General features: G+C 37.5%; 1 protein-coding gene across 2 annotated transcripts; it reads left to right on the top strand.

The window, feature by feature from the left end:
• Positions 1-39,917: 39,917 nt before the first annotated feature.
• On the top strand, positions 39,918-105,533 carry itgb8 (integrin, beta 8). 2 transcript variants are annotated; one of them, XR_007936644.1, is made up of 15 exons: positions 39,918-40,571; positions 55,298-55,383; positions 61,659-61,830; positions 65,904-66,150; positions 66,567-66,732; positions 73,985-74,143; positions 77,702-77,797; positions 77,897-77,986; positions 81,245-81,379; positions 91,217-91,637; positions 97,598-97,820; positions 102,023-102,126; positions 102,303-102,451; positions 105,080-105,243; positions 105,337-105,533. XR_007936644.1 is itself a non-coding variant. In XM_028818313.2 (15 exons), the coding sequence occupies exons 1-15, from the start codon at positions 40,478-40,480 to the stop codon at positions 105,436-105,438; spliced, it is 2,382 nt and encodes a 793-aa protein (XP_028674146.2). In that variant the 5' UTR covers positions 39,918-40,477; the 3' UTR covers positions 105,439-105,533. The 2 variants fall into 2 exon arrangements, 1 of the variants encoding a protein (XP_028674146.2); XM_028818313.2 differs by having other exon boundaries at positions 102,329-102,451.
• Positions 105,534-144,179: the final 38,646 nt, after the last annotated feature.

Raw genomic sequence — 144,179 nt, 5'->3', positions numbered from 1 at the left:
GCCCAGGACTGGTTCCTGCCTTGTGCCCTGTGTTGGCTGGGATTGGCTCCAGCAGACCCCCGTGACCCTGTGTTCGGATTCAGCGGGTTGGAAAATGGATGGATGGATGGATGGATAATGGATGGATGGACAACATGAATAAAAGCAAAGAAAAAGCTCAGTGAGCTTTTCTGATTTCCTTTCAGCTTTTATAATCATCTATTTGTGGCCTGATTTATATAAAAAGCCTGACTGATATCAAACTAATTAGAAACATTAAATATGCAGTCAAATTTGCATGTCAACTTAATTAAGTCAAAGCAAATTTCACTCCCAGAGCAACAAAGGTACAAGCAACAGTACTGCAGCAGAAATGTTAGAATTCAAAACCTTATTTGAATATCTTATAATAATAGTAGAACAGCTAAGTCAATGAAGAACCTAATGCATTTCCAGTAAAACATCCTCTGTTGGCTTCTGGTTATATCTGTATAATTTTATTAAAAAGTCACACCATTCATATACAATATCAAATAAAAAAAATGTGGAGTGTTCTCAAGATTTACTGCATTACTTCCTAATTTGGGTGTTCACGAGATTTACTTCGATAAATGTTTTTATACTACCTCAAAATAGCATAAAAGAACACTTCACATGCTTAGATTACCAGTCCTTGTTTATCTGAAGTTTTGTGAAAAGAAGTAACTATAACCTGCTATATCTCATTAAGGTGTGAATCCTGGGGTCAATTGACGTGGCATGCAAAACTTCAAGTCCTTCGCATCATTTTTACTGAAGACACCTATTGCTTTACTCTTTATCATAAATGTGTAATTTCCTGTGTAAAATACAGTTCAAAAATGACTGTATTTGGGTTTTTTTCAGGTCTAGAGGACCAAAAATAGAAAGGAAACGCAATAGCTTAACATCCTGCATAACTAGACATTAAGAAGGAATATCTATCTCTGTGGGGGTTTTCTCGTACTGGTTAGGCAGGAGGGATCTGACAAAAAAGACTGAAGTGATTTCAAAGCAATCATAAGTAATTGTTATGAAAACAAAAAACCTAAAAGTGTAAAGAAACTAAAGTTTGAAATCTAGTATACCTGAATAAAATCATCAAAAATTTTGAATTTTATTCAACAAAGAAAAATGTTATCACATGTACATTGTAAGTGTAACCCCCTTGCACCACCCTTCCTTTAATCAGTGTGCAAGACCCTGAATTCTTTATTATGGTGTCGCCACCTCCATGTACAATATATGTCACCTTCAGCCTTTGAACACATAATCAAATCACAGTTTACTCCAAATTGAAATAAAAAAAACTTTCTCTTTACTTAAATGCAAAATGAATAACAGATTTCCAAGCTTGGCATTTTACAAATATATATACAACACATAATAAAACACAAATACTAAATTATTTACAGCTATATATATATTGTCCATCCGATACTACTGGTGAGCTCACCCTCATTAATTACCACAGTCAGTGAAGTTTACTCACTACATTGGGGGACCCAAACCGTAGCTCGGGTGCATGGTGGCCAAACAAACAAACCAGAACTGGCCCCTTCACTTGAAGATTTAACTCAAGTCACTTAAAACAAACAAAAAAAACACACAGACTTTGTTTGAATGTACTCTCCTTTCTCCTCGGGTACCTCCTCTGGGCCTCTCGTCTCACTCGGTCTTGAACAACCTCCTCACGCACGGTTTGCCAGTGCTGAACTCATGTCCTGCCATCTTTCTCTTCTTCAGGTCACCAAATCACTCCATCCACCACATGTCAGGCCCTCTCCTCTCATGACTCTCTTTGCGTCCTGCAGTGGCACACTTGTCCTTTTCATTGGCTAGACACCCTCTGTTTGATGGTGCACTTTTACAGTGTTCCCCACTTGTTTTCTCCCCTCAGAACTACAGTATCTATTGCTTCAGCGTTTTGCTAGACTGTTCTTTCTCACTGGTTGCGGTATTTCAATACTCTGTATATTTCATGTTCCCTTTACCATTCTTCTATCGCTTCTTTCTGTCTAATTAGTTTAGCATGTTGCTAAATCTTTCTCTTCTCCCGTCTTCTCCTTTTATGTTTTAATGTTAAAATTATTTCATCTTTCTTTTCCCGTCTTGTTTCGGTGTTCTGCCTCAAACTGTCCTTTTTTTTCCTCTATGATCTCTCTACTTTCCTCCTATCCCGTCTCACAATTATATAACCCCAGTAACTTGTACCCCATTTCAGTGAATAAACTTTATTAGCACAAACTCACATTCTGATATTCTTTTTTTTTCTTTTTTAAACATAGCCCAGGTTACATAAGGTTTCTAAACTGGACGACTCACCGAAGAGCGTCCTGAAGCACAATCGCCGCCTCTGTGCAAGACAGTTTATCTGTTGCCGGGGCAACCACAGGCTCCCAGCACTGCAGCGGCTCACCGCGAAAGCAAATCCGAGCCGGCTGCAGTCCCGCTATAAGCACTTGTCGTCAATGGGTGATGCAAAGAACATCATAAATGCAGGGAACAGGATTACTTGGCCATGACACTGCCTTATTGCTGTGTCTGTGTATAAGAGAGTGGTAGATCCCGCTATAATAAATAACTGTGTTGTTCCTGTTTCAAGCTGAATAAAGCTGGTTTTGCTAAAATACTGAGACTCAGCCTTGTGTTTTGGGGTGTAAGACAGTGAATCACGCGTCACAACATGTCACAACATGTACAATAAAAAACCTATGTCTAGTGTCTACTGCTGTACTGAAGCAGATTTAGTACACGTTCTTCGTGAAATATGTTTTGAAACTGTCACCAACACACAGCTCAATGTTGCAATTTGTACAGTAGAAGTGCATTTCATTTTACACTTTTCTTATAATGTTTTTTATTTTGCTTGAGCATGATAGACCGCTTGTGTTTTTGTAGGCTATCACAGCACAGCGAGGCATATCATAGCATTTCAGTCCTACGTTGTAATGTATGTCAGTTTCACTATCGGTGTCAGTGTCTGATGAACAATCCACATTGTCATCACTGTTGCTTGATTTAACTAATAGTTAAATTTCAGTTTGTTCTAAAACTGCTTTTCAGCTTCTCCTTTACACGCCATTTTGTTTTGGTTAAAGACTCTTCCCCTCTTACAGAGATACTCATAGAAAACGCATAGAAATATTAATTATTTTTTTAAATCATAATGTTATTTTATCCACTAGATGGTAGCAGAATACTGTCTCGAGAGTTATTCAGGCTGAGCACTGTAAAGCAGATCAATGAGGGCTTAACCATTATGTCAAAGAATTCCAAGCCCGAGTCACGCTCGGGGTTAATGCCGAACAAAGTTAATCAATGGCAGGATAGAGTTAAGATTGGACTGAAATAATAAACAATATTTAGCCATTTTGTGAAATTACGTTTTTTTCCATCAGGTTGGTTGCAAGGTATTCAGAGCTTGTTTTGAAAAGACGGCAACTAAATTGTAGGGCTAATTTCCACATTCACTCATACTAGGCCATCATTGGACTTTAGTTAGTCTAATGTATTTAGTATTGGCATGGTGGTAAAGTGGTTAGTACTTTTGCATCACCATTTTGAGTTTTATACTCACCATGTATGGAATTTACGCATTTTCCCTAGGTGTGTATGAGTTTTCCTCTAAGTACTGCAGTTTTCTTCTCAAATATGTGCTTGTTATGTTAATATATGCCTATAAATTGGCCTGGAGTTGTTGTGTGCAAGAGTGATTCTCTGTGACGGATTGGCACCCAATCCAGGGTTGTTTTCTATCTGAGAATAAGCACTTGTTCCCTGCAATCCTGTAACTCTAGAATTGAAAAGTGGATGATTGGCTTTTTAACCAAGCATGTATAAATATGTTCTACACTGCAAATGAATGGCGTAAATAAAATTAAATACTGGAAAAGAAGTTGAGAAGGAAGACATGAATAAGCAAAGCAAGAGACAGGAGGATGAACCACAAATAAACAACATTCTTTCAAAAATTCCCAGCACATCTACTCACAACCCTCTTATTTAGAAGTTCCTTAATGTATTTACAAGTGTTCTCTCTAAATGTAATGTGGTTTTTATAATCGTATCTGCATCTTTGTCAGCTTTTGTGACATTCTGCTGCAATATCCAGCAATATCTTTCCTATACCACAAAAGTGCAGAGACTGCCATAATATATAATGCCCTAAGGCTTATAAAAACAGTAAAACAGAAACAAATGTCTTGAATTAAGTTTGGTTTATTCCTACAATTAAATGAATAATGTGGGGTGGTAAGATTTTTAATATCTCCCCAGTGTCAATACAGAAGACCTCCTTTACCTTCTATATGTGGATACTTTATTAGTATTTTCCAGCACAACTGTACTGTCTAAAAATATGAAAGTTAATTGAGCTGCAGATATGTATTTTCAGTCCACTTTGTTAAATAATTAAATCTTTTTACAGTGCTTTTCTCCAGTCAACACCATTCCAGTGAACTTTATATTCTCATTATTGTAAAATTGCTTACATGTTTACATTTTGGACCACTAGACTCTTCCTCTACATTTTATGTGTTTGAGAATATCATCAGTGTTGGGAACGATTCAGCAAAAACGTTTGTGGGTAAAAATGTATTAAAAAACACTTCTAAAATGTGTGAAAAATACACTGGAGATAAGCTTTGCCTTTTGGTTTGGATAGGATCAGAATCTCTGACTCTGTGTGGGAATAGAACTGATTAGAAGGCTACTTGCAATCTACTGAGAGGCACTGACATAATGTGAACTTGACTAGGATAAGCAGGTTAAAAAAAAAATGATAGTTATGGTCAATGTAAGTGTTTACAATTATAAATTTAATGTTCTTTTTTTGGGACATTTTTCCAGATAAAATTAAGAGCAATAAAAATAAATATATTTTATTGGTTTATTGCCCCCTAATGCCAAATAATTAAACAATAGTTAACAAACATCAGTATGAAATTCTGAACACCAAAGTTACAATTACAGTAAGTATAAACTCCAGGTTAGCAATAATAATAATAAAATAATATACAATGGAAATAAAATCTTTATTTTATGCAGCACCTTACAAACATGTCTTATGAAGCCTCAAAAGAGCATCAGATGAATTTGCTCTTTACTGAGACAATTATAATATTGAATTCATGTGACCATTGGCAGAAATAACTGAAATGCAAGTGGGACTGAATTAATTACATTTGCAGAAGCAGTATTTGCTACAAGTGAAGTATACTTGTCATGAGTCACTTTTTAAACCTTTCAAGCTGTGCCAGTAAAACTCTTTAGTCACGTAATTATTAGCCATTTCCAGAAGTATTACAAAGCAATATTAAATTGAAAAATGCTGACATCATAATCTTTTCATCTTTATATTGCTTTTTTTTCATTTCAAAGGTACTTTCCAAAAGCTGACTGATATTGTTTTTTTCTTAAATAAAGTGTGTAGATGGTCACCAGTTTATTTTTCTTTCTTATAGCAATACTGTATGCTGTTTATCATGTAAAAACAAAGAGAAAAATAAAACTATGTAATGTATTTTTAAAGTATTGGTATATACTATATTCATATTTTCTAAATTACCTAAAATTCTATTCATTCACATTTAAAAAAAGAATAAACAATACAGTCAGTATAAAAAAGTATACCCCATGAAATGTTACTTATTTTTGAACATACTGTATAAGGGAGAAGGTTTTTCCCACTCCACTATGTAGAATTATTTCAGGTGCACAATGTTTGAGGGAAGCTTTGGGGGCAAAGCCCATTTCAAAAACACCCCCTCCATAGCCCCCCATAATCTCTCCGTGGAATTCAGATCCTGGCCATTCCAGAACCTTCCATTTCTTTCTTTTCAGCCATAATTTGTTGGATTTATTGCTATGTTTAGGGTCGTTGTCCTGTTGCAAGGTCCACTTCTGGTTGAGCTTTAGTCTTCTGACTGATGGTCTCACACTGCCCTCAAGTACCCTTAGATGAACTGGTAGTGAATTCTATGATGTGAACTGCCACGGGCTTGGTGTAGCAAAGCAGCCCGAAACTATAACATTTTCACAACCTTGCCTTACAGGTCTTCATGCAGTTTGACGTCAGCAGTATCAAGTGGCTAACTCTAGGACCCATTTATATAATTCTGGGGTTTATTTATATAATTCTGGGCATCTTGTGTACTGCTCTCAGACTGAACTTGCTGGGGTAGCCCAACCAGGACAATTTGGTAGTTGTTTGAAATCATCTCCACTTGTAGATGATCTTCCAGGCAATGGAGTGGTTGATTTCCAACTGTTGGTAGCTTTCTTTTTGCAGACTTCAGGTCTTTTCTGATCTAAGCATGGTGATTACACACACTTCAAAAGAAAAGAGCAAAAAAAAGTAAATGTCTGCAGTTTAAATGCAATGGCTTCCTCCAGGATCGTCACTAATGATGTTCAAATCATTTGCAGAATTTCTGGTGCTCCTGATTTTACTTGTAGGTATTTGAGGTAATGATAAATGTAGTGATGTATTTACTTTTTAAACATGAAAAATTTGCATTTATGTTAATTTAATTTTTACAAGTACAAAAAATAAATGTGGTATGATGTTTGTTATAGCATCTGTATCTAAAGATAGTGTTTAAATTTAGATCAAATTTTGATAACCTGTACTCCAGTATATTAAAAGAAAAATAATCATAGGTGTACTTACTTTATGGAACATACCCTTTTCTAAGCCAGCTTAATCATGAGCAAGGACATGATGGGGCTTGAGCTGATCCTAGCAAGCACAGGGCACATGGAAGCAGCAGCCCCACTCCCCAGGGAAAGAGCACCAGTGCAACACAGGGTGAACACACACACACACACATACTAGAGCCAATGTAGTGTTGCCAAGCCACCTAACTTACATTTTTTAGACTCTGGGAGGAAACTGGAGCACGTGGTGGAAACTCACCCTCACTCAGGGAGAACATGCAATCTCCAAGTAGAGAGGAAGTGGGATGGGAACCCTGGTCTACTTATTGTGAGGCAATTGCACCACCATTATACCACTGTATTGCACAGTTACATACCAAAACATTCTTAATGCAGTTCAGGGTCATGGTGTTGTATCCTCTCTTGGCAGCAACAGGTACAGTATATGGGGTGTGATAAGGGACGCTGTATAGCACCCGACCCGGCACAGACTGACACAGAGGCACGTGTAAAATCCAACAAGACTTTTATTTTTCTTCACCTGTGGGGCACTTCTTCCCCGTAATCCCACAGGCAATACACAGTCCCAAAAGCACTTAACTCTAATGTCCACAACACTCCTGTTTGGCACCACCACTCCTTCTTGGCAACCTTGTCCTCTTCCTCCCGATTCTGGCCCTGAATGGTGGTTGTGGAAGTGCTCCAGGTGCTTGATCACCTGCTTCTGATTGTACTTCCGGGCGGGGCTGTAGAGTTGTCCAGGCCGGCTCAGGGACCCATGCAGCACCCCCTGGTGGCCACCCCAGATCCCAACAGGGCGGTGGAGAACTCCATCTCCCATGGAGCCTTGCGGGAAACTGAGTGTCCTGGGGGAGGTATTGAGCAGTCCATGATTGCTCCCCTGGAATCAACATTGAACAGGACACCATTTGATTCCAGTGTTGACTTGTGCACCCACCCACAGAGAGCCAATTTGGAAAACTGTCTATTTAATTTCGTATTCGGAATTTGCAGCCGTTGCTTTTCCATCAGCAATAGATGCCAGATGTTCGGCTGTTTCAATTCGAGTCGTGAACATTTGTTTATCTTCTTCCAACTGAGTGCCAAGTGCTCTCAGTTTATTCTCAAACTTAAACGCATTTTCCTGTATTTGTTCCTCAGTTTTTTTCTAGCATACCTTTAAAGGCTGCCTCTAAGCAATTATTTATATGTTTCTCCTGGTCTTTAATATCCTGCTGCAGCTTCTTGTTTGTCTTGTGTATGTCATTTATTTTTTTCCTTATATTATTGATATCACTTTTCCTTATGTCATTTATTTCCTTGCTTATATCATTTATTTCCTTCTTTATGTCATTTATTTCTCTCTTTATATCTTTCTTGAGCTCCTTTATGTTTTGAGCTGTGACCATTGCAGCGATCATTACCTTCAATTCGGACAGATCGTTTCAGTCTTCATGCTCTGCAGGTGACATGGCAAGCCCAATTAAAGTCGATGCTCCCGGCTCACGAAGACACGGAAGGCAACGCCATTTTCAGTTTCAATGAATCTTCTGGAATCGACGAGCTATCGTGACCTGAATCACTTGCACATTTGTTCCCACTTTCGCTCTTGGTGGGAGACCATGCAGTGGCCCCAGGTCACGGGAAATCTGTGCTTTCGCCTGTCTGTTCCAGGTCAGTCTCTGTAAGGCTGTACCTTGAACTTGGACTTGGACTTGATGGCTGTCTAGGCTTGGATGTACAGTAGATTTATATTTCTTATTCATTTCTTTCTGAGCCCCTTTCCTGCCGCTCATGTTTGTATATGCTTGCATATACTGTAATAGAACCTCCTCATGTTGGGTAAATACAGGATACCTCGGGATAATAAAAAATAAGAGATAAAATAACACCGCTGCTAACGGAGTTCCGCTTCAGACGTCCATCTCCCGTAATGGACAAGACCATCTCCCAATTTGGACAACTAATTTACCCTGTGGATGTGGAAGGAAAACCAGAGTGCCAGACATGGAGAGAACTTGCAAATGGCACACAGTTAGAAACCTGACACTGGATTCAAACAGAAGATGCTGAAGCATGAGTCAGCAGTGCTAACCACTGTCTCACTCAACAGCCCTTTATGTAATTAAAATATGTTAAATTTTGCATTTTACTATTATACAAAATAACAGCAAAATGCTGTGATGGTTAAAAATTATTAATCAAGACATAAGCACTCCTGTGTGCTTTCAGAAGAAATTGTCCATAAACAAGCAAAAACTGATGTTTACGGTGCAGTTTTAGATTCTTCAGTGTTTGTTTTGCTAATATTCACATATTGTTTACAAAGGAGTATGTGATCTTCCAATATTTATTCCAAGCTGAGCAAAATTATATGAAATAAAACAAATAAAGTGAAACTGGAGATTAGTTTATGAATCTAAGTAATGTTTACTTCCTTATGAGTTCACTTGAAGCACTTTGTTTAAATTAGCCAAACAAGGCTACATTAAAACCGACAGGTATGGTCACTATATTTGGCACATTGTTTTCAAGACAAATGACTTTAAATCTTGTTAGAAGAGCAGCTGTGTCTTTATCTAGTACACACATTCCTTCTTTCTTTGCTTGCCAAGTCACAAGTTAACCTCTAGAAGCCCTGACAGTGAAATACTGAAGCCTTCACCTTTGTCTGCTAATATTAGCTTGCGGCTTAAATTGGTTGGTAGCAAACTCTAATATATATATTTTTTGAATTTAGACAGTTTTGATGAGAATGGGCCTTGCACTATTTTAGCACCAGCTGTTTACCAAATGTAAGTAAATTAACATAATAAGAAGATTTCACTTTCACCACTTATTTATTCAGTGTACTCTGTGTGAAAATATTTCTATATTGTCTATACTACTATATTTCAAAATACTTTAAAATATCTCTACCATATAATAACATTTTCAAACCCATGTCACACATGCAGGTCTTTGGATCTCCTCACAGGGTGCTGCCACTAAAACTATTTTCAACTTCTCACCCCACAGTACCAAGAGTCCACCCAGTGAGGGCACCTAGCCCTGTGAGAAGAAAGCTACCAGACAACCAGAAGGAGGCATCAGTTGTGAAAGGAACGTACTGCTAGATGGGCCTCACAGAGAATGACTGATTTTCTGTTTCTTTTGATTCAAAGTAATGCCATGACAGGTGTTATTTTTTTCTTGACTTATCATTAAACAGGATGACCCAGATGGTGCCCAAAATTATTTTGAGATCGTCTGTCATTCCTGTACCCAGCTACATCCACTTAATCTAATTCAGTGTCACAGGGGGTCTATCCCAAGAGGAAACAGCCCTGAACATGGACCAAACCACCCTAGGCCTCATTCACACAGGAGCTAACAATTAGCCTAAAACAGCATGACTTTGGGAGAAAAGCCCAGGCAGACATTGGGAGAACATACTGACTCTACACAGACAATGACCTGGCTTTAGGTTCAAGCCTATTGGACTGGATATGAGAAGTAGCAACACATTTCTATCAAGTCTTTTAAACTTGTTCTGACTGAACAGGAAAGCTTGATCCCCTTCCATTTTCCCCTAAGGTACAAATCCTACAGTCAAGGAATGCAGAAAGTCTAGTATCTCTTTTCTTGAATATTTTCCTGTGTTGATCTGTCATTATTGCAATTTAGAACCCAACAGAACACAGAGTATTCATGTGTTGTGACATGTGTTATAAGCTTGATTGGTACTCCTTACATTGTACAATATAACAGTATGTTGTAAGTATTACTGATCTTTTGCGGACAGCTAGTCTAGGAAGACTTCCAAGACTTTTCTATAAGATGTAATTTCTAGTGCCAAATCCCAAATATATAATTATTGTGTTCTTTAAATTTGTTAAATGTATATTAAAGGGTTACTCCTCCCAAAAATTATACTTTTTTATATGTTACTTACCCTATATTTTCTGTATTTAGTAGTTTCTGATGAAGTTTATCATTTCTAATTCCTATTCTGTATCTGTTAATTAAAAAATAATTTGTTAAAACAGACATGGGCTCCGGTAATGGCTTTGTAAATACTTATGAATTCTAAGCTGTAATACATCCACAAGTATCACAATTTTTTTGTCTTTTTTCTTGATGGATTTTTTTTTTTTTTTTGCAAATAGGTGGGACTAAGCAAGTTAAAATCCATGCACACAGATGTCCATTTACTCAGTGGTACACAAAGCAGCTGCCAGTTATTTTTCATAAAGGACCTTTGTGAAGAGACCTAAAGCTAAAACAAAAAATTCTTTGTTAGCCATGAGATTTCACACAATTAAAGCTTTCTCCTTAAATGCACAAAACAGTGATTCCAAATCCTGACAATGTTATATATTGCATTACAGAAGATTAAGCTCTTGTTGTGTTAGGAATATGCAAATGCATTAAAGAGTTAGAAACACTTCGTTTACTGGGATTACAATAAAACAAAATACAAAACAGAGTCATATGTAGAAATAAAGCACACTGGGTATTGCATAAGCCAAGTAGTTTTGTGGTTAAAGGCAACCAGGAATTATTTAGCAATTTCAAATAACCGCTGTTAGAGGACAGCTTGTCATTTTCCACTAAAACCACAAAGCAATGGATCATATGTTGTGGTCTTAGGATTTACCTGCACAGGGAAAAAAGATGTTTGTGTTGCATATAAACAGTTCTTTAAAAAAGAGTCAGTTACAACTATAGTATGTATTTAGTACATGAAATATGTTTGACTTTGCTTGTTGCTCTAGCTGAGAGGAGTGAGGGTCAATTGGAACAGCGAACAAAGTCAGATATATTTTGTTTGTTGTTTCCGGGCATAATGTGTGTTTTAGCCATCTGTATTCAATTTCATTGGAACTTCTAAGCAACACAATACGTGTTTTAGAAAACTACTCTTGACTCAGGAAAGGAGACCCTTGCCAAGATAAACACACTTGTCCTTGCAGTCACTGTAAATTTCATACAAATCCAATTTGCCTCTTCTTTCTATATTATTATCAAATTTGTTTCCAAGAATATTTGTTTCAATGTTGTTTCAGTTATTTTTTTTCCTGCTTGTAATTCAACGTAAATAAGCTGGTAAAAAAAACCTCTGATGTATCATTGAGGATAAAATGAAAATTCAGGGGAAAAAGGAAAAAGTCCTCAGTGTTGTATATAATTTAAATCTTTTTTATAATTATGAAGGCTAACTAACAAACAAGCAAACAAGAATCGGCTGTAATTCTCTGTCAGACCCATGATTGTAAACCACAGATGTCATCATGTTTTATTTAGAAAGAGTTTTACATCATTTACCACAACCCCAGACAGTATAGTATGAACTCAGAAAGTGTTTACTATAACATCATTACAATGTTTTGCTTGTCTTTTTTGTCATATTCTGTGGTCCTCTCACATAGACTCTGGTAAACCACTGCAAAGAATTAGGCACAATGTATAATGGACACATGACGAGTATTTCCATGACGTACTTGTTTGAATAGCAGGTGCCATTCTACAGGAAAGCACTTAGACATTGCCTACATTTTCTTACTGGAAGTTCTGCCCCTTGGTGGTGATTCAAAAGTCTAAATGTGAGACCACTAAGAAAGCCAAGAGAATCAGGAACAAAACATCAGACAGAATAATTCTGACTTCCACTTCTAGATATAACATATAGACATGAGTGTCTCCACTATTACTTGAAGAATTACTGTTTGTTAATAACGGATAGTGAGAAGCAGAGAGGCAGATTCAAAGATGTGACAAAAGAGTGGGCAATCATAGCTTGGACTGATAAATAACACAGAGTAAGAACTAGCCAAAACTTCAAAACACGAAAAACCATAATGAAACAAAGACCAATCCCCATGCAAATGTGTATCCTTGAAGTTCTTTGCTTATTTTTACTAGTTAATATTGCCTTTTAGTTGAAAAGATCAGGCATTCAGGTGTAATCACTACCATCTTTTAAAATGACGAGGTAATCACATCATATAAATATTAATAACCATATTATTAAAGAAACTTGCTACAATATTAACATCAATCACAAAAAACAGCCTAGTGTATTCACACAAACATTTTTTTTAAATATTATGAGCAAATTGCAACACATTAGTCACAAACTCACAAAACAATACATTTGAGATTAACGGCTTTAACTGTTATCACACACATGCGCATGGGAGACAGCTAAACTGCCCGAACAGTGATATTTTCATGCTAGAACAAGGGGTGGCGAGGTGCACTGACTTTCTCTCTCAATCCTCTAAAGACCTTTCGTGGAAAAATCCCACACGGTTCCAGCGGCCATGAAGACATCACTCCCGGTGTCCATAAAAACATAATTTCTGGTTCCGGTGGCCACAATGACGTCACTTCCAGTTCCAGCACTCGTAAAGACATCGCTTCTGGGTTCAGCACCTGTGATGACGTCACTTCCGGTCCAGATGATGTCACTTCTGGTCTTGGCCTTTAAAGCCACCATCTTTACATACCTAAATCAGTTCTTTTTTGGACTCTGACCTGAAAACAACTCCACAAATTTACCCATTTGCAGCCAGGGCATAATATATGGGTGGCTGCCCCAAACCTTTGATGTCCCCTGTTCATTCTTGTGACACTGTCTTAAGATGGTTAATTGATTAAAAAATAAATCATGATCAGATGAAACAGGGAATAATTAGTACCCTAGTCAAACTCTGATTAGGCATATTAGTTCTAAAGATGCCATGTGGATATCTGTGTTGAACGTTGTCCTGATGTTGTCCTGATATTGTGAGTACCCCAGATGAGGATTTACTGTCTGTATATAAGTATTATCAAGTTGGTTTCTCCATTTTCTTTAAAGGATGACTGTACATCTGGCCTTGAAGAAGAAAAGCATACTCTAAAACATGTCAACTGAAAAAGTCTGCATTACATGTTAATGACAGGACATTGTTTTGATTTAGTTCCCTGCGGAAATCTAGCATTACATGTTTATATGTATTTGGAAAGTTATCATACACAATTATGTCTGCAATGAGATGCCTGTGTTGAAAGTTGTATAGCTTAAATGTATTGTTTGTTTTGTGCGTTTGTGACTAATTGTGATTAATGTATTGTACTTAACTCATAATATTTAAAAAAAGGTATATTTAAATGTACACAGGCTTTGTTTCATACAAAAATCAAACTAAATGAAATTCACAAAGTCTCTCTCTCCTAACAGAAATAGAACCTACCATGTGTAAGGGATAAAATTATCGAATGTTGTGCAACACATCCATTCATGACCTTGACCTGTTTTGAGTCGTCAGCTTTTTGTAACAAAATTTCAAAGATAATTGAACTTTACGTCAAATCTACTAATACAGTGATCCCTCCTCAATCGCGGGAGTTGCGTTCCAGAACCCCCTGCAAAAGGTGAAAATCCGCTAAGTACAAACCATATGTTTATATGGTTATTTTTATATTGTCATGCTTGGGTCACAGATTTGCACAGAAACACAGGAGGTTGTAGAGAGACAGGAACGTTATTCAAACACTGCAAACAAACATTTGTCTCTTTTTCAAAAGTTTAAACGTGCTCCGTGACAAGACAGAGATGACAGTTCCGTCTCACAATTAAAAGAATGCAAACATATCTTCCTCTTCAAAGGAGTGCACGTCAGGAACAGAGAATGTCAGAGAGAGAGAGAGAAAAGCAAACAATCAAAAATCAATAGGTGCTGTTCAAGCTTTTAAGTATGCGAAGCACCGTGCGGGAAGCATGTCGCTTGACAAAGCAGCTGCAAGGAATCCCAGCAAGGAAGGGAGCAATGTGAAGGTAGTCTTTCAGCATTTTTTAGACGAGCATCCGTATCCTCTAGGGGTGCGAATAGCCCCCTGCTCACACCCTCTCTGTCGGGAGCAGAGAATGTCAGAGCGAGAGAGAGAGAGAAAAACAAACAATCAAAAATCAATAGGTGCTGTTTCAGCTTTTAAGTATGTGAAGCACCATGCGGGAAGCATATCGCGCAACAAAGCAACCACAAGTAATCCCAGCAAGGAAGGCAGCAATGTGAAGGTAGTCTTTCAACGTTTTTGGAGGAGCAGCCGTATCTTCTAGGGGTGCGAACAGCCCCCGTGCTCACAATATATTTGAGGAATTTTATTTAATACGTAATAGGTGCTCTGGTTGGGTAGCTTTTCAGCCATCTGCCAATAGTGTCCCTTGTATGAAATCAACTAGGCAAACCAAGGAAGCATGTACCAGAAATTAAAAGACCCATTGTCCACTGAAACCCACAAACCAGCGAAAAATCCGTGATATATATTTAAATATGCTTACATATAAAATCCGCGATAGAGTGAAGCCGCGAAAGTCGAAGCGTGATATAGCAAGGGATTACTGTACTAAATTTATGCAAGCCTTGCCCTTACATGCTCTCAGATCTGTTGAAGTAATACCTTCTAACATCCATCCATCCATTTTCCAACCCGCTGAATCCGAACACAGGGTCACGGGGGTCTGCTAGAGCCAATCCCAGCCAACACAGGGCACAAGGCAGGGACCAATCCCGGGCAGGGTGCCAACCCACCGCGGGACACATACAAACACACCCACACACCAAGCACACACTAGGGACAATTTAGAATCGCCAATCCACCTAACCAGCATGTCTTTGGACTGTGGGAGGAAACCAGAGTGCCCGGAGGAAACCCACGCAGACACGGGGAGAACATGCAAACTCCACGCAGGGAGGACTCGGGAAGCGAACCCAGGTCTCCTAACTGCGAGACAGCAGTGCTACCACTGCGCCACTGTGCCGCCCTACCTTCTAACATGATTTTAAAATTCCTCTTCTGTCTATATTGTCTTCCTTTACTGTGTCTTTGCTGCTCAAGTGTTTTCTCTCAATCTTTTCGCTACTCATCTCATAACATCAACTCAGTTTTTAAACAGTGGTGCTTGTGACTTTGTTTCATGTATTTAATGGTATCTGTCACTATCACTTATTGTAAGTCTGGGTGCCTAAATGAGGGGTAAGGATGAGTTCGCAATAAAAGGCGAAATTCTAATTTGTGAGACAGAGCCTACAGTAACATGCCATGCTTAGCTTTATCTGACAGAATGTCAAGGTTGTAATTGTCTTTTCGTTTGTAGAAATTCTTTACATGAGTTCGCCTTTTTCACACATTTCTTAGAGCCAGCAGTTACTCTAAAAACTTGCCAACATTTAGTATTCTGTCTATCATTTCAGAAACTTTAAAACCCACTTCTATAAAATCCAATGCTCTTAACTAGTAGTTAAAGTCCTTGGTAATAAATTGAACCCTCCACATTGAATTGCTCTCTTATGCATGTTGTCATGAATAAGTGGGTACCAGAATCTCAAGGGGGCAGCATCAGAATTACACTATGATTTGAAAAGAGTTGTCACTGAGACAAATCTCAGCAATGGCAAAAATAAGTGTTGAATAAGAATCCAAACATCAAAAACTTTGTGATAGGAGGTCACCTCCACAACCAGAAAAATATCAGTGAAGCAAAGAATAAATGAAAATGGTAATTGTATTAACAAAACTAACTACAAACTAAACACCCTGAAACCTACAGCCCTTGTGGGCCTACCCTACCAAGTCTGGACACTGATCTATACTGTGAAGTTCATCGCATCCCTGCCTACCACAGTATCATGCCTGTCACTAACTTTAATTCTGCCTTTTTCCCCTTTCAAGACCCTGGCTCCTCTACCTCCTGCCAAATGAGCATTTATTACACTTTCCTCCCACCTCTGAACTCAAAGGTATTCTGCCATGGAGACTATGCCACTTCCTGCTATTCCCTGGAATCATTTCTGATTTCAGGAGTATCCTTTTGTTTGTTCCCCAGACACAAGAATTGAACTGTACTCTTGTGGTTCCTGCTGTTCCTTCATCCCTGAGGCTTCAACTTCCTTTAAAGAGACAAACCTTAAGGCCACTTCTGCTACATGCTCTATCACAGGGTAACCAGTGAGCCCCATGTTCTTTTCTGAGACTGGATGCCCTCTAGAGTCACAGGAAGTTTTGCCACCTCTGCTGTTCCCTCCATGGCCTCACTCTATGAAGAGTGAGAAATGCTCCCCTGACCTTATCCTAGTGTCCTTTATCCACTTTTGTGTAGACGAAGGGGCCGTATCCTCTAGGGGTGCGAACAGCCCCCATGCTCACAATATATTTGAGGAGTTTTATTTAATATGTAATACGTTCTCTGATTGGGTAGCTTCTCAGCCATCTGCTAATAGCGTCCATTGTATGAAATCAGCTGGGCAAACCAACTGAGGAAGCATGTACCAGAAATTAAAAAACCCATTGTCCACTGAAACCCACGAACCAGCGAAAAATCCGCGATATATATTTAAATATGCTTACAATAAAATCCGCGATAGAGTGAAGCCGCGAAAGTCGAAGCGAGATATAGCGAGGGATTACTGTATTTCCTTTTTTACTCGGTACTTGGTGCTGGTACTCTGCACTGCTGCCCCTGACCTAAGTATGCTGCAGACACGTGGTGCTGAGAGGATGAAGAGAACTCCACAAGAGTGACATATTCATGAACTGCGGAATGCACAAAGGGGGCTGGGCAGAGTTTTGGTTTTGAACCTCCTGGAGGCTAGAGTTTTTATTTTGCTTTCTTCCATAGCCATCTGACAATAGTTTTTGTTATTAAGGTGGACATTTTGATTCTCTACTGTTTTAGAGAACCTTTCATAAATAAATATAAATAACTTAACTTATAAATAAATATAAAAAAATTAGTTTTTACTTTCTTTTGTAACACTGTTTATCCATTACTATTAGCTCATAAAGCATTATGAGTTATTTTCATGTATGAAAATATGCTATAGAAAAAAAATGCTGTTCTTATAGTTGGAGGAAGATTGCAGGCCATATCCTTCTTAGACTGGAGTTGGTGTCCTTGCTTTAAGCCCTGTTTTTGGGCTATGGCTCACACATAAAGGGCATGCCACCATCCTGAAGCTCCTGGCAGCATGTTTCTTTTTGTTATTGTTTTTCTTGATGTCTGTCTTTTCATAGGGACTACCTGAAGTTTTTTTTTTTTTTAAACCCTGTGCTATTCCCTGTCAACATCCTGCCAACTGGGTATTTCCTAAGAACCCAAAAATTCCAAACTAAAAGAAAAAAAAAGGAAAGCATAATCAAAGGAATGATGACACATAAAAATAATGTGGTACAAGTCAGTGAGGGTGTGTTCATTGGGGCCAGCACAGGAAAGATTCCTTCCTTGCAGACATTTGTGCCACAATTGGGCCTGCCTTGTGGTTTATTATGTACTGGACGATGACTGCTAAAAAAATGGCAAGGTAATTAATGAACTAATTAAAATTACACTGTGTCTATCTCTTTATAGCAGTTATCAGATAAATAACATCCTGTTTGTCTAAACTAATACCACCTTGCCAAAGCTTCAGGCTGCTAAATTAAACTGTGATACAAGAAAGGACTTGGCGATGAACAAAACAAATACTTTTGACTATACACACTCCAGACAGGCTAATCCAAATCAGCATGTGGCTTTGTATTCAAAGAGAATCTCTCTTACTATAATACACAGTGACTGATTCATGCACAACCATCATTTTTTAATCTGTTATGCATACAGTAAATGAGATCACTTTCCCAAAATGGTAGACTTTCAAAGACAATTCTATTTTTTTTTTTAATTTTGTAAATTTATAAGAGAATATACAAAAAGCTTAATATTGTTTGCATTTTTCTCTCAGATATTTATTAACCAGAACACCAGTTTAAACATTTGGAGCCAGCTGCTCCAAATTAATGTCTTTGTTATTATAAAGTTTACAACTCTTTATCAATGGTAAAAATACAATGTTAATTGTTCCAGTGCAAGATGCCTTTACCATTCTTATTTATTTTGTTAAGGACTTTGTTTTGCTAATGCAGAGTTCCAGCTGTTTATCTACAGTAACTATCAGTCTCAGTGTGGACCAGCAGAAGAAGATCTAGATTCTAAGTGAGTACAAAGGCTACAGACTTTCAGTGTTGCCAAGAATTTAACTAGAGACTAATAGTTAATGGATGCTTAGTAATTTTTTGGCTTATTGGCTTTCTTGGTAATCTATCATACGCCTCTTTTAAATGCTGACTTGTTAGAAGGGATTGAATTCTTTTGTAGTATTTTAAATGTGTACTTTCCCTTCGTTACGGTAAAATATGAAGCTACTGTACTGCCTTCAAATCAATTTTATAATCAAAAATTAAATCGTTCATTGTTACAAGCTCTTTGTCTCCTTTTTAATTTTGAAACAATTTAAATTGTTACTGGCATGTGTTTAATACATTTAGGCCATTAAAGCAAATAAACACTATTCCCAACTACTCTTAGAGAATATTTGATTATCTTCCACTGTTTCAGATTAACTAAAGAGTATGAAACAGATAGCACAACTGGAGGAAGTTAATGAATATTGATTACAAAAAAAAATCAAGATAAAAAAAAGGTCAGAGAACACTATGTGTGAAAATTAATTAAAAAAAGACAAAAGTGTACACATCTTTGCATTAGAGTACTTGGTGGAAGTACTCCAATTGCATTATACGCTTAAATGCTCTGGAATAGGTGTGCACCATTTTAGTACTTGTATATTTGACAGTGTTTAACCATTTCCCGAGTTAGATTGTGAGTGAACTATTATTAATAGTCTGCGCACTTTGAGTAATTGTACAAATTTTCAGATGGACCTAGCTGAGAGTTTTAATTGGGCCTCAGTGAGCCATTTTCTTTTCTTGCTCTCCTGCCAAAATATTGAAGCTTCGGGTTATCATCATGATATTTGATGATAATGAATATAACCACAAATAATGTACATTTTGTTAATCTACTATAATTTCTAAATCTGATTAAGTCTTGCTTGTATTGTTTTATTGAGTCAGAAACATGGCAAAATGGGTGTGAGGCCTTCAAAAAGAGCCACAAAGCAGGTTAGGACCTTTACCAGCCAGCCTAGATACTCACCCCAAGTCAGCCAAATGCCTTACAAGGGACAAAGAACTTGTGAACCTCTGCCTTTTTTAGACAACTCAAAACAGGAATCTTTATAAACTGAGAATTTACTTGACACTAGAACTGCTACACATTTTTTTCAGTACTATAACTGCGAAAGCTACACCAAGTGGCATCTGAATCACATAGAGCACATTTCAATCAGCTGGGCACATAAAAAAATACATGAAGTAGAAACTCATTTTTTTATGGTGAAACTTTACACAATTATAATTTTTGCTTTGTTTTGTGTATATTTTCCAATTTTTCCATTGTTTCTTTCTAACAGGATCCAGAGCAACGTGGAAGAATTTTGTGACACAAGCAGCTTTCCAAAGTTGCTCTCTGACTTAGCATAAAACCATTTCTGTGTTTAACTGTAAAAAGCAAAACAAAACTTTTGAATTAGCTGGAAGCATAAAATATTATATTAAGTCAAAAATTATATTTTTCTGTATACAGTAAGTAGTTTATATAATTACAGCAATACTTCCATATTTCATGATTTATGTAGGTAAAAGGCAGGACAACATGATGGACAGAGTATAATACTGTCCACAACACCAGTCTGCTCTCATTTTTTCAATCTGAGTGGCACATGCACAAAAATGTGTGCACTGAATTCACTTTTGCTGTGTGTGCATTCTCTCACTGCCTCTACTCTATATCGGTGTCTGTCTCCTTGATCATCTTTTGTGTCTCTTTACTGTGAGCTAGCAGCTTTTGTCTCATTTTCTTTACAGTTCATTGCAGAGCAGGCTAGTTTTTTGGGCAACTAGCTTATTTGCAAAGCAAAATGAAGTGAAAATGTTGTCAGTGGTGACTTTTCTCACTTTGCCTGTACAAGGCTCAGAAGACATATTACCAGTCACACTTTTATTCGCTGGTAATCAAATGTGATCTTTCCACCAACTAGGAAATACTATCCACCTTAAGAAAAGGGTAAGTGTCTGTGTGTCTGTCTGTCTGTTTGTCCGATTCCTTTGTCCCTGTCATTTCAACAGATAGTGCATCACAAACATTAGTAGAAATGCATTTTATTAATACAAATGTTGGATTGCCAAATGCAATTCATTTTATTACTACATGCATTATGAGCTATCCAAAATTTGATACCAGGATTGTTGGATTTGTTTGACTTTCTCTGAGTATAAGGGCATTAACATTTTTATCAAGGACAACTGCACATCAATGGGTATGTCGACCCTTACTTATAATGCATGATACAGTTCAATATAATGTGTTCCAGGTGTCTGATATAGCAGCAAATCTGTCAGTATTTGAAGTGCACAGCTAGCATATGTTTTATGTGAGGAACAGAGAACATGCGAGATGGCACTTTGTGGACAGAGCAATCCATAAGTTAATGAAGTTCACTTGAAATATTTTCATAAACACAGCAGACCTGAAATATATGCAAATATAAGAATAAACCATCTGTTTTCTTTGCATGTGTACACATCTGCCATCAAACCATACATGTGATTGTTCATTTAATTCAGTTCATGTGCTTGCGTTTCATAATAGCTATGCTCAAATCATACTTTTTTCTTCTAAAAGGTGCCTCATTTGTTTTCAAGTACCACATTGCATTGCTCCTTCCATTTATAGAAAGAAAGCCAATCATTTATTTTCACATTTTCATGCATTATCAGGACTGCCATGTCTGTGAAAACTATGTGAGTGAGCCACCATCCACCATGTGCCACTTTGCATGCTCTTCCTTCCCCACATTAGTCTTATGCTGGACATGTACTTCATATTCTATTTCATGGTGTGTGAAAAACATTGTGATGCCTGTTCAAGGAAATATATAGTCATTTTTACCTAACGAAAATAACTGGAGTGCTGGCACTTTTCAAATTTGTTTTTTTCTTCATGCATAGTGACATGGGGTCCAGTGGCTGTGGGGTATCTGTTGGTGAAGAAAAATTCACGGATCTTGAGTTTGCCGATGATGCTGTGATCTTTGCAGAGTCAGTGGAGGCTCTGATCGGGGTTCTTGAGAGACTGAGTGAGTAGTCTGAGTGTCTGGGCTTGCGAGTGTCCTGGATAAAAACCAAGATCCAGGATTTTAATGACTTTTTGGGCACAGCCATCAGCAGTGTGTGTATTTGAGGAGACAGTGTCGACCTTGTCGAGAGGTTTACTTACCTTGGTAGTGACATTCATGTCTCTGGTGACTCTTCCTATGAAGTCAGTAGACGGATTGGGAGAGCATGGGGAGTCATGACGTTGCTGGAAAGGGGTGAGTGGCGCTCCCAATATCTATGCAATAGGATGAAGGTCCAAATCTTTAGAGTCCTGGTGCTTCCTGTCTTGCTATATGGTTTGCGAGACATGGATGCTATCCAGTGACCTGAGGTGTAGACTGGACTCTTTTAGTACTGTGTCTCTCCAGAAAATCCTTGGGTACAACTGGTTTGACTTTGTGTCGAATGAGCGGTTGCTCATGGAGTCCCGAATGAGGCATATTACCTGCATTGTGAGGGTCATTTCCAGAGGGTGGGACTGGACCACGTGTCTGCCTGGGGAGTTGGCAACCAGGATCCCGAGTTGTTTTGTTGTGTAGTGGGTGCGGCAACGCACTGTACCAGTGCATGCTCCCCAACTTGACTTGACTTGATAGTGACATAAACAGAGTGATTTAAATGTGATATTTCTTTGTTGATTATTTTATAGTTGTCTGTTGACCACAGACAGACCACAGTTCAAATCCCTGAAACAATATTTAATTTAAACAACATAATTAATGGTTGCTGCCCCATTTTATTTGTCGGAACTGCTGCACCCTTATGTACCGTCTCGCTCTCTCTGGTCAGCACACCAGATGCTTTTATGTCTTCCCAAGGCACGATGCTAACTCCGAGGTTATTGGGCTTTCTCAGTTGCAACCCAAAAACTCTGGAACGATTTGCCGTTGCACATTAGGCAGGCTCCTTCACTAGCTATCTTTAAATCTTATTTAAAAACACAATTTAACTCTGGTTTTTAACCAAGTATGATATGTTGGCTATCTGTATACTTTTTATTATGAATCTCTTTGTTTATTGTGTGTCTGATATGTTGGGTTTTTATTGTACAGCACTTTGGTCAGCCTTGATGTTGTTTTTAAATAAATAAATTTTCAGTAATGTCAATAACAGCAGCAGGAGAGGTAAAAGTGAGACAGCGACTCACACCTGAGTACCAATGTTCAATGGCGTATTCTTGAAACAGTAGTAGAGAGTCTACAGTATAATAAAGTAAAGAACAATATTCAATCACTGAAACTCTGAATTTCAGAGTTGCAACAACATGGCCATTAAGTACAGCAACTTAGGAAAAGTGAAGGAAAGACATGAGGGTAACATGCAGACCACTATGTTTAGCTGCACTATTGAGGGTACTGCTCTTTGGCTCTGTTTTTTTTTGTTTTGTTTTGTTTTGGTTCTGTTTCTGTTTTATTTGCAAATTATCTTAATCATAATGCAATTGTACGTGCACTTGCATTCTCAGGTAAAATAAATTCATTAACTAAAAAGATGGTGTCTGCAGCAATGATTGGGGGAAATATAAATATTCAATATACTGTATACATATACTGTATATAAACTACCATTTGGAGTGCCATAATTAAGCCACCTTAGAAAAACTTTTACTGTTATTGTTATGGAGATATTTTGTTTTTTTTATTACTAATCTAATTTGGAGAGATAGTACTTTATTTGTCTCAAGGGGTAAATTTTTGAAGTTAGATGAGCATTTACTCACTTAGTAATAAGCAGCTAAGATTACACTTACCATACTCCAAAAGATGCTCAATTATTTTCCTGCTGTGAATGTCCTTTACTTTTACTTGTAGTATATCTCATTCTATATTGTTTCTCTTTGTAATATATACAGTATATCTTTCTTACCATGAAAAAAAAAACTTCTTGTGCTCAACAGTTTTGTTTTCATTCTAGAAATTTTCATTTGTGATATTAAAGTCTGGCCATCTACCACACTATCCTCTAAACATATTCTGAGTTCTGTGTCATTGGAATCAGAGGCTCTCCAATATCTATATATATAATTCACTAAGCCGCCGACAAGTAGCCACCCATGGAAAGCACGCACCGACAAGTAGCCACCCATGGAAAGCACGCAAGACAGCCATGCCCACCGTATATAATTCACTAAGCCACCGAATAATTCACTAAGCCGCCGACAAGTAGCCACCCATGGAAAGCACGCAAGACAGCCACGCCCACCGTATATAATTCACTAAGCCGCCGACAATTAGACACCCATGGAAAGCACGCAAGTCAGCCACGCCCACCAACTCTAAGACCATTGGATACGACGACAACTCGCAAAACCATGCCCACCAACTCGGACGCAGCAACTCACAACACCGGGCGTCATTCACATTCGTCTCTGCTAGACTCCACATGCACCTCTGAGCCACGTTGACTTTTCATTAGTCAACCTCAGTGGAACCTCGGTTCACACACAGGCAGCGCCAGAGAGAGACAGAGGCACACACACAGGCAGCGCGAGAGATAAGAGCCGCGCACACACACAGGCAGCGCGAAAGAGAGAGCCGCGCACACACACAGGCAGCGCCAGAGAGAGACAGAGGCACACAGGCAGCCCAAGAGAGAGAGCCAAGCACACACACAGGCAGCGCCAGAGAGAGACAGAAGCACACACACAGGCAGCACCAGAGAAAGAGCCGCACACACACACAGGCAGCGCCAGAGAGAGAGCCGCGCACACACACAGGCAGCGCCAGAGAGAGACAGACGCACACACACACAGGCAGCCTGAGAGAGAGAGAGCCGCGCATACACACAGGCAGCACCAGAGAGAGACAGAGGCGCACACACACAGGCAGCACGAGAGAGAGAGCTGCGCACACACACAGGCAGCGCGAGAGAGAGAGCCGTGCACACACACAGGCAGCGCCAGAGAGAGACAGAGGCACACGCACAGGCAGTGTGAGAGAGAGATGCGCACACACACAGGCAGTGCCAGAGACAGACAGATGCACACATACAGGCAGCACAAGAGAGAGACAGACGCACACACACAGGCAGCGCGAGAGAGAGACAGACGCACACACACAGGCAGCGCGAGAGAGAGGGGGCTGGACTCATAAGGTAGGAAGGCAGTTAAAGAATGCAATGGGCTTGATTTTGTTTTCACTTCTGCTTACAGCGATCGGTTCGTAGTGTGCATTGTTGCAATGTTACTTTTCTTGGTGGTTTATTAAATTACGGATTTTTTTCAAATGTTCATTTTTTTCCCTGTGCTTAAAACTCATTAAAAAAAAGTGTTTTTAGCCAGCGGTTGGTAGCGCGATAGCGCAAACTATTGCAGTGTTAGTTTTCTCTGTTGTTCAAGGTTTTCTCAGTGTATGTTTTTACATTTAGTTTACTATTACGCTGTGCATTATATGGTTTAATTAACTATATTTGTGCTTAAAAACTTAAAATATATATTTACATACAGTTCGTACAGTCTGGAACTGATTAATTGTATTTACATACAATCCTATGGGAGAAAATGCTTCGGTTCACAACCAAATCGGTTTACGACCAGAGTTTTGGAACGAATTATGGTCGTGAACCAAGGTTCCACTGTATTCTTTTCGGTTATGATGCACGACCGCGTCCACCATCGCAAACTGTTTTACACGCCATGGTCGGCGGGTCTCCGTGAGTTTCTCTTGCGAGCGGGCACATGACAGGCGGTGTGTATGCTTCAAGAACGAGAGTGGACGCAGCAGGACTATCTAAGAAGAGGCATGTTTATCACGGATGTGAATCGCTGTATGCGGAGTGTAAAACAGTTTGTTTGTCGCGGATGTGAATCACTGTATGCAGCGTGTAAAACAGTTTCCGAGGGGTATCCCATGGTCTTAGAGTTTGTGGGCGGGTCTCTGTCAGTTGCTCTTGCAACCGGGCACATGACCAGGCAGTGTGTATGCTTTGAGTACGAGGGTGGGCGCGACAGGACCATCTAAGAAAAATCATGTCGCAGATGTGAATCGCTGTATGCAGCGTGTAAAACAGTTTGTTTGTCGCAGATGTGAATTGCTATATACGGCGTGTAGAACAATTTGCGAGGAGTATCCCATGGTCTTACAGTTGGTGGGCGGGTCTCTGTTAGTTGCTCTTGCGAGCGGGCACATGACCAGGCAGTGTGTATGCTTCAAGAGCGAGGGTGGATGCGCCAGCACCATCTAAGAAGAATCATATTTGTCGCGGATGTGAATCGCTGTATGCAGCGTGTAAAACAATTTGTTTGTCGTGGATGTGAATCGCTGTATGCAGCGTGTAAAACAGTTTGCGAGGGGTATTCCATGGTCTTAGCAGTGTCTATACTTCGACGTGAATCGCTGTATGCAGCATGTAAAACGCTGTATTGTATGTTGCCCTCTCCACAGTTACATCTTTTCATTCACCTACAGTCGTATCCTCAAAACCAACCCCATTTGGACAACTGTGTCTTTCAGGAAGTGTTCACCCATCAATACATAATTATGCAGCGTATGCTACGCCGCGGGTTGGCTAGTTAAAGTTAAATTTCTTAAATATGTCTGGTGTTTCAATTGTGATAATCTTTTAATATGTGTATGCTATGTACTGTGAAACATACTTCTTTTATCCATAAATGAGAAAATATTGAGCAAAAAATCATCATTCTTCTTTCATGTGTTTAAGCTTTCATAGATACAAGTAAAATATTAATAAACAATACAATAAATATATTTAAGTTAAAAGCCAAACAAAATGACACCTTTTATTGGCTAACTAAAAAGATTACAATATGCAAGCTTTTGAGGCAACTCAGGCCCCTTCTTCAGGCAATATATACAGTGCATCCGGAAAGTATTCACAGCGCATCACTTTTTCCACATTTTGTTATGTTACAGCCTTATTCCAAAATGGATTAAATTCATTTTTTTCCTCAGAATTCTACACACAACACCCCATAATGACAACGTGAAAAAAGTTTACTTGAGGTTTTTGCAAATTTATTAAAAATAAAAAAACTGAGAAAGCACATGTACATAAGTATTCACAGCCTTTGCTCAATACTTTGTCGATGCACCTTTGGCAGCAATTACAGCCTCAAGCCTTTTTGAATATGATGCCACAAGCTTGGCACACCTATCCTTGGCCAGTTTCGCCCATTCCTCTTTGCAGCACCTGTCAAGCTCCATCAGGTTGGATGGGAAGCGTCGGTGCACAGCCATTTTAAGATCTCTCCAGAGATGTTCAATTGGATTGTAATCTTTTTAGTTAGCCAATAAAAGGTGTCATTTTGCTTGGCTTTTCTCTACATTCATAATGGCTAACACGGTACAACATCCTAGTACTTTAAGTTAAAAGATATCTAACAAAACCTGACTGCCCATTAAATCAACTTAGTTTATGTAGACATTCTCTATTCTCTGATTCTAACCTCAGTGTCCACAAGCGTAAATATGTCTGTCAATGTGTTCCTCATTTGCTTAATTAATAAAGTGGGTGTTAATGCTAATTGAATGATTGTAATAGAACATTAGAATAAAATACTGCCAATCCTTTTCAACTGCTTTCTCTCAAATGACATCAAGCTGAATTTTCAGAGTCCATGTGTTTGTTGTTCTCTGTGTAAAAGAAAACAAAAATTCTAACAGCTGTGTGAAATTTGTCCCAAACAAGTTTCCATCTTTGTTCTCATGTTCTTGTTGTAGGTTTAACTTTAAAGATTGAGAACAGTCCTGTGTAGCAAAGAAGTCATCCCTCTGTTGTCTTTCCACACTTGCAATAATAGCAAGGAAATTTAGGAATATCAAAACTAATGGGTATGTCATATATGTAAGCTAAACACAGGACTTCACTAACATTGTTGTCTTCTCACACAACATAATTTTAAACTTCTTACAGTGTTTCTTACTAAAAAAAATACAATACAAAACAGAAATCATGCCTTTGACTACAAGGCCCCCCTATGCCTTCAGCTGACCTTCAGGGTTGTCTGCTTTTATAAGGGATAAACAATCCCACTCCTCCTGATGATTGACAGTGTGCTGTATAATGTGCTAGACAGCAAAAACTAACTAGCCTCTTACTATTCCAAGTGGACCTCACCCTTAAAAAGACAACATGGTGCTAATTATTCGATGTGGGATCTTTTGCATCTCCCACCAACCATAAGGTATTATAACCTCTTTACTCTAACACGCTTATAGAGGTTTACAAATATAATATTATAATATAAGGATTAAAGTACTAAACCATAAATGTCATACACAAAACAAATATCTAGGTAAATAAACAATAATATAGGAATACATGTATTTAGTTAAAATGTAATTGAAGGCATGCTAACAGAAGTTATGATAAATACAATATAAAAACTCCACTTAAAAGGAGACACAAAAATAATAATAGAAATAACACTCGAGTGTTTATGACCACAGAAGAATTGTATTGAGACATCAATCATACAGTAACTTTGTACAAAGAAATAAAATATAATAGGGAACATAATGCCTATACTATAATGTCAAATCAGACTTAAAGCATAAAAAAAAATACATCAACATAAAAAACATTGGGCGTACAAGTTAGGCCTTTAGATATTTATTAAAATAAAAGTTTTTGGAAGATTAATAACAGTTGGGATTTAGAAGTATTTGAAACAGTTACTTTTTATCTTTAACATCTTGAACCACTGACTTGATAGCAATAATTGGAATTCTGAATGTAATGGTTCTGTTCTGTCAGAGGGGATGATGTCTTATTTTTCATATTAAACACATCTGTCACATTTGACTCTTGGGAACTTATTAGTGTATTGCTCCATATTACAGTTTGATTGATCCTTTTTTGTTTTATTAAGGCATTAAGATTTTGAAACTAAGCAGAACATGCTGTATGTTGAAATGGACTCAAAACATGGGAACAAAAATTGACATAATTTTAGAATTCAAGTTAAAGGAATACCCCACTCAAAAGATATATTTTTGTATATGTTACTTACCCCATGTAGTTTGTAGGGATGACCAAAAAAAAAATGTAATCACGTTTTCATGCAGAATGGACAGAGAAACCATTTTTGATATAATAGAACCCAATGGTAATCAATACTGTACAACAGCAGACACTGTAACAAAAATGGAAAAAAAGAAAAAAATGTTCATGTAACTTGTATTGCATAATTCATACTGTATGTCTAGATATATGTGCAAAACATGCAAAATACTTGCAATCTTGTTAAAATTACCTTCCAGAAAAATCAGTGTACATCATAAACAGGAAACACATTCCCATAATTACTTTGTTTTTGAATTGAAGACAGGGCTCTTAACCAGAGAATTGGGGGGTGGGGGGTAGGTGAAGGTGGCTGTCAGGACAGATCTTCAATTCAAAAACACAGCATTATGGGAATGTGCTTCCTGTTTATGATGTACACTGATTTTTATGGAAGTAACTATTAATAATATTTTGACAAAAATGCACATACATCTGGATAAAGGACGTGGGGAATAGGTGACACCAGTAATGTGAGAATTGCTTTCTTATTTCCATGGACATTTATCACATCATTTGCTAATGTACAGTATTGGTCACAGTTGGGCCCTATTATATCATACACTTTTTCCCTCACTATGAATGAAAACATGAGATTAAAATTTTTTCTCAGCCATCACTACAAACTACATGGATAAGTCAAATATTAAAATATATATCATTTTTGGGTGGAGTAATCCTTTAAAGTCTGGTTGTTGCCTATGTGGAGTTTGCACATTGTCCCTGTGTCTGTGTGGATTTTTCTTCAAGTATTCTGGTTTTCCTTCCACAAGCCAAATTACTTTCATGTGAATTAATTCATGATTCCTTATTGATCCTGTAAGTGTTTATGAATTTGGGTGGGCTCTCTATTATACTGCTACTCTGTCTTGGACTGCTTTCTTCCCTTATGCCCAATGCAGCTTAGATAGGCAACAGCCCAGCCACCCACAAAACTAGATTAGATTGATCAGGTGTGAGAATATTATTTTATTTTATATAAAAAAAGTCAGTTTTCTCAGATAGAAGATTTTCACCTTCTTCTGTATTTTAATTAAAAGTCAGGTTTGAGTCCATGATAATTCAAGGAAACCTCACATTTTTAACAGACTTTGCAATCTGTTTTTATGATTGTTCCTTGATGGTTTTGTTTCTTCTAAAATCAATTACCAGTTTTGTTTTAGTTTTGTGACATAATCATCTATTTCTGAGGCATTTTGCTTTCATTAAGTAAGGTTATAGTCACAGTCATTAGCAATTTTTAAGATTAATCTATTGTCATCATTCCTAAGGAATCTATTTGTGTATAGAATATCCAAGACTGCTAAAAGATTGCAATCCTTGGGACACCCTGTTGAGAAGCAATGCATGTCAGGCAGTTAACCATTTACTATAATTCTTTCAGTCCTCCTGTTAAACATCAAGTTAAAGTCCAAATTAAAATGTGCCTATGTGTTTAAAGAGAGCTGGAAGGATTCTCCCAAACAACAGGGGTTTACCAAACTGAAAAAGTGGGCTCTGTTGCCTGTTATATAATGTGGGCAGTATGGAAGTGGCAAAGAGTGCTTCATCTTTGAATTAGGCCTCTAGAATGTGAGAACACCACACTCTGTCAGAGAAGCTCTGGTGAAAAGGCTTAAAGACTGTCAGCAGGCCTTACTAACTGGAGCAGTGAATCCAGGTATCATCATAAATTAACTCCAGGCTGAGATTTATGCCTACTCCATGATGAAAACCTAATGAGTTTTTAGTAGAGAAGAGTGTTGGATGAAAAGCTCAACTAGCAGGGTGGCGGTACATCAAGAGAACAGAAAAAGTTTAGAGGAGAAACCGAGGTGTGTGGGCTCTGGCTAAATAAAATATAGAGAAGCCACTGCATATGAATGTTAGGAAGCAGACCCAGCTTAGTCAGGACCACTCAGACAGCTAGACATTGGAGACTTGCTTCTATTATGGTTTAATACCTTGCAATTTCCCTGTAATTTACCTTACCTAGCGTTTTACTGTATGTAATTAAACCATCATTTTTCCTGTAAATATGGACTTTGTGCCAGGTTATGACAGCATAGAGAGTACACTCCTTTTATAGGACTTACTGTGACCAAGCAGAAAATCAAACATAGGACTCTGAAATTATGAGACAGCATTACATGACTATGCTGCTCTGTGATGACAAGTCTTTTGAGATAATTATTGATTAGACATTTTACTGTATATTTTTGACATTGGCTATTACAATTTAGTTACTGGAATGAGAACAGCCCATCAATTGAATACACATTATACAACATACATACTTAAGGCAGAAAATGAGAGTCTATAATATCTTCAGCAGAAGTATGCTCAATTTAAAGAAAGATGGCTTTACAAAATCCTGGAAATCTCATAGTGTAATGACTTCAAATTACCTAGCTGAATTGCTTAATAAAGTGTTTAATTTGTTTTAAATTCACAATAAACAGACCCATCAATTCACTTTGTCATTTTTAGATAATACAGCAAAATCTATCCTTCAGCTAGGGATAAACGTTTCGCAAAAAATCTAACATGTCATGTACTACTGTAACTGCTAGGTTGAAGCTCTGATATCACAATAAAAACAGCTTACCTTAAAGATCATAAATGTCACATTACATGTTTTAATAGTTTTTATTTGCTAATTTAAAAACTTGTTTTTTATTTTGAAAAATATAGGTCAGGATTTTAAACCTTCCAATAATAGAACACCAGTCCATCAATGGCCCCACTCATACATAATGCGCCAATTTTGAATCACCAATCATCTTCACAGACACATCTTTGGAAGGAGGCCAGGAAACCCAGTGAAAAGCCATGAGATTTTGAAGGAGAATATGTGACTAGACTGGGGTATAATAATCCCTCCTCCATCGCGGGGGTTGCGTTCCAGAGCCACCCGCGAAATAAGAAAATCCGCTTCATGACAAGACAGAGATGACAGTTCTGTCTCACAATTAAAAGAATGCAAACATATCTTCCTCTTCAAAGGAGTGCGTGTCAGGAGCACAGAATGTCACATAGATAGAGAAAACAATCTCTAGCAAACAAATCAATAGGGCTGTTTGGCTTTTAAGTATGCGAAGCACTGCGGCACAAAGCTGTTGAAGGTGGCAGCTCACACCCCCTCCGTCAGGAGCAGGGGGAGAGAGAGAGAGAGAGATAGAGAGAGACGGAGTTTGTTTTTCAATCAAAAATCAATACGTGCCCTTCGAGCTTTTAAGTATGCGAAGCACCGTGCAGCATGTCGTTTCAGGAAGCAGCTGCACAAAAGATAGCAACATGAAGATAATCTTTCAGCATTTTTAGAAGAGCGTCCGTATCGTCTAGGTGTGCGAACAGCCCCCCTGCTCAATCCCCATACGTCAGGATCAGAGAAAGTCAGCGCAAGAGAGAGATAAAAGTAAGCAATCTAGCTTCTCAGCTATCTGCCAATAGCGTCCCTTGTATGAAATCAACTGGGCAAACCAACTGAGGAAGCATGTACCAGAAATTAAAAGACCCATTGTCCGCAGAAATCCGCGAACCAGCAAAAAATCAATGATATATATTTAAATATGCTTACATATAAAATCCGCGATGGAGTGAAGCCGCGAAAGGCGAAGCGCGATATAGCGAGGGATCACTGTATAAACACTCAACTCTGGAATTGCAAGGCAACAGTGTGAAACACAACCACTATATTACTTAGCTGCAAGAGAAAATCTTGTGAATTCAATTAAAATAATGGGCAATAGTAAAATTTTTCCACATAGTTTGTTCAATAATTAAGTGTTTCAGCTACGTCGTGACTGTCTTGGAATGTTTAGGAGACATTTATATCCTCAGTTATGGTACCTTCTAGAATTAGTGGAGTCTGCATGTTTTTTATTCCCGGAATTTTTATAGAGGCTTTGATTCATAGATAAACCATAAAAATTTTACATTGGTCTAGTGAGAGGGCCCTCAGACATTGGATGTCATCCCATCCATTACTGACTCCTGCCTTGTATCTTCTGCTGTACATTTAATGCTATTGTGACAAACAAGCAACTGTGGCACAGAAATAAATGTGTTGCTTAAAGATTCTTTATCTTGAATATAAATCTAATGGGTTTATATTAACTTTTGAGTGTGATGTGAATAAGCAAATGGTTGGATGAGGGAATTTTCCTGTTAAATTGTGTGAGGTGATTGTGTCTTTGGGGATGATGTCAACCCAGCCCAAAGTGTATTTGTTTTGCAAGAGTTTCATACATTGTCAAATCTATTTGATTATCTTTGTTGTAGAGGAGACCTTTTGTAGTAAACAACTATACAGAAAATTTTTGACCTGGTACTCTAGCATCTGGCCTGTACTTCTGTCTGAAACACATTGATAAAAGATAGCAATGCCTAACAAATCCTAAATGACATGAACAACTGCAACCGCTGTTTCTGCAAAGAAAAACAAATAAGAAAAAGAATGACTTCAATTTACAGGTTGTTATACCAGACAGATACTGTTGGTCATAACACATAAGCAGAGTCAAGACAAACTCACAACTTGTGTAGAGATCAATCAGGCATGCCTCACCAACCTGACTCAAGCAAACACTACATTGTTTGCAGGGTGAATCAGCTGTACACTCAGAGTACATTCACTGTTGACAATGAAGCCAAGAATGTAGAGAATTTTTAAAAGAATCAGTGACCTTATGTAATGGCTCGTTGACCTAAAGGAACTCACAAAAGATCTTGTTTTTCATTCGCATTGTCATGTATTTATATAAGGTGGTCACATGGCTATATTGTTTTGGAATGTATTAACCAGTCATTTGAAAATAATTGTTTATCTTGATTTGACAAAGTGTGTATATGTGAATGCAAACATATGTATATTTATCGTAAATAGGGTTACGTTTCTCTGTGTCTGTCCAGTTGCTATGTCTCTGTCATTCCAAAAGACCAACAGATGGTTTATCGCAAACATTTTTGGTAATAAAATTCATTACAGTTGTGATTTCAATAGATGGAGTATCACAAACATTAGCACTGCTTTTAATAGTGCATTACCAAATGTCATATAATAGAGACATATGGATTACATGGTGTACTGCAAAAGTTAACACTGAGGTCTACATTGATTAATTCCATCTCTACCCATTTTAGAAAGGTATAACAGAACAGAACAGGTAGATCTATCTATCTATCTATCTATCTATCTATCTATCTATCTATCTATCTATCTATCTATCTATCTATCTATCTATCTATACGAGGGACGTTCAAAAAGTTTCCACATTTTAACTCTGTTTAATAAGAATTTCAAAAACAAATGACATCACTTATCTACATAGTCACCTTCATTTGTAATGCAATTTTCCCAGCATTGTACTAACTTTTTAATGCCCAATTTCTACTCCTCCCGCCTTTACTGTTTCCAATTAAAATATAAAAGCGCGGAAACTTTTTGAACGTCCCTTGTAGTTATATCTATCTTTATATATCTCTGATGGCGGCAACTATACGAAGACAGCCCATTAGATAGTCTGCTGTGCCATCATCTCATCTGCTACCGCCACTTGCGTGCTGACACTCTTCCTCATGTTACCAGATAGTGTGTTTGTCACATGAAGCTTAGAACATTTAAAGCTGAGCACTCAACTACCCTTTTGGATTCTCTTTCTGCCTTCTCTACACTTTGTTTCTCTGCAACTAACCCACCTGAAAAATGGATTCTTACTGTATATAGTGAAGGAAAAGGCTGGAGCAGAATGGGCGGCTAAGAAGATGCTGCTTTGTTGACTATTTGAATAAAAGCTTCTTTACTGAATAAAGTCTTAATGCTGTTTTTTCTAGTCCAAAAATAAAGTTCTCTTTGCCCAGTACTCAACTGCCTGTTGTTTGTGCAACTCAGAAACCCAAGCACGACAGTGGATTTACTTTTTTAAAATCATCTAAATTCCTTTTTTTCCCCCACATGAAGAAATTCTCACTACTCCAGAGTGACACAAAAAAACATGAGTTTATATAATTTTGCAAATTTGAAAACTGAAATATTACATTGACACAAGCTTTTAAACTCTTTACTCAATGCCTCTTTGAGAGTGATCTCAGCCTGGATTCTTCTTGAGTTTGATTCAACAAGCTTCACACACCTGTAGTTGGGTATTTTCAACCGTTCTTCTCTGCAGCTCCTCCCAAGCTCTGTTAGGCTGGATGGAGACCATCAGTGGACAGCTACAGTACTTTTCAGGTCTCTTCAGATATGTTTGATTTAGTTCAAGCCCGAATGAACCCATGACAAGTCTGAGATCCAGGGCATTCTGGAGTAGGTTTTCACAAACAGAGGAGTGGAACTGGCTAAGCTAACACATTTTGACACATATAAAATCACAGTTTTGTATCAAAAAGGCGGAAGTGGTCAATGAGAACAATGAACTTGATTTTCAAGATGAAATGTTCAAGTTCTCATAAAAAAAACTGGACAAGTTCTAGGCAGAAAATGCAGTGGATGGCCTCATTGGATTTACTTTAAAGAAATGGTGCTGAGGACATGTTGCAGCTAAGAAACCATTCTTGTCAAAAGACAACATGCAGAAGAGATTGGAGTATATGAAAAACCATTAAGCATTGAGCAACAACCGATGGCAGAAAGTCTTACAGAATGATGAGTCCAAATTTATTTCTTTATTTATTGCTCACAAAGATGCTAGTAAGTTTGAAGAAAACTTGCTGAATAGTACATTGATGCCAGTCTTCAGCCTTCTATTAAGGACGATGGCACCTTTGTCCTGGCACTGGGTTTTATTTTAGGTAATATTAACAGTATTGGTTGGGGCCGTAATCATCCATCCATCCATCCATTTTCCAACCCGCTGAATCCGAACACAGGGTCACGGGGGTCTGCTGGAGCCAATCCCAGCCAAGGGCACAAGGCAGGGAACCAATCCTGGGCAGGGTGCCAACCTACCGCAGGACACACACAAACACACACCAAGCACACACTAGGGCCAATTTAGAATCACCAATCCATCTAACCTGCATGTCTTTGGACTGTGGGAGGAAACCGGAGCGCCCGTAATCAACATAATAATATGATAACAACCTCAAATACAATGTAAACATACAAAGACCTATTTGGAGCATTGATTCAATACTACTAGTATTAGTTTGGCCAACTCCAAGCCCTGACCTCAAAAATACTGAAGCTGTGTGGAATTATTCAGACAGAGAAAAGAACACAACAACAAATTTCAAAAGATGTTATGACTCTGAAGACTTTACCACCGGAATTCTTCAAAGCATAATACAACTCAGAACCAATAAGAAATTGCTTTGGTTTAGAATTTTAAGAGAGGCAACACTGAATACTGACTTTTTTCAAAAGCACAAGACAGTGGAGTTATTGGCACAAAAATTCTGGTGGAGCCATACTAGAAGATCTTTATATGTGTGCAGACTTCTCTAACATAAAAATGATCCTACCCAGCTAATAATACATGTATCTCTTTTAATAAAGACTACTGAAACATGAACATTCACGCAACTTTAACTTCAGAACGAATCAGTCAAACAATTGGAAGCTTGTGGCTGGTCTGTCTTGATTAGATCATTGTGATACACTCTGAAATCTTTATCATCTCACTAAATACAGCCTTATAGATTTAAAGAATATACAAAAAGTAAAAAGGATAGCCTCGCAACCACTCACTTCTCAAGCAAATATATTGACTATGAACTGCATAAATTGAAAAACTGAAATGACAACAAATCCTGTTAACAATCGGGAAAGATGAGCCACAACACAACAGATGGAACACACAGACTGCACACATCACACGACCCCAAATGCATAATGCACTTCCAGTAGAATTGCTACCCACCATGTGGGCAAAGTGTTTGCTTGTCAATGTGAGGACAGCAAACAATTGAAAAAAAAAAAAAAAACAATTTTCTACATACATACCCTTACTTTCCATACTAGGATTCATGGCTTCTTTAAAACAGGAGCATCAGACTGCTGGCTTCTTTTCTAAAAAGAGGAAGGTACACTTTTAACAAATCTAACACATTCCTTTTCAGCACAATGAAAGTCAAGAAGAAGAATAATGTGTTATGAACAATAAATTCCTGATGTTGACCTTTTTTTCATGTTACTTTGGCTACCTGGACAAGAGAAAAATTTTTTCTGGCATGTGCTGCATGGCTTCAAGTGGGATAAGCTTGAACTTAAAGTGCAAATACATGAATAAAAAAACAAACAACAACAGGTAGTCATTTTTATATGGTCAGTAACCTTCAAGTGCCATCACTAAACTGGAAAGTTCAGGTCACACATCTGCACAGACACCCAAGACAATACAGGACACTGCAGGGCCAATTGGTTCAGCCTATCAGTTGGAAACAGGCTTGCAGCACCAGGCACAAAGAGAATTTTGCAATACGACTACAAGCAATATTTTATTAACATTGAGCATATGATAGGAAATTAAAGAAAGTATGAGGGTTGATATTACCATTTTAAAAATAAGCTGAATTACTGAGTGAAGTTTATTACTTATTTTGCACAACATCTGGTAAGGTTGTGCCTCACTGACTCTTAATAGAGAAACGGCACTGCATTCTTGTTACTTTTCTATTGGATTGTTTATTTTTGTTCACTCTAATTTATATAGTGTTTTCATGAGCAAATAAACACTGATGAGATAACTAGTTTTCAAAAATAATTTTCTTGGGTGGCCTAAGACTTTTGCACAGTACCGTTGGGGCTACGTAATTGGGAAGTTAAAGGAATGCATTATGTGTTTCCCAATTTTAAGATACAGTGCCAATAAAAATAATTTATATTTTATTGCTTTACAACATTGAGTAATAGTGGATTTAATTTGTTTAGAATTTTTTTGACACTGATCAACAGAAAAATACTCTTTAATATAAAATTAAAAAAAAGGATTTCTGCAAAGATGCTCTAAATTAGTTACAAATATAAAAGGTAAGGTCCAACTTGTAGTAAGTCAGTTTTGTGGCCTGACGTATACAATGAAGTCAAAAGAACTCTTAGAGCTCTCAGTGAAAAGGTTATTGAAAAGCACAAGTCAAAGAACAATACAAGAAATATCAAAGTCACTGAAAACTTTCTGTAGCTCAGTTGAATCAGTCATTAAGAAATGGAAAAAGTATGGCACAGTTGTAAATCTGCCTATAGCAGGACATCCACAAAAACAAAATGATTGTGTGAGAAGAAGGCTAGTGAGGGAGGTCTATAACAACTATCAAGGACTCACAAGCTGCAGTGCCTGTGATTAGAGATACTGTGCATACAGCAACTGTCGTGGCAGCTTTCTGGGAGAGTGGCAAAGAAAAAGCAAGCCACTGTTAAAAGACTCAGCTAGAGTTTTCCAGAAGATACATGGGAGACACCTTAGTCAGTTGGAAGAAGGTTCTATGGTCTAGGGAGTCCAGATTTGAGCTTTTTGGCCATCAGCCTCAACACCATATTTAAAACACTGCACATTATCAAAAACACACAACATTCCAAGCGTGAAGCACCATGGCAGCAGTGTCATGCTATGGAGATGCTTCTTTGCAGACCCTGGAAGTCATGTGAGGGTAAACGATAAATGAATGCAGCAAAGAAAATGATAGGAAAACTCTGATGCAATCTGCAAGAAACCTGTGCCTTGACAGACGTTTCATTTTTTCAGCAAGACAACAAGAATAAAGTCAATGTTATACAGGAATGCACATAAAGCAACACCGTTAATTTCCTGGAGCGCCCAGATCAGAGTCCAGATATCATTAAAACTGACAATTTGAGACTGGACTTGAAATTTTTGCAAAGAAGGAAAAAAGAAAATGTCAGTGTCCACATTTGCAAGGCTGACATGACTACTAAATACTGAATTCTGAATACTTATGCAAGCACATATTTTGTGTTTTATACTTGTAATTAAATTAGACAACTATGATCTGTTTCACTTTGATATTAAACTGTCTTTTTTCTGTCGATCATCTCCAAAGAAGTCAAATTAAGTCCACTGTGACTCAATGTTGTGTAACAATAAAATATGAAAACTTCAAAGAGGGTGACTACTTATCATGGGCACTGTGCACACTCCCCAGTTTGAGACAGTTACAGTATATAAAGTTTCTAAACAACACAAACAGTTTTGCAAGTTCAGGTCTGGTCAGCAAATACCAACTCATAGAAAGACATGTGCAGTCCATAGCAGATTGTGACCATAGTGTGCCTGTCCTCCCAAATACAAAAAAATGTAATTTAACAATTACCTTGATACATTAATTGAATTAATCAAAGTCCCATGGCACAAAAGTGCAGATTTAGTATGAGTGCTGCTTTATTTTACACTATTGTTGTTTATATTTGAAATTAATTTAAACAACCTTACAGGGATCCGTTTTCACTTTGACATTCGAGTCTTTTTCTGATGATCAAAACAGTAAAAAAAAATCAAATTAATTCCACTGACACAGGTGAAAAACTTCCAAGGGGTGAATATTTTTTTATAGATTCTCTATAATAGCCACACAAGGAAAAGGAAGTTTGAGTTACACTTTAGAGATAAAAATCTATTTTATTGTCTTAAGTTCAATGGGTTTTAGTATTTAAACGTAAGTATAACATGAAATGCAGATCAATGACGCATTTTGAAATGATCTGCTCTCGAGAAGAATCTTGACATTACAGTATATAGACATGCTGCCATCTGGTGGTAGCATGACGAGTTTTTCTAATTTCCTGACAAGCGGATTTTATTTAAAAGAACGTCAAATAATTAACAAATAAAATACATTGTAAATGCAAATAGCATTTAGTGGACTACAATGTCTACTGTTTTATGAGTTTGCCATGCAATATTTTTTTAAAATTAAACAATATAAGATTCGGTCTACCTGCCCTCTGTCAGTAATGTAGTATTCTAAAGTGCCTGCGCAGACAGTACCTGCAAATAAAAACCGTTAGAGCTCCTGGGCATTGCAAAAATAAACCGCAGCCTTCTTAAACAGTCATCATTAAACCATCAGTTTATACAAAAGCCGTACGGAAATGTGATTTTTATATCGAAGAGGAGAGATTCGAGGAAAGACAATTCGCATTTTTTTTTTGCTTTCTTTCTTCTCCCGCCCACACGAGCTGCGCAGACCTATTCATGCGGCAAGGCAGTGGGCTGCGTTGCCATGGCTCTCTGACTCATTGCCTCTGAGGCGCCAGCAGCCGAAAAAACCCGGCATAACAAAGAGGTACACACACAATCAAAACACGGAGGACATACTCCAACTGCAGCGGAGCTGTCGCAACAGACCGCTTACAGCCGCATGAATGGGCGCTTTTTTGCTCTTCTTAAAAGACAATAAAACTACAGCACCTGACAGATTAGCTGAAGCAAAAAACTCACTTGGTAGTTGGTGCACAACCCCCCCTCACACTCACCCCCCACCACCTACTCTCCGCACCGTTGTTCGACAGGGTGGGATAGGTGGGGGTTTACCGGACCAGTGAAAAACTGCGCAGCGATTTTATTGAATAGTTTGGCCAAAGGAATTTTGTACGATGAGGATTACCGACTGTTTTTTAAGTCGAGGCGTGCACAAAATGCGGTTCAGTCTATGTCTATCCTCTGGCAGTTTTTGTTTGGTGTGTGGTTCCCACGGGATCCTTGGTTTGCTTCAACGCGCTGTCTAGGAGAGGACCGATCGAAACCGAAGACAAGTCAGCGGAACCAAGAGTGTCTGAAACAATCCCGCTCTGGCCGCAGCTGATATGATCTTCTGGCAGCGCCGACACCATCCGTTCGCAGTGAGGATGCTATGCGCTGTGGGCATCTTGAGTGTTTCCGGAGCGTCGGATGAGACTGGTGAGTTGGCATCGCTTCTTTTCGGGAATGTCAGAGTGAGCCAGGAAATGCTTCACGCATGTAGCAGGTTGCATCACCTACTATCTATCTATCTATCTATCTATCTATCTATCTATCTATCTATCTATCTATCTATCTATCTATCTATCTATCTATCTGTCCACCAGTACAAGTTTATCTTATGTCTGTGTATACATATAAAGGAAGATCTGTAGCACGTTCCCAGACAGGATAGTAAGTGAAGTTGGTGAAAAATCAATCTTATTTCAAACAGCCTTACCTCATTTTCTAACATATATACTATGCATACCCAGTATCTACCAGCAATATGAACAAAAAGGTGCAAAGAGTGTATTCTCACAACAGAAAGAAAAATATAGCAACATTTTAAACAAACAAACTTAAATAAATACATGATAATCATTTTTATTTGCATTTCTAATATATTAAAGGGGTATTATGTTATCAAACATGCTAATGTTACATGTTTTTCTAAGTCCACTTATGTTCATCTTCACAGGAAACATGGATTGATTGGTTCCTTCATTCATTCATTCCTAATTTAAATAGTTTCATTGACTGCAATAACACACACATACAGTCATATGAAAAAGTTTGGGAACCCCTCTCAGCCTGCATAATAATTTACTCTACTTTCAATCAAAAAGATAACAGTGGTATGTGTTTTATTTCCTAGGAACATCTGAGTTGGGGTGGGGTGTTTTCTGAACAAAGATTTTTAGTGAAGCAGTATTTAGTTGTATGAAATTAAATCAAATGTGAAAAACTGGCTGTGCAAAAATTTGGGTCCCCTTGTAATTTTGCTGATTTGAATGTATGTAACTGCTCAGCGCTGATTACTTGCAACACCAAATTGGTTGGATTAGCTCGTTAAGACTTGAACTTCATAGACAGGTGTGTCCAATCATGACAAAAGGTATTTAAGGTGGTCAATTGCAAGTTGTGCTTCCCTTTGACTCTCCTCTGAAGAGTGACAGCATGGGATCCTCAAGGCAACTCTCAAAAGCTCTCAAAACAAAGATTGTTCAGTATCATGGTTTAGGGCAAGGCTACAAAAAGCTGTCTCAGAAGTTTAAAACTGTCAGTTTCAACTGTAAGGAATGTAATCAGGAAATGGAAGGCCACAGGCACAGTTGCTGTTAAACCCAGGTCTGGCAGGCCAAGAAAAATACAGGAGCGGCATATGCGCAGGATTGTGAGAATGGTTACAGACAACCCATAGATCATCTCCAAAGACCTGCAAGAACATCTTGCTGCAGATGGTGTATCTGTACATTGTTCTACAATTCAGCACAATTTGCACAAAGAACATCTGTATGGCATGGTGATGAGAAAGAAGCCCTTTCTGCACTCACTCCACAAACAGAGTCACTTGTTGTATGCAAATGCTTATTTAGACAAGCCAGATTCATTTTGGAACAAAGTGCTTTGGACTGATGAGACAAAAATTGAGTTATTTGGTCATAACAAAAAGCGCTTTGCATGGCAGAAGAAGTACACCGAATTCCAAGAAAAACATCTGCTACCTACTGTCAAACTTGGTGGAGGTTCCATCATGCTGTGGGGCTGTGTGGCTAATTCAGGTACTTGGGGTCCTTGTTAAAGTCGAGGGTCAGATGAATTCAACCCAATATCAACACATTCTTCAGGATAATGTTCAAGTATCAGTCACAAAGTCGAAGTTACACAGGGGTTGGATATTCCAACAAGACAATGACCCAAAACACAGTTCGAAATCTACAAAGGCATTCATGCAGAGGGAGAAGTACAATGTTCTGGAACGGCCGTCACAGTCCCCTGACTTGAATATCATTGAAAATCTATGGGATGATTTGAAGCAGACTGTCCATGCTTGGCAGCCATCAAATTTAACTGAACTGGAGAGATTTTGTATGGAAGAATGGTCAAAAATACCTCCATCCAGAATCCAGACACTCATCAAAGGCTATAGGAGGCGTCTCGAGGCTGTTATATTTGCAAAAGGAGGCTCAACTAAGTATTGATGTAATATCTCTGTTGGGGTGCCCAAATTTATGCACCTGTCTAATTTTGTTATGATGCATATTGCATATTTTCTGTTAATCCAACAAACTAAATGTCACTGCTGAAATACTACTGTTTCCATAAGGCATGTCATATATTAAAAGGAAGTTGCTACTTTGAAAGCTCAGCCAATGATAAACAAAAATCCAAAGAATTAAAAGGGGTTCCCAAACTTTTTCATATGACTTTATTTTTGTGTAATTTATAACATCATTAAGATAGCCTTTTTTGTCATTTGTCAACTCTTTTTCTGCTAAACCTGTATGCTCACCAAAATTTTTTTAAGATATTGTTCCCTAAGTAATTTGAATTTTATAATAGTTGCTGAGGATATTTTGTGGCAGCTGGTTTATAACCAGATCTGAGCTTCATGAAAACATCATTCAAATAATACATTTTATTTATTTAGTCTTCTTTCAAGTGGTAAGCTTTGCTGCCTCACAGGTACATGATTGTTTGTAAGGTGCTCCAGTTTTCTTCTAAGTCCCAAAAAAGTTTACGTTAAGTAAATCAGTGATTCTGAATTGGCCTGGTGTGTGCATGCCACAATCACGCAATAATTCATGGAATACACTTGTTATGTAATTCTGAATCATCGATTTTAAGCTGTAACTTAAACAGCCAATGAGGACACAATATGCTCTTAACATGCTGGAAGTTGTACCTGGATTAGCAAGAAACTGTGTGATGCTGGAGGCAATTATAAAGAGTATTGCCAATGTTAAAATGACTCTTAAATTTATGTTTATAAAACTGCTGAATAAAAATGAAAAACCACACGTATAATAATATTTTTTTTCTTTTTAATGATGACAGAGGAAGTTGGTTAACCATTTTATTGCTATAACAAATGAATCATGCTTTTACTGTACAATAAGCCCTAACTTTTGGGTGCAAGGTGTCTCTCATGTACTGCTCTCAAAAAAGATACCAAAGTGACATTCAAAATAAGCATAAAAGTGACAACCTAAATTAGACAAAAACGTTCAGGTTTTTTTTACATCATTTCAGGGATGCAAAGCTAAAGTTGACATTGTGCTTAATTGGCATATTGAAGTGTTCAGAGTGCAGGTAGAAGTGAGATTACAAAAGTCAGTCCTGCACATACCTATAGACTGAAGATTGACTAAACACTTTAATAAAAATGAGCCACTAAACCATTATTGTTTTCAAACTGTTTAAAATTTTATATTATTGTAAATATTGTGCCATTTCCCAAATCTAGTATTGCCTTGTTTCTAATGCTTCTGGGTAGGATTTCTAGTTCTACTTCCCATAATTTTGTAAAGGATTAACTTTAATTTGATTCAGTGCAATTCAATTCAACTAATTATTGTAAAGTATATTTCCGCTTATAGACCGAATGCATTTAATGAATAGGTTGAATGTCATCACTGCCAGTTTCTAATATGACCTGCAGAATCTCAGATAGTGGTTGCTGTGAAATTAAGCCAAGCTGCAAAATATCATCTTTGCTTGCTAAACCCACAATATGAAAAATAAAAATATATACATATGGCAACTTTTATAGTGAGCTACGTACAACTGCCCCAGACAGCAATGCATACTCCTTTTTATTCTCCAACCTGGGTTTATGTGATGAGAGTCAGTTGTTACCAGTTTCTAAAAGCCTCTGAAATGTAAAGCGTGATTGAACCTTGACCTTTGGAACATCCATGGTATATGGATTTCAATAAAATAAGTAATAAATCCAAGGTCAGATTCTTATTAATGAATCATCCTATCCATTGTTGTCTGATATTTCAACTAAATTCTGATTATAAAAATACTGTGACATTTCAGTTGTTTATTATGAGCTTTATATTAAACTGCTTTGTGAATGACTTTCATGAAAGGTCCATCCATCCGTTTTCCTGCTGGTTATCTGGGTCTGGGAGGTGGGAGTAGCAGTCTGAGCAAAGATGCTCCCTTTTCCCTGCCATCTCCTGAAACTCCTCCAGGGCATAGCGAGGCGTTTTCAGACCAGCTGTGAGATATAATCTCTTCAGAGCCCATCCTGGGTCTCCTCCCGGTTGGACATGCCCGAAGCATCCCCCAAGGGAGGCGTCCAGGTGCCATCAGATGCCTGAATTACCTCTACTAGCAACTCTGAATGCAGAGAAACAGAATCTTTACTTTGACCTTGTCCTGAATGTCTGCCCTCAATGTCTTACCTCTAAGGTTGTGCCCAGACACCCTGCAAAGGAATCTTATTTTCTTCTCATTTCATAAAAAGCAATCTATAAAATAATGATTAAGCTGCACACATTTAACTTGCTGTGGTGGTCGGCGTAATAATAGTAAAGAGAATTCCTTCATCCATCACTCACATACTGCTGACTCGTACCAAAGCAATTTGGAGTTGCCAACAAACTTAACAAACACATGTTTGGGATATGGGAGGAAAACCACAATACTTGGAGAAAAAGTCATGCAGACACTAGAAGCACATACAAGCTCCAGTTAGCTACTGCACAGGATGAGCTTCACCACTATGCCTTCCTAAGGACAATAGGATTGAAAAAAAAGCTTGTAATCTCATCTCATGTGTCTCCTTCTTTTTTCATTTTAACACAACATATCCATTTTCAGGTCAAGTTTCATTTAAAAAGATGAAATACTTATATTTCTCTTTTATGCTTGACTTTGTTTTCAGGGTGGATTTCCTGATTCACACACATATTTGTTGCAATAATCCTTGGCTTGGTCTCCAACACCTCCAACTGAGGTAATGCAATTCCGGAAAATAAATGAATAAATGTTCCGTTTATTTTGGAGGACATCCTTATCTTTCATGTTGCACTGCACAGAGTGCACATGACTCTTCAGTTCTCAGACTACTTCTTTGAGTTATATGGCAGAGATTGCATCTACTTTAATATCTTTCTGTATGGCTAGCTTCTTCAGCTTAACACAAGTTTAACATAACTACAGTAGAAATTTCTTTATTTCATATGTAACATATATAAATATATACTTTTCATAAAGTAATTCAGAGCACACTTTCTGTGACAGAAGGTAAGAATATCTGACTTTCCTTTTAGTAGATTATGAGTCAAGCTAGCGTTACTACACTCAAGAAAAAGTTCCTTCATGTATTTTATAAAACTGATTCTTCAACTATAAGCACTGAAGCATATCCTGGATATACCAGGTTAGTCCAGAATCCAACCTCTGTTCTGAGCCCCAGCGCATTTTAAGGTTCACTTACACACATTAGGGCAATTTAGAATTGTTAATTAAACATCTATACATAACTCGGGGATGATAGAGAAACTTAAGAAAACACATTTGGACACAGGTAGAAAATACAGACAACACAAATAGAGACCGACAAGGTTTAAACCCAAAAGCAGCAACACTAACCACTGCACCACCATACAGTAACTGCCCCAAGTGTGTGGTTTAATTCTGACAGCTTCTTTGTTCTTAACTGCAAGTTTAACCACAGATGAGCAGTGACATTTCTAGAATTCACTTTGATAAGAATCAAATAGAACAAACATACATCAAAATTATCTGTCTCTGATTAGTTTTCTGCAAGACACTATTTCTCTGTGGGAGTTTTGAGATGGCTGAGATTGTGTGGCAAGTGTATTCAGTACTTCCCAAATAAAATGTCATTAAATCAGAACTTTGTCTTGTGGTCAGACCCATGTAAAATACCATCCCTTTAGAAAAAAAAATTGCTGTTTATTTTCTCCTTCTCAAGACAGTGTTTTATCACTCATATTACAGAAAAGAATATATCTACCATCACGCTTAGCACATGAGGGAACATGAAACATTTATTTATTTATTTCAAATTCAATTTCTTCATAAAACCCCATTGCCATACTACAGTACTGCAGTCCTTACAAAGGTGAAGGGCTCATGTTGACACTTGGCAGTTGATGAAATGTGATTTTTTTTTTATAGTTGTTAAAGTGTTTTTTTTTACTTTCCCTAGCAATAATGCTTTGATGTGAATGTCAAGAGCTAAACCTCTCACTCTGATAAAAAATAAACATATTGAGTCTTAACCAGGCTCATCCATACCAACCTAAGGTTAGCACTGCTAAGGCAGGCAATCGGCTGGAGTGCAAAGATGCTGAACTTTAATCCACAGGGCTGTTGGTTTAGTGTCTGCTTCCAAACCACTCTGTTACTCTGAGTAAGTCATAGCACCGCCTGTGTTGCACTTAATAATGCTATATCCTGCCCTTGTAAGTCAACCCCAATAAACACTTCATTCAAGAAAAAATCAAAATCGCCTAGGCAAACAGGTGTCAAACTGAAACTTTACAATTTATTGTATTTAATTATATCTGTTTTGTAAATCTATTCATATTTTTTCAAACTTAATAATAAGTAAACAGGGTGGTACAACCACTGCTACATAATAGCTGCAGTTACATCAAGACCCACACACTGCCTGTGTGAAGTTTTGACAGATAATAATAATAATAATAATAATAATAATAATAATAATAATAATAAAGGATTCTCTGAGAGCTTCCTGTTCAAACAGATGTCACAGTCAATGCCAACCAACCAAACATCATTTATACGAATCTATCCACCAATAAAACTATTTTAATAGACATTTTGATGCCGTCAGACTATAACATCGGTCCAGAAGAGTCTAAATTAGAGCACTACCATTAGCTCAGAAATGAGATTAAAAGGCTTTGGAAAACAGACACAGAAGTAGTCCCTTTCATCATAGGTGAAGCCATCACTGACCATTCCAAACTGAAGTTATTTCAATGTAGCGCACTGCAGAGATAAATAGTCACTTTGCTGACACTTTTTCAGTGTTATTAAGACCAAACAAAGCCTTAGTTAAGGTCTTGTTACATACAGTAAGAGTATGATGCTAACATTCGTATAGCACCTTTCCAATGCTCTAAGCACTTCACAGAAATTCAGGATAAACAACAGGGCATATACAACATTGGATAAAAATAATACTCACTTAAAATGCTAAATAAACATAAATATGGGATATACAAGGCTTTAAAATAGAATAAAATACAACAATCCTGACAAATATATAAAATAAGAGAGACCCTTAACAAGTAATGTACTTTGTGATGCAAATTCAAATCATTTTGAGCACTTGGACAAATAGAATAAGGTTCAGAATGCCAGGGTATGTTAAGTGCCTTCCTGAACTAATGAGTTTTTTAGATATCCTTTAAAAAAGAATGAACTGAGTCAGTTGATCTCATTAATTTAGGGAGGGTGTTCAAAAGTTTGGGTGCTATAGAGCTGAAGGCTCTCTCAGCCATTGAGTACAGATTACTTTGGGACTCAGTGAGATTGCCAGAATCAGTGGACCTTGGTGGGTGGACAGGAGTGTAGTGATGGAGAAGGTTCTTGAAGTAGTCTGGTGCAAGGCCATTTAAAGCAATATAGTAATACAATTTTATATTCAATCCTGTATGAAACAGGGAGCTAGTGAAAGTGGAGCAGGATGGGTATGATGTGCACACTGTTGTAGGTGTGTGTAAGAGCTCTTGCAGCAGTGTTTCAAACCAACCTGACCTGTAGTAAAAGATTAGAAGGTGCACCTGCCAGTAGGGAGTTATAGTAGTAAATGCAGGATGCAATAAAAGTGTGGACAAGTTTCTCAGGATCAGAAAAGGAGAGAAACGAGTGAACATGGGATGTATTACAGAGGTGGAAGTAATAAAGTTTCTTTGTGTGGATAAAATAAGAATTTGAAGAATCAAAAGTGACAACAAGATTCCTAGCAGAAAAAGGTCTGATGATATAACATCAGCAGTAATTGAGAAGGAGCTCATTTCTTCAAGCTGAGGTTTAGTGCCAATTAGCATGACTTCAGTATTGTTGCAGTTTAGTTTTAAAGTATTTTTTTTCCATCCAGGTTGTAATTTCACCAAGGCACATTATGAGCTAATTGAGCTTTGATGAACTTTCACTTTTAACACTGAAGCAGATCTGAGTATCATCCGCATAAACATGATAACCCAATCCAAACCTACAAATTATATGGCCAAGAGGGAAGTATGGAGATACAGAGCATCAGAGGGCCAAGGACAGAGCCTTGAGGAACTCCTTGTGTGACTGGCACTGATCCATCCTTGGTGTTTACAAGACTAATAAACTCTTGCCAATCAGTCACACAGGCCTTCTGGAGGGCAGTGCCAGAAATACCCATAATGTTCTCCATTCTGGACAGTAGAATATTGTGCTTGCCAATATCAAATACTGTACAAAGGAATGATGTGCATGACTATGTGGGCTTTGTGTGGGTTTTCATATTGCATCCCAATGACAGGAACATTAGGCTATTTAATATCTATAAATTGATCCTTAAATTTAGATCCCCACAAAATTTCACAGGTATACCTCATTCATTTTTTGCACCGTTATTAGATTTGTTGCATGAAAACAGTAATGAAAACAGCTTTTGAAAAATGTAAGCCACTACTCATACATTTCTTGCTTCTAGCCAATTTAGAGACATTACTCCCCAGATAGCATCTAACTAGAGTTATACATACGCACACAGGCGGTTGTCTTAGTGGGCTTATGTTGACTTATTGTTAGATTTTTTTTCTTTTTGAATTATAATCTTATCTCCAAAAGGTAAAAGTAAATATTTCCTCTTCTTCTTTGTCCTTGTGTACTGATGTCATATGAACTTTATTTATTTCTTGCTCTGCTTTTACATTCACTTTCAACAGGCTATCATTTCTGTTTCTTTCTCCTCATTCCAGTTTTCCAGTTATCCAAGACAAGTAAAACTTATTATTGTTTTACTTTTGCTTCTCAAATCAATCATTTTAATTCACAGTACCAAGCTAATAATAGGAACAAGGTGGTAAGGCCCATAAGAGTTAGAAGAAATTAGAATGCATTAATCTGAAGTTAATAGTCATACTGGTATGTTAAGGACATAAAAAATGTGTGCCGTGGTGGGTCTCTGTGTGATTGGTGTTTTCCCATTCTCTGCTTGCCAATGTCCGTTTTTCACTGGCTATTCCAGAGGTAGTTCTTCCAACATCCCAAAGACATGAATGTTATGTTAATTTGTAAATATAAATTTGCAGCATGTGAGTGTTGGTATATACGTGTTAGTGAGTGGGTCTTGTATTGGATTAGAGCCCAGTCCAGGGTTGGTTCTTACCTTGCATTCGATGAGGCAGAAATAGACTCTGACTCACTGTGACCCAGAATGTGATTAAGTGGTTTTAAGACTATCAGTATTTTTTTTAATTTAAATTAAAGACCTGGCAAAAAGTTATATTGGTCATCAGAGAGTATGAGAGGCTTTGTATCTGTAAAAAATAATGGAAAACCTAAAATAAATTTGTGCCGACCAAAAGAAAACAAGAGAAAGGAAATGGTATATTTATGGAGCCTGAGATGATGTGACAGTACAGGTTGGCTGTACACAGCCTATGTATGCAGGGGCCTCTTGAACCCGCAACCATCAGTAACATAACCTGGATGAGCCAAGAAGATGAGGATACTCACATACAAAGCAAAGGAGTAGGTGCAAAAGTGCTCCAATGCTTTTATTAAAAATCATCAAAAACAAATAGTGTCCACAACAAAGAGCAGTGCAAAAATTTCAATAAATAATCCATAAAAAGAAGTGTTTGTGGAGTTTAAAAACAATCCAATAAATATTCCTTAAAAACTAAGTTAAAATCACACAGGCAGGAAACTGTCATCTGCAATTCAGAGGCCTGGTGTCCCTTTAAAACTGGCATCTACTCCCGTTGCCCTATTTGCACTTTGCAGCCAGAGGAAAAGTCCACCAGCAGGCGCAGACAATCATTTATAGTGGCCCGTGTCCCCACCACCAGTCCCACAATGTTCCATGGAGAGCTGCCAAGCTCTGCTCCACTCTCAACGTGTCTAATCATTGGCTCCTCCAGGCGTGAGTGTGCTGTCCTCCCATGGCTGTTAATTGCTGGTTCCTCCCAGCAAGAGCACACCCTGAGCATAATGACTGCTCCTGCTACCTGATTGCTCAACAGGAACAATCCTTCAGCCCTCTCCTAAGCACTGGCCACAAGCTTCTTCCTGGGGCTCCAGTCCCATCTACCTACTTCCTTCTGTCTTACACTGGCGCCCTCACTCACTCCTGCCTTTCTCTCTCTTTCCTTTCCTTTACTTTTTGGGTACAGGTGCAAGTATCCACTCCCTCCGCAGCATTAGTGAGGTGTCTGACTGACCCATGTGGTTCATGTGGTGCAGTCAGCCAGTTCCCCAATTAACCGTGGAGTGAAATGCACAAACCTTCTTGGAGCACAATTACCGGTATTTATTTTAAAATCAGATACTAATTGCTGAGCCATGGACCTCTCTTACCACAGTTAGATATAGCAATTAAAGGCAGGTTAGGTGGATCAAATATTATGCATAATACCATTGTTGCACAGACAATTGAAGACACAGTAATGGTTCATCAGATTTTATGGCGTTTTAGACAGCATGAAATCAAATATATCCAGTAGAATGTTCCAAGTCCGAGAAAAGTGACCTTTTTTTTTTTATAAAAAAAGTCTTAGTTATAGTAATAATAATACATTTTATTTATATGGCAACTTTCCCATGATTAAAAATGACTGATGCTTCCTATTCTTTTTGATTGTTTCAACATTATTGTGCTTCTTGATTAATAAAAAATAATGACTAAAGTGAAATGTAAAAAGAAAGCAAATACAGGGAGCAGAATAGAACAATCTGATTTCGCATACATTAAGTAATGTTAAATGTGCTCCTCAAAAAGTATGCAAGTTATTTTGGCAGCTTCTATGTTTCATAAAGTTTGAGAATGAATTTGACAAAGTGAAACAATAGTGAAAATCCATTCATTCCTTACTGCACCTACAATTTTTAGCGCAGGCCAGTGCGCAAAACTGGAAGCAGCCTTGAACTTGCCATTTTTCCATTGCAAGGTTGGACCCTCCCTTGTATCCAATGCTGTGCTACAGTATGAATTAAATGAGAAATGGATGGATGACTGACTGGTTAAAATTGCTACAGTCCATGACTTCACAAACAACCATATTGTGTTCATCATCAATTACTATAAAAGTTTATATGGAGGCCACATTTATTTCAAAGAAAAAGAAGAGCTAATTATATGAGATCAGTTAGGGGTAAAATGACTCATTGATTATGAAATTGGTTGGGACAATAACCTGCAGCCACAAGGGTTGGAGAACCTTTGCCTAAACTATTTAAAGAAAATGTTAATTATAATTTTATAAAGTATTGCAGCCATTAAAATACTTTTACAGGAAATTTTTAATTTAAGATATAGTACAGATTCATAAATTATAATATTCAATAATGATAAAATTAACAATGATTAATAGAAGCCAGTTAAAGTGATGTGTAGGTATTGTATAAGTGATCCAAAAATATCTTACAATTCATCAGTAGACGTTGGACCTCTTGGTGAGTTTATAATAGGAATAACAATCTATACATTTTGACTCTTAATGGTATATGGGAATGTTTTTTGGTAGTTCTGTAGTGCCACTCACTTTCCTCCTTTTCTCTAATTACTATCTTCCAACTGAATATGGATTGACCCTCCTGCAAACCCACCCTGATGGTCTTCATTGAACTTAGATTGGTTGTTCTCTGTTTCCTTTCATTTCTTCCTTCATTTCTCTCAAAGACACAGTGTATGTTCCTGCATTGGCATTCTCAATTACAATAAAGGTTACACACCACCTTCTTTCTGTTCTGGTTTCATTTGGATATTATCAACTTGCAGATATCATTGACAACTGTTCTAATCACCAAGATTCAAGTTTCCTGTTGCTTCGTCCTGTTTTAACCCTAACTGAAGCCAATCCTTAAGGCGTGTGATGTTTTATTGTTTTACCCTCTTCATTCCTATCCTCCTTTTGTTTTTCCTCATTCTCTTGTCCCATTCAATGCCTGTTCTCCACACGGTATGTTTAATTACATAATGTAGTCTATGAGCTGTTGCTTTTACCCTCAGTTTTACAAACCTTCAGTCCTTCACCTTAATACCATTAAAAATATAGCATTCTTTCTTCCATAACCCCAATCATCAGCCTCTTCAGTTAAAGTTTATATGCCATCTATATCTTTTGCCTTATAAATAGTTTGACAGTAGATTGTCGACTGACCCATACCACCATCATTGTTCTGCACTGGCAACATTCCTCCAGATATTGTGGAACTGTTCTTGTCTCTCTTCTCTCTCTTCCTTTTGATCTTTAATCTCTAATGCCCTTTGTTCAAACATTTTTGCCTCCATATGCCATATAGTTCTTATTTCATATAGTTTGTCTTTTAGACTTCTTTCATTCTTTTGGCAACTGTAAATCTTTTTTGACTGCCATTGCCGTAACAACAGGCTCCTATCTGTATTTTTGCAAATTTCTGGATGTCTTCTTCTTTTTACAACCTGACACTTTTTTAACTTTCTGCATCCCAAGTTAATGTTAATATTGTTAATATTTAGAAATCATGTCAAAATGAAGTGACTAATTACCAGTGATGCAGAAGGATTGACAGTCTACACTTTTATTTTTGGGTGATGGTTGGGTTATGATCCTCTCATGTGCCTTTCCTTTTATTTATGTTTTTCTTAAGATCTTCTTTATAGGATTTTAAGGTGCAGTTGGGAAAGTTTTTATGTTTTTTATCTATTGTTTTTTGAATTTGTTGTAGTTTATTAGATTTGAAACTTAAACCAGAATCATAAGGTACAAAACAACTTAATCCAGTATCATCCTTTACAAGACAGGAACCAACCCTGAACAGTGTGCCAGCCCATCAAAGCACACACTTAGAGCACAACAGGATGATTAATAAATAACAACTACAGTAAACCTGCACTTAATGTTATTTGTGATGTGGAATTAACCCATTGTGATTCCTGCCATCTCATCAACTCAAAAATGGTGCAGGCCTCAAAAACAATAGTTCTACACTTTACCCAGGAGTAACCACTGAAGAGCTGGCCTCACCACCTCAGGCTGTCTGGCCTCAAACTCAGAACGCAGACTTATGGCGTGCACAGGCCCAAAATGAGGCAAAGGCTTTTGAAACAAGAATGACCATCAGACATTGCGAAGGTTTGGGGCAGCCACCCGTAAAATTTTTCCCGGCTGTAAAACTGATTCAATATGACAATCATGTTCACACGACTGAGTCCAAAACAGAACTCCTTTAGTATCAACAAGATGGCGGCTTTAAAGGCCAGTAAGGGAATTGATGTCATTAGGAAGTGACGTCGTTGGCTGCCCCAGAGCCGGGCGGGATTTCCCTGGAATGGTCTGCAAGAGATCGAGAGAGAAAATTAGTGCACTTCACCACCCCCTTGTCTGGCGTGGAATTACATGTACTCAAGCCCTTTAGTTGTCTCCTAAACACGCGTGTGTGACACATTTAAGTCTTAAATGTCAAAGGGAGAAAGGGAAACATATAAAAAAAAAACTTTGTCCCAAGAAAACTAAACAAAGTTCCTTTAATAATTAATTATTGATTAAGGAAGACAAAAAAAGAGTACAGCATCAAGGTACAGTAAAAATAAAATACAGTAAGATACAGCACAAAAGAAACAGAACAGCTTTGCCCTAAAAGCTGAGCCTATACGCAAAAAATTCAGATAAATCTCAATCCAGAAAGCAGTACTTTCAAACATGAAAAGGGGTCAATTCAGTCCAGATAGAGTGATATTGTGGCTATAGCTTTGGACTTCAAACCCTGAGGTCATTTCACCTGTCTGTGCTTCAGCTGGAAAAACAAAAGAAATGTAACCAATTATATATCAAATGTGTTAAATCAATTTGGATAAAGATTTCAGACAAATAAGTAATTCATAAAAATAATGATCACTAGAAACAGGACTTGAAATATGAGTGCAATGTACAGTGCCGTCATAACAGCATTATAGGCCCCCTGGCAAAGCAGTGCACTGGGGCCCCTATTTACTCAACCACTCAGCAAGTCACAACATACATAGATTAGCATGGGGCCCCTATGGGGCAACCGCCCAGCGTGCCCATGTGTTAAGTCGGCCCTGGCAATGGAAGCTTCTTCTTACAGTAAATACTACCTGGGCCTAGTATTCCAGCTTTATAATCAGGTGGCTCTGCCCCAATAGGCCCAACATAAGTACACAGAGCAGATGACTATATAAACTACATATATTCATTTAATACAGAAATACAACATAATTAATAAATATAATATTGCATAAATACAGTAATGACAAAGCAAAACCAAAGGCAGAATTCATAATATAACATGACAAGAATATATGAAAACAAAAAAAAGAGTAAATATACAAAAATTAAGCCAAGCCAACAACACTGGCTGAAACATAACACAATCCAAAGAATACCTACACAAATATAGGAAGAGTAAAGACTTATAGATACATTAGATAGACCAAGTCTGAAGGGCAGAGATTGAAGTGGCAATTGAACCCAGGTCCCAAGGATCTGTGAGAAAGCATTACTGAACCACAGTGCCACCATAACATCCAACAATAAAAGTAATAAACAGTTGAAGTTCAATATTAATTGATACTTTATACTAATGCTACTATTAAAGGTCAGAGTTATAATTTTAATACTTGTTTAATAATGGATAATACTTAAACAGTATGAGTTTCAACTTATTATGACCTTGTCTTTGTCTTTTAGGAGATAGCAGGTGTACGTCTTCTGAAATAACAAACTGTAGAGATTGCATATACCAAGGACCTGAGTGTGGGTGGTGCTTTGCAGAGGTACTGTACTTTGTTTATTGTTTTGCTCCTATTTTTTTATTAAAGTGAATGAGCTGAAGCAGAACTGAAAAGAGCACTAGCAAATCTGCTGCTGATAATTCTAAGGAACACAGCATAGAAATATCTTTGGATTAGACACACAAAGGCAGCAATTGTAAAAGCCAGGTCATTTCAGAGATTTAAACTAGGGGATTTTCCATTATGTAAGGTCATGGTTGAATGGCAGAAAGAAATGTGGGGGTAGAGGCCTGATGAATAGCATTGATATCAGCAATAGTGAAAGAAGTGGGAGAAATTGGAAAGATTATGATATTTAAAGAATCTATGAATATAATGATGTAAAAGAAAAACCTGAAAGTATTTAACAAATGTTAATTCCTTATAGGCACTGAAACTTCTTAGTCTCTTAAGCAACCATAACATAATTAAAGATTGATTCTTCATGTAGAAATTGAACCTGTTTATTTTGAAGCATGATTTCAATTAAAAGGACCCCACTCATTATAGTAATATTTCAGCAGACTGTAAAGAAAATAACAAAAAAAATCTCAAAAAGTTGTAGCTTAAGGCAGCATGCATTTTATTAGACAGGCTTTGAAGTGTATTAAAACGTACTTCTTCAAATCCACTGTTTCTTAAAGCAATTAAAAATCAAATTTGTTCCCATCTGAAAAAGTCCTCTTGTGTAAAATTGTATCTTGCTGATAAATATGTTTGATTATTCATTTTATTAAATAACTTGCTATAACTGAAACCTGATATATTTTTATACTACAAAAGGCCTCATAGTTGTGTTGGGCTTCTGTCAGTGTGCCAAGGGATAATTATTACCCCTTTACAAATGTGATACAGACTGGTGTAAAAAATCTAATAGAAAGGTTATAAAAAATTTAAACGTCACTATGAAATAAAGATATGAATTGTTTGAAAAACAAAACAACTGAAAAGATTTGTAAAAAAAAAAAAATAAAAGCCAGAAAACAGACCACAGCTGCCTTCTTTCAAGGTTGTTGGAGAATGTGAACATGCTTGGAAGCAGTCAAGTTAAACTACTGCTGTTTTTTGTTAGCTTGTTTTGTTTATTTTATTTCTGTTCTTCCCATCCATTCGCCTATCCAGTTTATGAATTTTCTTGTCTTTCTACTCAAAGTTTATGGAGAGCAGAAGCCAATAATTAGTAGTAAAGGGGTTAGTTAAGGTTTGTGATGGGTATCCATTCTATACAAAACACACTCGTGAACTCAGCAATAGTCAAATCAGATACATTTTAGGGTTGTAAATTAACGTTCTTTTGAACTATCTGACGAATTGGAAAGCAATTCACATAAACTTAGGGAGAGCCACTTTGAAATGCTGGGGTACCGACCAGGTGTCCACATTTACTTGGCACAAAACAATAAAAATTAAAATTGCGCTTGACAGCACCAACAATAGAAAATGATGATATGTTGGCCAGCTCAAAAGAAATGGGTTCCTTTTAGGGAGGCTTGGAAATACCTTGTTTCAGGTCAAATATCAAGTTCAAAAGCAGACAACATCATCTAGGGGTCGATGGGTTTTATACAGTCCCGACCAGAAGGTTGGGGCCAGCTGTGGGTGCTGCGGTTGGGTAAGTTGCCCTCTCCTGGTGGCTTCTCAGAGCTGTGGGTGGAAGGTGTAAAATAGATAGCGTGTTGTGTGTACATACAAGGTCTTCTTTAAGGGATATTGCATTTAATCATATGAACTTAGAAGAGAATGTTATGATCATATATATATATATATATATATATATATATATATATATATATATATATATATATATACTGTATATATATATACGTATATGGAAAAGAAGGTCTGTGATACGGTTTGCATATTTGCAGCTGGAGATCCAGAAAGGGAGAAAAAAATGAATCACGTATCAGAAAGTAGTTTTTATTCCTGAGCTTTCAACCCCTGCCAGGGATCTTCATCAGAGGATGATGCTTAGACTTTCAAAAGTCAAAGGCAATATATAGCAAAAAATGATGTGGGGGGGAGGTGGCTAAGTTAGTGTGATCAGGAGGGGGGGTATTGGGTGTACAATTTATTTATTATGAACATGTTCTTCTTAAGTTTGCATATGCTGGATTTATGTCCAATTGTCTGTTAATGGCGTTCTTATTTGATAGCCAAGATTCGGCCATCTCTCTGGCACTTTTAGTACTGGCCTTAAATTTTACTTGTACATTGTCCCAGTTAAATGTATGTCCTGTGGATTTAGTATGCGTATAGATCAATGAAAGTGAGTCCTTTCTTCTGACGGTGTTGCAATGTTCCTGTATACGTGTTGCGATTCTTTTTGAAGTTTGTCCTATGTATAGGACTATCTCTTCCATCTTTTCACTTCAAACGGATACTCAAAAACATTCATTAATCGGAGCTTACACAGAAGACGCCAAAAAACTCAGCAAACAATCGACTTGAATCAGATCTCCCACTCCACCTGGCACTCACTCCCTTATCACCACAAGGTGTCTGAAGGTACAGCGCGCATCCTGGCAAAGTCAGGCGTCAGAATAGCACACAAACCCACAAACAATTTGCGCACGGTCCTCTTTAATGCTAAAAACAAGAAATCGACAGCAGAAACACGAAACGCAGTTTATAGTATTCCATGCAGTTCTTGCTCAGCGGTATACATAGGACAAACTTCAAAAAGAATCGCAACACGTATACAGGAATATTGCAACACCGTCAGAAGAAAGGACTCACTTTCATTGATCTATACGCATACTTAATCAACAGGACATACATTTAACTGGGACAATGTACAAGTAAAATTTAAGGCCAGTACTAAAAGTGCCAGAGAGCTGGCCGAATCTTGGCTATCAAATGAGAATGCCATCAACAGACACTTGGACATACAGTAAATCCAGCATATGCAAACTTAAGAAGAACATGTTCATAATAAATAAACTGTACCCCCCCCCCCCCCCCCCCCCCCCCCCCCCCCCCCCCCCCCCCCCCCCCCCCTCCTGATCACATTGACTTAGTGGCAAAAAAATAAGGCAGCAGACAAGAAAAAGGTTTGGGGATGGCCACCCCGTATACAAAAAAATCTGCAAAATAAAAGAAGCACATCTTTACAGATCAGAGTTCACAGCTGAACTGAACTAACAGGGTGAGTCTGTTCTATAAGTATGATGGATAGGAGGAAGAGGTGGAGTCAGGGTGTCTGGAACAGGAACTGATGTCTCATGAAGATGAATTCTGGGTACTGGAAGGGATGTAATCAGTATTGGCCGGCAGTGATGTTAGTGGGTGGAACAGTGGTGCTGTCATTGAGGGGGTAGGGCCATCGGCTGAACTGCAGAGGAACAAGAGGAGAGAGGATCAGGTGTGAGCGCCAATCCCCAGTATGGCTGATGAATATCACTATTTGAACCTGTAAACTGTACCCCATGAGCATGTGTGTGACAATATATATATCGATGAATAGTGGTGACAAAATGTTTGCAGGACCAGCTCAACTGCAACTGGATGGTAAATGCAAGCAATGCCATATTATAAGAACATAGATTTTTTTTTTGCTTGCAAATTTGTTAGTGGGGCTGCCTGGATACTAAGAGATTGCAAGGAGCAAGTGTATCACCTAAGAAGGCAAAGGACATAACAAAATCCCACAGAAAGCTTCCTTTTTCAAACCAGAGGGAAACATGCACTACTAAAAAAAAGTCATACAGTTTAGGATATATGTTGAGGTTACTATGTGCCGCTAAGCCCTATATGTGCTGTGTGACCTCCATATACATTAGACAAGGGCACCAGCATGTGTGTGAGAGAGCAAGAAAGGTGCAGCTTTGCCGGAAGCATGAAATATGTCCTCAGAATTCTAAAGAGCAGGTGATTTAGTAGCAGAAGCTCCTGACCCTCCAGTTAAAAAAGGAGCAAAGGCAGGGAGAAAATGCTAGAGGTGGCCAGCCCCTTAGCCAGGCAAATTGGTTGACCAAGAGAATTTGTGGATTGTCCTGTCCTTCTAGGAAATCAGGCAAATGGGGAGATGCCTTGAAGATCTCACCACTTAAAGCCAACTAAAGACTTTGGGAAACAAGGAGCTGTTAGTGGGAGTTCAAGTGTTTGCTGCCTCTGACTGCAGAAGTGATTCTGGGGCTGGTAAAAGCAACTCAAGGGAGGGCTTTTAGAGGGAGACAGAGAGAGTAACAGAGAATTAATGAGAGAGAAAAATATACAGTACTACCCTTGCATCTGTTAATGCACTTCATTTGAGTCAAAGAATGATTCAGTGGCACAGATAAAAAATTAAGAGAAAAGTAAAAAGGAAAGAATAGGACAGTGCATTCTCCTAGGCCTCTTGAGTTCCTGATCTGACAAGGGAGGTGGAAAACCTCCTTTGATTTAGCTAGTATGACCTTGTGTTTATTGTGCTTTTATCCCTTTTTTATTCTTTTGTCTTTTTTGTCAGTGTCTGTTCTCCACTAGAGACAAACTCAAACTATATTTTTAATTTTTGGCCAATGGTAAAATCAAGATGAAAGTTTCAAAATTTGTCTTACATTTTAGCTACCAGTAGATCTAAAAGGAGAGAAATTTGCATTTGAAACACCTAAAAGGAAAACCACTTAAAATCAGAAAGGGAGGTGTAAGTGTGCAATCCAGAATTAAGATATAGCATACAAGAATACCAGCAATCTAAGGATCTGAGTAGTAATAAAAACTCTGACTGAACTAGTTAAGAAACACCAGACATGCGTTTGTCCTTCAAATTCCTAGTGTAACACAGCTGTGTGTTGATATATGCTTATGGGTAAGAAATCTTCATCATTTATTTCTTCATTTTCTGAATTTCTAATTTTGCTTATTACATGGATGAATTACATTAAGTGGAACAATATAGACTCTTTCATCTTGTGTGTCTGCTTTACATTGCTGCTATAAAATAAATAAACATGCTATAGATGGTATGCGTCCAGAATATGAGAGGCCTACTTCTGCAAGGTATTTTGATTCAGACGTTGGGATGAGAGCCTACTAGCACTAGAGCTCTACTTTAATTAAGTAGCTAAATTAAATATTTGCATCTCCAAAGCAACCATTTGTTTTCATGCAAGTAGAACCTAACCTTGAAACTAAGTGTATTTCACTTCTTTTAGTTAAGTCTTGTCTGTTTATTTAAAACCAAAAACGCCCACATGCACTTCAGCTACATACACTAACAACCCCCTCAACTTAGCAAAGCTTTTCCAGGCAATGAAGTGTTTAGAGTTTTCAAGCAATTTCCAGTGCCTTCAAGTTAGCCTTTGCCAGAAACAGTAATTCCATGTAAAGCCTTTAAAACATTACTACAAAAAGATCTGAGCTTAAGCCAGTCAAAGTTTCACTCAGCATCAGTTGGTTAAAAGATTTCAGATCTGATGCTTTACAGCATACTGATACCTTCTTCTCGGTGTCTCTGCCTTTGAGTATTGAGTTCTACATTTAACATAAAGTTAGTTTTTACTATGCTCTTCTAAGAGTATGAATGGATGCTGTGTATCCTGCATCATATGTTTTTTGGATTCCCCTGGCAACACTGTACATTGTTTTACATATTATTCATTTTTGAATAATTTAGATATGAATAAAATAACTGTCAAGGGCTGTATTAGGGATTTTATAACGAATAGATGAACTGAAAGTAAGATCAATTTCTTTAGATAATTTGGCCATTACTATCTCAACACAAACTCTCTGGGCCCCTTTGTGGTCACAGTACAGCCAGAAACAGTAGCATTAACCTTTCTGCAGGGACTAAAGAGATCAGTCACACAGGAACCTAAGAAGTCAAATGTTACGCACCAAGTACACAGTTCACCAAATTAAACCTAGAACAGATTCTTAGCCCATTTAATGCAGAGAATGTATATCAATGAAGATTTCATAATGTAGCAAGTTACAATTTCTAGCAACTTAAATTCAGCGGGAACCCCCACAAACCCCTCAAATGATCTGAATAAGCTGAACATCTGACCTTGAGGCTATTAATGAGACTGCAGTTTCCTTCTAGGAGAGAGAATAGAATGATGTCAAGACATTTAGAGTTCTTAGCTTTGGCTCCAGCTGCCTTTTCTATGTTCCCAGAAGTTCCAACAGAAATATTTATGTATACTATGTATGTATACTAGAAAAATAAACCTGTTTTAAATATATTTAGAATACAGTGTCTAGGAGTCTGTATTATTCTGTTTGTGAGGATTTCTTTCTTAAATTTGTTTTCTTTTAAAAATAATGTATTTTTTCTCAAATTCTTATAGGATTTTCTGCCAGGAACAGCAATCCATCAAAGATGTGATCTTACCTCCAACCTTATTCAGAAAGGGTGCAAGTCACAATTCATTGAATCACCCCAAGTAAAAAAAGTAGTAAATAGTGACGCAGGAGGCACACAAGTGACACCAAAAGAGATTTTGTTGCATTTAAGACCTGGTTTGTAGTTCATTGTTACCATTTTTAGCTGTTGTTTTTTAATATATGTTTGTCTTACCTTTTACATTGTGTATTCCATTAAATGAGGCATGCAAACTGAATGGTCTGCTTTAAACTGTATACCTTGCATAGTAACTTTGTCTTGCAATAAAATAGTCCTTACATTTTCAAATTATGTGAAGTCAGTATTAAGGTAATTACTTCTACTTTGGCTGAATTAAAAGTGAAGAATTAAACTTAATTCATTATGCCATGTTCATAAATTTTATTATTATTTAGGCAGCAATTCTTTAAAATGCACTCATGCTGTATTTGAAGTGGTAGTTGCCCAGTGTTTAGAGTGGCTGCTTCACGGCTCTACAGATACAGTCTTTACAGTCAGCCTGTCTGCTTGAAGCTTGTCTATTCTCTATACGTCTACATAAGATAAGCATGATAGATTAATTGATGATTATTGGGTCCTACTTGATTGTGTATAAATATGTCTACTGATGAACTCATGTTCTTTTTTTGGTTCTGGATCCTGTCATGACAGGTTCTGTGACCTTGTATTGGAGAAAATAGGTTCAGGAAATCGATGGATGAATAGATGAACAGTGCAACTACAAAACATTTGTATGTTGTTTATCTCATTATCTGAAATTCATAAATAAACTTTTTATTTTGTAATTAATTTCCATATTGACATAATATTTCCTTAGTTAGGCCCTGCAACAGACATGACATAATCTGTAGCACAGCATAGTGCAATGGTTATCAGCTGTTCAGTCCAGAAATGTGAGTGATCACTTGGTCTAGGTTGGGCTGTATTCATTTTGGGGTTCTCATAATTTCTGTTCATATAAATTAAATCTGTGGTTTGATTTCTCTTTGTCTAGCTGTTTTCTAACATGACAGAAACAGACTTCCCCTTGTTTATGATGTCCACTGAAATTAAATAGATAGATAGATAGATAGATAGATAGATAGATAGATAGATAGATAGATAGATAGATAGATAGATAGATAGATAGATAGATAGATAGATAGATAGATAGATAGATAGATAGATACTTTATTAATTCCAAGGGGAAATTCACATACTCCAGCAGCAGCATACTGATACAAAAAACAATATTAAATTAAAGAGTAATAAAAATGCAGGTAAAAACAGACAATAAGTTTGAATAATGTTAACGTTTACCCCCCTGGGTGGAACTGAAGAGTCGCATAGTTTGGGGGAGGAACGATCTCCTCAGTCTGTCAGTGGAGCAGGACAGTGACAGCAGTCTGCCGCTGAAGCTGCTCCTCTGTCTGGAGATGACACTGTTTAGTGGATGCAGTGGATTCTCCATGATTGACAGGAGCCTGCTCAGCGCCCGTTGCTCTGCCACAGATGTCAAACTGTCCAGCTCCATGCCTACAATAGAGCCTGCTTTCCTCACCAGTTTGTCCAGGCGTGAGGCGTCCTTCTTATTAATGCTGTCTCCCCAGCACACCACCGCGTAGAAGAGGGCGCTTGCCACAACCGTCTGATAGAACATCTGCAGCATCTTATTGCAGATGTTGAAGGATGCCAGCCCCCTAAGGAAGTATAGTCAGCTCTGTCCTTTCTTACACAGAGCATCAGTATTGGCAGTCCAGTCCCAGGTATTTATAGGTCTGCACCCTTTGCACATAGTCACCTCTGATGAGCACGGGGTCCATGAGGAGCATGGTCCTCTTAAAATCCACCACCAGCTCCTTGGTTTTGCTGGTGTTCAGGTGTAGGTGGTTTGAGTCGCACCATTTAACAAAGTCCTTGATTAGGTCCCTATACTCCTCCTCGTGCCCACTCCTGATGCAGCCCACGATAGCAGTGTCATCAGCGAACTTTTGCACGTGGCAGGACTCCAAGTTGTATTGGAAGTCTGATGTATATAGGCTGAACAGAACCGGAGAAAGTACAGTTCCCTGCAGCGCTCCTGTGCTGCTGACCACAATGTCAGACCTGCAGTTCCCGAGACACACATACTGAGGTCTGTTTGTAAGATAGTCCACGATCCATGCCACCAGGTATGAATCTACTCCCATCTCTGTCAGCTTGTCCCTAAGGAGCAGAGGTTGGATGGTGTTGAAGGTGCTAGAGAAGTCCAGAAACATAATTCTTACTGCACCACTGCCTCTGTCTAAGTGGGAGAGGGATCGGTGTAGCATGTAGATGATGGCATCCTCCGCTCCCACCTTCTCCTGGTATGCGAACTGCAGAGGGTCGTGGCCGTGGCGGACCTGTGGCCTCAGGTGGTGAAGCAGCAGCCGCTCCATGGTCTTCATCACATGTGATGTCAGAGCGACAGGCCGGAAGTTGTTCAGCTCACTAGGACGTGATACCTTTGGGACTGGGGTGATACAAGATGTTTTCCAAAGCCTCGGGACTCTCCCCTGTTCCAGGCTCAGGTTGAAGATGGGCTGTAGAGGACTCCCCAGCTCCAGCGCACAGACCTTCAGCAGTCGTTATTTTATATATATATATATATATAATATATATATATATTATAATTAGGTAGTAATTGCTAGAAATCTCTGGAAACAAAGAACTTTCTCAGCATTTTCCATGGCAGAGACCAAGAAATACTTTCTTATAGGCTAACATAGCATAATACTAAAAACAAAAATGTGTAAAATACAATATATATAAAGGGAAAGCAAGAAATGTAATATAATATAAAAAATAGTAGCATGAAGAAAAAAATAAAATAACATGTTGAACTAAAAGTGTTTAAATTCTGAACTAGCCTATGTGTCCCTAATTCAGGGTGTTCATAAGAACTGTAACAGTTTACTTCATGAGGTAGAAATTCATAATAAACCAGAATATTTGCATCGGATATTTGAAATATTAAAATCTGTGCTTCAATGTAAATGTTTAAAGTATAAATAATCTCAATTTACAATTGAAATTTGTCATTTTATACCATCTGATAGAGGTCTATAGGCGTGTATATCCCTAGTAAAGCATCACAAATCTAAAATAACAGCATAATCATAATCACTGACTTGAAACAGTGTAAAATGACACCCCACATGCTTATATTTGTAATTTGTCATTTTTAACCTTCTGGGAGTGTCTCTTAGAGGGATAGGACCACTGGTAAAGAATCAAATATCAATAATATTATTGAAATAGCATAAAATTACATTACACATGCCTATATGACCAATCCCTATTTTTTTTAGTTTTGTAATAATGAGTAACCTTGACTCCTTGTGTCCCATTAAAGGTGATCCCCTTAGATCGGTTGTTGTATCATGTTCTGCTTAAAGTTCTTCTGATCATTTTTCCTCAAGACACCTACTGAATCTGTTTCCTGGTTAATATAAAATCGTGGAATTGTCTGCACAAAATATTGTTCAAAAATGGGCTAAACATTAGGGTTTTTTTCGGGTCTAGATGGGGACAAAATGGGAGGAGGTACCCCAAAAATCTCAAAATCAAAGCTGAACAGTATATCATATGTGGAGGTTTGCGCGTACTGGTGAGTCATAAGGCACCAGACAAAAAAATAAAAACTGCAGTGACTTAAAGCCTTAATACCTTTTTCTTATGAACACGATATATAAAAGAATAGCATTTCCTAAACAGGTAATGTATATAAGTGCAAAGCATATTAGTGCCATATTGAATACTGACCAAACTTCTTTGTAACCTACAGTAATATTTACTTTTTAATTTGACTCTGCATAAAATGTAGACTATTTCATTAGCAACTTTTGGATTCTAGTAGTTATTTTGTTCTTTCAACCCATTTCTTAAAGACCTTACCATATTCCTTCATTATGTAAAACACAATCTCCTCTTCAATTCGTGTTTTGAGAATTTTGTATCAGCAAAAACATCTTAATCCTTGCCTGTATGAAAAATACTCAATATTATTTTACAGTGTTCAGTCTTCTGTACCAGATGAATGATCTTGCATTATGATGTTTCTCCATTTAGCTTTGCGTTGGTTGCTGAACTTTACTTTACAATTGGGGTAAATGGGAATTCAACAAGAAACGTTTTATTAAACATTTGTATTATTGTAATATTAATATACTTTAATGTATCTGTTTAGGCAGTGAAGCAAGTTTTATCCTGGAAGTACACCAACTTGAAAAGAATCCAATAGACTTGTACTATTTGGTTGATGTATCTGTGTCAATGCAAGAAAATTTAGCAGAGTTAAAGTCAGTGGGACTTAAGTTGTCACAGAGAATGGAAGAGTTTACTGAAGATATTCAAATGGGTTTTGGATCATTTGTGGACAAGCCTGTTTCACCATACATAAGTGTCTACCCTCCTAAATTAATCAATCCATGCATGTAAGTGATCTTTTATTATGAATAGCTGAAAAAAAACACAGAGCAGTAAGAGGTATAACATATGCTAAGTTATCTCAAATGTCTTACTCAACTGATTTATCATTTATAATTTTTTATCTAAAAAGTATTCTTAAAGTAGCTCAGAAAGAGTTTCATTTATCTCTCAATTATATAAAACTACATTTAAAAAATACAGGAGTACATAAAATTTATTTGAATTGCTGACAATATATATTTATAGTAAATATATTTTGCCTTCATTAAACAGCCCAGCTTTAGTGGATCTTATAGCATCTACAATACTCGTATTATTTTCCTATCATTTTCATTTCATATTTGTTATAGTAATGGTTCAAATAGTGAATCCATTATTTTGGGGGGTTTTTTTCTGACTACTTTTATTTTTTATTTCACAGTGATTATACAAGTAGCTGTAGTCCAGCACATGGTTTTATCCATGCACTTTCTCTTACTAAAAACATCACAGATTTTACAAGGGTAGTGCAGCAGCAACACATTTCTGGAAATATGGACACACCCGAGGGAGGCCTAGATGCTATGCTTCAAGCAGCTGTGTGTCAGGTCAGTATTCTGTACTCATACAACAAAAACGTTTCATTCTAATTTTATAACTGGGTGGTCTTATGGTAAAAAATACTGCTATGTTTCAGGCCAAGAATCTCAATATATTTGCTGAGCATGCCGAGAGAACGGAAAGTTGTTTTATTTTCAGTTAACTAAGTAGCACCAGTTGTTTAATTCTCCCATGATTTAACTGTACATTATATTTAATTGTTAATAGCTGTGAGAAAAAAGGAATTAATAGTAAAAGTTTTATTAGTCCCGGATAGCACCTCATCAACTTTTACTGGATAAGGGGGTTCACATAAACTATAGTTGCATCCAAGGCAATGCTGTAGAAGCCAGGTTGAGGAATGGAATACACAATGTAGGAAATGCATACAGGACAGAACGAGATTCATAACTTTTAAATAATGAAGACAGGTTATGGCACAGTTTTATAAAGATTATATAAACACTGCTGGAATTTGTTATGCAAGTTCTGAAACAATATTGTCACCATCTTGAAATATATTTTATTTTGACTCATATAAACATCAAATTAATTAACGTGAGGAAGGAAGGCCGGAACCTAGATTCAGTTTATTCTATTTTAAAGTTTCAGTTATTTAAAATGTGTTATCATTCCAAAGCTGTATATTAAGGTGCACTGCTTATAATAACAATATGTAAAATTAAATTTGATTTTTTGATATGGCACAGTTTTGCCTTACAGTTCACAGAGTTTTGAATTAAAATCCAGAAATCATTCAAAGTACAAGTAAGGATTTTGAATAATCTCTGTTCTCATGACTCATAGTGCTCGTTTTCTGTCATTCTCCTATCTCATTATCCTAGCATGTTACCAACTCATAATGTTTGTTGTTCAAGTTTTCAAAGAGAACTTACAATAGGTGCCTACTGTACTAAAATTATGTTCTCTGTCAATTTTAAAATATAAATATTTTTACATGTAGTGTAGCTTTCTTCTGCATTTCAAATAAATAATGTTATGCTGAAAGGTATCTTTTAAATATCTTTAGTGAGAATCTATGGGGATCTGCTCCTTTGTATTGTGTGAGGGACTGCTATCCAATCCATGAGGTATTTCTGCCTTTTGCTGGCAGGATAACACTAGTCTACAAAAAATATTTTTTGTTTGCTTCTGGGAACTTCAGACCAGCTCTTTATTAAGTTTTTTACACTGATTTCATATATGAAATCGGAATTAAGCTAACACGTCAGGTTTTTGAAATCCACATCATTAACGGTTTGACACTTTTGAAAATCAATATTATATATCATCACGATATCTGGAGTTTGGACTGTGTCCCACCAAAATTGTTTTGATGTGTTTATTCTGAAAACAAACCAGAAGGCGATACTAGAGACACATTAAAGTATATTTATGTCAATTTACTTCAATATAAAAGTGAGGTCAGCGTGCATAAACATGTTGGAGGCACTCGCTTTGCGCTTGTACTGCACATCCGTCTCTCTTTGCAAGAACCAACAGTAGTCACCCATCATGCTCGAAATGAATTTTCCCTAGTATCAGTTTTCCATCACCTTTATATCTTGATGAAATCTTTCCCCATGCACCACTCTGACATCGCTTAGATTTGTTGGAAAAAAGTCGAGATGAGAATGTAAAAAATGCATCTTCAGTGACATTCTGGCTCCCGTAAGCTAATATACTTTCAGCATATTCTCCAGAAGCTCAGTATAATTCTCTGCTCTGTGACTGTCCAGAAAATTCTGACCAGCCTGCACGAATGAGGGTGCTGATTCAGTTGGCTTCAGTTTCCTTTTGAACTCATCATCAAGCATCAGTTCACGTATTTCAGGGCTAACAAAAACACCTTCCTTAATTTTGGCTTCACTTTTCTCGAGACCAAACTTATTTCTTAAATGCTGAAATGCTTTGCCTTTACTGTCCAGTCACCCTAGTTGTCCAAGACCTGGAACATCATAACTAAAAAATGGGACGTGCTGGACGAAAACGGTTTTCAGATTTGGAGTCAGGAAGTGAAATTTGTTGAAGTACAGATGAAAGAATCCCAGTAGCAAAATGCTTGTTGACCAGTGTAATCCTTGTTTCTCATAACACTGAAAGAAATGATACCGTACTGGAAAATGTATGAATTGAACACATGTGATTTATATATTTTTCCTAATTAGAAAAAAACAGAGCAAAATTTACTATTTACTGTGTAGTGAAATGTTTTTTTCTCTGACATATGTGAAAGCATTAAGTGTGCTCTTTGACAAAATTCCTTTGAAATATTAACATATCTATCAGTTTAACCCGTGTTTTTAATTAATTCATATACATACTAATTACTGTTAATATTGAAAAATCTTTTAATTACAATTTTTTATATAAATCACATGTTTAAAGTCTTATGAAACAGCCAAGGAATTATGACAAGAATGTGAATTTACTTTATAAAAAGGAATAAAAGGTCCATATTTGTGACATACATCTGTTATATAAGAAAACTGTAGCACAACAATCTGTTATTCCGGAAACAATCAGTTTGAATGTGGATTTGGATAAGTTACAAGTGCTTTATTTACATACCAGATTGCAGGATGTGGTTAAAGCCACATTCTCAAGCTGATGATCTGATTTACAGTGTGTCTGAAAGGAACTATTCATATCTGACTACGGTATTATCTTATAGTTTAAGTTCAAGATTTAAAACGCAAACATAACCTAAATATGCTTTTTTGATTTTGCTTAAATTAAAGTTATGTTTTATTAAACAATCTAAATTCAATATTCTACAGTTTTTACTAATATTAATTTCAATTGAAAACCCCAAAATATAAATGTTGTTTAATATTTCTTATTTGTGGTTTGCCTTATTTAATTATGAGCCATTCCAATTTAACTCTGTTGCTTACTGTGTAATAAATTATATAAAAAGTAAATATTAGCTTAAGACTAATAAACAATAGAATTACACTTTTAAAAATTGTATATTATTTACTGTTTTCATTTCTTCTTAGAAAATGAATGTTACACTTAATCAGTAAATAATCACAGCCTGGGGAAATTCTGTATTATTATTTAACTTATTATGCTTATATTTGTATATTATTTTAACACAAACATTATATCTCTTGTTTCTTAAATGTATGTCACTAATTTGTACAAGTTTGGTCAAATCACAAAACAGAATAGATTGCCAGTAAAAGGACATAATTTACATTTACATTGTATTAATTTAATTTACATGTAAATTGGTATAGCATATACAAACTTCAAACACCTAGAAGAAATAACTTGCTATTTTCTTTTGAAATACTGTTAGCAAATAACATTAATCTCAGCTCTGTTAGTAATAACACTATTAACACAGGTGCAATGGTTTGTTCTTTCCACAATCCATACACATGTGAGTACTGATTCACATCATCACCATAATCTTTTGAGAGTGAAATATCAAATAATATTGAATGATGTTCTGATAAGTTTCTCAGGGGAAACATGAAGAAACAGACAGCTTTTAGAAAAAAAAAAACGCAATTGTCCCCCCACTGCTATAAACTGAGAATTAGCTCCTACATATATTTGGTAAACTAAACTATTGATTAAATGAGATTTTTTGTTTGTACTCAGAATACAAATAGGAAATATTCAGTTTTTTTTCTTATAATGAATAATTTACATGTTGACAGTTGTGTTTTATAAATGTATCTGTTTTACAGAACCTTCTGGCCTTTGTTCTGTTCAGTGTTTTTGAAAGGTAAATTGCTTAACCTGATCAATCTATACAGCAAAGTCACTGGGGTTAGTCCACAATGATTGTACAAGTGTCTAAACTATCCTCCCTAGGTGGCCTGAATGACTACCTCCCTGTTGCACTCACCCCCATCATCACCAAGTGCTTTGAGAGATTGGTTCTGACCCACCTCAAATCCAGCCTACCTCCCACACTAGATCCCAACAAGTTTACCTATCATCCCAATAGGTCAATGAAAGATGCAATATCCTCAGTTCTTCACTCTGCTTTGACATACCTGGACAAGAATAACTCATTTGTTTGGATATTATTTGATGATTTTAGCTCCGCATTTAACAGTGTCTTCCCTTTTAATCTTGTAATTGAACTCAACAACCTTGGCATCAGCACCTCTGTTTGTAATTGGACTTTCTAACCAACAGACTCCAGTCTGGCAGGTTAAACAACCCTCTACTCTGATTCTGAATACTGGCATTCCACAGGTCGATGTACTCAACCCACTCCTCTTCTTCCACTTCACCTATGACTGAGTCTGTTTATATGGCTCCAATTCCATTATAAAGTTTGCAGACTACACCATGGTAATAGGAATAATCAATGACAACGATGAGTCCGTTTACAGAGAGGAGGTCCAGCACCTGGCAGCATGATGTGCTGACAACAACCTCACCCTCAACACCAAGAAGACCAAAGAGCTCATTGTGGATTACCAGAAAACTAAAGGCAGCAGACATGCTCCCATCCATATAAATGGTCTTGCGGTGGAGTGTGTTTCCAGCTTTAAATTCCTGAGTGTCCACATCTCTCTGGACCTTTCTTGGACAGTAAACACTTCCAGTCTGGTTAGAAAGATGCAGCAGCGACTTTACTTTCTGTGGAGGCTAAAGAAAGCCTGCCTGTCTCCTCAGTTTCTGTTGAACATTTACCGCTGCACTGTTGAGACTGTATTGACTAACTGCATTACAGTGTAGTATGGCAACTGCTCCGTAACTGACAGGAAGACCTTCCAATGGGTGATGAAAACTACCCAGCACATCATCGGCATGGTGCTGTCAACTATTGCTGATCTGTATAGCACATGGTGTCTATGACAGGCTTGCAGCATCATCAAGGATGCCCTAGCCATGGACTGTTTATTCATTCCATCAGTGAGGTGCTACAGAAGCCTTCAGTCCCACACCAGCAGTCTCAGGAACAGTTCCATAACACTATCACATTCTGAACTCTCAACCCTTACCATTCAATAGCTGCCCATTCTAAATATCAATAATATCTGGTTTCACTCTATGTATATTTTCACCTGTTAACATACATCTATTCTGTACGAAAATATTTTATATATTTATTCATACCATATACCTGTACAAACTGATCAGTTTTCATATCTCTATACTCTTCCTTGTATATACTACTACCTGTAAATTCAAATATCATATATATATATATATATATATATATATATATATATATATATATATATATATATATATATTCATTTTTATGCTGTCTTATTGCACCTTACTGTTTATTGCTCTTTAATGTGCTATGTGCTCCCACTGTCTATTGCACCTTACTTTACTATTTGAACTTTCTGGTTAGATGCTAAACTACATTTCATTGTACATGTACAATGACAATAAAGTTGAATCTAAAAAAATCTCATCTAATGTGTATGCAAAATTGTTAAATTCTTAATGATTTTGCTTAATCTCTACTCTGTAAATGTAGTTTTTATAATTTGACAAGAACAGTTTAGCAATGCAGAATAAAAAAAAGTTAGATAAAAGAAATTCCAGTTTGTACCATCATCATTCAAGCCACTTAATAGTAGAATAGCTGAAGTAAGAACTGTAAATTAACTAGATCAAATTACATCTCCTTCATGTTTTATGTGAGTCATTTCTTCTCTGTGGCTTTCTGACCATTTTCCCAGTGTTTCTCATTGTCTGATATTTTTATCTGTTTTTGGAACACAGATGACCAAGGAATTTCCCATTGTGGGATAACAAGGTTTACCATGTCCTTGACTTTGAAAGTTGTGTTTGATATCACATCCTCCTTTAATCTCAATCTGCATACTCTGAATGCAGTCTGTTGAACCTGAAATATGTTGATTTTCTTTTTAATGCTACTGTTTCTTTTTCATGACACATATCAAAACTGAATACAGCGTTCCAGATGCAGATCCTAAGTGCAGTATAGCTTCAGACTAGCTTTTCAAGACTCAAGTACTCCATTTATAACTCAGCTTCTCACTTGCCTTTTTAATTTCCTTCATGCAGTGGGTAGTTTCAAAAAGTAGTGAGATGTCCTATATTTTGTTTTTTTTTTAATTACAGCAGACTTACTATCTCTACTACTCTTTATGTATTTATGCAACCATCCATTTTCAGTACCTCTTTATTTCCTTTCAGGGTCTTTTACTTAACAAATGGTAAAACTTTAAGCATATATTCATCCAAGATTTTATATTATATATCTGTTTGCTGGTGGCACAGTGACTATTACTACTACCTCATACAGTAGATCCAGCCACTTGAGTTTAATTCCCATACTTTTTTGAGTGTGGTTTATGTGTACTTTGTTTGTGTGAGAGATTTTTTTTCTGGGTACTCCAGCTTTCTTCCTGCATCTAAAGGTTTATTGGCAATTTTATATTTACAATTTTAAGTATGTATGTGCATAAGTGAGCGCTGTGATGGATAGACATCCCATGTGGGGTTAGTTACCATTGTGTGCCCAGCATTGTTTGGATAAACTTTGGCCCTGTGTAACCCTGAATTGGATTGAATAGGTTTGAGAATATTAGGTTTTTTTTTTAATTATAACATGGATAATCTCTTCAATCATGATTTTATCAAAGTTTAGTGATTATAGTGGTTTTAATGAAAAATTCATGTGGGTATATTGTATATGTATTCTCTACAACTTTTATTATAACAATTTTATTACAACATTTACATTATAGGACTTGCATGTTTCTTATGTTTCTATACCAAAAATATCTTAAACCCCAGAGTATTTACATGTGCAGAACCACAGACTTTTTCTAACATCATTAAATCTCAGGATCTTACTTCTGTTACTGTGTTAAATTATTGAACTGATTTATTTAAATTTTAAAAATCTGCAAGTATTATTTAAATTATATTACACAAGTATGGCTATCCATGAACAAAAATTGCTACTTTTTTTCATTTGTAAACCACCATTCAGTATTGAGTGTATAAATAATGATTACTTTCATCAATTCACCCATTCATCTATTCATCCACCCATTTATCCATCAATCAAACTCCGTCCATCAACTAACCTGCTTTATCAAATTCAATATTTCTGGTATTAGTACTTAATTCAAATTTCTTAATTATATTTGTCACGCACTACAATATTTTTATTCAAATATTAACAAGTAACTTATGTTTATTTCTGGAAACATTTGTTTCATTCTTTAATTGATTCTGTTTAGTATAAAATTAAACAGCATGAATTAAACACTGATAAGCTGCTTTCTGTTACAGAGACAGATAGGCTGGCGGAAAGAAGCCAAGCATTTACTTCTGGTGATGACAGATGAACCCTCTCACCTGGCACTGGACAGCAAGCTGGCAGGGATTGTAATACCTCATGATGGAAGCTGTCATTTGAAAAACAACACATATGCGGGGTCAACTAAGATGGTATGATATATGTACTGTTGTCTTTTGTTAGTTAGGCAAATATAATGTGTGATATTTATATAGTTTTGTAACATAGTGCCCTTAATTTTGCGTCATTTTTATTATTAATGTTAGTCTGCCACATAGTAAAGTTTACTATCCAAATTTTTGGTTCCGTTTCAGATTTTATGCACAAATAATAAATGTACTGCCTTATCCAGCTATACATTGAACCTGCCCATTGCACCACCCGATATCATTTCAACTATAATATGAAAGTATCTGGTACATTTAAGATAGTTTGGAGAGAATTTAAAATTATGTGGAGTCATGCCAAACTAAACCACATGTTTGAAACTGCATTTATTAACTATGTATAAAAGTATGTCAAAAATATATACCTAGAAACTTCAAATGAATCATAATGCAATTGAAAATGTTAAAATGCATTCTATATAAACAATATTATTTTTAAAAGTTTCATTAGAGGAAAACACTTTTGTGAAAGTTGCATGCTCACAGCATTCAAATTGTCATCTGCCCTTCCTTTTCTTTTTAATTTGCTTAGACTTATATAAAGATAAGTGGAGTCAAAGTCAGTTCTGTATGCTTTCTGACACAGCAGGAACCTGGATGTGGTAAAAATCTGTCAAAGAAACCATTCATTGTCTCTCACCCAGTGTGGCTCAATTTAAAGTCACCAGTTATTTATAGTAAAAGGCACTTGGAATTAGTGAACCCAGAGAAAACCGCTGTATATACAGGAGTTTGCATAGATAGCCGCCTGGTCAGGAATCCAACCCAGGCTCCTGTAGCTTCCAACAGAAGTTCTAAGCACAGTGCCTTCAGGCTGCTTTTATTAAAATGTAACAAGATGGAACTGGAAATTAAGAATCTAATTTCGCAGTAAAAAAAAAAAACATGATTTTTATTATCTAAAAACACATCAAGGAGGGATGATGAAAGGGAAATCTAATAATAACAAATAGGTAAAATGCCCTACTGGGCCTGACAGTATTAGGTCAAATCCCTGTCTATCAGGTTGGGTGGTATGGAAAATAAGTACTGTATATCTGATTATACACATCTAAGGTGAGAGATGAGCATTACTTAAGTACATATATTTTTATACATTATATATATGATTATGCACCTTTGGGCACTAGTTATATTTACCCACCAAGATAGTAAAAGTCATTAGGGACTAGCAGCAATATAGTTACAATGATGAATATTATCCAAAATGGCTGCATGAAGAATTGGCAAAAAGAGGGGATGGACGAAAAGGGTAGGAGAAAATAGTGGTGAGTTGCCAAGAGGTGTTTATTAGCAGAAGGGGTATTAGTTATGAAGTGGAGATGGATGAGACAGAAGAAGCTAATAGTGGCAAAATGCCAAAAGGTGTTGGACATTAGCATGTGAAGGGGTTGTTAGAACATATAATGTAAAGTCAATTCAGTATAAATTGCTGTTTCATGAACCAGCATGGCTTTGTTACCTTGTAATAAGGTCTCACTGAAACCAAAGGATTCTGACTCTGTGCGAATTCCCAGATAAGAATATTCTACAACAATGGTGTCCATATATGACATGTCATATATACTGTGCCACAGGCATTAAACACTTGTCGCCTCCCAAATTTCCTCTTCTTTCTCTATTCTATTCAAGCCTTTGTCCTGCCTCACCTCTTAGCTTTAAGCTCAGTGGTCAGATGGCAAGAGGGGGCCTTTCTGACCCACTCTAGTGTTACTTTACAACCAATCCTAAATACTACTGTATCCCTAAGTCACCAGTTTACACATAAAGAGTCAGGCACCGTTGGTTACTGCAGCATTTACTGCCTTCCATAATATGCAGCATTATACCACACTTTTCACAAGGTAGCCCTCTTGCGGCCACATGATGATGTGGGGAAACTCTCACAACCTCCTTTCCCACCCATTTGACTTTTATCTTAAATTAATGCTCATTATGTTTATTTCACATGCACCTTTCCTGGATTAATTTTTGGTGCTTCTTCATAGAGTTCCACCATATTAGTGAAACACAATCTCTGTTTCTAAACCAATGCTGACTGCAAACTAGTACAGCAGTTCTTGCTGTGTGATGCTTGATCTTTTTCTTAGAAATGGCTTTAATTATTTACCTATGACGCGTGTCACTGTTACTGGCCTATAGTTATTTGAATCAGCCCTAGTCACCCTTTATATATATAAGTATAATTTTTTAGCTCCCAGTTATTAGGAGCTTCACTCAGTGTGCACTGATTTTTGAGAATTTAAGTGTCATAGGCTTGTCAACTCACTAATCATTTTAAGTACTCTAAGATATCAATCTTCATTGATATTAGCTGCAATGAGAAGTCATGCAAAATAACACCTTTTATTAACTAACTAGAAAGATTACAATATGCAAAGATATTTCCCATTACTGCAAAATATTAGTTTGTTTTCCCTTTGAAAACCACTATTATATTATTTGCATATTGCAATAGACTTTTGCTAGGACAAGATTTGATTCAGTATTTAAAGGGATTATACCGTATATATATTAGAGCAGTGGGCGGCACGGTGGTGCAGTGGGTAGCGCTGCTGCCTCGCAGTTAGGAGACCCGGGTTCGTTTCCCAGGTCCTCCCTGTGTGGAGTTTGCATGTTCTCCCCGTGTCTGCGTGGGTTTCCTCCGGGTACTGTGGTTTCCTCCCACAGTCCAAAGACATGCAGGTTAGGTGCATTGGCGATTCTAAATTGGCCCTAGTGTGTGCTTGGTGTGTGGGTGGGTGTGTGTGTGTGTGCGCCCTGCGGTGGGTTGGTGCCCTGCCTGGGGTTTGTTTCCTACCTTGCGCCCTGTGTTGGCTGGGATTGTCTCCAGCAGACCCCCGTAACCCTGTAGTTAGGATATAGCGGGTTGGATAATGGATGGATGGATGGATATTAGAGCAGGGGTGGGCAATGTCAGTCCTGGAGAGCTGCAGTGGCTATTGATTTTCATTCCAACCCAATTGCTTAATTAGAAACCAATACTTGCCAATTTCAGACCTTATTTAACTTTATGGTGTGTTAGTCTGCAATGTAAGGTTCATGTATCATAGATTTTTTTTTTCCTTTACAAGGATATCACTCAAATGATTTGATGCCTAAAATGGATAATTTTCAGTCTGTCACATTGTCTATTAAGTGTTTTATTAAACCAAACAGTGCATGATGAACACACACGGATGCAAATGAAAACAAGTTAGATAGAGAACTGCTGGCTGCATTGTCATTTACATCTTATTGCTAATAAGCAGCCATTAAAGCAGTGAATGCAGCTGTTCAAGACTGAAATAAGAAATTAAGGGTGGGAAACCTTAACAAGTGAGACCACTAAAATGAAGCATCAAAATGTTACTTAAGCAATACGTTCTTCATCAGCAATAATTGGACCGACATTGCCCACCCTTGTATTAGAGGGATATACTGGTACTGTCAAATGTACATTTGTTCTCATTTGTAAGGCTGAACAATTGTATTTTCTTCTTTTATCTGTATGCTTTTTAATTTTTCACAATGTTGTTGAGGTGGTTATATCTTATTTTTCAGGAGTATCCAACAATTGGACAGCTAGCGGAAAAGTTACTAGAAAACAACATATACTGCATTTTTGCTGTTGGAGATAAGTGGTATAAGTGGTATGAGGTAATCTATCTTACCACCATCAAGTTCACAAAAAAAACATTTCCTGAATCTGATTTGGTTTTATTTGATAAATTTGGCTTTTATGTGTTTATTTAATAGGATCTTACCCCATTACTTCCAGGGACGGTTGTTGGAAAACTTTATAAACAGGCAACAAACCTTAAAGAACTGGTTGTTGACGCATACAAGGTGAGACTTGTATTATAATTTTTAAAGTTACTAAAGTTCCATTTGCTGTAAATTGTAATATTGAATCCCACATTTATTTCTAAAATAAATATATTTTTTAATAAAGAAACTCTTGTGTAAACTATGTAGCAGCCTTTCCTTTTCAGATATTACAGTTGTTCAGACATACTGAAGGCCTGCTTTTGTTTTGATTATAATCCATGCCATAAATAAAATTCTTTCAACAGTTTTAAGTGATTTACCCATGGCTGTAATCTTGTGTGGAGAATACACTTATAAGCAGCTTCTGAGGACCAGCATACAAGAATTAGGAACTAAGTGCATGCAATATCTACATATTAGACAAATGAATGGGTAGATAGAAACAAGAGAGCCTGCTCTTGTGTTTTTTCCCTATTTACAGAATGATGCTAAGAAAGCCATAAGTATTAATATGGTCAGAATGAATACATCATGGGATGAAGTAGTAAAGGTTTGAGCTGGCACTTGTGTGTAACTTCAAGTGGCTACCATAAATGGCAGCACACTTATGAAGCTAGCAGTAACCACAGGCCCAAACCCCTTAGTCTGAATGTTCGAAGGAAAGGAAGGCAAATAACAATTAAAAGAAATGTATAAAGTGGAGGAAAAGACTGGGAAGAGCTCAAGCTCAACCATGACAAAAGCAGTATTTATAAAATGTAACAAAAATATATATTTAGCCTAGTGTCTTACTGTTGTGAGGATGGGGCATCAGCAGAAACTTGGGAACAAAATGTAAAACATACTGAATATATCTAAAAATGTTCCTGTGGATTGATTCATCTCTTGAGAATACACACATATTGGAAGTGCATATCCATACCACTTTTGTAGAAATGTCAATTGTTTTTGTGAGACTCCTCCATTTTTAAAGATGAAGTGGGAATTATAGACACTTCAGTCACAGTTATTCTGACTTATTATGGAAGAAAGGCATGCTAAGATTGTGCTAAACAGATACAGACATACTGTATGTTATACAGTGGAACCTCGGGTCACGAACGTCTCGGACCACATACTAATCGTGTTACGACCAAAAAGTTCGCCAAACTTTTGCATCTGTTCACGACCACAGACTCGGGTGACGAACAAGCCAGTTTCCCTTCCGGTTCGTACGCGCCGATGATTTCCGCACGTGTTCAGTCTCTCCCTGTGCATTCCCTGTGCATTCTCTATGCAGCGAGAGAGAGAGAGAGAGAGCACGAGCGAGCGAGAGAGAGAGGGCTGGCTGCGTAAGGCTGAGAAGGCAGTTAAAGAATGCACCGGGCTTGTTTTTAAAGAGACTGATTCGAGCATTGTTTTAACCTCGTTGTATTTAATGAAGACTTTTTTCTATTGGATTTTAACCTCCACTTCACTTCTGTTTACAGCGATCGGTTCGTAGCGTGCATTGTTGCAATGTTACTTATCTTGGTTGTTTATTGAATTACGAATTTTTCAAATGTTCATGTTTTCCCTGTGCTTAAAACTCATTAAAAAAAGTGTTTACAGCAATCAGTTCGTAGCGTGCATTGTTGCAATGTTACTTATCTTGGTTGTTTATTAAATTACGAATTTTTCAAATGTTCATGTTTTCCCTGTGCTTAAAACTCAATAAAAAAAGTGTTTACAGCTATCGGTTCGTAGCGTACATTGTTGCAATGTTACTTTTCTTGGTTGTTTATTAAATTACGGATTTTTCAAATGTTCATGTTTTTCCCTGTGCTTAAAACTCATTAAAAAAAAGTGTTTACAGCGAGCTGTTCGTAAGGCTGTAGCGTGAATTCTTGCAATGTTCAAGGTTTTCTCAGTGTTATGCAATGTTTTTACATTTAGTTTACTATTACGCTGTGCATTCTATGGTATAGTTAACTATTTTTGTGCTTAAAAATCTTTAAAAATATATATTTACATATAGTTCATACGGTCTGGAACGGATTAATTGTATTTACATACAATCCTATAGGGGAAATTACTTCGGGTCATGACCAAATCGGGTTACAACCAGAGTTTTGGAACGAATTACGGTCGTGACCCGAGGTTCCACTGTACTTCCAAATTATGCCACATTGCTGTGCTTCCGATAAGCTTCATAGCATGTTTATACACATTATTCCACTGATGGTGAACAGAGATATGAAAATGTATCTCTCCCTAAGGAAAGACAGTGTCAATAATCTGTGTTAAAAAATTGTTTCCATGTTTGTTTTGTTCTCTTCAGCATACCTCTGAAACATGGATGTCTTGTTTTAAGGCTTTTGTTAATGTATCTTTTGGTGCCTGACTGGCTGTAGTTGATAAGTCTCTGGGGAAAATGCATGTTTTTTAATTTCACAAAACAGCTCCACTTGAAAAGTTTCTAAGTCACATGATATGTATCGCAATTATGAAAAAAATAAGTTTGACTTCATAACTACGTGCCTATCTTTTAAGGCTGAGCATCTAAGGACTGTATTTATACTTTCTTCCACTCTGATCTCCTCTGGATATCTTCAGCATGCTCTGGCCCTATCAACTCCAAACTAACTGTTTTTTACTATGTTGGTAGTTTATAATTTAGCACCAGAACTGTCCTAGTTTAAATTTCATTGAAAATATATGCAGTAATTTATTGCCAGCAGCTCAATAATAATAATAATTATAATATTCCCTGTGACCCTGACTTAGGATAAGCAAGTTTGAGAATGAATATATGAATGAATGGTAATGATGATTATGATAATAACAATGTGCAATCAACCGATGAGCTAAACTACCCTTTTTGAACTAAATATACTTAAAACAGTAGCTACCACCATTTTTTTCTTGTATACCAGTTGCTGCTACATAAAGCAATAGGCCTGATGTGACTCTGAATTGGATTAACAAGGCATCAGTGAGTTTTGTTATGTTAATAGCCTCGGACAAAACAATAACCAACCGAGGATGGATAGCTAGTTCATCACAGAACCCACTCACATGTCGCTAAACTAACTCAAGGCTAATTTACTATCATCAGCTAACCTAATACATGCATCATTGGTGATGTGGGACTAGAGCCTGAGTATCCTTAGAACAGGCAGAGAAATAAATGGGGAATGTGCAAACCCAATACAGGGGATCACCAAGACCTGGGATTTGAACACAGAACACAGGAATAGACGCAGCAGTGACAAACATTTTGTCACCATACTGCCCATCAATATAGATCTACAAAGCTATATTAATAGTTTTGTGACTTACATACTGATATGCATGTATCCATTTTTATTTTAATAGAATCTAATATCTGAAGTTGAAATACTGGTGGAAGGCCCCACAAGAGGTTTCATCATTAATATTACTGCCAAATGCCCAGATGGAACAGAATATCAAGGCCTGAGCAAGTGTAGGAATGTGAAGCCAAATCAGAAAGTAAGTCTGCTTAAGATTTTCTTAATGTATCCTTTTGCAGTGAAAACGTTTATGTTTGTATACAACATAAATTTTAAAAAGTCTTCTATGCAATATTTTAATATTGCATCTTCCCTAGTATTTTGTAACGTATGCAATTATATTATCAGTTTTGGTGTAACCTTCATACCAGTAGTTATGTCATTATGCATTGTCAGAGTTTTGTGCTGACAATGCAATAATGGACACAAAGCAAGAAGAGGTAGGTACAACTAGTTTAAAATCTGAACAAGGACTTAACAAGTTGGAAGCAAAATATGCAATAAACAGTGACAGAAAATTGTACCCTTCAGCACAGGGTTGGGTGAGGGTGTGAAGAAAAGAAATTACTTATTGTTGTAGACTTTAGCATACATGGAACTACTGTATACAGAATGGCAATGAACAATGACATTCTCTATGTAATATCCAGTATCCTTCATAATGCTTAATTTTGCCTTTGTTACTAAGATGACAGTTCTTAAGTTATGCTTTTGGGAACAGTTTGTTAAGCCATTGCTGAATATTTAAATAGATATATAAATTGTGATAGACATAATGGATGGACTAGCATCCCATATGGAATGGAGAATGGCCCCTTGCCCTGCCAATTCAGGCTGAACCTCCATGAAACAGGAGAATTCTCTTCCAGCAGCACACCCATGGATCACAAAAGGGTTGCCTCCTGAATTACAAGTTGGTGTGTCCAAACTGGGACCATGCCAAAGGAGCACTGTCAACTATCATACTGTGAAAGGAACTGCTCTTGGAAGTTTTTTTTTGAACCCAGAACTTGTATCTGTGAAGTTGTGTCTGGAGTTTGATGCTCTGAAACTCTCCCTACATAGCAAAATATTTTAATTTTGCATTATTCTGTATTTCTCAGTTTTTTACTAAATTAATTCATTATCTATACATATTTAGTCCAGTTCAGTATGGAAGGGGCCAAGGTCTATCCTGGAAGCACTGCATGTAATGAAGCAACTAATTCTGTAAGTATTGCAAGTTATTGCTGGGAATATTCAGATTAACTCACTCAGATTAACATAACACACATATTTTTTAAATGCTGAAAGAAGAGTGGAGAGAATGGAGAAAACTCACACAGACAGAGGGGAATGTGCAAACTACATAGCCACTACATAAACTCTGGATCTAAATCCATCTCTGAAACTGTGAAGAAACAGTGCCAACCACTATATCACCCGGGTAATCACTGTGTTTCTCCCTTCTGGGAAATGCACTAAAGATGAAAATGTTAAAATCAAATAAATTGCTCTGAATATTGAAAAAACTGGAGCTATTCAAATTTTATTTAAATATGATTTTGACAATGTTAAAAATGAATTGCATTTGTCCTGCCACAGCATGCTGATTTTGTTATGATGGCTACCATCAGGCTAGTGCCAGGCAGGAATGCTGAGCATGTTCATTGTGTGACATGATAAAGGTCAGCACTGCACTTTTCTGGATTGTCTAATTTGTGGATTTTCTCTCAGCATATGATTACAGGTCCTGGTCCTCTGGTTACCAATTCATTTTGCTCCTGAGTACAATTTATATCTTTTATTTCAGCCTTAGTTATGTGCTTTTTACTAGCTTCTGAACTTTTCATTATGCATATTTTAGACTCTGATTTCTGTTTCATTCCCCCTGACTTTTTTTCACGAAGATTTCCTGTGTCCCTCTCATTGCCTTACTGGTAAATTTTCAGCCTATCATAGTCATGTTACCAAGTTTAAACTGCACTTAAACTTACATTAGCATTCTACAGTATTTTAATAAAAAGTAGAAACACTCAGTTAAAGCAGAAACTAAGAACTGTTTCATGTTTTTGTGAATGTACGTTGCTAGGCAGTATACTTTATTTTAGAAATTTATCCAAAACTCTAATATACTTTACATACAGTACTGTACTTTGTTTTGTTTACCTTAAAAATAATGATAAAATCGAATCTGCTATCAATATGTGATTTACTGGTCTGACATGTTAGCTGTGGTTGATTCCTGCATTTCATTCCATGATTTTGGGAATTGCTCAAGGACTCTCCAACCATATAAAGATAAGAGTAGACAGAGAGGCTACAATGAGAACTGCATACATTACGTCCTTGTTTACTGTCTTTAGAAGCTCTACAGTGTTATTTCAAGGATAAATATGCTTTTTCCCCTCTTTTACAAGCCTTTTTTTGTTGGAAACTACACAGTGCAATACTGCATATCAAAAGAAGGTGTTATGTCATAATGTACTAATAGAAATACAGGGTGATCTTAGAAGTTTACTTTGACTTTGGATTCTCACTGTTAGTTTTATAAAGCTAGACCTACACAAATTGATGCCATTTTAATGATCATGAAAGTAAAAGCAGCATGAGCCTCTTAAACTAGAGACTGATTATGTTTCCTTCAAGGTAAAAATTTAATTAATCCAATTATTAAACAAATATACCAAGGTAGTTAACAACTGATTACTAAAACAATTTCCTTACTGAACAGAACTAAGAGTAACCATTCAAAAGACAAAATCAAGTAGAAGTCAGTCCTAAACAGTAAATTTCATCCATCCATCCATCCTCTTCCGCTTATCCGAGGTCGGGTCGCGGGGGCAGCAGCTTGAGCAGAGATGCCCAGACTTCCCTCTCACCGGCCACTTCTTCTAGCTCTTCCGGGAGAATCCCGAGGTGTTCCCAGCACAGCCGGGAGACATAGTCCCTCCAGCGTGTCCTGGGTCTTCCCCGGGGCCTCCTCCCGGTTGGACGTGCCCGGAACACTGCACCAGGGAGGCGTCCAGGAGGCATCCTGATCAGATGCCCGAGCCACCTCATCTGACTCCTCTCGATGCGGAGGAGCAGCGGCTCTACTCTGAGCCCCTCCCGGATGACTGAGCTTCTCACCCTATCTTTAAGGGAGAGCCCAGACACCCTGCGGAGGAAACTCATTTCATCCGCTTGTATTCGCGATCTCGTTCTTTCGGTCACTACCCATAGCTCATGACCATAGGTGAGGGTAGGAACATAGATCGACCGGTAAATTGAGAGCTTTGCCTTATGGCTCAGCTCCTTTTTCACCACGACAGACCGATGCAGAGCCCGCATCACTGCGGACGCCGCACCGATCCGCCTGTCGATCTCACGCTCCATTATTCCCTCACTTGTGAACAAGACCCCGAGATACTTGAACTCCTCCACTTGAGGCAGGATCTCGCTCCCAACCCTGAGAGGGCACTCCACCCTTTTCCGGCTGAGGACCATGGTCTCGGATTTGGAGGTGCTGATTCCCATCCCAGCCGCTTCACACTCAGCTGCGAACCGATCCAGAGAGAGCTGAAGATCACGGCCTGATGAAGCAAACAGGACAACATCATCTGCAAAAAGCAGTGACCCAATCCTGAGTCCACCAAACCGGACTCCCTCAACACCCTGGCTGCGCCTAGAAATTCTGTCCATAAAAGTCATGAACAGAATCGGTGACAATGGGCAGCCCTGGCGGAGTCCAACTCTCACTGGAAACGGGTTCGACTTACTGCCGGCAATGCGGACCAAGCTCTGACAACGGTTGTACAGGGACCGAAACCGCCCTTATCAGGGGGTCCGGTACTCCATACTCCCGGAGCACCCCCCACAGGATTCCCTGAGGGACACGGTTGAATGCCTTTTCCATGTCCACAAAACACATGTAGACTGGTTGGGCGAACTCCCATGCACCCTCCAGGACCCTGCTAAGGGTGTAGAGCTGGTCCACTGTTCCGCGACCAGGACGAAAACCACACTGTTCCTCCTGAATCCGAGGTTCGACTATCCGACGGACCCTCCTCTCCAGAACCCCCGAATAGACTTTTCCAGGGAGGCTGAGGAGTGTGATCCCTCTGTAGTTGGAACACACCCTCCGGTCCCCCTTCTTAAAGAGGGGGACCACCACCCCGGTCTGCCAATCCAGAGGCACTGTCCCTACAACATCCAGAGCCTTTAGGAACTCCGGGCGTATCTCATCCACCCCCGGGGCCCTGCCACCAAGGAGTTTTTTGACCACCTCGGTGACCTCAGTCCCAGAGATGGGGGAGCCCGCCTCCGAGTCCCCAGGCTCTGCTTCCTCATTGGAAGGCATGTTATTGGGATTGAGGAGGTCTTCGAAGTACTCCCCCCACCGATCCACAACGTCCTGAGTCGAGGTCAGCAGCGCACCATCCCCACCATATACAGTGTTGACACTGCACTGCTTCCCCCTCCTGAGACGCCGGACGGTGGACCAGAATCTCCTCAAAGCCGTCCGAAAGTCGTTCTCCATGGCCTCCCCAAACTCCTCCCATGCCCGAGTTTTTGCCTCAGCAACCACCGAAGCTGCATTCCGCTTGGCCTGCCGGTACCTATTAGCTGCCTCCAGAGTCCCACAGGACAAAAGGGACTGGTAGGATTCCTTCTTCAGCGTGACGGCATCCCTCACCGCTGGTGTCCACCAACGGGTTCGAGGATTGCCGCCACGACAGGCACCGACCACCTTACGGCCACAGCTTCGGTCAGCCGCCTCAACAATAGAGGCACGGAACATGGCCCATTCGGACTCAATGTCCCCCACCTCCCTCGGGACATGGTCAAAGTTCTGCCGGAGGTGGGAGTTGAAGCTACTTCTGATAGGGGGCTCTGCCAGACGTTCCCAGCAGACCCTTACAACACGTTTGGGCCTACCAGGCCTGACAGGCATCCTCCCCCACCATCGAAGCCAACTCACCACCAGGTGGTGATCAGTTGAAAGCTCCGCCCCTCTCTTCACCCAAGTGTCCAAGACATGTGGCCGCAAGTCCGACGACACGACCACAAAGTCGATCATCGAACTGAGGCCTAGGGTGTCCTGGTGCCAAGTGCACATATGAACACCCCTATGCTTGAACATGGTGTTCGTTATGGACAATCCGTGACAAGCACAGAAGTCCAATAACAAAACACCACTCAGTAAATTTAAGTCATTCAATAAAGGTAGACACACTCAGGAACCTTTAATTAACAAGGGTCACCAATTGCCATAAAGAGGAAAGTCATTAAGAGACTTTTTTTGCAAGAGAAAAAGGAGGACGGTTGATAACAAAATAAACAAAGAACAAAACAAGAAACTCAATGCTTTAGAAACTGGATTAGGGCTGAGAGAGTGTTTAACTAGGATAGCCTCAGGTTACTGCTCTGCTGTCAGCACACCTGCCCTACATCAACAGGTCAGGATACGTCAAGTTTGGGAGCATGCACTGATACAGCGTGCTGCCGCACCCACCACACGACGAAACAGCTTGGGATCCCTGTTTGCAACCTTCCAGGCAGACAGTCCCACCCTCCAGAAATGACCATCTATCTGCCAGGTGATACGTGGGCATCTCCGTGGCCTGGTCCAGCCGCTCGGGTCCTCAACAATGAGGATTCTGTGAGCCGGATCACCCTCTGGGAATCACGCCACATGGCTGTAGTGCCGTAACTGACACTCAGTCACAATGCAGGTAAAGTGCCTCATTCAGGACTCTGTGAGCAACCACTCATTGGAAACAAAGTCAAACCAACAGTACCCAAGGATTCTCCAAAGAGAAACAGTACCGAAGGAGTCCACTCTTCTTCTCAGGTCACTGGATAGTGTCCATGTCTCGCAACCATATAGCAAGACAGGAAGCACCAGGACTCTAAAGACTTGGACCATCGATTTTTGCGGAGATATCAGGAGTGCCACATACCACTTTCCAGCAACTTCATGATCCCCATGCAGTCCGAGTCTGTCTACTGACATCCTAGGAATAGTCAACAGAGATATGAATGTCGCTGCCAAGGTAAGTACACCTCTCGACAAGATCAACATTCTCTGTGAAGATAGACACACTGCTGATGGCTGTGCTCAAGAGTTTATTAAAGGCCAAGATTTTGGTTTTTATCTACGACACTCACAAACCCAGACACTCACCTTCCTCATTCAGTCTCTCAAGAGCCCCTATCAGGACCTCCATTGACTCCATGAAGATCATAGCGTCATCGGCAAAGTCAAGATCAGTGAATCTTTCTTCACCAATGGATGCCCCACAGCCTCTGAACCCTACAACCCTGCCCAACACCTGAACAGAGTAGGAGCAATAACACACCCCTGATGAACTGTGGGGTCACTAGACCATAGATTGTGTGTCACTTGCTCACAGATTCCTCTAACAAATGTCTCCTTATCTGCCCTCAGAGCCCTCTCAGCCATCCTTCTCAGTTCCCAGTACAGACTGGAGTTGCAATCAAGCCATGCGCTGTGACTCCTCTTGATGATATCCAGGGTGCCCTGTGAGATGAAATGCCTCCTCCTGGGAACACTGGTAATACCAACAGAACCCTCAGCAACCTTTAGGGTCTTGTCACGGAAAGTCTCCCATTAGGATCAGCAGATGCACCCAAGTCTGAAAATTCCTCACAAAAACTGCATGCAGACTCATTAGAAACAGCCTGATCTTGAAGTCTTGCCAAGTACATCAACAGAAAAAAATCAAAACTGTTCACCTCCTTGGTGTTAACCCCACGCATTACCCAAGCTTAGAATTTAATTACGGTTAACTCTGTAATGATACAATTTACAGTGTTAAGCCCGAAAAACTCTAGAGGCAGTATTCAGCTGTCATCTAGTGAATAAAATTACATTATGCTGCAAAAAATCATGAATATTTCGATACGTTTTGCCATTCTAAGGTAACTCACCAATGGTGGAGCCTTCCACTAAAACACAAGGGCTTCTAAATAACAAGCTGTAAAGCCAGTTTTAGAACAAACTGAAACTGAACCATTAGTTGAATCAAACAACAGTGACAACAATATAAATTCAAACAGATATTGAAGCTGATGCATATGGCATTGTACAACTATAATGCCATAACATGCCTGGTGAATTCAGTCTCCTGAAGGTTCACCATGTTGCAAGAAGCTGTGTGGCAAAATGGCAAAATGATTGCAATCAAATAGAAAGACAAGAAAGACATTAGCACCCGAAGCAATGTTCACAATGCATCAGCTGTTGTTCATGTTAGGGAAAATGTAGAAGTCACTACAATATCCTAAAATAACACAAGTGGTGCGTTGACTGTTTGGATAAGGCACTGTCATTCTACCCCTTCATGCGCAAGCAACAGAAAAACTGTGCAAAGAAACGCATTTCTTTCCTGATTGCTGTGTGTTGGTGACCTGTTGCACGAAGCATGTGCACTAAATCTGTATCAGTACAGCAGTGGACACTAGATCCTACTATATGTTGACATTTTGGTATTTGCATATTTCTGTTAAACTTAATAACATTATTTCTTGATTCATTTTTCTGTGGGAAAACATAACACTACAAGACAAGACAATTTATAAAGAAAAACAAAGGGAAGACAAGCAAAAACAACAATTATAAAAGGAATGAATACGAACTAGTTAAAACATTTAGGACAGAAAAAGAAATAGATTAAAGAAAATAAAACAGAACAAAAGCCTAAGACTGTGCCCTAGTGAAATCCTAATACATATGCATAAATATACAGTAATTTGTAGATAATGTTTACAGGTGATGGTCAGAGAAAGAAAGAAAGAAAGAAAGAAAGAAAGAAAGAAAGAAAGAAAGAAAGAAAGAAAGAAAGAAAGAAAGAAAGAAAGAAAGAAAGAAAAGTCTTATAATTAGCTGCACAAATATTGGATTTGAATGAATTAGTCTAAACACAGTCCAAACTATTTGGTGAAGAACAGCATACAATCAGTAATCCTCAAGATGCAATGAAATTGACTTGTCTTCAGAGGACTGCCTATAACTTCTCTGTTACAGCGGCAGATGAGGATTTTATGAGCATCTCACTTTCCAAGTCTAAGGGCAGAGATTTTATAAAACCTGGAAGATCAGTCCATTGGCACTTGCTCAAACATGGTCAAACCTACCAATAAACTGACAACAGATCTCAAGAGTAGCCAGGAAATAGTCTCTGCAAGCATTACATCACTATGGAAGTGAACAATAGTTGCAATCTAGTCTTTAGTCCTTTTATAACATAGAATGTAATAAACTCTGCATTTTATTAAAATCTTAAAATTACATGAATAATGGATACTTTCTATTAAGATTTTATCAGTAAACATTTTATTAAAATTATAAAGAATACAATTTGTGTCTTAATTCTGTTATACCATTTATAACTGATAATTTGAAAATAATTATTTAAACCATTCTAAATACATTAACAAAGTTAATCATCAATATACTGTACATATCAAACAAATAGAGGTATTCTGCATATCTATGAACAATGATACCATCATCAGGATAATACTAGGAAACAGAAATTCGATGTATTAAAAATATATATTAAAACAATCTTCAATGTAATATCCATTTCAAAGATACACTTATTAAGTATTGATTAAAGAAAAAAGTCAGCATCCAAGTTGGTTTAAAACATTAAGCGGCTATGTCATGTACAGTGGTTGAGGATGGTTCATTGAGTGCTGACCCCCATTATGCTTCAAATGCCCAAATCTTTTAGAATCAAGTTTTTTTAATCCATCAATCTTTTGTATACATATATGAAAGACAACCGGCATTCCGTCACTTGCAGATACTGGAAGTTTTATTCCATGTTGATGTGTTCTTAAGAACCCTACTTGCCACAGATGCAGATTTACCATAAGCATTAGTTAAAAGAAAAAATAATCAGCTATATAACATAATATGACCCATCATTGTATTATAGCATTAAGTGCAATACCTCCACAATACTGATTCAAGGTGGCTGTAGAACATTGGTGGTTGGATTATATGACTTCTTTATTTATTTTTAGTTTAAGTTGTTATAACCATGTTATGGCAAAGCTATATTTTACATGATTTCATGAACTGAAATCAGTGCAAAACATAGTTCTAGCTTTACCCATAAAAAGTAGTATACTGAGACTAATTACAGTAACATCTGACTAGGAAGACTATAGCTCCCTCTGCTGTCCTTTTTTTGGTATTAGGCTGGCATCACACACAAAACTTTTACTATGATTTCCAGTCATAGCCTTCATTTACAAAATCTTTAAATAACAAAAAGTTGTAAACAGTCTCAACACACATCTATTAGTATTAGTTATGTAGTGTGAAACCCCCAGCAACTCTCACACAGTGCTGTAAAGCTCCTTACAACGTGCTTCAACAAAATCAAAATAGATTTGGGTGTTCAAGTACTGTCTTCCTTCCAACAAGAAAAGCAATGCTTACAATTTTTAACACCAGAGAAACATTTTAACGTCTTTTTGGTGTAGTGTTTTAATGTCCAAAACAAACTATAAAGTTATTCAATGCCATTACATAAATCAATAAATAAAACTGGTATATTGTAGAAAGTAACCTTTTACCGTAAGTAATGAATCATTTCTAGAATTTTCTCAGGACAACTACGTCATATGGAACATTGTATCAAATCCTCACCTGGATTCTTTGTGAAGTGTGATTATTCAGCCTATTTTGACATGAGTTTTCTCTAGGTATGTAGGTTACTCTTGCATCCCAAAGACTTGTACAGGTTGATTGGAAATTCTATATTTACTCAACACAAGGTGGTATATATTTAGGTGTAATGTGTACTAGACACCAGTGTCAACCAGTGTCTGGAATTGGTTCCAATCTCCTGCTAAATGCTGCTAGGATTAACTTTGCCTTCCTAGGACTCTGTAATAAAAAAAAGGTTGAAAAATTGTGTTTTTTACAGGTAGAAAAATCATGATTTTACCTTGAAGTTTGATAAAGTAAGTTTTTAGCACAATCCATCAGGGAAAAAGAGTAAGAATGCATTTCAATATCTTTTTAATATTACAGGTTCTCTTCAATGTAACAGTCAAAATGAATGATTGTCCTTTGGAAGAAGGTGACATACAGGTATTAATAAAACCTGTTGGATTTAATGAAACTACCAAAGTTAAAATCATAAGCACCTGCAAATGCCATTGCAGAACATCAGAGGAAAAGGAGCCTGGAAGGTGTCAAGATGAAAATACTGAAAAGTGTGAGAACTGTCAATGTAACACACCAGATTCGGACTTGTGTACATGTGAAAGGCCAACCGATAAACTTTTAAAAAACTGTAAAGCTGTTGACACACAACCAGTCTGTAGCAGCAGAGGCACTTGCTCATGTGGAATATGTTTATGTGACCAAAGCAATCTTGGAATAATCTTCGGCAAACATTGTGAAATGGACAATTTTTCATGCCCCTATAATAAGGGCATACTCTGTGCTGGTAAGATCCACAATAACATTATGTATTTTTTTATAAAATGTATGCATTGAAAAAAAAATGATATAATGTGGGGTGACATGGTAGCTACCTCAAATCTTAGGGTCGTTTCTTCAAATTCTAGCCTAGTCACTGTCTGTGTGGAGACTGCATATTCTCCTGGTGCCTACTTGAACCTTTCTTCAAGTTTCCTACATTTGGGTTAGGCTGATTAATGACTCCAAAATGACACGAATGATGTGAATTAGTAGGTCCTGTGATGCATCCTTTGAAGACAGAATATGGTCAACGTACTGCAACTCTGATCTGGATCATGGCATAACAGAGAGTACTGTTGGTTTCGCTAGATACTGATATAATGCATTGGTTTATACTTTAAGAAAGAAACAAAAGTATTACTGCATAATGTAATTAAGACAGATGCACCTCTTATCCATTGAGAACCTTGCTAATGTTCTACTACACAAATAGATTCAACTGGAGTTGTTTAACTCTTTTGAATTAACAAAAGTACAGCTTTGTTCCCTCTCTATATATATCTTGTTCTCTTTTATTCACTTGCTTGCTTGCTGCTGTCGTTGCCATGCAAACACAGTGTAATATAGTTCCAAAAATTTAGAATGAGGATCAAGAGAAATGACAGTGACAAAGGGCAAAGACTAGAACAAGAGTAGATGAGAAAATGAGGGAGATGTCAAAGCCAAATAACAAACCAAAAAATCAAAGTCAAAAAGCAGAGCTTGTTTCTAAAACCAATAACCAAATAGTAAAAGAATCATAAGTTGCTACATTTCGCCCAACCGTGAAACAAATTGGTCGTCAAGAAGATCTTTTAACTCTTCACCAACTGATTCCCCAATGTCGTGACCCTAGAGGCTACACCCCTAGCAACCAGGACCTGCATGATGATGACGGAATCCACACACGAACAGTGAACACTGTCAAAAAACAAGGTGGAGTCTGCAAAGATGTTAAAAAAATGTCAACATCTAAGCAAAGGCTCCAATCAAAAAAATTGCCACAGAATTGGATTCACCGAGTACAAAAAAATCCCAGAAATGACACATAGATGATTTTTATAGCTCAAAAAAAACCCAGAAAAAATTAAAACGAAACACATAGCTGACTCACAATAGAACTCTGGGTATTTCTCTTAAAGTGATTGGATCACTCATTACACATAATTCATGTAGAAATCCATACATTAAAGACACTAAAACAACACAAAATCACATTTTGTGTTTCTTTTCACTTGCACATTGTGTGTTTTATGTTTAAACTCATCATGGTGCCTGACAAAAAGACAGGTAATAGAATAGTTAAAAAATATTTGGTGTCTCTTGCTCTACATGTACCTTCAGTGCCTTTCTTCTATATTTGCATATCTGAACATCTCTTCACTGGCGCTCCCTCTCTTGAGTGTGTAAAAGCTGTATGTTCTGGATGCGGTGCTGTAAGAGTGGGTGAATGGTGTCCACTATTTTCATCTTACCAGAATCCTGTGTTGGTTCTTGAGGGACCTCATTAGCATAGCAGAGGTGTCCTCGATATGTAGGATAGCACACAGAGATGGTCATCCCAGCTTGTGGACTATTTGACAGTTATTTTAATGACATAACAGTGAACATACAATTCTGAGCTACACCAAACACTTCTCTTCACTTCTACACCTCCCCTCCCTAATTGCTCCTCCTTCTTTTTTAAATAAATCAATAAACTTTAATAACACTTACCCTAACATGAACTATTGCTTATAAGTGTGTTCCCGTAAACCCTGCTTCTAAGACTGACTATCATTATTTTCAAGCCGCATTTCTCGCCTCTTGTTTGATTTTAAATTTTCTGTTACCCTTCCAGGTGGCACAGTGGTAGTGCTGCTGCTTTGCAGTAAGGAGATTGTGGATTCTCTTCCTGGGTCCTCCCTGTGTGGAGAGTGCTTTGAGTAGTGAGAAAAGCGCTATATAAATGTAAAGAATTATTATTTTTGAAGGAGACTCTGTCAGTATGCTTCTTACATCTTTACTAACGTGTTTTCACTGGTGCTCCTTCTCTGTAGTGTAAAGCCTGCTGCTCAGACTCATTATTTTTGAGGCACCTTTCTTGCCTCCTGTCCAATTTTTTACTTACCATCTTTGAAGGTGACTCTCCTCATGTGCTGCACGCTCGCATTTTTCCTCTTTTTTTGTGTCACCAAAGAAAAACTGACTAATCAGATTGCTCTGTGGGACTGGACACAGATTTAAGTGTTTTATTTTTAGTATGTCAGTAGAACGGTTTTCTGAAAATCCATACAACAAGAAGGTTTTTATCCAGTATATAATATCAACTGGTATATCACCCAACCACTACTACTTGTAGAGGCTGTAAATGGATTAAATCTTCTTAAAATACTCCCAACTTTCTTTTTAATCTGCTCATGCAAAATCTATAGTAATGCGGCAGCAACTAAACATTTCTGTGAATTTTTTATAAAGTTCCTAGTGCAGTGGCAGAATGCTACCTCACAAACTCAGGAATCTGAGTAGGGCTGCAACTAATAATTATTTCGCTAATCGATTAATCAGCCGATTATTTTATCAAATGATTGGATTAGTTGGATTGTAAAAAAATATGTATTATTTTTATTTGAAATTAATTCACCAAAAAACAGGCTTGTATAAAATGTTCAGAAACATTAACAACAACATTTATTTATATAGCACATTTTCATACAAAACAATGTAGGTCAAAATGCTTTACACGATGAAGAAAGAGAAAAAAGGCAAAATAAATAAGAATTAAAATTAGGGAACATTAATTAACATAGAATAAAGGTAACTAATTATAATTAACTGAACTATTATAATTATAATTAACTGAACTACTTGTATATGTTTTAAACATAATATAAGTTTTTTTAAAAGATTTATATAACAATAAATTGAAAATAAATAGTAATACATAAAAATAAAACACTTAGTAGCACTTCTGGCTCTGGAAGTGCAAGGAACACACACACACATGCACAATTTCTGTAAAATTGTTTTTGAATAAATTATGTGGCTTATGTATTCAGAATCATATTAAGCCAACACTTCAAAATTAAACTTAATTTAAGTTATACTTATTTTTCTTTTAATTTCTGTGGAAGAGACAGATTACCAGCAAAGCATCAACTAAATATCTGACCACCACAATATTCCACCACATGCCTTTACTAGTTTCTTTTTTTTTTTTTTCTTTGAAATTACTTTAGCACAATGAACCTTGTTGTCATATGTTGGGGAAATGTCCACACCATTTTTCTTTTGCATCAAAACACGTGGTTTCATTTGCATGAAACTTGGTTCTTTCTTTGTTATGTAATATGTCAGGTTGATTTTACCTGAAAGTTCGTATCCTTATGCATCATCATTTTTCTTTTTTTGTGTCTAGAAATCTTTTACTACCACTCTTTCTTTGGCGTATCTTCTTGCTGCCAATAGGCTTGCTGCAAGTCTTTCCTGTTGGGAGTGTGCTGTTAGATTTTCATGTTTGAAACTGTGGGATCCTGCCACAAAATAGGTTTTATCGGAGAAACTAGGCTTATAGCAGCAGGACTTGCACATCATCACGTGGTGTAAAATCCAGTTGAAGTCCGAAAACCAACTAGTCTGGACCTTTGCTTTTTCACCCCATTCCCACGTTTTGATTTGGAATATGAGATGCATCTTTCAGTCGCATTCAATGAGCTGTGGGATTCACTGCTGAACTGACTGCTTTGTTCTATATCTGTATGATGCTGGAGTCTTCAATTTTCTTTGTACAGGTGACTGATAAAAATATCTTTCTTATCGGACAGGGACTTTTGTTATTTAGCATCCATTTTTTGTAAACACACACGCTAACGTTAAATGTATTTGCAAGCATGTAATGCAGCGCCATAATTTACCAGAGTGACTGCTACAGGCTAATGGCACATAGTTTTAAGTCACCTATCATGAAATTCGCATTACAGAGGGCTGAACGTTATTCTTCTTTTCTTTTTTTTTTTTTTTTATATTTTTATTTTATTAATTTTCATTGTAATCATTCCATACAAACAGATCCATTTATAACCCAACAAATTTGAAAACAAATCAAACCCCACCCCTGAAAAGGAGAGCTTAGCTAAAGGAAAATTTCTTTAAGCTTTTTAATAAGGCAACATTAGACAAAAGAAGGGGAGAAGTAAATATTTATATAAATAAGAGATGGAGAAGGGAGTTAAATACAATAATAGTTAATTCTCTTATTCTAAAATAATATTGATTAAATCCTGCCAAGTTTTGAAAAAATTTTGTACAGATCCTCTAACTGAAAATTTGATTTTTTCCAATTTCAAATAATATAAAACATCAGTTTCCCACTGACTTATAAGAGGAGAATTAGGATTCTTCCAATTTAACAAAATAAGTCTGCGTGCCAAGAGTGTAGTGAATGCAATCACCGTTTGTTTGTCCTTCTCCAATTCAAGTCCATCTGGAAGGACACCAAACACAGCTGTTAGTGGGTTAGGAGGGATTGTGATACTAAGGCTGTCTGAGAGGCACTTAAAAATTTTTGTCCAAAATGATGTTAGTTTGGTGCAGGCCCAGAACATGTGACCCAGTGAGGCAGGAGCTTGGTTGCAGCGCTCGCAGGTTGGATCCTGGCCTGGAAACATTTTGGACAGTTTTTAAGCGAGACAGATGAGCTCGATATATAATTTTTAGTTGAATAATTCTATGCTTTGCGCATATAGAACTCGAGTGAATTCTCTGCTTTGCTACCTTCCACTCCTTTTCTGATATATTGATTAAGAGATCTTCTTCCCAATGTCCTCTTGGATCTTTGAAAGGTAGGGACTCTAATAAGATTTTATATATTGCGGAAATAGTGTTTGTTTCCTCGGAATTGAGCAGTATTTTTTCCAGCATTGTGGAGGGTGCAAGGTGGGGGAAATCGGGCAATTTCTGTTTAACAAAATTTCTAATTTGAAGATAGTAAAAGAAATGTGTAGCTGGGAGGTTAAATTTTGAACGTAATTGTTCAAAAGATGTAAATATGTTGTCTATATAAAGATCTCTGAGCATTTTAATCCCAAAACTTTTCCAGGTATTAAAAACTGGATATACTTGCGAAGGTTGAAAGAGGTGGTTCCCTTGCAAAGGTGCCACTGATAAAAGATTTTCCATCTTAAAATGCTTCCTAATTTCTTTTCAAACTGAAAGTCATGTCATGATACCAAGCCCAGCAAATATTGCTTCCATATACAGGTATTTGCATCACATAATGATGAAGTAACATTCAACTTACTGAGATGACGGCGAGTCTTCCTCCTTCACAGAGCCTATACCAGCGCTCTCGTGTCTTACAAGTTCAGACCTTCTGATTTTGCAACTCTCAACCTTTTTTTCTGTGTTCAAAGTAAAGTGTTCCTAAACCCTGAAAGTCTTAGGATGCACTATCTTTCCTGTCACATGCTTTCCATATTCCAAATAAGTTCACAAATGAATAAGTACTGATGCAATGGCATGCCACAACGTACACAGCCAAATGATGTAATCAACTAATCGATGACCATCATCCGTTATAAAAGTTTTTATTGGTCAAGCATTAGCGATAATGACAATTATTTGTTGCAGCCCTAAATCTGAGTTTGAGTCCTAGCCCCTTCATATTCATGTCACTTTTGCATGTTCTTTTCATGTCTTTATGGATTTTCTCCAGGTATTCTGCTTTCCTCCCACATCTCAAAGACATGGGATGATTAAAGATTCTGAATTTGTTCATATACATGGATGTGCTCTATAATGAACTGCCATCCAATCCAGGATTGCTACTTGTTTTGCACCAAGTTTGGATGAGATTACAGCTTCTCTTGACTCTATATTAGAACAAGCAGTTTCAGAATATGGGTGAATATTTGTATAGTGCTATTTTTCTTACAATCATGTGTATTACTTTCATTTTGTTTTTAACAGGTCATGGGCAATGTGTATTGGGTGAATGCAAATGCAATACTGGATGGGAAGGTGAAAACTGTAATTGTACTGCTTCTCAGGAATCATGCTTGACTTCACAAGGGGAGATTTGCAGTGGCAGAGGAAAATGTATCTGTGGGAAATGCCAGTGTGATGATCCAAGAAGTTCTGGCCATCTGTGTCAGATTTGTCCTACCTGTGACAGTGCTTGTGAAACAAACTGGTAATTAATATAGTAGTTTATGAATGCTAACATTCAGAAAGCCAAATGAGTGAAAAAGTTTTTGCAGATATTTTCTTTGTAAAATTTATAGTAGTTGTATTTTGCACTCTAAGCTCAGTTTACAAAGGTTTGGAATTTTTATGCTGGCTGACATAATGTAGCTTATTGGTATTCACAACTCTGATATTAATGTGTGTGTGTGTTTTATGAAGAAACCATGTTTTTCTGAATATTTCCACAGTATGTTTCATCTTTGCTAAATTGCTGAATAAAGATAAGTAGATAAGCCAAAAGCATAGTCAGAAATCATTTTATATTAGCAAACACACACATGTAGTGGCTAAGGCACCTGCCGTTAATCTCCAAGGTTGCTAGTTTGTTTCCTGCTTCAAATTAAATCAAATACAAATTACACATACAGTGCCATATGAAGTGAAATGCTTAGTTGCTCAACTCCAATGACAGTGCCTTTAAGAAGAATATACAAGGAAAATAACAAATAATACATGACTTTATAAATATCAAAAATCATTAACAGAATTTTAAATTTGTGATAAATAATAACTAAATAAATAACTTCATTAACTTAAATAACTTAATGTATCTAAGTTATCAATAACGCATCATGTATTTCTAGACACTTTCCTCATTAAAGACATGTATGGACTGTGGAAAAATGCTCCTCCTCAGTCTCTCTGAACCAGACTTTAGGCAGCAGTAGTGTTTACCTGACCACAATAGATAAAAAGAGGCTGTTACTGGGATGGCTGTAACATGATTCATTTTTTTTTGCCCTGGTCCAACATTGCTTGGTATAGATGTCCTCGGAGATAGGGAGTGCACAGCCAGTGATGCGTTCAGCTAACTGCACCACTCTCTGCAGATCCTAGACTTTCTGCTGCGTGCTATTCCCAAACCATGCAATAATATTCCTGTCAGGTGGTAAAGACGTTGTTGTGCCTTTTTTACCAAGGTGACAGTGTGTTTGGACCAGATTCTGCCTCACTGCGTGATCCTGAGCCTGTACACCAATTAAAAGAAGAAAAAAAATCAATAAAAGGTTGTGACATATCCTGATACATTGCCTTGGATTAAGGTGTCAGCCCAGTGTAAAGTAATACAGCCAAATGTGGTACTTTTTTGAAACAAACTGTATAACAATAGGGCAGACTCTCCATAACCCAAGTAACAGTTTAATTTGTGACACACTGAACTATAAAGAGGGGTTCTGTTCAAATCTCCATGCTCACATAATGCATAAATGTAAACTTTCACTACCTTAAAGATACCAGCTTTCCCTTATAGCAAGAAGCCACATATTTTCTGGTAAAATAAAATAAATGACTTATAAAACTCACAACAACATAAGAACGCAAATATTTAATGCCGTTATCACAAGTAAACAAATATTTTCATTTTGGCCTTGGAATAACAATGCAAATTAAACTGGTATTCGAATAAGTGCATCTTTTCATTATTTATTGATTTACAAAACACAACATACTAAAAGTCACTTAGTTTAGCATTTAACTCTCATAAATGTGTTATACTTTAATGCTTGTGGAACCTTGGAAAGTTTCATACATAAATATAGAAAGGCAGAGGCAGTGGTACCCTGGGAAAAAGAATAGTGTCAAAGATATCAAAATTTATGAGATATTGACATATTGGGTGTAGTGCCTTGTGTGAGTTTGTATGGAATTCCTTTCCATTCTTTTTTCCTAAAACAATTCAAAAAGACATGCTATTAGTTTCAGTGGCAACCCAAACTTGCACTGCTGTCTAGGCTGGCATCTGATCTGGAGTTGGTTCTTGAATTATTTGTAAGACTTGTAAGCTTATTTCCATTTTAAAGGTATTAACATGGTGATGATGGTAATCCTTGTGGATATAAAACCAAGTTTCTGTCAGTTTGACAAATCCATTTAATTCATAGTTGTGGAACCCTGTACCAGGCACCGTTTGATCATGTTTCATACTCATAGTCACACCTGCACCAGAACAGTCTAAAGATGTGAATTAGCCTAAATTAATCTTTGAAGTATAAGTGGAATACTTGAGTTCCTAGAGAAATATTTAAGTGGAAACAGGCAAAAATGTGTATACTCTACACAGCGTATCAAGTCAAGTCAAGTTGGGGAGCATGCAGTGGTACAATGCGTTGCTGCACCCACTACACGATGAAACAACTCGGGTTCCCGGTTTGCAATCCCCCAGGCAGACATGTGGTCCAGTCACACCCTCCGGAAATTACCCTCTATCTGCCGCAGTCAGGTGTTACGTGGGCGACACCTTGGCCTGGTCCAGCCACTCGGGTCCCCAACAATGAGGATCTTACGAGCCAGATCACCCACGGGGAAGCGCACCACATGGCTGTAGTGGCCACTGGCCACTGACGCTCCCTCACAATACAGGTAATGTGCCTCATTTGGGACTCCATGAGCAACACAAAGTGAAACCAATAGTACCCAAGTCCCCAGGACCTATGAGGCAACAGCACAAATAACTGTATCAACATATATATAAAAGACCAATGAAATTCAAGTAAGACATAAAAACAACTTTTTGTACACTATATGGCCAAAGGTTTATTGACATCACTTGACTATCACACATATTTGAGCTTGTTGGACATCCTATTCCAAAACTATAGACATTAATATAGGGTTGCCCACTCTTCTGCAGCTATAACAGTCTCCACTCTTTAACAAGAATTCATTCAATAGGATTCATTAAACAAGATTTTGGAATGTGTATGTGGGACTCTGTGCACACTGAACCTAAAGAACATTTGTGAGGTCAGTTACCGATGTTGGATGAGAAGACCTGGCTTGCAATCAGCTTTCCAATCTATCTCAAAGGTGTTCAGGAGGATTGTGGCCACAGTTTTCTGCAGGCCACTCAAGTTCGTCCACACCAAACTTGTCAAACCATATCTTCAAGGACCGGGCTTTGTAAACAGTGGCACTTTCATTCTGGAGTGGAAAAGGGCCTTCCACAACTGGTTGCTACAAAGTTGAAAGTGTATAATTTTGTAACATGTCTTTGTATGCTGCAATAATTACAGTACACTTCTCTGTAACCAAGAGGCCTAGCCTATGAATATGTATTGCTTTACACCACTCTAGCCGATGACTGCCATTTTGCATAGTGATCTTAGGTATGAGTACAGTTGATTGGCCATGGAAAACCATTTCATGAAGTGCCAGATGCACAGTTCTTGTGCTGATGCTCCTTCCAAAATCGGTTTGGAAATCTGTTGTGAGTGATGCAACAGAAGATAGTAGATTTTTATGCTTCAGCACTCGGCAGCCATGCTCAGTGGGTTTCCATGGTCTACTACTTTGTGGCCGAGCTATTGTTGCTCCTGGATTCTTGTACTTCAGAATAATACATGACACATGATAGTGCCATGTTTAAAGTCACTAAGCTCTACTGCCAATGTTTGTCAATAGAGATTGCATTGCTATTTTCTTGATTTTATGCACCTGTTAACAATGGGTGCAGCGAAGACACCTGAACTCAGTAATTTGGAGGGATGTCCACATACTTCTGGCAATTTAGTGGAAATACAGTATGATTTTTAAGAAGAGACACAATAAGATAAATAGGAACCTATCCTAATATTCGGTAGGCGAGTTTGATAGTGGGGCAGAGGTTGACATTATTAGGGGCTGGAATTTTTTGTGACTTATGTAATTTGGGACTCATTTTTCACTGGGGGTTGATGGAGTCTCTGTTTTAAATGATGTGTTTAACAATTGCTCAGTTGAGGCGATCATCTCAGTTAATCATTCAGTTCCCACTCTTTTAATCAATTAGGTGGATGGGAGCATTGCCAGAGATGTTTATGTTCATCAAGAATTATCACCCCATAAAAGTGACAAGGTTCATAAAAAATAATGAATTTTCATTATAAACTGAATTGACTAAACACTTCATCATGAAATTTAACAAATCACCTATAGAGGCATCCTGACACACAGTCAGATACAACATATCATCTTGAAAAATGAAAAGTCCGCTTAACTCAGTCTCCAAATGATTTTAAGTGAGTTATTGACAATGTAAATAATAAGCTGCACTCGGTTCTGCATGTCAGTACTATGTTATTTCATATTATTTTCCTACTATTTTAGGAGTGTTAAATGTAATACTGTGTCTATGAGTCTGAAGTAGATCTCTTCTGTTTTTGTTCTTAGGCAGTGCGTACAGTGCCACTTGTCAAATGAATTTTCAGATAATAAAACTACACACTGTAACACAACATGCTCCCCTTTGGTACACTATGTCAGTCATCACTCCGGTAAGGATGTTTTTAGTATACTTCAGCTGCCTAATTATTTGTCTACAATGATACAATAATAATATATTTGCATTTTCTTTCTCTTTTCCAAACCTAAATGGTAAATGATTGTTTTGTATTACATTTTAAATGGTACATTTTCATTCTTTTGAAATAAACATTCCTGAATTTTACAGATACTTCATTTTTTTATTTTTACCAGCATCGAGGGGTGAAAGCAAAACCTCAGCATATTGCCTTTATCCAACAGAAGGAAACTGCCACTACAAATTTCAAATGGAAGCCCAATTTGGTATCAGGCAATTGCATATCTACAAACACCCTGGTAAGCTGAGTCCATTGAATGCCTACAGGCTGACTTTCAGTGAGCTGTATGAAAATAAACAAATATTGAGATGTTGTATAAGAGGTAGTCCAAGACCTAATGGTTAATGTGATTTTTATGAATTCATTTTCTGAGCCTATTTACTGAGTCATATAGGACCCAGAGCTAATACCACTTATGTAGGAACCAACATTGGATGGGCAGCCAGTCCATAGCAGAGCACATCCAACTCACCCTCTCTCATAGTTTGCTGGTAGTTATCAATAATAATCTGAACTAGCATGTCTTTGATATGTGAGAAGAAACCAAAGAAGCAGGAGAGAAACCACTTGGACAAAAAGAATTAACACATGACTACTTGGACAAAAAGAATTAACACATGACTTCTGTGAGATAAAGCACTAAACAATACATCATCATGCCACCACAATGTAATATTATTTTAAATACCAAAATAAATTCTGCTTTGCTTTTGTCTTTTATATTCGATAGTGGATTTACTGAAATGATCCTGTTTTTTTGTTACATCTAAAGACAATAACTGGCATCTGGAAATTGGTTCAGCTTCAGTTGTGTGACTTAGTGTGTGAGAGTGATCTCCAGTAGATTCAAATTCATTTTCACACTGGTTCTAGGATGGTGCTTATTCCTTTCTGGTTAGACATTGGGCCTCAGTGATTCTGACCCCTAGAAAGTCAGGGTAAACAATATAATGATTCTTTCTCACTTGTCAATAGAACACATGAACCTGAATCGGTCAAGTTAGTTCGTTTTAAGTGTTTTGATGGTTTCTTTTATTTTTCAAAATATGTATAATTCATAAGTCATACACTTGTATTCAGTAATCCTAAACGTCTTGTAAAACAACCATCCCAAAAAAGACACCATAAAATGGCCATTGCAATATCATACATTTTCAAAATACGGTGGTGTCACACACTACGGACATTAATAGCTAAAATGCTAACATTTTTACTAAAAAAGCCAGACTTATTACACTATTGAGAGACAGAAACGTAGGAAGGCTGTGTGATCTGTTTAATCCATATTTATAAAAGCTTTTACATATTACTAAAATTTGCCAAGCTTTGTACTTGGAACTGATACTTTTACCAAGCACCCTAACTGTATTTGAAGCATTCTCTTTGTCCTGTTCATGTTCTTTTATCAACAAGCCAAATTATTCCTGAAGCAGAAAAAAACCTTCACAGATTAAAGTACATAACAGTATGAAACCTTCTCAGTTCAATACAGGGCCATGGCAGAGACTGGAGCCCAGACAACCCTGGCAGCACCTGACGCATATGGCAGAAAATGGCCCTGGAAAGGGCACCAAACCATTATAAGGCCTTTCCACATACATATCTAATCTCACACAGGGCCAATTTATAACCAACAGTTCACCTAATATACATGTTTTCTTGGATGTTGGAGAAGGACCAAAGCACCAAGAGGAAAAGGAATGTGCAGAGTTCAAGTGAATAACATTTGGGCGCAGTATTCAAACCCAGAAAGTGAGAACAGTATGGAAGCAGCATTACCTGTGATGTCCTATGGAATAAATGTCTGAAATGAAATGCTTAAAATATACAATAATATTTTAGTACTATGCATCTTGCAACCCATAGATCAAGAAATGCTAATAGTTTTACATGTCATTAATAATAAGTACAGCCCCATGATGGTGCAATTATTAGCAATGCTAGCACAAAGCTCCGTGGTCCTGTTGTCTTATAGAATTTATAAGTTCACAAAGTTAATCATATTAAAGCATATCAGGATAATCAGGCTCTAAACTGGCCCACTGAAAATTACTGTGGGATGTGTGCATAAATGTGGTATGCAACGGACTGCTTCCCATCCAGGTTTGGTTCCTCATTATCTATCTATCTATCTATCTATCTATCTATCTATCTATCTATCTATCTATCTATCTATCTATCTATCTGTCATAAATAATCATAACACTCTTATAGTGTCCATTTAGCCCAGTATTATGCCAAACATGTAAAAACAACAGTATAAAGGCTGTATACACAGATACATTTAAGAAGAATTTAAAAGCACAAATTTAAAACCAGAATAACAGGGTTACAACAAACACCAAATGCCATTCAAAGTTTTCCTAAGACAGGTCCAGTGTCCTTCAGTATCTACAGGTTGGCTTGTCTACTTGCCCACACCCTGAATTAGGTCATCATTTTCAGTGGCACAATTTAATTTTTATCTCCCTAACTCTGGCCATTCTTCCCTGTACCAGTAGTCGATTGCCTGTCACTCACTCTCTTCCTACCTCTACTCAATGTACTTCCCAGTTAGCATTCTGTCTAGTGCAGGGGTCCCCAACTCCGGTCCTGGAGGTCCCCAGTGGGTGCAGGTTTTCATTATAACCCTTTTCTTAATTAGTGGACTGTTTATGCTGCTTTTGAATAATTTTTAATTTGTAAACAGTTTTCTACTGTATTAGAATTTTAAACTACCAATAGCTGTTTTAGAAGAAGCACACATTATACGGAGCTCATAAGTGATTTTTTGTATTTGTGAGATACAGTAAGTATAAAAGAAAGCACTCCAGGAAAAACAGACTAATAGTAACTAAAAACAAACATTTTCTTTTATACTTTACAGAGTGTTTATCTGAACAACGTTACTTTCCTACATTTATTGTGGTTTTCCTTGTGACGCTACTCTTTGGATTAATTTTTGTAGTCACCCTGAGATGTATTATAATACGAGAGAGTAACTTAAAAAATAATTCTCCAGCTGTTGTCCACATTTTGACATCCAAGGAAGTAAGTATTTCTGAATGTCTACATATATGTTGAGTGTTGTTGTATTTCAAAATTAACATCTTATCACAATTTTATTCTTATTTACAATAAAAGGACATATCACGCATACCTGCTGTGAATGAAAAAACAGTAACTTACAGGCGAGAAAACCCTGTGGAGCATCCAATTCATAAGATACCACTGAAAGAATTCTGAAGGCACAGTTGTAAAGAGTTTTAAGAAAGAAGAAAAGAGCTTTTAAGATATGTAGCAAATATAATGTGAACTAGAAAGGATATTTTTTTATTTTTACAAATCACTATAAAGAAAATGTCATTTTTGAAGACTGTTACTCACTCTCATTTAACCTACTGATTTTAATACAGTCGAATTTTTGGACTGTATTAAAATAAAAACAAGCTGAACTTTTACCAGTACTGGAATACAGCAAGTTGTATACATAAAATACTAATATATTTTAATTATGATGAAATGTGCTCTTCATGTAAATGATTATATACTAATACAGTATGTGCAAGTGTAAGGTGAAAAAGTATCCTCAATGGTTCTTATTTTTCTAATAGTTTTAACCTCCTGTACACTTAATGTATCTGTCTCTCTCTGTTTTGACGTCTTTTGCCAATAGTAGATCAATATGGCCACTCATTGTTTCCAGGATTTGCAATGATTAGCCATTTCAAGCCAAGGAGGGCTAGAAACTGAGTAACTGACAAGCACAATTATCAGAAGGGGTTCTGGTATTGTGTAAACATTTGCTAGATGTTCCCCAACTTGATCTGTCATGTTTTCATTTGTTTTGGACCATTTAGAGATGCTTAGAGGTTCTTTAGGTAGTCATTAGTTTTCACAAGAGAACTGAAGTAAGCAGTGTGGAAATGGCTTATTACTGTACATGCCTGGAAGCGTTTTTGTACATTGAAAGATAATACAGCAGTGTCATTGTATTTTTAGTAAATAAATTGTGGATAATTATATCACGCACTTGTAAATACATATAGCAAACATGTATTGCAATATCACAATTCTAAATTAGGAGATTGTGCCCACTTGTATACTTACTGCTACTGTTTTGAAACTGGAACTGTAAAAACACTGGATTGTTGTTATTTTCTTTTACATAATAGCTGCTAAAGACAGGTCATCTACATGTTACTAATATTTATTTTAAAAGTTTTAGAGTTTATTTTTCTAAATAGCTAATATAAGTTTTGTTTTTAGTTTTAATATATGTGATTAAATTAACTGTGTAGTAAATATGTGGTTATTGTGTAGTCTGCTGTAAAATTAGTTGAACTAATTTTTCTCATCAAATGAAAACAAAAGTGTCATTTTATTTATCGTTATTTTTTTAAAGACTGGATTTTCCAAAGGTTTAAATGAATGCAGTTACAAAAAGAAAGTTAACATTAGGTGGCACTGTTGTATCAGAATAAAAACTGGAATCTGATGTTTGATTTTAATAAAATTTGTAAATAATCGTCAGAATATATTCAGTACATCTTTCTGTCAAACTCTTTTTCTATAGTGAAAAATAACCAGAGCAACAATTTCCTACATTTTGAACTGTTTCTTTACAGCTATACCTTTGTACTACAATTATTTCCGGGACCAATTTAATGTAATTTAAAGTTTCAGAAAGTTGAAACTTAATCTGGCATAATTGGGAAGAGGAAAAACTGACCTTACACAGAGCACATGTTAATAACACAGCCTGCATGTGATGGCCAGTACAATTTTCTGTGCTGTGGTGTGCTGAACTGGTATCATCACTTCAAGAGATGCCCATCAAATTAACAAGCTAATTAAAAGGGCAGGATCAGTTATGTGACGCATTCTGGACCCTCTGGAGGAAATAGCAAAGAAGAGAATTAGAACAAAACTGAGTGCTGTTATGAACAATTCTGCACATCCTCTCTCTGACACACTAACATTGAGTATTTTCAGGCAACAAATTATTCAGCAAAAGTGTTTCAAGAAAAGCAACTGGGGCTGGAAATACGTCTGCATAATGCACTGTGCCTGTGACTGCCAAGTCAGAAGTTTTCTTTTTTTTAAATATTTCTTCCTTTTTAGAAACAAACAGGTTTCCCAGCTGGTGTGGACCCTGCTCCTTTACCTGGCTGGAAACCTTAATAAAGAAAGGCCAGGGAGGAAATGACAATATCTCCTTTTTGTGCCAGTACCCAGATGTGGAAGGATGTAACAGTGGATATAGCAGGGTTGGCATCCTAACAGCCACTGATCGATGACACTCTTATGGATTTAAGAACTGGGAAGAACAACACAGTAGACTACTGCCTGTTATGGGCAGCATCCCGTACAGCAAATCTCATTATGGACACCAGCAGGACGGCATGAGAGTTGTGGTCCCTTCCCGGTCAAGTTCTGTGGAGGCCACCAGGAGGTGCTATATGATAGTGATTATACAAGGACCGCTTCCTGGAAGTAATTTATTGAGCAGCGGAAATACTCCCGGGTCTGGAGTTAAAGGAGTGCCCTCCACTTGGCTCAGGGAGTTGGAGCTGGGAAGAAGAAGGCAACACTCGCCTGGAGGAGTAAAAGAGGGATTAGAAAAGGAAGGAAGGGTGGAAGAAAGGATTGTATTGTGGTGATTGGGGAAACAATACCTTCACTTGAACTTGGACTGTCTGTGTGTAGTGTGTCAGGAATTTTGAGTCTTAGCGACACCACCTACAGGCCACATTACTCCTACAGGCCATTTAGAATTTCCATTTGACCTAGGTGTGTGCATGTGTGTGCAATGAAATTAATAACTGAATTAATGAATGAATGAAATGATAAATGTACACTCTTTGATTAGGAACAATCTTTTGTTGGGTCAATAATTACCACGATAATTAGTGTACTTATGTATATCTTGGAAGAATGAAAAATGATGCTTAAGTTGCATGAATGAAGTAAATATGAAGAATTTGAAGCAAATAATATCACTAGAACATCACATTTCACTAAATTAATTTATCTTTATTTTGGGGCCATTATAACCATCCATCCATCAAACCGTTTTTCAAATCTTATTTTCCCATTTCAGCGTTTCTGAATCTTTTAACACAATTTTAGTCAGAGATAGGGCACTCTTGTACACAAACCTGCTGAGCAACTTTTCAAGATAGCAATTTAACTAAAATGCACAACTTTGGAAGGCACAGGATTCAGTGAACCAGGCAGAATCACCGCTACTTCAGTGTGCTGGTAGGGTCAGTGACAACATACCCTGCTATTATAAAGCCCAGGGCAAAGACTGGAGCTGACTTATTCAAAATGAGGTGAGAGACAAGATTAAAGAACTCCCATGAATCAGATGATGGGGATGTGGCAGAAAGGTGTATGGATGAGATGGGAACAGGCAACAGACTTTAAGATCTCCCGGTCATCTGTAGCACCATAGCCCAGACTAAGTGCCTGCAACTAAAATTGCAGGGCATCACCTTCATCAGAATAGAAGAGAAGCCCAAGCCTTAGGTTAGAGTAGCAGCAGGACTACTTTGAACAGTGACCAACTTGCAAATAAAGGTGGATCTAGGGAAACTCCTTCACCTCCCAGAGAACATTGTGAGGGCACCCCAAGACCAGATAGTGTACTGTTCTCTGAGACATCAAGGCAGTCATGCTCAAGTTCACATTACCTTGGAAGAATGGATGTAGGAAGGCAGCAAGAGGAAGAAAGCCAAGTATTCTGATTTGTTGGAGGAGTGCTATGCAAAGTGTGTGCCCAAAGAAGTGGGCTACAGAGGCTTTACAGGTTAGTCGCTGTGCAAGGCCTTGAGCCTCCTATGTCAGTACACATAGAGGAAAGACCATCAGAGGTACAATAGAGGCAGTTGAGAAATACTTTAGGTGGCTGTGGATTCCTGCGGTGGGTTGGCACCCTGCCCGGGATTGGTTCCTGCTTTGTGAACTGTGTTGGCTGGGATTGGCTCCAGCAGACCCCCGTGACCCTGTGTTCGGATTCAGCGGATTGGAAACTGGATGGATGGATGGGCTGTGGATTAGGAGGGGTAATTTGTGCTCACTTCATGTTAGGTCACCTGATGTTGAAAGACTCGAAACACCTAATTACCCCAGGCACTGTCACTGATGGCGTGTCCAAGGGCATCGGACTTGATGTATTTTATAAATAAAATGGGTCTGCAAGAAAATAGGAGTACCTAGAAGGAACATGCATACTCCACTGGCACTGTGGCCATGGCTGGAATTAAGTCTCTTGTGCTGTGAATGAACAGCTTTGATCGCTGTGCCATCCAACAGCTGTACTCCAAAGTTTTGTATCATTGCTAATCAGCTTAACTTTTATGGGTTTACTGTTGATATTTAAGTCAATACTCCATTCATTTCTTGCTGTTTTTAATACTAGGGTGTTGTACTGTGTTAGCCATTATGAATGTAGAGAAAAGCCAAGCAAAATGACACCTTTTATTGGCTAACTAAAAAGATTACAGTATGCTGTATCTTGATTACATCTTGCCTGAAGAAGGGGCCTGAGTTGCGTCAAAAGCTTGCATATTGTAATCTTTTTAGTTAGCCAATAAAAGGTGTCATTTTGCTTGGCTTTTCTTTGCTGTTTTTAAGAAATTGTATTTATCTGAAGATTCCTTGAATGGCATGTTTTGTTTACACATGTTAAAACATTGTTAGCATAACATTGAAATACAATCCTGTTTTATCAGATAATCTGAGAGACAGCATGGAGCTCCAGAACAATAAACATTACATAGCAAAAAGCTTTGAATGTTAAAAGGATGGTGCCAAAAGCATCCTGCATGGCCAAAAAAATCTGCAATCATCCCTTACATGCCCTAGTGTGTGCTTGGTGTGTGGGTGTGTTTGTGTGTGCCCTGCGGTGGGTTGGCACCCTGCCCAGGATTGGTTCCCTGCCTCGTGCCCTGTGTTGGCTGGGATTGGCTCCAGCAGACCCCCGTGACCCTGTGTTCGGATTCAGCGGGTTGGACAATGGATGGATGGATGGATAGTTAAAAAATGTGCGTGATTCAATGATGTTTTGACCTTTAGGTGTATCTCTGGGGTACTCAAGTGAACTTTCTCTTGGGACTGGCTAAGTTTGAAGCACTATTACAATGAAGTCTAATCTTGTTAACATGAAATGAGAGAAATGAAAGGGTCAGCTTGGCCAAAGAATATATGAGACATGTTTACTATACAGGAATTATTTCCTGTGCAGGTGAGTACTTTCCAGACACTATGCAAGCTTAGTGTCAAATTATGAAATGCTCTCTCTTTTTCTGTGCAGTCGGTAAAGATGCAAAATTATAACAAACAAGAGGAAACTACTGTGTTTAATCCATCAAACTTGTTTGGTCAGCTAACACTTAAATTGTTTCTTATAGTATATAAAACTGGCTTTTATTTTACTTTAATTTGCAATGTATAAAGATGAGCTAATAGGCAATAAGCTTCATCTCAAGGTGCCTTAATAGTGTAATTTCTTAAGAATGTAACTGTTGGTACAGGAGTTGAAATTGCAGCCTTATGATTTACTTTCTAAAGATTTAATAGCTGTAAAGCATGGGCTTATGATGCCTGACATTGCCTCCTTGAACCCGGGTCACTGAAAGTCATAGACCAAGGATGAACTGAGCGCTGAGGACACATAGGCAACAAAAGGTAAGTGTAGAGGTACAAAGTGCTTTTATTAACAGCAACCAATGCAGCACTGAAAAAACAAAGTGCAGTGCCATATTTCCAATAAATAAATAATCTGATAAAAACAGTGTTTGTGGAGGTTAAAATCCATTGAATAAATAAATTATCCAAATGGTTAAAATCAAGGATAAAATCACAGTAAGGGTCTGTTCTTTAGAACCAATCCAGGCCTGCTCAGTAGGAAGAAGCATCCACCAGTTACTGCAGTCAACTCTTAACTGGCTCATGTCCCCATCACCATACCTCTGCGTCCACTGAGACTCTGCAAGCCCTGTTCCCTTCTCCCCCTACCATCACTTGATATCCGTACCTAGTACTCTGTAAGGGGTATTGTCCCCTCTCTGCCACAACGGCTCTACCATAATTCCTGACCACCTCAATTTCACCTCCATTTTTTCTTTCATCACTCAAATCCATTTTCTGGATCTCTCAGGCTTCTTTATACCTCTGTGGGTGTGGCATCCCAATTATGGCAGCTAAGCTGAGCTCACCTGCCTGTTAACAGGTAGTCAGCTCGCCTCCACCCAGAATAACACGCAGCCGCACCCACAGAATCTGAGATACACAGTTTTAAAAGTAAAAATATACATCACTATAGACCCCTAAATGCACTTCATCACAATAAAGAATATATTGAAAATGTCATGCCATAAATTTGTTGCTTCTTCTAATCATTTACACAAAAGGCCAGAAAACCTTAAAGGAATTCGCCACCCAAAAATTATCTTTATCTGTTCCTTACCCTGTGTGGTTTGTAGTAATGAGAATAAAAAAAATATTCATGTTTTTATGGAGAACAGAGATAACAAAGTTCCTGACACACTAGGCTTCTAAGAGGACCGAAACTGAAAAATAACAAATTATATCAAAATGCCCATGAAAAAAATCTTCATTTATTCTTGTCACATAATTTACAGGTATATGTTCAGTAGAACATTTTCCAGAAGTGGATTATTTAACAATATACATGCATTTGCCAAAATATATGTGTTTACAATGTTGTGAGCATACAACTGGATATGTGATATATAGAGTGTTCATTTAAATTCTGGATGCAGTTAATAATAAAGTGTACTGTGTATAGTAGCTCTTTCAGCATGTAGGAGAATTAATATTATGCAATATATTTGTTCAAGTAAATCAAACCTGGACACAATCGGAAATTGACAATATTTTTCACACCAAAAGCACACAACTGAAGAGCAGACGTCCACGGTTAAGTCCATAATTAATCATTTTACAGATGATGTCATTCTTGAAATATAGTACCTACTGTGTAAAATAGCATTAAGCTCTTGCAATCCTATATTTACACTGTACTTAATGAAAATTTCCTACGAGAACCTCACATATATATATCCATCCATTTTCCAACCCGCTGAATCTGAACACAGGGTCACGGGGGTCTGCTGGAGCCAATCCCAGCCAACACAGGGCACAAGGCAGGAACCAATCCCGGGCAGGGTGCCAGCCCACCGCGGGACACACACAAACAAACCCACACACCAAGCACACACTAGGGCCAATTTAGAATCGCCAATCCACCTAACCTGCATGTCTTTAGACTGTGGGAGGAAACCGGAGCGCCCGGAGGAGCGGGGAGAACATGCAAACTCCATGCAGGGAGGACCCGGGAAGCGAACCCAGGTCCCCCAACTGCGAGGCAGCAGCACTACCCACTGCGCCACCGTGCTGCCCATATATATATATATATATATATATATATATATATATATATATATATATACTTTCTATATATATTTTTTCCAATCAAATAATCCTATAAATATACACATATAAATAGGAGTATAACAGTTACACCTAATGAAGGTGATACAGCGAAAACATTGCCTCTTACATCCTTTCCTTTTCAGCCCAGAAATAGCCCTTAACTTCTAGCTAACACAGTCCTTCACTCTATTATTGATTATTTTCAAACATACTTTTGGGTGAAGCCTATCCTGACCTATCCTATCCTTTTATTTTCTCTACCATCACTCCCAACAATCTTTCTACCTTTCTTTTTCGTTTCTCTCTTTCATTCTAACCCATGAAGTGTCAATGGGAAATGGCTGTGCTAATCATGCTTACACTTTAACTAGCAATCAGCTACATCCTGTAATAATTGCTCTGGGGCCGCATGGCTTTTCTGAGGCACACACCCACACCAACCAAGCTTGAGCCACAATGTTTTTTTGTTTTCAAAAATTCACACACTACCATGGACCCCTTAGGCACTTTATCACAATTAAGTTCAGTGCAATTTGTGTAATCTTTCTTTATATTGATAGTGGAAACACCAAATGAGTGGAGATGTAATAAAGGCACTCCCACCACAAAATCAGTTTATTAACAGACCATTGGTTCATTAACAGGTGGATGGCAGTGTTTGGATTTGTTGGACACTACACTGCTGTACAGCCCTATAAAAGTTTTCTGCATTGTGATGGTACATTTGTAGAATGTAAAAAAGACTTGCATTTATTGCAACATTGGCATTTACTTAGCAAAATGATTTTATCTCTACACAGGTTCAATAAGAATGTTCTTAATATCTCACAGTTTTGCGCATGCAGCTAGCATCATTTCACAATGAGTGCTGGCGGCAATACTCAGTAATAGCACTTTGTTTTTTCTCATTCCACTTAGCTGTTGTAATTTGCTCTCACACTCGCTTTTTCTTAAATTTCAGATTGCTGTTGGGAGACCATGAAAAAGAATGCTTTTGCAATTTCTATTTTAGCCAGTAATACCTGAAGTTCACATTTGCTGAATTTTCATTTTCTGTATTATCTTATGGTTTTTAGTAAAACCATCACTTCTTCTTCTTCTTCTTCTTCAACTTGGGAGTTTTTACTGTCTGTGGTGCATTACTACCTAAAGACATCATTCAGGAACATCATGAAATATATTTGTTGATTAGTCCATGAATATTCAAAAAAGGCATTTTTGCATCATATCTGATTATTGGCAGACAGTGTTAGGAAGTTTTTATAAGCTTGTGCATGAGCAAATAGTTTTAAGTTGAATTAAGATTTATAAAGGAACTTGGAATGGCACGTGATATATGTATGATTTTATAAATCATTTTTTTGTGTAGATGCTGTTTTTGCCTTTTACGCGCACGCAACATTTTAGCATGGAATCCAAGCAAGGTTTAGTACATGAAGCACCAGGTATTTATTTATTTATTTACTAATTAGGGAAACATAGAAAATAATTTTGTACTACAGGTTCAAATTGATGCAGTAAGTAATTTATTTTGATAATTTTGTAAATACACACTGTCTCACTTGCAAGCCTTAGGAGAATCTTAAAGGCTTTGACCAGGTAAGGAAAAACAGGGAAAGATGATGGTGAAACACAGCCACCAACCACTGCTACCTCTTTTTCCCATTTGTGGAGGAAGACATTGCCAGTGAGCCTTGATATCAGTTCATTCTGTACCCTAATGTCTCTGAAGACAGGACTCCCCTAAAAGTTGGCAAAGATGAGTAACAGTTGGCAGACTGATGGTCATTTCTTTATTTTCTTCCTGATTACTTGTTTTTTGTAAAGGAACTGCAGCTTATTAAATAATGGGTTAACCACAATGGAGCTCCTACACCATGACCTTATCTCTCATCTCTTATTACAACACAAGCACAAAAACTCAAAATGTATACACAATAAGAAATTTAAAAACTTAGTGACAGTACAACTTACATGTGCACAAAATGTCAAACTTACTTGACCCTGCACAGCCAGGAAACAAAAGCATTCTAATCCAGTGGAACAGGTTCAGAGGAATGTAAATCTACTGTGACTTGAATGAACTGGAAACATAACTTTGGCAAAGGTGCATAACTACAGATTCATATTTTCTATAATGCAAGTGTAAACTTTTATGACCTCTCTATATCAAGAAACAGAAGGTCAAAATGTGTTACCTTGTTCCCTTCAGTTGTTGCCTTTGACTCTCTAAGTAACTTTAAGTGGTATTTTGATCTTTTTCAGAGGTTATTTGAGTTCTCTTATTCCTTACTTAAACAGCTACCTATAGCTATGGACCTTTGCCACAGTGCTTTAAAGTTACATTTTGAGTTTCAACAATTATAGAAGAATCATCTTTTGATTTTGGGCTGCCCATTGTCACCGATTCTGTTCATAACTTTTATGGACAGAATTTCTAGGCGCAGCCAGGGTGTTGAGGGGGTCCGGTTTGGTGGACTCAGGATTGGGTCACTGCTTTTTGTAGATGATGTTGTCCTGTTTGCTTCATCAGGCCGTGATCTTCAGCTCTCTCTGGATCGGTTCGCAGCTGACTGTGAAGCGGCTGGGATGGGAATCAGCACCTCCAAATCCGAGACCATGGTCCTCAGCCGGAAAAGGGTGGAGTGCCCTCTCAGGGTTGGGAGCGAGATCCTGCCTCAAGAGGAGGAGTTCAAGTATCTTGGGGTCTTGTTCACGAGTGAGGGAAGAATGGAGATCGACAGGCGGATCGGTGCGGCGTCCGCAGTGATGCGGGCTCTGCATCGGTCTGTCGTGGTGAAAAAGGAGCTGAGCCATAAGGCAAAGCTCTCAATTTACCGGTCGATCTATGTTCCTACCCTCACCTATGGTCATGAGCTATGGGTAGTGACCGAAAAAAACGAGATCGCGAATACAAGCGGCTGAAATGAGTTTCCTCCGCAGGGTGTCTGGGCTCTCCCTTAAAGATAGGGTGAGAAGCTCAGTCATTCGGAGGGGCTCAGAGTAGAGCCGCTGCTCCTCCGCATCGAGAGGAGTCAGATGAGGTGGCTCGGGCATCTGATCAGGATGCCTCCTGGACGCCTCCCTGGTGAGGTGTTCCGGGCACGTCCAACCGGGAGGAGGCCTCGGGGAAGACCCAGGACATGCTGGAGGGACTATGTCTCCCGGCTGGCCTGGGAACGCCTCGGGATTCTCCCGGAAGAGCTAGAAGAAGTGGCCGGGGAGAGGGAAGTCTGGGCATCTCTGCTCAAGCTGCTGCCCCCGCGACCCAACCTTGGATAAGCGGAAGAGGATGGATGGATGGATGGATGGATCTTTTGATTTTGTAGTTGTACTGGGATCAAGGAAATCAGCAGAAAGGAAGCAGTCAAGTTGAAGAAAGCAGTCTCCTGTGCACTACTGACAGGAAGGTCTACAGATTTGACTGACAGGTATCAACAGATCAAAAAGGATAGGCAAAAGAAAGTTTGCTGAGGCCTTTGAGAATTGAGATTGACATTAAAATGTCTCCGAAGAAGTTGTCACAAACCATTTGATGATTCAGGAAGGGAAGGTGGGGTGTCAGCAAGGGTGGGAAAACATTGATCTTATCTGGAGATATTTTCAAGAAGCGATAGGAGCAATTTGAAGAACTTCTAAGCCAGGTAGACATGCTCTTGGAGGATCAGGCAACATGAGGAGCATTGAATGAGGTTGGGTCCTCCTAAAGTCCCTACAGTGATTCAAAATCTTCACAGTGGCAAGGCACCCAGGATTATAAACCTTTTCAAGGTTTTGTGGAAGGTATAGAAGTTGCCTCAGGACTATTAAACATGGTGACAAGAAAGTGTGTTCCATTTACCAAGAGATCACACTCCTTAGCATCTTTGGGAAGGCCTATGCCACAGTACTGGAACACAGATCCAGGAAAATCATTATTAAGCATTTTATCTGTAGCATTAGCACCTATGCAACTCAAGAAAGAAACTGTTAAATATCATCACCCATTTTAAACTTTCCTGATTTTTAAAACCCATTGTAAGATTTACTGTATATTCCCGCAGCTAACCTTGTCGTTAACAGTTCTAAAGCCACTAGACATTAGTACAGCAATATAATCACCATGGTGCCTCTCACTTTGGGTATAATGTGCCTGTGGACAACATATTATAAACATCAAAACAATCAATCAGTCACTATTTTATATAGCATACCATCATAAGATGTTCTACACAGTAAACAAGAGTACATTTAATAATAAAATAATGAAAGAACAGCCTGTATGTGATAAATTACACGTGGACAAGCTTTAAAAAATCAATAAAAGCCAAATTAAATCTAGAGGTTATTGACAATATAGTAAAAATAAAACAGAAACAATAGCTAATTAAAATACATGAGAAATAAGATGAGTTTCAAAATATCAATCAGTTTAACGTAACTTTTTCAGACCTACCAGCATACCTTATTAATGTGTACATTCCAGAATATATATTGTGTATGTAGTCATAATATGTGTGTTCTGCCTGAAGGGTGAAATAAATTTAGATGAGTACAATACAATACAATATAATTTATTTTTGTATAGCCCAAAATCACACAGGAAGTGCCGCAATGGGCTTTAACAGGCCCTGCCTCTTGACAGCCCCCCAGCCCTGACTCTCTAAGAAGACAAGGAAAAACTCCCCAAAAAAAAAACCTTGTAGGGAAAAAATGGAAGAAACCTTTGGAAAGGCAGTTCAAAGAGAGACCCCTTTCCAGGTAGGTTGGGCATGCAGTGGGTGTCAAAAAGAAGGGAGTCAATACAATACAATACAATACAATACAATACAATACAATACAATACAATACAATACACAGAACAGAACAAATCCTCAATACAGTATAAAATAAAAATTTTAGAAGTACGTAGCAGAATTTAACAGTATATGATATCACATAATATGATTTGGATTTGTTTAAAGCCCTGGAGACCTCATCCATCAAGCTGCCTCCCCCATTTGGCCATTCCACGGCTGAAACAGCGCTGGGCCAGCCAATCCGATGAAAGGACCCCTCTTTCCCACAATTCCTGCGATCCTTCATCAGGGATGACTTTACCTTAGGCAGGCAAAACAACTTGGCAGAGGGGCCGTGGCACCAAGTGCCACATTTGAGTACCAAGAAAAGAAACAGAATAGGTGAGGGTTAGTATCCAATTATAACGATCAAGTTACTTATATTTTAGTGCTAATGACTAACAACAGAGATGCAGTCTGTACAGTTAATCAGCAGCTCTAGTCAGGATATGCTAAACTGAAGTAGTGAGTCTTTAGCCGGGATTTAAAAGCTGAGACCGAAGGGGCATCTCTTATAGAAGCAGGCAGACCATTCCACAGTTTAGGGGCCCTGTAACTAAATGCTCAACCTCCCACTGTTATTTTCTTAATCCTTGGAATCATAAGCAGACCGACATCTTGAGATCTTAATGTGAGACCTGGCTTGTAAGTCATGATAAGTTCAGACAAGTAAGCCAGACCTTGGCCATTTAATGCTTTATATGTTAAAAGAAGGATTTTGAAATCTGCCCTAAACTTAACCGGGAGCCAGTGTTAGGATTTAAGAACTGGAGTTATGTGTTCGTATTTTCTTGTTCTTGTAATAATTCTTGCAGCAGCATTCTGGATTAACTGGAGGCTGTATAAAGAACAGTTTGAACATCCAGTGAACACCGCATTGCAGTAGTCAATCCTACTAGAAATAAATGCATGAATTAATTTCTCAGAATCCTGTTTATTTAGAAAGCACCTTAATTTCCTGACATTTTTAAGATGTAAAAAACATGATTTGGACAAATTTGTAATATGCACTTTAAATGACATGCTAGAGTCAAAGATAACTCCTAGATTGCGGGCTAATTCAGTGAAATTAATGGGGATTCCAACTGAGTTAAATGATGACAAAATATTGTTGTAGTCAGCGTCATTCCCTCCAACAATTAACATCTCTGTTTTATCTGTATTATAAGTAGGCAGTAGTAGTGCTGCCGCCTCGCAGTTAGGAGACCCGGGTTTGCTTCCTGGGTCCTCCCTGCGTGGAGTTTGCATGTTCTCCCCATGTCTGCGTGGGTTTCCTCCGGGTGCTCCAGTTTCCTCCCATGGTCCAAAGGAATGCAAGTTAGGTGTATTGCCAATCCTCAATTGTCCCTAGTGTGTGTGTGTCCTGCGGTGGGTTGGCACCCTGCCCGGGATTGGTTTCTGCCTTGCGCCCTGTGCTGGCTGGGATTGGCTCCAGCAGACCCCCCGTGACCCTGTGTTAGGATATAGCGGGTTGGAGAATGACTGACTGACTGACATTATTCAGAATGTGTTTAAAAAATAAATTGACCCCAAACCGTCATAACAACACTATTTTTAAAGGCCATGGAATGCCTGATAATAATTAAAATACAATTTTCATCGTGACACATAGTTATTGAATTGCTTCCATGGACTTTATGTACATTTTACATATTTTTTGTAATTATTTAACCTATTTTGTTCTGGTTCTGAAAATCCCTTCTGTGTTCTGTTTGTTTGATGGTTGTTGCCATTTTATGGCTATTTATTCATGGCCAGACCCATATTGTTTACAAGCACTATTCTCATTAGTAGTCACATGACATGGAGGCCATTTGTCAGCTTGTGTTATCATCTCCTGCCTATAAAAGACAGGGACTAAAAATTTCTAACTTTGAGTTCTTGGATAACATTTTGTGGTTTTGGTGATTGGTTTTTCTATTTTTTAACCCCTGTCTGTTTTATATCTATTCTTAGTTCCTACTACTAATTTTCATTTCCTGCTCTATCTAATATTAACACTTTTTGGCTGTTCTTTTTCCTGCAGAAATAATAGAAAAATGTTTCCTCCTCTTGTACCCTTGCCAAAGGAGTCACATAAATATTGTGTGACCCAGGGGAGATGTGGGGGGATTTATGTCATATTTTCCCTTTTTTGGAGTTTTTTTTTATCACATTTTGTGGGATGATTATTTAAATATGTTCTGCAATTTTTGTCACTATATTATGGATGGTAAGGAGGGAATTATTTCAAATGTTTTTTGGTTTTATCACTAGTTATGATGCTTATATGTTTCTTGTGTTCTTTTTTTGGAGAGCCATTCACCACTATCACTTTCGGATTTAATTTAGCCTGTGTCATGTGTTCCGGATTGGGACTAATTGGGAGGCAGGACTTCTACTTTAAAGGATCAGCCAGCAGTGATTTGAGGAGTCGGGACTCTGGTTTGAATGGAGGGGGTGGTTTGTGTTCGGTACACTGAGAGTGAGTGCTGCTTTCGGCCACTCCAAAGGAGCACAGACAGCTGGAGGAGATTGCTTTACTCCGGATACGTGCAGCGGGTGCGTTGCCTTAAATTGGCAGAATCCAGGACAAATGGCAAGACCAGCGTGAAGGAGAGAGGCACAGCGAGTGAGAAGAGATTGGGGAATCATCTGACTGGTCTTTCCAATTGACTTCATGCTGTCTGGGTTTCGACATATTCAAAGAGCAGAAGATGTGAGTACCTTCAATGTTGTCTTTATCTGGAGTGAGTTAGGCTTTGATCTTAACTACTTGTGTTCACTCAAGTTGATTAGAGAGGAGAGCCCTGTCTGGCACCATGTGTGTGTCGGTTTAGGAGCTAATGGAGCAGCGTGGGAAGCCGCCCCTTGAGACAAGCTCATGTGGAGTACCACTGGTGGATGCACTATTGAGCTGAATGAGTGAAGTCTACAGAGCTTTTAACTTCCAGGGTCTTACATGGATGCAAAGATAATTGACAGAGACAGGAACTCGCAAGTATCTGTGCAAGTGCTGCACTGGACTTTGATTTATTCTGTTTAGATGCTGGTGATTATTGTGTTTATTTTTTTTATTAACAATTGTAATTTTTGTTTAAAAAGATTGTCTATCCGATGTGGTGGCTGATCATCCCTGTATATAAAAGAACCTGTGGTTAGCAGCACTTTGGAGTTCAGCTAATTTTGGGTCCCAGTTCCCTTATCTTACTGGGTGGCATAGTCAGTCAGTCAATTCTTGGGTATTGAGTGGGGGGCAGGGGGGTTTCAGGGGAATTGGGCATTTAGGTGCCCCCTGTTGGTGAAAGAAAAAAAAAAGACAATATATAGTGCAATTGTAGCACTGGTCATGACAAAACAAGCACAGAAATGTGTTGCCGGAGATTACCCCAGATTTACACATAGGCTATTTTGAGTTTCCAATTTGCTATTGGGATGTAGGAGGAAAACAAAATGCAGGAGAAAACACAGCACAGATCTGAGGAGTATCCAAACTCCACAAAAAAAAATGGCCAGGCCAGAGCCTCACTCAACTATTTGTTGTTATGATGCAGCAGCACTAACTGTTATGATTTAGACTCAAGACCATAATGAAAATGATGTAAGGCCTCAGAAATAAGCCACAAAAGCAGGCCAGGACCAACACTGGACTGTCGAAGAACAGCCTCACCCAAGCTATTACTTGTAGACTCAAACATGAGAAACTGATTTAAAGGTTCAAATTACTTTAAATGTTCCAAACAGTTTTAAAGTGCCTCTCAAGGAAAAGGAAAACAATAAAAATGCCTTTTACTTTTGTAACACTCCACAAAAACAATCTCCATAGATATAAATATGTATTGAAACAAATCAAAAAAGAACAAAAATAGCAATAGTTTAAAAAAAAAGTTGCCATAAAAGCTAATTCTAATGCAAACAAGTGCCAATATGTAGTCAAAAAAGAAGAATCCCAGAACGTAACCCAAAAAAAAAGACTAGCAAAGCCAGAAATTTTAAAAGAAAAAGTAAATACTTAAAATACCATCCACAAACTCAATGCATCTCTGCTGAGATCATCTTCTCTGCCACAGTATATATAGCAAGAGGGACATTTCAGCAGCATGGGCAAAGTCTGACATTTAGGCTTTGGTAGGCCTGATGTACCATAAAAAATAACTATTTTTTTTAGTCTCAGCTGTACTACTACATATTTACATCACCTCCAATGTCAAATATGGTAATTTGATCAGTATATAAACTGACAATATGAAGTCTCGCATTAACAAATTTAAAACTTTTAAAATATCATTATAAAAGAATGAAAAAGGACACACAAATGCTGTTGACAATAGAAGACACTGCTTTTTTAGGTTTGCTTTTCTACATATTTTAATTATGACAAAATAAGCACTTTCTTACTTTAACAAGATAGAAAATCTAGACATAGCTTATCATTAGGGTGTGTCTGGGGACTAAGTTAACCAATTTGGAAGTTGTAGGATTTTCTGTTTATTTTCATCATCAAAGAGACACATATCATATTTTGGTTTTTTAAATATTTTGTAAACAGTGGTGAGTGGGACAAATGATAAAAATTTGCTCAGACCAGCACACTGCTGTTAGTGCAGGTAGGCACCATTATTGCCTGGCACCATTTTAATCGCTTATACTGCTTACTGTGGATCTGTTTGCTGATAAGTGCAACAATTTGAAATGTAAAAGAGGAAAATACTGAATGTAAAATCTACAAGTTGAAGTGACCCCTCTCAAGCTAAATCTGAAACAATAAACTAAACTGTAATTAAAAATGTATAGAATATTTCTCCAAGTGCTTTAAATACAGGCAATGTGCAAGTGAAAATTGATTTTTCAGGATGGAGGGCATGAGGCATCTGGATTCTAACAAGTAATGAACGCAGGTAGGAATGACTCCTGAACAGAAAAAAAACCAGAATAATTAAGGAACCTCTGGCAGTAAAATGAAATAGGAATTCTGAATTAAATCATTTCTTGCTCTTTCCTGGTCTCATTCGTTTTTACATAAATTATAAAAAATATTTCAAATATAGGTTCTTTAAAATAGCATATAAGATCATGCAAATCCCTACTTGACATAAACATATGACTAAAATACTGTTTACAAATTGATATCCAAAGTCTGTTATTAATATGGTATATTATTTAATATAACTTAACATTCTCAAACCTGTTCAGCTCTGGGTCAAGGAGTATATTCAATAAATATTTTTAGTTTTCTAAGTTGTAATGAAAAGCTTATAAGGCTGATTCTAATTATTGTATTCTTTTAAAAATATATATATAAGAAATGCAAGAAACCTGATATAATTTTATTATTTCATTTCAATTTAATGTCATTTATTTCTAAGAATTTTATTCTTAATTTTAAATTGTGTCAGGTGAGCAAGTCAATGGTGATGAGAAGATTTATATGATACACTGTAGGGATAATATGGTAGTTGCACCCATTTCCCTTTTGCCCTCACACAAGAAGAATGGTGGCCAAAAGCCCTTAACTACTGCTGCTCTGGTCAAAATCCAACAGTCCCGTGTCAGATTTGGTAACGGCCAGCCCTAGAAGAGGAGACATTGATTGTTGTCTTGCTTTCTCTTAATCCTACTAAGGCTAATTAAAAGGGGTTTTCCTATTTAGAACTCCCACCCTTTACCCATGTTTGTGCCATTTTTTAATAGAATTAATTAAAAACAGTCATAGTGCTTGTTTCCTTGACTAAAGTTCAAGGTCAAGGTTATTCTCCACAAGACTAATAATGACTTTATTGTTGTAATCATGCAAAAAATAAAGCAGTTTAGTGAAGTTGAAATGCAATCTGATTTTATTGTACAATATGGAAGGTTAAATTATGTTAATGGGGAGAGGCTAAATATTTCTTACAGACTTTGGATTTTGCCTGGAGGCATAGGAGAAAGGTAAAATGGTAATTGCAGAACCCACAAGAAGCTCATTGGCCATGTAACCAAGGGTTTGTTTTTCTCCTGGACTGTCTTTAAAGGTAAATGCTTGCCCTTTATTCTAAACATCAGAATGCCATATTATACACACACACAACCATTTACTGGATCCTCCTTTGCCAATTTTAGGGTTGTAGGTGTTGTGGCATGGCAAGGAGGCAGGTAATTTATCTATTTTTTACCAACCAGGGGATAAACGTAAATAAAAACAAAAGGATAATACCAGAGAGTCAGTTCTACTTTCACCTAAGTTGGAAATGGAAACCAAGAAAGCAAAGTCAAAAAATACAGTACCCCAGCTAAGAGTTAAAAACCAAAATAATCTTTCACAAAATTCACATACTAACAAAAAGTGTTTTAGTTTTTATCCCATGTGATCTTGAATGCCCTTATGGTCACAATGGTGGCTATTTCATCCCATCACACTTCTAACATACTTTACTACAAAACCTGCCCACCACTGGCTACCCAAAGATAACAGTGTTGTGACAATGGTAATAAAATGACATTGTAAATGATCAAAAATAGCATCCTGTAAGATATGATAATATTTCAGATATTAAACTATTCTTCTCAGAGAAAAATGATTAATATCAAATTATTCATCAAATTGACAAACCCATATATAGATCTGAACATTATGAAACTATAGCTGGAAAGAAGTAAATATAATAAACAAAAACTTGATCACAACAGTAGGGATGCCGCAGCATATTGGAACTAACTCTTCATGGCATATTTACTCACACTGGGCTCATTTCATTGTTAACCATTAATCTAACCAGCATAATCTAACCAGCCTGTTTTGGGATAGAGAAGGACAGCTGGTTTAGTTGGAGAAAAACTCACACAGACATTGGGGGATAACCAGTATACTGCACCCAGTAACCCAGTTTAATACCCAGTCTCCTAGACCAATGAGACATCAATGTTAACCACTATTATATACTATGTGAAGAAAAGGAGAGCCAAGGTGAGCAGCTTTGTTCTATTTATAACATCTATCACATTCATTTTCTAATTCATTCAATGTTTGTGGTTTGTGTTCTGGGCTTTGAATTAAAAATCTTCTTTTTTCTTGTGTTTTGTTTAGTGTTTAAGTTTGAGATATTTGGGTTTTTTTTATTGATTTTTGTCATCTTGACCCTATTTTTTAAAACCCTGGATAATTTTTGGATTCTGTCTCTGCCACTTCTAACCTTTTAAATGTAATTATGCATGTTCATAGGTCAGTTAAATCAATACATTGACATTATTTCATTTGTTGAGAGACACTAATGTGTGTTGTCAATTATACTTATTTCAAGTGTAATCGGAGGACAATCTTAACATAAAAAAATAATATAAATCAAATCTTGCTTCTGTGAGAGAAAACACAGAAATATTTGATGAATTAATTTGAAAACTAACTTTTCTAATTGAACCCATTAAATACTGAAAAAAAAATACAAAAAATATTCACTTAAATTATTAGGCTCAATTTCAGGACTGTTGCTCTTCTCAAATATGACAAAACCACAGGTATGCTACATCTAACAAATAGTATATTTTTTAAAAATAATTAATTTCCTTTGTATTATCAACCCATTACATGTGGAAGCCTATAAATAGTAGCTTCGAGTCACATATAAACAGATATTTGTAGTGGTCTGGAGCTGCTTAGATTCACACCATCATAGAGATGGTGGTTTATATTGTTTGGTGGGGACCCTGGGAACACACCCTGCCTTGACCTGACTCACACACAGAAACACAAAATAACAGAATTAAACTAATAAAGCTGTATATTGAATGAAATAATTAATCTTACCACTCCCAAGGAAATCCTTTCCTCAGCAGCTGGAACAATGGGGCAGCAATGTTGGTAAACCCTTGAACAAATTGGTGGAACCACACAGCCATCCCAAAAAGTGCTGGAGAAGTTTTACCTCCTGGGATGCCGGGTAGTCCATGATAGGCTTAATTTTCTTCGGGTCCACCCTGACCCCATCCACTGACACCACATGGCCGAGGATGGTAAGCTGGCCTTGTAGAAATCTACACTTCTTGGTACTGAGTGAAAGATGAGCCTTGTGTAGTCTCTGGAAGATTGTCTCAAGGTCCTTGAGATGTTGTTGGAGAGAAGGGGGCAAACACGATGATGTCATCAATGCATACAAGACAGATCTTCCCAATGAGCCCCTGGAGGACCTGCTCCATAAGATGGTGGAAAGATGTCCCGTTGTTTTTCAATCCAAAGGGCATCATCCGAAACTGTAACAATCCACATGCTCACCTCAATCTCCTCTCCCTGCACTGCACTATCAACAGACATGACTTTTACATTTACATTTACATTTACATCATTTAGCAGACGCTCTTATCCAGAGCGACTTACAACAGTGTTTGTTAGTTTTTTCGCATACCCCTTGGGGTCAGAGCGCAGGGTCAGCCATTGTACAGCACCCCCTGGAGCAATTACAGGTTAAGGGCCTTGCTCAAGGGCCCAGCAGAGTAGGATCTCTTTTGGTAGTGACGGGGATTCGAACCGGCAACCTTCGGGATACCAGTGCAGATCCTTAGCCTCAGAGCCACCACTCCGCCCATGACTTCTGTGTAGGTGATACAGGAGAAATGGAACTTAAAGTGTATGTGTATACAAACCTGATTCCTACACTGTTTGCTAAAATCTGTAGTGGTCTGGAGCCACTCAGATTCACACCGTTGTAGGGAAAGTGATTTGTTTATTTTGTTTGGTAGGGATCCCGGGAATGCATCCAACCTTGGCCTGATTCACGCCACTCACACACAGAGACACGAAATAACAGAATTAGACTAATAAAGCTGTATATTGAATGAAACAAAAAATATAAGCAGCAAATAAACAGATAACCCTCCCTTTTCTTCACAACAATATCAAACCCCTCCACAACAATAAACACCTAACAATAAACACTAACAACCAAGTCCATAAACAGTCTAAAAGTAGTGGAAACAGATATTGTGGAATGAAGGAATACAATGAAGATACTTTGAACAGCTTACTATAAGAAATGTATAAACAGTCCTACCAGTATTCCTGATGCAACAAGGGGTGGTGTAATTAGGGAGCGCTCCTTCCAACAATTCCTAGAGGAATAAAGGGTATTTAATAAAACATCAAACATTCTTCTCAATCTTCCTTAATCATCACAGATGGTAATAGCTGAAAAACATCTCCAATTTCCAATTTATAAGAAGTACTTCCGTGCTCAAGGTTTTATGCATATTTTTGTTTTTTGTTTTGTTTTACTTTTAGCTAAAATTAGTTTTAATACGTGAGGCTTTAAAACATCTGGAGGTACATTTTAAGGTAAGAAAAATTCTGAAGTGAGTTAAAAAAAGCACAATATGTACAGCATAGTGTTGTTGGATTTTGATGAGTAATATCAATTAATTTATTAAATAATGAGAGATTATTTTCTTCCTGGAAAGGTAAGCTGTAATATGTTTGGAGTAGGACAGTTGTGTAATATTCTGTGTAATGTATTTAGTGTAAGTGATACGTATGTAATCCGGGTGCATGTGTTCTCTTGAATGTCCAGGGCAAAACCTAACCTAATAATCAATAAGACATTCACCCAGGAGGACACCTTGATAATGAGGAATTTGAAAAAGAAATATTAACTTAGTAAGTTAATTACACATGTTAACACATCATTTTCATCAGAGATACTTTTATGTTGGGTTTTGTAATGTTTTTCATGCTGATTTAAAGTGTGTGTTTAGTTTTTCTCTAGCACATCTAGTTTTTGTGAGGAAGCTAATTATATATTGCATGATATTTGTTATAATTAACCTAAGCATATTTCAAGATTTAATGACAGTTGTCTGTATTTTTATGTTACAGACAGCATTAACTGTTATTTACGTATTTCAGTTGTTATCATGCTTAGAAATTGTTTTAATCATCCAGACAGTTTCTGTTATGTGTGCAGTTCATTCATCTAAAGAAGATATACAAATTGTAGTTCGGCCGTTCCCTTGGTGACCAGGTTAAGTCTTGTGCTCCATATGTCATCTGTAGGAAGGGATATTTATAGGTCCACAGATCAAGTCCGTTTTTCAGCATGATGGATTTAAACAGTCTCTCTCTCAGCAGCTGAGCTAGATGCTTGGGAGGCATTCAAGTGGCTCTATGAAAACATTCTGGGTTGCCATAAGTTTCCTGCATACCTGAAAGGAGTTCAGAATCTGCTTGATTCGTACCAGAAACTGGGCTGTCGCATGTCACTGAAAATACACTTCTTGCACTCACATCTACAGTCCTTTCCAGAACATTTTGGTATGATGAGTGACGAGCAAAGAGAACGTTTTCACCAGGACATTTAGTTAATGGAGTGCCGCTACCAAGGTTTCTGGAATGAGAGAATGATGGTCAACTTCTACTGGATGCTGTACCGTGACAATCCAGATACAGTGTACACAAGAACATCCTACTCTAAGCGTTTTTGAAGAAGCAGTGGTAGCTGACTGACACAGTTCAGTATCTGGTTGCCTATTTGACTTTGCACTGAAAATATTGAAACATTTACTTCATTGGTGCTTAAGTATTAGTAAAAACTACAGGCAAGTACACTGTAAACTAACATTACGTATAACTCAAAAAGTTGACATGACTGGAAAAGACTGAAAACTGATATTAAATCAGCTTGAAAAACTGATTTAGAAAAGTGTATTGTGGTCTCTTGATGATTACCAAAAAAATTTTTTGTTGCCTTGTTTTCATTTTTGCCTTTGGCAATACCAGTAATTAATCTAATAATCTGGCATGGTCCTACTTTATTTACTTTACCTTTTTTTGTTGTAGTAGGCGGGTCTCTGGCCTTTAGACTTATATCAAGGTAACTGAAACACACTAATTTTAAGAAACAGAATAATACAATTTATTAGTGAACACAAGGATTATAGAAGTTTGATAAATGCATATCATCTACATTAACATACAAGACTGGACTCTGACAGACTAGATGCTCTTTACTGGTATTTAGAGTTGTACTTTATCTCGGCACACATAAATAGTTTTACGATACCAAGGCTTTATGGATGATGTCCGATGTTATGTGGAGTTACTGCTTTGTTTTGGTTTGGGTTAAAGTGGCAGATTCTCCATGTGTTTTGAGTGCACTCTCTCTCTATGCTGTGTTGCCGCTTCTTCAGCTTACATTCTGATGTCCATTTGCTACTTCATATGGAAGAGGCATTATTCATTCTGGCCCAAGAGTTTACATGCTGTAGTTATTACATTGAAGTAATGGCTTCTCAGCCTTATTAAACTACTGGCACGTAGCTTTGGCTTGATCTACTGGTTCTCAGCTTCTGGTCCATAAAGAGAAAAGTTTGTCAAATTCATCTCTCCAAGGAAGAGCGGCTCATAACTTTTTAGGTCATTTTGCATATTTCCTCCTCCCTGAGAGAATCCCAGAGACAGGACCTGGAGAGAATCCCCAAATTTCTATTAATTTGTCATTCAGTGCTTCTTCCTTCCACTCACTTACTTTGAGAGTTAGAGTGCATGTGGTTTTAAAGTAAGGTTGAAACTTCCCCTGAATGGAAGTCACTTCCAGTTATAAAATCAGTGTCTTCTGTACATCTTAGTTGTCATCCTTTGAATTTTAGGTTTTTGTTCTTGCTTAGGTCCATTTTGCACCTTCTGGCTCGAGTTGTGCAGAAGGGCCTCTGGAGAGATGACTTACACCTTTGTTATCAGGTGAAGTCCAGGCAGATCCCACTACAAATTGGAGTTCAGTCACTTAGTTTGCAATATAAGTTGATGCCTGCGTTCCTGTTAAATCTGCTTTCTTAGCAGGCATGGTGTGCCACTAAAGCCTTGCAGAATGAGAAATGCTTACTTTGTCCTACAATGTTGTAAGTGCTCTCTTAAGTACACTATTGCTTTACTTGAGTTCAAGGAATATATCAACAGCTTATGGTCATCCTCATTTAAATTTTACTGAATGAAACAAGCTACAATGCACAATAACCCAGCTCTAGAAATTAACTCAATCTTGTAATAATAATAAAAAATATGTGTTTGATGGAAAAGCTTGAAGAAGAGTGGAGCTTTTGTGTTGTTATCAAGTTTTCAGAATGCATTGTCAGATTAGGAGGAAGAAGGGTTGGGCTGTCTAAGATCAAGAGATGGATGCCTAAGTTCAGGGAATAAAGCACTGGAAGCAAACACCATCACACACCCCTGAAAGATACCACTGTATGTGTGCATATCCAAACTGAATCTTTCAGTTTAGTAATGGGCTGATAGGTCATCACCTATATTTAACTCTTTATGGCTGTATGTTGTCAGATGATGATAATGTTAGAGGGTATTACAATGATCTAATGCCAACGAGACAGACCAGGTACGAGCATCACATTTTTTGAATGATTTTTTTGTGAGATGAAAGATTTAAGAACTAACATTCTTAACTAGTTATAAACAATAGTGGGACAGATGTTATTAGTTAAGTAAGTCTAGGTTAACATTAGAGAAGTCTGCACATGGGAAAATTCTGGTGTTGACCCCATCAGGATTTTAAATGCCAAAAATAACACTGGGATTAATCAGATAGACATTATCAATGTAATCTCAAGGAAGCAGAGTCACTCTTTTTCAAATATATAACACTAGCAAAATACCCGCGCTTCGCAGCGGAGAAGTAGTGTGTTAAAGAGGTTATGGAAAAAAAAAGGAAACATTTTAAAAATAACGTAACATGATTGTCAATGTAATTGTGTTGTCATTGTTATGAGTGTTGCTGTCTTTTATATATATAATATACACACACACACACACACATCAACATATATATACATATACATATATATACATATCTACATATACACATATCTACATATATATATATATACATATACACATCCACATATATATACATATATATATTTACACATATCAACATATATATACACACATACATAAACACACACATATACATACACACACACACACACACACACACACACACACACATATATATATATATATATATATATATATATATATATATATATATATATATATAGACATACATACATAGATAGATTGACACATATATATATACATATCTACATATATATATATGTAATTGTGTTGTCATTGTTATGAGTGTTACTGTCATATATATACAGTATATATATTATATATATATATATATATATATATAGCAAAATACCCGCGCTTCGCAGCGGAGAAGTAGTGTGTTAAAGAGGTTATGTTACTATACATATACAGAAACATATATACATATATATACATATCTACATATACACATATCTACATATACATACAGTATATATACATATACACATCCACATATACATATATATATACATATACAAATTTACATATCTACATATATATATATATATAGATATAAATATAGACATACATATATACATACATACATTCACATATATATATATATATATATATATATACTGTATATATATATATATATATATATATATATATATATATATATATATATACTGTATATATACATATCTACTTATTGGCTCCTGTATTTAGGATATAGCGGGTTGGATAATGGATGGATGGACATCTGTATGCATAGCCCTATTTGCCCGTTTTCGTTTTTTTTCTTTCTTCAGTAATATTTCAGTAAACCCGGAGCTTGTCAGTTCAAATCCTGGTACTGACACCACTGTGTGACCCTGAGGAAGTCACTTCACCTGCCTGTGCTGCAAAAAACAAAAGTAATGTAACAAATTGTACCTCAGATGTTGCAAGTTGCTGGAATAAAGGCATAAGTAAAATAGATAAATATGTATTATGCACATAGGAACTATTCATTTATTTTCAGTTAAGTCATCTACAGCAAACTTTTATAAATGAGGGTTTCTCATTTTTAGATAGTGCAAACTATTTCTTCTTCATTGTCGTTTTCTCTTGGAGAGGTTTTTTCATTTCATTGAAAATTAAAGCAGCAGCTGCCAAAATATGTAGCTTTCTTATTAATTTTTCAACATTGTGTAAAATAAATTTATAAAGTAACATAAAAGGTTTAAATACTGGTTATCCTTTTACACTAAAATATTACTAAAGAGATACAAAAAAAGAAAAATGGATATGTTCTTTTTCTTTAAGGAGATTAAATATTACTGAAGAAAGAAAAAAAAAATTAAACAGCCAAATGGGGCTATGCATACGAACTTAAAAGGTTTAAATAAAACAGAAATATATATTTTATTTTTACTTGCTTAACTTGTGGAAGGTGTATCCTGTAGCAAAGCCCTAACTTTTTTCGTGAAAGCCCGTTTCAGTCAATAAGTCTTAAAAAAAGGTGTAAAGATATTGACAATAAGCTAAGCAAACCCAAGAAGACATGGAATCGTTTAAATCAAGTATCATTACATCTTCCTTTCTTAAAGAGAAGTAAGGCAGTACTTATAAGCTTACATATTTATATATAGACATACATACATATATATATATATATATCTATATCCGAAGCCGTGCAAGCACACTCTTGAGAATGCAACGTATAGTTGTACAGAAGAAAAGCAATCTTGCCTCAAATGAATGGCAACCTTTTGTAGGTCTATGAACTTAATTTAAACTTTAGGTTTACACGGTGCTTTCTTTCCGAAGTACCTGCACTCATGAATATGTCTGTATGTGTCAATCGGTCAAATCCACGCGCTTCGCACCGGCGAAGTACCGCTTTTAAATTTTTATTAAGAAGAAAAGAAAACCTTTTTAAATTGAGGGAAAATATACTAATAACAGTTTGTTAAGGATCTGTTTTTTTGTGAAGCTGCCTTCACTCGAGTGATCACTTCGACCTGACTTGGTGGCCAACTATAAGCGTTACCTCGTAGGTAACCACCCATACAATCAGATTGTGAATCAGACTACGAATGCCGTGAATGTAATTACCCCGATCTACATGTTGTCAAATAAACGAACCACACGCCGTGGCGCGGAATGTAATTACCCCGATCTACATGTTGTCAAATAAACGAACCACATGCCGTGGCGCAATTTTAGGGGCTTTGCCTGTAGCGCTGACGTCCGAGGTTCGATTCCCGTAAGGGAGTGAAGTGAGTGGCTGGTTACCTACCAGGTAACGCTTATGGTTGGCCAGCAAGTGAGGTAACATCAGCCACGGTGCCTTCAGTTGTGAGAAACACATCATAGAATGTTTGAAAATAGTTTACTGTCAAATAATGCAAAGAGTACGCGACACGTCTTTCCCCCTTATTCTTGGCTCATCAGGCGTACACACTCACTGCACTTGCTTACGGTAATCGAACCTCGGACGTCAGCGCTAGAGGGGCTTAGCAGCGGTGAAGTATTGCTTTTAAATTTTAATTAAGAACAAAAGAAAACCTCAGAGGTTCGATTCCCGTAAGGGAGTGAAGTGAGTGGCTGGTTACCTACCAGATAATGCTTATGGTTGGCCAGCAAGTGACGTAACATCAGCCACGGTGCCTTCAGTTGTGAGAAGCAGATCATAGAATGATAGAAAATAGTTTACTGTCAAATAATGCAAAGAGTACGCGACACGTCTTTCCCCCTTATTCTTGGCTCATCAGGCGTACACACTCACTGCTCTCGCTTACGGTAATCGAACCTCGGACGTCAGCGCTAGAGGGGCTTCGCAGCGGTGAAGTATTGCTTTTAAATTTTAATTAAGAAGAAAAGAAAACCTTTTTAAATTAAGTCTTAAAAAGAGGTGTAAAGATATTGACAATAAGCAACGCAAACCCACCAAGAAATGCAATCGTTTAAATCAAGGCGCGAGTCGAAAAACACCATCCCATAATATTAGTTAACGATTAACACATTTCTATATGTATTGTAAGCATACAATACAACTGATAATATGTTGCGCTTATTTATCTGGTGTACCGACATTTTTGCGCGTTTAACGTCTGAAATCTAACATGGTGTGTGCCCTTCAGAATGAAAACAGTTTGCATTAACCCTTTTAGTAAAACGCGAGCTTTTAAGCCTTGAGAAATCACCCCGTAAATGCACACGTTTAATTGCACATGTGTTAATATGTATGCTTACACAGTATTAAAAGACACTCAAAAATTAACATCATTTACCTTCGTTCCCGCGTTTGACTCGTGCTGTAAATCTCTTCCTTGTTTTTAGTTCACGTGATTACGTAGGAGGCGTGATGACGCGATACGTGACTCCGCCTCCTCCATTAAAGTATATGGACAAAATACATGTTCCAGTTATGACCATTACGCGTAGAATTTCGAAATGAAACCTGCCTAACTTTTGTAAGTAAGCTGTAAGGAATGAGCCTGCCAAATTTCAGCCTTCCACCTACACGGGAAGTTCGAGAATTAGTGATGAGTCAGTCAGTCAGTCAGTCAGTCAGTGAGGGCTTTGCCTTTTATTAATATGTATAGATTAAGATACCAAGTGATGCAACCTAACGTTTTACCAGTTACAACAAACTCTTAAAATACAATACAAGTTTAAATGATTGTTGAAAACAATATTATTCAAAGAATTTTTGATCTCTTATTCTGGACTTAATTTCTGTAGCATCAGGCAGAAACCCAACCCAAAAAATGCACCTAGTACTTCGCTGAGCCCACATAAGTACACACCCACCCTCACACTCTTAAAGAGTTGGCAATTAACTTAATGTGCATGTCTTTGCAATGTAGGAAGAAAATTGAACTAAAAACAATTTATCCCAGCAGCATTGGGTGCAAGGTGGGAACCAAACATTGATGAGGCCTATCTCAGGATTTACACATGCTGAATTTACAGTTGTCAATTAACCTAATATGCACATCTCTGAGGAATATGGGAGGAAAACCGGAGCACTTGTAGCAAGTCATGTAGGCGTGGGGAGAATGTAGAAACTATACAAAAAGCAACCAGTCATGGAATTCAGAACTAAGACATTAGATCTGTAAAACAGCAGTGTTAAAAATTGTGTCATCCTCAAAAAATGATGGTGATGGCTGGAAAATTGATGGATGGATATTACATATGCTGTATCAACCATGCAGCACAATTATGTTGTTTTGGATCAACCAAGAAGCCTGAGATGTTTAAAACAACAGTTGCTTTACTTACCTACACTACTATTATAACTCTGATCAAAACACTCCTGGTGATGTTAATTACACTAAAAGTTATCTAGTAGTTTGTGCATACCCAAAAAATATACTATGTGCCATGTCACCATTATGATGATCATCAAAAATGAACAAAAAAAGGATTTTGTCAGGTATGTCAAGTATTGGGTCAAGATTTCTTCAGTGTAGAATTAACCTTGGATTCCGTTTACTAAAGCATATGTTTGCTGAACCTGTTTTTTCCATTACAGAATCAATGGTAGTTGAATTAACCACTGCTCCACCATGCCTCCACATCTCATGGCTCAATAAAGGACATACAGTATTGTGTTTCTTCTTCAAAATAAACCCATAACAAGTACAATTAGGTTTGCAGTTGTGAAATAATAATATCCTCCTGTCCTTCTTGATTATGCTATCACGATAAATAAATTCCAAAGATAATAGCAAACCCGTATGTTCATGTTGTCCCCTTTACTTTGAATTTTTATGACCAATGCTGATTGCCTTAATAATACTATATTGTATAGGAGCATATCAAATGATAGGAGACATTTCATATTTTATAATGTATGTAATAAAGTATTAAGACATATGACTAATCACACATCCATCTTCTGGGCATACTTATTCAAGTTCAAGGAAGGATGCAGGGATCTGGAGTTTATCGTGGCAGCACTGGGACAAGGTGGGAACCAGCCCTGAATGGAAATCTTAACTTCTATTCCATCTATTCATCCATCCATCCATTATCTAACCCGCTATATCCTAACTACAGGGTCACGGGGGTCTGCTGGAGCCAATACTTCTATTCCCACACTTAAATTATATTTGCTAAGAAATCTAGCTTTAAATCTTTGACAAAAAAAACCCTCATATATGGGAGAGCTTGCACCTAGATATTGACGACACTGAAAATGAGCCTACACTCCTAGAGATTGGTAACACCAGACCATTTTGAAGTGTTTTAGTTTGCTCTTTTTCATTTGATCCTCATGATAAGAGCTTAAAAACAACTTTAATAATGTTGCATATGCTTTTGAAGTGTACATTTTACAAATTTTCCTTTCTTTTTCAAACAACAGCTTCTTAGCATTGGGTATTGCCTCTTCAACTCAAAAATGTTCTCAATTGTTGTAATGCTCTGCAGCGAGACCATAAAGTGCATAGTCAGAAAGGGTGTCAACAGAATTTTTTTTGTGGTATATAAAAATACCAAATAATTCTAGTGTCTTTATAGTTGTAATATTTTTAAATGAAACACACAAATAAGGGATACTAGAAATAACACAAAATACTAAATAAACTGATGTAAAGAAATCCTCTACTGATCCTCTGGACCTTCCTTTACAGCAATTGTCTACCAATTGAGGGAGTCTTCCTTTTTATCCAGCTCTCCAATGACATGAAACACTCCCTACTTACTTTCTATCAACTTCTGTCTCTCCAACATAACACTGGTCTCTTTTTACAGCTGTCTAAATTTCTCTCCAGTCTCTTGTTTGTGTTAGTAATTTTGACCAGTGTGTTACATCAAATCTTGTCATTTAGACATCTGAGGTGTTCCTTTAATTAATTACTAATTACCTTACTGCCCTATTTAGGAAATCTGCTACCACAGTTTACTGTATGTTACTGCAGTTATCCAGAGTTCCACTCCAGTCTCTGTTTTATTTACTTTGGATTATTTATTTTATTATTTTCTATTGTGTGTAAATGCTCCTGCCCTTTAATTTTCATTTTATATATTGAAATTTTCTAATTATTTTCATTATTTTATGTATGGTTATTCTGTAAATTTTATTGTACATATCACCCTTTCCTATTTTTTGGGATTTATAAGTTTTAATTCCATCTTGTTGTAAAGGCTGTAAAGCCTGCTTCTTGAGTGTGATGAATCTCACCCTAAAATGAACTGCTTTCTATTTTGTTGCCTGTGATTCTACCTGAGGGTCTTCCTGACTTGTAAAAATCAGCCCAAATCTCCAACAAACTTGGAAACACTCCTGAGTGGGCTATCCGAGTCTCTACTAATATTACAAAATGACTGCTCAAGTTTTGGTCAGTGTACTGCTACAATGGATTAGAGGCAGAAAATAAACACAATTAGTTTTGGGTCAAAAAAAAGCAACAAAGCCAAGAACATGCTAACATAGCAAACCAGAGAAATCAATCCTTTCTTTTGTCTAAACCAGAGCATAAATCAAAGTTGCAGTCAGAAAATAAATGATATTAAATCATAGCCATACTTCAGAACCAGAAACAATTAGAAATTTGGTTTAAAAGTGTTAATACTGGACAAAGATTTCCTCTTGATGTCACATGATGCGACTCTCAAGGATACGCCCCAGCAACTGTGCAACCCAATGAGGTAATTGGAGCAAAAAAACAATGGCACCATTAACAATGACATAAAGGGCAGTGAAAATTTTCCAAAATAATATACATTATTTTTATAACAACGTAGTAATAATTCATAATAAGATAAAACATACTATAAATGTACTTATTCAATAATATACAAAACTGCACAGAATAACATTGAGAAAAATAAGTAATTATAGAAAAATAAATTTACAAAAGAGCTCCATCATAAAAGCCAACTGGACATGTTTCAGAGAGGGTGCCCAAGATTTCATCACCAGAGGAAAATGATTAGACATACAGGAATCGAAAGCAATATATAGAAAATAAGGAGGGGAGGGTAGGTGGATGTTGGGTTTGGGGGGGATTAATGAGGTGGGATTCATGCTGTCTCTCTCTCTCAATTTATACAATTTATTTCTATATGACCCAAAATCACACAGGGAGTGCCACAATGGGCTTTAAAAAGCCCTGTCTTTTGACAGCCCCCCAGCTTTGACTCTCTAAGAAAACAACAAAAAAAAAACTCCCAAAAATAACCCTTATAGGGTGAAAAAATGGAACAAACCTTGGGAAAGGCAATTCAGAGAGAGACCCCTTTCCAGGTAGGCTGGGCATGCAGTGTGTGTCAAAAAAAGTGGGTCAATACAAAACAATACATAGAACGGAACATGGTAGTCTTCATTACAATACAATAGTACAATAGTAATATTGCAAGTACAGAGCAAAATGCAAGAGTAGATGATATCACATAATATGATTCAGATTTGTTCAGAGTCCTGGAGACCTTGGCCATCAAGCTGCCTTTACCCTACTGGTTAATCCATAGCTGAGTCAGTGCTGGCCAGCCAATCTGAACAAAGGACACTTCTACCCAATGATTCCAGTGCTTCTCGATCAGAAATAACTTCTCCTTAGACAGGCAAACAACTTGACAGCAGGGCAGTGGCACCAAGTGCCAAATTTGAGTACCAAGAAGAGAAACAGAATTGATGAACTTTAGTAAGAAATTTTAACTATCATACTACTCATGCTTTAGTGCTAAGGACTAAAAACAGAGATGCAGTATGCACAGTTATGTTTAACTGAAGTAGTGAGTCTTCAGCCGGGATTTGAAAGCTGAGAGTGAAGAGGCATCTCTTATACATGAACAACACAAAATTGTAGTCCCAGTCGGGATCCAATATCACATCATGGTAAACAAATATTAAGTAATCATCTTTCAAACAAAGCACTATGTTAGAAAACAGATAGAATATTCAGATTCCTTGAACTAGAAACCCCCCAAAACAATGTATAGATTTACATATTTGGCCAACGCCTTTATCCAAGGTGACTTACAATATTTATGATACAATTGGTTACATTACTTTTAGTTTTCCAATTGAAGCACAGGCAGGTCAAGTGACTTGCTCAGGGTCATACAATGTCAGTAGTGGGCTTTGAACCCACAACCTCATGGTTTGACGTCCAAAGCTTTAACCAGTACACCACATGGCCTACCTGTATAGATTGTAGCTAGAGATGTTACAAACCAGGAGAAAAATAAACAAAAGAAACCAACATAACACTCTAGATTTTATGGTTCCCCTCTCCAATTTTTTGGGCTTTATAGGCTTTGGCCCATTTTCAGTTTACAGGCCACAAAAACTGCTTCTTGAGTTTCAGGGCCTGGCCTACTTTGTGCCCTCCATGCTTGCTTTATGTATCTAGCTCTTAGTGCTTGAAGTAAAACATTCCTTGAGGTTTTTATAGTTTAGCTATCATATCAGCTGTGGCATTTGCTCACGTAGCATTATTCTTTGGCTTCCATTGTGCATTACCCCTTTTATCTAGTTTGTCGTATTTAACTATTTTTCTTTTGAATCTTCTAGGGCTGACCTTTGATTTTGTTATTAGAATGTTTTGTTTTATGAATATTTGCCATTTTAAATTAATTGTATTGTTTTCTTTAGTAATTAAATTATCAGTTTATTTGTTTCTTTATTTTGTTTTAATTTTGAAGTCTTTGACTATGTTTTTTGTATTTTGAATGTTGTATTTTGGAATGTTTTGAATTTCTTATTTAAATTAAATTAAATGTTAAATGTTTTGTGTTGGGACAGGTGTTTTTTGGTCTTAATTGTCCATCCATCCATTATCCAACCCGCTATATCCTAACACAGGGTCACGAGGGTCTGCTGTAGCCTATGCCAGCCAACACAGGGCACAAGGCAGGAAACAAACCCCGGGCAGGGTGCCAGCCCACCGAAGGGTCTTAATTGTTCTGTGGTTAATTATAACACCAGCCTGTGAGTCTTTGCCCCCAACTCTTTCTGTGACTCAGCTCAGCTGTGTCTTTATCCTGTACTTACTATCAACCAAGTTCCAGAGTAATTTTTGAGTCAGTGGGTTCCCTTCTTTGGACATGATGTGATGGATGGGAGAATCATTTCTGACTTTGGCTTTAAATAGAAAAATTACTGCTGACTAGATATAACAAGTTTGGTAAGGTAATTTTCAGTAGGCTCTCAGAAGTTTTGCGAGAAACTTTTGATCTGCCTTTAGGACTTGGGAAGGCCACATACCCTGGGGACCTCTTGCTAAGAAGGCATATTTTAAAATATTTAACCCCAAATATGCTGCCTGGCTTAGAATTGTTAAACCCTATTGTTAAGCCCTATTAACATTATGTGCTTGCAGATGTTATTGTAAAATTTAGGAAAGGAGGAAGAGAGATGCTGTTGCTTAAGCAATTTTTATCATCAGCCAAGTTTAAAGTTTCCTTTCATATCTGCCCTTGAAATTGTTTAAAAATTGTTAGCATTCTATAATATTGCATTCTAGAAGTATATTATCCTGTTTTAGCCAGAGAAAGAACTGAAAAGGAAATGGACGGAGCAGGAGATGAAATACAAAAACAGAGTTCTAAATGAGCTAGGGTCAAACCAGAAAGTCAGAAGTACTAAGTGTCTAAATTAAAATTCTAACCAAAAATCAAGATCAGAAATCAAATGTACACAGATACATTGTTGAGAAAAAAATTTTTAATAAACAAGCTCTTACTAAACTTTTACGAATATCCCTAACAGCATCCATCCATCCATTATCCAACCCGCTATATCCTAATTACAGGGTCACGGGGGTCTGCTGGAGCCAATCCCAGCCAACACAAGGCACAAGGCAGGAAACAAACCCCGGGCAGGGCGCCAGCCCACCGCAGGGCACACACACACACACACACACCCACACACCAAGCACACACTAGGGACAATTTAGAATCGCCAATGCACGTAACCTGCATGTCTTTGGACTTTGGGAGGAAACTGGAGTACCCGGAGGAAACCCACGCAGACATGGGGAGAACATACAAACTCCGCGCAGGGAGGACCCGGGAAGCGAACCCAGGTCTCCTAAATGTGAGGCAGCAGCGCTACCTACTGTGTCACTGTGCCGCCCCCCCCTAACAGCATTATACTAGCAAATCCTGACAAAAGTACCCCAAAATGGAGATGCTCATTCTAAAACAAAGATACTGGAGTAAAACGAAAATAATTTTAAAATCTACAGCGTTTACTTAAGGACAAAAGTACAAAATACAAATAAATCATTCTTGAAAACATAAAACAGGGAGTACAGAAACTATTACTATTAAGCACCAATACAAAACATTGTTTATGTTAAGAAAATACATTTTGAAGAAGTATACTAATATCCCACATTCACGACAAGAAGTATTCAGAAGCAACATTACCAGGTATTATTAATGGGAGTAACTGACATGTCTAAAGATTTTTTTTTTTTGCATATGTTGTATAATTTAGATTTTGTGGATCTACTGACTCAGATATGGATTGTGGGGAGCCTAATTATTCCTGGTTATATGATTCTCACCTTATGAGAAGGATTTAGGAGTCATAGTGGACACTAAGCTATCGACTTCCCGACAGTGTTCAGAAGCCATTAAGAAGGCAAACAGAATGTTAGGTTATATAGCACAATGTGTGGAGTACAAGTCCAAGGAGGTTATGTTCAAGCTTTACAATGCACTGGTGAGGCCTCATCTGGAGCACTGTGTGGAGTTTTGGTCTCCAGGCTACACTAGAAAAGGTCCAGAGAAGAGTGACTAGGCTGATTCCAGGGCTACATGGGTTGAATGATGAGGAAAGATTAAAAGAGCTGACCCTATACAGTTTAACAAAAAGAAGATTAAGAGGTGACATGACTGTCGTGTTTAAAATTATGAAGGGAATGAGTGCAGTGGATTGACACTGTTATTTCAAAACGAGTTCATCAAGAACACGTGGACACAGTTGGAAACTTGTTAAGGGTAAATTTCGCACCAACATTAGGAAGTTTTTCTTTACACGAAGAATGATAGACACTTGGAATAAGCTACCAAGTAGTGTGGTAGACAGTAAGACTTTAGGGACTTTCAAAACTCGACTTGATGTTTTTGTGGAAGAAATACAGTAAGTGCATAGGACTGGCGAGCTTTGTTGGGCTGAATGGCCTGTTCTCATCTAGACTGTTCTAATGTTCTAATTGTCTAATTACCCTGGAAATAGGGCAAGTATATTGCAGACTGTATCTGCACAGTCATTCAGCCACTTAATCAAAGTCAATTAAAAATGATATTTATCCATCAATCTAAGAGGGATGGTTTTGGGATGTGGAAAGAAAACAGATTACCTGGATTAAACCCAAAAAGACACAAGCAGAATGTAATAACTCCACACAGACATTGTGTCAGGATTCTGAGTGATCCCCCACTGAAGCTGTAACACAGAATTGATAGTCACTGTATCACCATGTTATCCATTGTTTTCTTAATGTCCCTAAATTTATGTGCATAATGGGATGCTAAGTACAATTTAAATGTTCTACAATGCAGTACTGATATACCAAAAATTGATTTTGTTTTCATCTAAACAACATATCAGTGTTACCACTGTGATTTTTACAACTGGCTTGAAACAGTCTTTAACAGTTAAATTATTTTACAGGGTGTGAAGCTGACACTCATAAAAAAGTGGATTTTCAGGATTCCAACCTTAAGTAAAATATTCAGTTTTGGATATATTCATATTCATTCCAGTGATCCCAAGAAATTCAGACCAGTTGCTCTTACTTCATACATCATGAAAACCACTGAGAGACTGGTCCTAAAACAGCTATGACCCCTGGTTTCAGAAAATCTTGATCCTTTGCAGGTTGCCTATCAGACACATATAGGTGTAGAGGATGCTCTGATCTACATGCTCCACTGAGCCTACTCCCACTAGGACAAAGCCTGAACCACAGTCAGGATAACGGTCTTTGATTTTTCCAGTTCCTTTAACACTATTCTGCTTAACCGACTAGGGAACATGCTCATGGTTTTGAACCTTGATGCCCACATAATCTCCTTGATCATGGACTACCTGACCAACAGAGAGCAGTTTGTAGGGTTGAGGGACTGTGTGACAGAAATGGTGGTGTATAATACAGGAACACTTGAACGCAACTGTCCTGTCTCCCTTCCTGTTTACCCTGTACACATAGACATGCAGCACAATACTAGCACTTGCCACCTACAGAAATTTTTAGATGACTCCTCCATCATAGGCTGCATTAATAATGGAGACGAGCCAGAGTACAGGAAGGTTGTGGAGGACTTTGTCTTGTGGTGCAGGAACAACAACCTACAACTCAACATCAGCAAGACAAATGAGCCTGTGGTGGACTTCATGTCAAGAAGTCTATAAGACCAGTCACCATTCAGAGGTAGGTGGTACAGAGCTACAAGTATCTAGGGGTTCACATAAACAACAAACTGGACTGGTCTGACAACACAGTGGTGCTGTATAAGAAGGGCCAGAGCAGACTGTATCAGACAATTCAATTCTTCCTCCAGATATACTCTTTAAGTTCAGTTTGAAATACCTACACAATGTACACTTATTTATTGACTGATTGATTGATTGGCTGTTTTATTTGTCCTGTGAGTCTGCATCCTTATTTTTTATGTTTCTGCTGCTGCTGCATGCAACTGAATTTCTCCACAAGATTAATGAAGTTTATCTAAACTAATCTAATTTAATACAGTAAAATGTATAAATAAAATTAGTGCTATGAAAGGAACACAATCAAAAAATTATGTAACAATCCATTAGAAGATGCAGCATGAAGAAACATATGTCCACCACCTGAGCATGTGAACATCAGTAGAATACATAACACTGATTATTATTCCCTCATAGTAACCTTCCTAGTCAAGATTTAAACCTGAGTTATGAGGAAGCTACACTAGTTCCATTAGATGATGCTTTTCATTTTGAATGTATACAGTTTAATTTCCAGATCGATCAAGATTGTCTGGGCTGGAATCCTGTAGTAGTTTGCTTTATGTGTGGAATCTGTGTGTTCTCCTCGTATGTACATAAGTTTCATTACAGGCACTATGGTGTCTTCCTTTATCCTAACATGTGAGCATGTAAGATTAAATGAAGATATGTAATTGATCCATTCTGAGTGTGAGAATGGGTGTGCACATGAGAGGGCTCTGTGATGGACTGGTCTCTTTTCCCTGAAATGATTGTGCCTGACGCTGCCAGGATAGGCTCTAGACCTGCCCCACAACTCTAAATTCTCTGTATTAAATTTGTGAACATCACTAGTGCAACTTAAAAGTAAATTTTCCAAGCAAGAAGGAGAACATGGTAGAGTTGACAGGGAAAATACAAAGTCCCAAAGGAACACCAGATTAAAGCCCTACTGGCCTGCCTTCACAGATATTTGAACCACTGTCTACCTGGTAAGATTTTTTTCTACTATCTGGCATCTTTCATTTTGTAAAAATTCACCCCAAACTCGTCCCCCTCCTCAAAGACTGGCTGGACAAAAAGAAATGTGAGAAGCCATGAAAGAGACTATATAATCAACTAAGCACCTCATCTATGTGTTTTATATTATTACCATATTTGTTTTGTATGATGACAGCAAAAATAAATAAAACTTGTATAATAGGAGAAAATGCACAAATTTAGCTTTATAAATGTTTTTTCTTTAATAAAAAATGTGTTTATAAATGATTGCATTTAAATTCCTAATATTTGTAGACACTTTATGAACTGAGTGAAACCAATTTTGTCAGCAAAGCAAAGAAATACCTCTCAAAATTTACCTCAGAGTCATTCTGTACTTTCCTGTATGATTTTATCTATTGTACTATTAAATTTAGGAGTACTTCTTAAAAATCAATACTTGGACCCCAATGAACCAAGTTCATGCAGGCAATGTTGAGAGTAAAGTTCAGAAAGG

The sequence above is a fragment of the Erpetoichthys calabaricus genome, chromosome 13, assembly GCF_900747795.2.
Source record: "Erpetoichthys calabaricus chromosome 13, fErpCal1.3, whole genome shotgun sequence".
NCBI classification, from domain to species: Eukaryota; Metazoa; Chordata; class Cladistia; order Polypteriformes; family Polypteridae; genus Erpetoichthys; species Erpetoichthys calabaricus.
The sequence above is the reverse complement of the archived record's forward strand: the minus strand, read 5'-3'. Positions and strand labels throughout refer to the sequence as shown.

What these genes read in the sequence shown, in the direction of transcription:
- itgb8 (XM_028818313.2), top strand. Translation starts at nt 40,478, where the DNA reads ATGATCTTCTGGCAGCGCCGACACCATCCGTTCGCAGTGAGGATGCTA. An exon ending in AGTGGTATAAGTGGTATGAG is followed by an intron (nt 77,798 to 77,896) that starts GTAATCTATCTT and finishes TTTATTTAATAG; the next exon opens with GATCTTACCCCATTACTTCC. An exon ending in TGGTTGTTGACGCATACAAG is followed by an intron (nt 77,987 to 81,244) that starts GTGAGACTTGTA and finishes TTATTTTAATAG; the next exon opens with AATCTAATATCTGAAGTTGA.